Genomic DNA, 144,179 nt, shown 5'->3' on the forward strand with positions numbered 1-144,179 from the left:
ATTGAATGGTCTCCTCTTGTTTGTCATATTTGTATGTTTTATGTTCTAATGTAATTACAAGGTTTCTCTAATTATCAATAAGCATTTAAACATGACTAATTAAGGATAAGCTAATAGAGTTGGTGCTTTAGGACACTGAAGGAATGGCTTCTGAAATTGGGGGTTGGCTACCATATGTTGCAGGACAAAGTGGGCACTGCCCATTCTGCTAAGCTTCAGTGGCATGCCAGGCCTGTTAGGAGGGCAGATTTAACAGAGACACAGGCATCCAGCTGCACAAAACCCCCACTTACATTGCAAACTTAGTGACTGTTGTGGTGTGAAATTTTGCATATAAGTTGATAAATATTTTTGTATGTCTTTATTTGTATGATTAAGTACCCCCCACCCTCTTTTAGGACTATGTCTCTTTGTAATTTTACGACAGGGTTAGGGGAAGTGCCTGAAACAAGTTTGGCAAGTGATTCTCTGCAGGACTCTCTCAGTCAGCCCCCACATAGAGGCCAACGCTGACAAGCTTCATCTTAACAAATGGTCTTGGGAGCAGGTGTGAAGGTATTCTGTCCCCCCATTGGTCTGAAGTATGGCTGTTTGGAATTGGCTTGTATCAGAAGCCTTAAAGTACCATGGCGCTCTATTGGCTGTAGGGTTTGGGCAGAGACTCTATGAATTTGCTTGTTTTACCCCTCCCTAGCTCTCTCTCTCTCTCTCCTTATCAACTGATGAAGGAGCATCACACACACCATGAACTGAAAAGGATAACACAATCAAGAGCACAGCTCGGCAGCCATATTGAGACAGGCATGCATCCTGTTCTGAAGAAAGCTGACCAAAAATGAGGCCTTAACTAGAGACATTTTACGTAACTAACAACTCTGTGTACCGCCTGAAACTACACATCAGCATTTATCAGGTTGTATGGTTGCCAATATTCAAATGTACTTTGCTTATTGTTATTATTTATGAATATTATCAATAATACATTATTTAAAGTTGATAATTTAACTCCTGCTTGTCTTTTACTACACCTAATTGCCTGGGGTTATAAATGTAGAAGGGAAGGTGGGGAGAAGTTATAAAGTACAATTACCTTAGAAACAGTGGTAAGTCTGTGAGATTTAAGGAATCCTGACAAAGGCTACTGATTAATAATACAAAAGGGGAAAGTAGAGCAATATATTACTCTACCAAGACAACACAGTGACAACTGAAGCTGTACCAGGATTGGACTGGACTTCATCTGATAACAAAGGTATAAATCAGAGTTCCACTCCCCCTCTGTAGACCTCTTGAGCCTGAAGGTGTGAAATGGTCTCAAGCAAGGACAAAGACCTATAATTCAAGAGTTGAAAATTAGGATGGACAGAAGAACCTACCTACTAACGGATACTGATTTTGTAACTGCATTTGACTTTAGTCCAATCAGGAGGAGGTTTAGCCGTCCTTTCATACCACATGCAACCATATTGAAGAATCTCTCTGTCTCTCTTGGATGTTTGCTGGACACTCACTTAACTCCCTAGTGATTCTCCCTGGACACCCTCTCTGTGATTCCCTCAGGGATGGGGAAAATGAAAAAATGGGCTTCTGAAACCTAAAAAGATATGAGCTTCTCTCTTGGAAAGCTGAACCTGGCAAGCTCTTCTCTTTGTGAACCTGAGAGCTGAGATCCAGTTTGCCAAGCTAAACAGTGAGCCAGTCTAAAAGCTGAGAAGCAGGCATAACTTCCAAAAGGTATTTTCAGCTTCTAAACTCTCAGGTCAGAATGAGTAATGCCTTTTCCCTATGAAGTGGCAAATGACAGCAAAAGGCAAGCTGAGGAAGCAGCAGCATAGCAACAACATCGGACATCATCCATAAAGCCTTGCTATTCATAAAACTATTTATCTGTGCCAGGATAAAGTAGAACTCTAAACAACCAATATACAGTCAGCCTATGTGATACGTCTGTCTGTCTAGTCTGTGTATATCCAGTCTTATATGTCAATATATATGCATTTATCATATTTGTATATTCCTTGAGTTTATCAATAAATTGAATTATTCCATTTCTTAAAACGAGTTACACTGATAAAAGTCTAAAGGCCTGAGACCCACCTGCTACAACAGAGGAGTAAATCGAAAAATAAAGCTGGAGCCTTGCCAAATTATTGGATCGATTACCAGTATTTATCAAAGGCAAAACTGATAATCAAATGAACAAGTTTAAAATTTATTTTTCAAATCCCACATTATGGCATTCTCCTGGGCGGTCATCTTATTAATTATTAATTATTCAAAATGCCTACAACGTGAATAATACATTAAAATCAGTAATTTCAAGAAATAATAGCAATTACTAACACTAGTAATATCTTGGCTGTTTTGTATTTTTAAAAATTAATTCAATACTATCTTTACAGAAAAAAAGTAATCATTTCTATTAAAAACATAAAAAGTTTATACAGTCGTGGCCAAAAGTTTTTAGAATGACCCAAGTATTGGTTTTAACAAAGTGTGCTGCTTCAGTGTTTTAAAAATGTTTTATCAGATGTTTCTATGGTATACTGAAGTAGAATTACAAGCAGTTCATAAGTTTCAAAGGGTTTTATTGTCAATTATACTGAGTTTATGCAAAGAGTCCATATTTGCAGTGTTGGCCCTTCTTTCTTTTTCAAGACCTCTGGAAATCGCCCTGGCAGGCTGTCTGCCAATCAACTTCTGGGCCCAATCCTGACTGATGGCAGCCCATTCTTACATAATCAGTGCTTGGAGTTTGTCAGAATTAGTGGGTTTTTGTTTGTCCATCTGCCTGACTGACAGGAAGTTCTCAATTGGGAGTTTCATGGCCATGGACCCCAAATTTCGATGTTTTGTTCCCTGGGCCACTTAGTTCTAAATTTTGCCTTATGGTCCGGTACTCCATCATGCTGTAAAAGTCATTGTTGGTCACAAAACTGTTCTTGGATGGTTGGGAGAGATTGCTCTCAGAGGATGTTTGGGTACAATTTGCATTTAAAGAAAAAATAATAAATTACTAATAAATTTATAATAAATGAATAAATTAGTTTTTAGCAACTTTTCAGTTATTCTGTAATACTTAATTTTTTCAAGTAACATTTGTTTGGTACTCTTTTTATTATAATTATTGCTGTTAGTGACTTCTGCAACAACACATTAGAAAGTTATTTTCTTAATTTATATATACACCTTAATGGTAATTAATCTTGTAATATTGTACATGAAGCACACTAAACTGATTTAAAAATAGAGAATGTGCTATAAAAATACATCCATCTATTATCCATTCCGCTATATCCTAACTACAGGGTCACGGGGGTCTGCTGGAGCCAATATCAGCCAACACAGGGCGCAAGACAGGACGCAAACCCCGGGCAGGGCACCAGCCCACCGCAGTATAAAAATGCATTTATTAGCATTTATTGGTGTGAGGTCCCAACAAAAAAAAGCTCAATTTTACACCGGGGGACATTTCTGCATTTCACTTGCTGCCTGCACTGACACTTGGTCTACTCTGTTTCCCTATAGAAGAGATGAAGTTCATAGCTTTAGGAAAAATGGGAGAACCTGCCTATTCATGCAGCTATCATACTTGTTACCTGCTAAGGTGATGCCACTGTGCACCTAACACTCACAGTTGTTGAGGACTGTTATAATGGGACCGTTTAGCAGAGGATGCATAAGCCTGAATATTCTAAGAGGTAAATTTCAATAGGAAAACAGCAGACTGTATACAGGCATGAGCCATGAGGTAGAAACTGTTTTCTCCTTATACACTCTCTGTAAGGTTGTAAAAATTTTAAATCTAAAATTGTAAATCTAGATATTTACAGTTACGTATATAGTATATTAAGGACTTCAATGAATGCAATGCCTTTTCTCAGACAAAAGTCATAGTAGATTGCTAGCAATGATTGAAGTAAAGGGCATCCTTTGTTCTTACTTCATCCAGCATTAGTAAAAGTCTGAAAGAGAGATCAATAAGAATGGGAATAATAAATATCATTAACATTCTCTAAATATTTAGGTGTGGCTAAAATATTTTTCCCTTGCATTTTATTCAATTAAAGCACATTTCTTTCCTGAAAGGTATTGAAACTAAAATATCTTTTGTGCATACATGCATTGTTTTGGTTTGCAGTACAAAAAAAAGGTTAATGAGAAAAAAAGTTAATTTTTGCTTATTGCTCAAATAGCTCCCAAAATGGCTAAGACAAAATAATTGATAGATAGATAGATAGATAGATAGATAGATAGATAGATAGATAGATAGATAGATAGATAGATAGATAGATAGATAGATAGATATATACTTTATTAATCCCAAGGGAAAATTCACATTGGAACTGTTTAGAAGTAATATGACATATTGTAGTAATTCTTTAAGCAGACTTGTGTCATTTAATGATCTTCACAGGTGTCTTCAGTTTTGCCATCACTCGCTCAGCAGGTTTAAATGCAGAGAGAAGCTCACCCAACTGGTTTGGATCACACTAAACACGGAGAAGGAAGAAAAAAGAGAAGGAAAAGTGGAGAGTTGTCTGAGGAGGCAAGACAGATGGTACCAGCCAAGCAAGGTCAACCTAAAGACGACAAGACCACCTCTAAACAGCTTGATGTTCGTGTGACCACAAAGTTTAAGACCTGTCCAACTGTAGCTGTAGCTCAAGATGTAAGTTTCAAGTTGCTGTCTGGATGAAAATGGGCTCCATGGTAGAAGACGTAGAAAGAATCCATTTCTAGTTTTCCAGAATGCAGGTCAACAAGACACGGTACTTGTAAGAGAATGTCCATTGGGTAGAGGAAATTAAAAAAGAGCTTTTTGGTAAACCAACGCAAACTCTGTGTGTGGGGAAAGAACAAGAACAACAAAAATATTTATTTCTATAGCACATTTTCATACAAATGATTTAGCTCAAAGTGCTTAATAGGATGATGAAAGAAAAAATATAAAAATTAGGCAATACTAATTAGCAAAGAATAAAGTAAAGTCCAATTTCCAGAGGGCTGGAAAAAAAAAGCCAAAATTTGCAGGGGTTCCAAGACCACAAGAACATCCAGCCTTCTCTGGGCATTCTACCTAACATAAATTATCTCAATGAGTCCTCATGGTTTTCAGGCTTCACATGGAAGAATTAGACAATGATGGCCTTCATCAATGTAGGGGCTGCACGGTGCCCTGATCAGGTGGTGGTGGAGCAGATCGCCACCACAGAAAACCTGAAAAAGAGCAGGAGAGAAAGTAGGGGTTAGTATGGATTTCATGAAAAAAAATAATAATTAAATGCATATACAGTCCCGACCGTGACACATGGAGGAGGCTCACTGATGTTTGGAGGTTGCTTTGCTGCCTCTTTGAATCTGTGCAGGAAACAGAAAAATCAGAAGACTATCTGACATTTTGTATTGAAATGTACAGCCCAGTGTCAGAAAGCTGCGTCCCAGTCATTGGTTAGGGGTCCTCTAACTTTATAACGACTCAAAACATGCCTCAGTAAGCACCAGAGGACAGAGAACAAAATATTGGAGTGTTCTGATGTGTCTCGCTAGGAGTCCTGATCTGAATCCTATTGAACAACTCTGGAAAGTGATGAAAATTGTACTTGGGGAGAGAACTGAAGAACAGAGGGCCAAATCAACAGTCAAGGAGTGCAGAAATCTCACTCAGAGCTGCAAAGGGTGCTTAATGGCAGTCATCGTCTCCAAAGGCTGTGCTATGTAATATCAGGTGAAGTGTACCAATATTTTTGTCTATTTCTTTTTAATTGGTTCAATTCATTTTAAAAGAATATGCTCAGTCATAAATCAGGAGCAATTTTTTTATTCTTTTAAATATGATAAAGAAATGTGGACACCACATACTTCAGTCACTTACAGCTTAGCTCAAAGAAAACTCTGTACCAATATTTTCAGCCACACCTGTATCAGAAAGACCACAAGGCACAATGCAACATTGACACAAAAAGAGACACCCCCACGTCCCATCATAAAACAAAACACAGCCATTTTAGAATTGATGCCAAATTTTAGTGCAGAAGTAGCTTAATAGGTTCAAAAGCTAGAATGCAAGTCTACACTACAGGTCTAAATCCCTTATCTGCAACTTCAAAACATTAAACTTATACACCAATTTTTGTGTTGGTGTCTTCCACTGATATCTTTTGGTTCTTAATTGAAAAAGGAAAAAAATGATTTAAAATTGACAGTAAATTATAAAGCTGAACATTCATATTGAGCTTCAAAACAACATGGGATTAGAAGTTGCATGTACAGCACAGGCACTAATTTCAAAAAAGAGTAGCTAGGAGTTCAGCTGCCATTTTGTTAACCAATATGAGCAAAAACCCTCACCTATAAAGTTTTTTGGGGTATTGGGGAGATTTACTGTGTGCACAATGGAGGACAGTTTCATAGACGTATGGTTAGATTTCATTGCAGATGGGAGGCTCAGTGCTATACTACTATCACATCTGTCTTAAGGTCTCTGTGATTTACCCTTTAACACAACCTGATGCAGAACACAGTTCATAAACTATGGTAACAGTATTGTGACATACTATTTTAAAAATAATATTTGTTTTATTATAGCCTCCACTTTTACACTCTGAAATGCAAAACGAGATTAGTTCAAGAAACGTTAGCAATTCATAAACTTGAAGAAATGGAATCTACTTACATTTAACAATGACCAAACCTAAAGGCACTGTTATGAAAATGCCAAAGGCTACACCCATGAATATATATGAACGTCCAGGTTTACCTGTTTAAAATAATTATAAAAATTAGAATTTCTATATGAACACCATTTCATTCTTTGCTTTTGCTTCACAAACTTTGGGGATGTTCCTGTACCCGAAAGGAGGAATTGGTGATTAAAATAATCTACGTAGTATTAGCATGTGGGCCAGAATGCTGTGCAAATGAAACACACTAGTCTCTAATAACATTTCATCTACAGTTTGTAGAAGTGTTTGTTAACCTAGGTCCCTAAAAACATTGCAGAACTATTGTTCACTGCTTGTTATGATGTCACCTTTCATGGTCAAATGCCAGTGAAGCTTCAGGTCAATGTGTTGAACTACATCGTATTCCTTAAAAAGTGGCCTAGAAGTAAACTATATCTTAAAGAGATGTCATCAAAAGAACAATGAAGTGAAGTGATAAGTTGTGACTTATTACACTGTACTTCTAGATAAAGTCAACTATGGAGATGAAAAGAAAGGAAGACAATAAAATGGTCAAAGGAGTTTTTTAAAAGTGCTCTCTCAGAAAAACAAGGAATTCCAGCAAATATTTTAGGCAATTCTACAGAGAGAGCTGATTTACAGTTTTATTCTGTGTGTGCTTCCACTTTAGTTGTTCTTGATATACATCTAACAAACAGATAGCAACTGGTAGCACCAACTGAGTCCTTTTGTCAGATTTAAGGGTCAGAGGATACCCATTCCCATGACAGAAGAAAATAAATAGAATTTCCACCACACTGTGACTTGAATTATATAATACATGCAAAATATGAACATGATTAACATTTCACCAACTGCAGTCATGGGTCAAACAGATTGCAAGCAATATAGTGCCTTTCACTTACCGTGAATTGAAATCTTTGTTTCAACTCTTGTCCCATCGTATCCTTCTAGATCTACTTCACAAGAGAGTTCTTCCTCCACATTGTTTGGCAAAATGATGCACAAGCATTCATGAACACCACTACAATTTTTTGTCTGCAAAACCATGTTGCCTTTCTTCCACCTCATTGCGATCTTACTGAAGAAGCAGCCATTTATCTTACAGGCAGTGTGTCTACCTTTCTGAAGGATGTTTGGTGAAACAGTAAGTGCTGGTTCTGGTAAAAAAAAGAAACAAGGGCAGTCAAAGAAGAAGAAGAACTCTGACACCAAATGCTGTGACTTTAACAAGTAAATCAGACAGCAGTTATGCTCATGAAGCTTTAAAACAGCATGCATTCCTCTCTTAGAATGGCCACAGACTCATTAAATGAAAAAGGAGTCGTTTCTCTTCTAGTCTCCTTGGTCTGTTTAATTTACTATCCTCTGAAACTTGATGCTAAAACTTTTTGCCATCAGCTAATAAAAAATTTGATGAAACGATCAAAGGTACCTGTTCACTAATAGCCACTTTGGACACATGAAAGGATCTAATTAAAAGGTCAATTTGGTCAACTCATTCTTTTCTATTCCCTTTAAACACTTTGACTTCAATATGTTAATCGTGAAAAGAATCCCACTTTTAATATGTAAGTTTGAGGTATAAAGAATAGTTTGTGAATATTTCAAATGATTCTAAAAAAAGAAGGCTGAAATGTGGAAAAGCACAGCTCAAAAGGAATGAAAAAGGAGACTTAATGCTTTATAGGCTTTCCATGTTACTATACATTTTATTCTGCTCTTTATAACTGTCAATCTGATAAATATACTGCAAACACAAGCCTACTTTGGGACTTCAAAACACAGAAAAAAGTTAATTCATAGAAATAATGTCAGGATTTTATATCCCAAGCAATAACTGACCAGAGAGGAATGCAGTTAAGAATCGTTTAATTGTTGAGGGAAATTGTTAAGCGCAAAAAGAAATTAAATGTCTTTGTGTGCTTAGACATTTACACTGTGGTTTATTGTACTATGATTCATTAAACTGTATCCATAAAACAGAATGTAAAAGTGTGAAATTGGTCCTTTAATGGGCTACACCAGAGTTGGACTTGTTAGTGTGAAAGAAACTCAAAGTACCCCATCGACAATTTAGGGTTGGAGAGTTATCAGACAACTTGAAGCTGTTATGCCAATGTTATCTTCAAGTTTTCTTCTCATAGGATAGTATTTACCCTGAAAACTGCTAAATGTTAATTTATGCTAATATTTTATTTCAAACAAATATTGCAAATAATCACACTCTTGCTAAAGGACACATTGCTTAACTTAATTAAAAACAAATAAATAATACTATATTCCACTAAAGGTTTGCATGGCATGTTGGAAAAATCACTAGCAATGTTAGTATATACTATATTAAAACAGGAAAGTCAACTACTCTACTAAGAGATGCGACAAAGGGGTAACTCAGATGTTTAGAGTATTTCAAACTGTTCTCATTACACACATTGTACAGCAATAACAAATAATCAAAACATTTGCTATATCAAAAGCAAAAATATATATATTGTCACACACTTGCACATGGGAGACAGTCTAAGGGTTTAGTGGAGGGTAAGCAACAGTGACAGGGATTGATGAATTGTACTAATGCCTTCTCTCTTCAGAAGAAGAGACCGCCTAAAACTCTGCCTACTTCCCAGGAACAGACCACTCCCTCCTCCTGACCTCACTTCCCTCCTGTCCCGCCTCTTTCTCCCAAGAACATATAAAAGAGAAAACCCTCCACTTATCAGGCAGTCTTTATTGACTCAGTCTCGAATGATGACTCTTTTTATATTATACGGGGTGGACTCCCCAATTCTTCATCTTTGTTCTTTTTGTCTTTTTCATAATATCTATATTATTTTTGAAGCACATTAATACATAAGTCACTAACTGTAAATTTATACAGCAGCTTGCACCTATACAAGACATCCTCCACAACGTAAATGTAAAGGATTCCTTAATATTTGGTATGATGTTTGCTGTGTATCTTCTACAGTTTCCAGTCAAGCAAAGAACAGATAATCGGTGCATCAAGGTTTTTATTTAGTCATGTTAACCCAAGAAAAAAATAACTTTGCCTTCTCTGTTACATTCAACAACAGAAAGAATAAAATAAACAATTAGAAAAAAAGAGTAGCAGTAATGGATAAATTTGAAAGCAAATTCTTTGCTAACTCTTTCAAGCAGTTTGACAGTGTTTTTACGGTAAATAGTTACATGATAGATAACAAAAATTCTGGAAGTGTAAAGTTTTCATATTATCTGTGTTATTCATTATTAAAAAGGAAGATGGCACTGGGAAAAAAAGAACTTCTAAAGCAGTTTGTGTGGATCTTTAATGCGACTATACTCCCTAATTTACTGAAACTGTTTTGTGTGTAATGGGTGAGCTGAAATGATTTCGTTTTTTTTTGTTTTTTTTTTTGTATTTTTTCAGAATTGTCCTTTGACACACACTTACCATTTATGTCAGCTCCAATAACCTTAGCTTCATGTTTGGTAACCTTTAAACAAGGCAATGAAGCTGAAACTGATGGCAGACTGGGTCAGACTGTGATAAAAAGACAACTGTCTTCTTTAAACAGTATGAGTTTATGGAGGAGAAATTACATTTAGGAAAAACATTTCCGTATAAATATTTCAATTAAAATTATTATCTAGGATAGTTCCTAAGTATTTATAATTTGTCACAATTCCTACCACCTCCCCCAGAACAATAATTGGTTAAACATGAACATTCCAGTCTCTTAAAGTCAAATATCCTTTCTTTACTAAATTACTATCTATCTAATGCAATTAGAACTATCTTACTCTGATTGTCAAAAGACTAAACACTCCACTCGGTTGAAGTAATGACTTTCATCCTCCCCAGATATGCACCCTATCAACATGGTATTATGAGCAAATTTGAAAATGATAACTTGATTCTGAATAAATACTTACTGCAGCTCTGAACTGCAGTCTCCTCCTGGTGTTGCAGTTGTAAGCCATATTTTACACGGCAGGAGAAGTTTGCACCGATGTCTTCTCTGGAAGCAATGTATTTGTAGTGACTCACTGCTCTAAAGGTCCCATTAGGATTTTTTTGTGTTTGCACAGGTGGCTCTTGAGGAGGAAGTAGATGTGAATTCTTAAGCCACTCAATACAAATGTTTTGAGGGTAGACGCCTGATACAAAACACTCAAGGAAGACTGGATGACCAGCGATAATGAGGGGAGTATTCACAGAAACCAAAGGAACACCTAGAAATTAAAAGGTAGGAATATTTTAATTAGAGGCATAACCATGGATATAAATTTTATTTTTTACCTCTACATTGTGTTGACCTGGTTATTATGGTCAGGAAACTGATTGGTCTTGCAGTGAATCAAAGTCAATCCCTAAACAGGATGCCACATGGCTCCAGGACACAGCCATACAGTGGTGTGAAAAACTATTTGCCCCCTTCCTGATTTCTTATTCTTTTGCATGTTTGTCACACAAAATGTTTCTGATCATCAAACACATTTAACCATTAGTCAAATATAACACAAGTAAACACAAAATGCAGTTTTAAATGATGGTTTTATTATTTAGGGAGAAAAAATCCAAACCTACATGGCCCTGTGTGAAAAGTAATTGCCCCTTGTTAAAAATCACCTAACTGTGGTGTATCACACCTGAGTTCAATTTCCGTAGCCACCCCCAGGCCTGATTACTGCCACACCTGTTTCAATCAAGAAATCACTTAAATAGGAGCTGCCTGACACAGAGAAGTAGACCAAAAGCACCTCAAAGGCTAGACATCATGCCAAGATCCAAAGAAATTCAGGAACAAATGAGAACAGAAGTAATTGAGATCTATAAGTCTGGTAAAGGTTATAAAGCCATTTCTAAAGCTTTGGGACTCCAGCGAACCACAGTGAGAGCCATTATCCACAAATGGCAAAAACATGGAACAGTGGTGAACCTTCCCAGGAGTGGCCGGCCGACCAAAATTACCCCAAGAGCGCAGAGACGACTCATCCGAGAGGTCACAAAAGACCCCAGGACAACGTCTAAAGAACTGCAGGCCTCACTTGCCTCAATTAAGGTCAGTGTTCACGACTCCACCATAAGAAAGAGACTGGGCAAAAACGGCCTGCATGGCAGATTTCCAAGACGCAAACCACTGTTAAGCAAAAAGAACATTAGGGCTCGTCTTAATTTTGCTAAGAAACATCTCAATGATTGCCAAGACTTTTGGGAAAATACCTTGTGGACTGATGAGACAAAAGTTGAACTTTTTGGAAGGCAAATGTCCCGTTACATCTGGTGTAAAAGGCACACAGCATTTCAGAAAAAGAACATCATACCAACAGTAAAATATGGTGGTGGTAGTGTGATGGTCTGGGGTTGTTTTGCTGCTTCAGGACCTGGAAGGCTTGCTGTGATAGATGGAACCATGAATTCTACTGTCTACCAAAAATCCTGAAGGAGAATGTCCGGCCATCTGTTCGTCAACTCAAGCTGAAGCGATCTTGGGTGCTGCAACAGGACAATGTCCCAAAACACACCAGCAAATCCACTGAATGGCTGAAGAAAGACTTTGGAGTGGCCTAGTCAAAGTCCTGACCTGAATCCAATTGAAATGCTATGGCATGACCTTAAAAAGGCGGTTCATGCTAGAAAACCCTCAAATAAAGCTGAATTACAACAATTCTGCAAAGATTAGTGGGCCAAAATTCCTCCAGAGCGCTGTAAAAGACTCATTGCAAGTTATCGCAAACGCTTGATTGCAGTTATTGCTGCTAAGGGTGGCCCAACCAGTTGTTAGGTTCAGGGGGCAATTACTTTTTCACACAGGGCCATGTAGGTTTGGATTTTTTTTCTCCCTAAATAATAAAAAGCATCATTTAAAAACTGCATTTTGTGTTTACTTGTGTTATATTTGACTAATGGTTAAATGTGTTTGATGATCAGAAACATTTTGTGTGACAAACATGCAAAAGAATAAGAAATCAGGAAGGGGGCAAATAGTTTTTCACACCACTGTATATTAACTTTGGTTTGTATTACTAGTCACACACAACATACTAAGTTAAAAAAAATATACAGTAAAAATATGGCCGATCCCACAAGGAAGGAATCACCAGGGTCAAACAAACATAGGAAGAAAACACAAAGTCCAGCCATGTATACTTCACAGGAATCACAGATATTAAATGACAACAACATTTATGTATGTAGCACATTTTCACTGAAACAGTATAACTCAAAGTGGTTTACAAGATTAAATAAATGTTAATATAAAACAAACAAGATTAAGCAATAATATTATACAATATGTAACAAAGAAACGGTAAGATCAAATGGCTGGGAGGGCAGAAAAAAACAGTTACAGTTAGCCAGGAGAAAAAAAAAAAGAAAAAAACAAAATCTGCAGGGGTTCCAAGGTCAAAAGACTGCTAAGCCCTCATTGGGCATTCTGCCTAAAATAGGTGTTTTAAATCAGTCTTCACATGGAAGAATTTGATGATGCCTGTCATGTGTACATCTGGGACACCCACCATTCAATCCATAAACACAGGGGGCAGCACGGTACACTGATCAGGTGGTTCAGGTGCAGATCACCACCACAGAAGAACCAGAAAAGTCAGAAGAGAATAGTACAGATTAGTACAGAATTACAGAACCCAGAGGAAAATGATAATGTCTATATATAGTCTTATAGGCATACAACTAAAATATACAGTAGCTATGAAAAAGCCATTTTAAAATAATGGGTGTTTAGTAGTTTTTTTAAACTGTTCTACAGTATTAGTCTGGGAATTTCTATTGGTAACATATTCTAAATGTTTTGTCCATAACAGCAAAAGGCCGCCTCACCAATTTTTTTAAGTTTGGCTCTTGGAATCATAAGCATGCAACCATTTGAAGACCTGAGGTTACGGTTTAGATTGGGAGGGGACAGACATTCCAAAATATAGGACGGGGCGAGATTATTTAAGGCTTTGTAGTATTTTAAAGTCAATTCTAAATCACATGGGTAACCAATCTGATGGCGTTAAAACTGGAGAGATGTGCTCAGATTTTTTTGCTGCTGCATTCTGCACTGACTGTAATGGACTGATGTCTGTCTTAGGTAGTCCTGTAAGGAGTGCATTACAGTAATCTAATCAACTGAAAACAAAAGTGTGAACTAATTTTTCAATGTCTTGTAATGTTATGAGGTCTAACTTTTGCTATATTCCTTAAGTGAAAAAATGCAGTCCTAGTAATCTGATTAATATGTGATTGAACGTTTAGGTCAGAGTCAATGACCTATAAATTCTTTACCTCTGACTTGACTTGACTATAATATAAAATGTTAATATTAAGTATGAGGTTAAAATATAATGGTTAATATAAAATATAAAAAGTTAAAGGAAAGATGCAAATCAATAAAAGCAATAGTGGAGGCCGTAAAATATGGTCATGCATGGACAATTTCTTTAATTAACTGATATACAGTACATCAATGTACTTTGTACTTTGCATGGTATGGAAAACACAATGGTTTACAGTAAAATAGTTTTACAGCAGAATGGCTCACTATACAAAAGTAACTCCGCTCAGCTTGATTCATGAAAGAAATCAAGGGCTGCAAGTCTGAATTGAAAATACATACATCTGACACAATTTTAACCAAGAATGTGTCTTGGGTCAGATGTTGGCATGAATTTTGACTTAACCAGTCATGTGAAATAACCACAACTGTGACTTACAGCATATTGTATCCACTAACAATAATCAAACCTACTTAATTCATTTCAAGCAGCCCATCCTTGCAACATGCACAATGCTTATTTGTATTCCTGTTTTGATATCCATCCATTCAGCCCATCACACTACCATTACTGAATCTGATTTTCCAGTTCAGGTTCACAGGGAGTCGGTGCACATTTAAATAGAACTACTTACTTCATAGGATGCCAGTCCTTCAAAATCTGACCGAACATTGAAAATGTATATACAGAAGTGCGTAGCTTATAAGTTTGGGAGTAAGGAGAGTCAATTAAGCTGTCTATGGGTCTGCTTAATTAAAATAAGATTTGAGCACATCCTAGGAAAATAGCTTGGGTGGTCACATCATTTGAATAATCACTCAACCCAGCACTTCAGTCAAATGATGAAAAGAAAACAATATCAGGGAACTATACGGTAAAGACAAGTTACATATAACAATATAATAAATAGAAATGCAATTGGTCTTGCACTTAAAATCATTAAAGCTAGACACAGAACAAAAATCCAAGTATTTATTCAGTACTTTCTTTGAATATCTGTACACTTTAAAGATAAAGAAAAAAACAACAACAATATAGCTGAATGCATTGCACACTTGACTCAAATCAAATGATGGGTAACTCAGTTCAGTTAATTACAGTGTGACAATCAGTGTAAACTACAAAACTAATAAAGATCTCTAGACGGTTTGTTTAATTTGGTCGGCTAAATCCATCATTTGTCTTACAGCCGTTACTACCAAAAACCCTTACCTGGGCAGAGTGAAAGAGAGAGAGAAAGAGAGAATGAGGTTAGAAGAGACTTCTGCTGATTCAGGGATAAAAACATAAGAGCAATTTTAACTAGAGCTGGTATTTCTATTGTTGCTCCAGTTACTATTTGTAACACTTTTGCAATATGTCATTTTTAAAGGTTCTAATAAGTTACTGTTTGTATCTACAGTTTTCTATTTGAATTTACTTTCTAATGTATGTATGAAATTTACCCTTCTATGTGTGGACTATTGTTCTTACTGAAGAACTCATTTTGCCGTAATAGTACAGACTGATAAGGACTACGACATTTTAAAGGAATAAGAATTAAGCATATAAAATGTATAAATTGACTAAACTGACAAAAAATTAGCAATAACTGCTGTTAGCCAGTTGTATAGCATTTGTTTTGCCTACCTAATATTTCAGTCTTAACTCTTTCAGGGGTGATGTCGACTTTTGTCAATAGGAGGAGTTGATGATGGTGATCGACTGTAAACTGTGACAAAACCAACCATTACGATTTAGTTGGACTCTCCTTGCTAGAGGGAAAGTTAGATTAATAGGTTTGACTGAGATTCCCTGCGCTTTCGTGAGTAGCAAGGTGCACACAACGGCAAAAATGGCACTGACATCTGGTAAGAGATCAAAGCGAATGCGTAAAGCAAAATACTCCATGAATGACGCTTTGCCTATTATCTCTGAATTGGACTTTGATTTGTCGGACTCAGTTTTTGACACAAGTGATCGAAAACGAATGTGAGGTTCCAGCTTCAGATTATTGGTCCCCAGCTAATCGTGTAGCTGACAATGTTCGCCAGGTAGGACTGCCACTTAACAATTATAAGAGGTAGAAGCCAGATTGCAATGCACTGCTACTGCCTCAGCCACGTGAAGACAGCCTGGCAGCAAGCCTGCTGCAAATTCTTGGCAAACTGGCAGCCACAGCATGCAGCAACATGATTTCTGTGTGAAAACATTGCTTTTCAGAAACTGTCTTTGGGAAAAAATATTCAGCCCTCAAAGAGTTAATTAAGACCTACCAGATCTCTTCACAGGTTTGGCAAACTAGCACATCATGAAAATAATGACAATAACAAATAAATAATGTTGTAGGTAAAAAAATGACACAGGTTTATATGAAGGACTTCGGGTCCATGCAAGTTGCCTTTATTATAGGCATTTAGACCCTTAATTCAGTATTTTGCAAAGCCACTTTGGCAACAATTCCATCCTTGAGTCTTCTTCTGGATTAAGGCAGTTTATCCCATTCTTCTTGGTAGATCCCCTTATGATCGATTAGACTGGATGGCAAGCATCTGTAAACTTCCATCGTCCAAGACTCTCCACACATGCTCTATGAGGGTTAAGGCTGGGCCACTCAAGGACACTTGGAGACTTGTCCCAAAGTCGCTTCAGTGTTGTGTTAGCTGTATGCTTTGGGTCATAAAGGCAAATTGTCAGCCCAGTATGAGGTGTCATGCACTCTGAAGCAGGTTCTCTTCAAGGACCTCTCTGTATTTGGCAGTATTCATCCTTCTATTGTGACCAGTCTCCTTGTCCTTAGCGACAAAAAGCACCTCTACAACTTGATGCTGCCACCATCATTCTACGCAGTAGGGATGGTATGAGGTATGTGATAAGCAGTGCCTGGTCTTCAGACATAGCGCATGGAGTTCTTCATAAAGAGTTCCATTTTCGTAATATCTGATCAGATAATTTTTTTCTGTAGGGTCCTTATAATGTCATTTGGCAACCTCTAAATAAGCTGCATTGAACACCTGAGGAATGGAGTGCTGCAGAGATGGTCATCGTTCCAACAGGTTCTCCCATCTCAGCAGAGAACTTCTGAAGCTCTGTTAGAGTAACTATTGAGGTTTTGGTTACATCCCTAAACAAGGCACCACTTTCCTGCTTAACTCAGTTTGGCTGGATGGCCAACTCTAGGAACAGTCCTGGTGGTTCAAAACTTCTTTCACTTCACAAGTATTGAGGCCATAGTGTTCATAATGTTTTGTGATAGTATGTGCCACACAACAATTTGAAGTCTACAGAGATTTCCTTGGATTTCACGACTTGGTTTTTGCCCTAAAATGCAGAGTGAATTATAGGACCTTCTCTACATAAGTTATTCACGTCCCCTTCTAAATGATGTCCAATCAATTCAACTCCAAAGATGGACTCAAATGGAGCTCAAGTCGTATTAGAACAAGGGAGTGCCACAACAAAGGGTCTGAATACTTCTATGAATGAAAGATTTCAGTTCTAATTTTTAATAAATTTTAATAAATTTACAACCCTTTTTGAAAAGATAGTTTTGCTTTGTCATCATGGTTTATTGAGTGTAGATTGACGGGCAACGACTGAAAATTTATTGATTTACAATGAAATCAGCAATACGATAAGGTGTGCACAAAGTGAAGGGGTCTGAATATTTTCTGGATACAATGTAAGTGCAAGGTACCATTTTGTCAAAAGATATTTGAATTTTGTCCCAAGTTACTGTTAAATGTAATGACAACTTCAATGCAAAGTTTCAGCTTTTGAAGGTAAAACTCACATAAATCTTTCTTTCAAAGCCTTAAATGCTTATGCCAGACTTTGTGAACTTTAAAACTAACAGATGTAGAATGTCGTAAGATTGGTTGCATTTTTCCTTGAGCTCAAGTGTCCACAAATTTTTTTTTTACCAGAGATGCAATTACACAGATAGGCATCTTTCCAATAATATGTTATGGGGACATTAAAATATATCTTTCCATCAATGCTGCAAAGTTGATTGTTTCATGAAATCAATATTTTCTCCATATGTGCTATGACATATGATAAATGACACAGTATTAACTACTGGAATTCCCCAATGTAATTAACTGTTCAGCCAAGTCTCCCACACTGTGCCCTCAGGAGAACAGAAATTGTTTGAAGCAATGAAAGTGATACAGTGACACTGATAAATTTGTCATTGTACAGTATTTACAGCGAGTTAAATTTCTGAACTCTCCTTCTCGTCATGATTTAGCATACCAAAGATGGCACATGTAAAAGACAACACAAACAGTCTAAAAGGTTTCATGTGCATTTAGTAACTTACTCTTCTACACACACATAACTAATTTGAAAAAAACTCTTTACCTGTGACATGTAAATGCATGCGACCTCCTCCTGAATTTGGAGCTAAAACGACTATGCATTCATAGACACCTTCATGTACAATGGTCACATTCTGGAGGGTTATGGAGGCATTTCCTTTGGCCAGATCTGTTTCCAAAACTTGCAATTTGCTGTTGTCTTGGACTTTTCCATATTTAAACTTCACCAGCTCCACACCATTGTGTTTCCAAGTCAGTAATACATACATTCCATCTTTAGGATTTGTTACAGGAAAGTAGCAGGGCAGCAGCACATCTGATTGGATGGAAGTGTAAAGCTCAGGAAATGGAATGGATACATTGAATTCAGTAGAGAAACCTACAAAGAAGTAAATAATTTGAATACTAGACCTCTAAAGTAAAAAGACACAACAAAAGGTTTACTTCTGCAACTCAAGTACTAAAAGCAAAGTTCAGGTAAATATTTTAGTAACATAAAGTATACACCACAACACATCTGACAACACAAGGCCTGGGCATGTAACTGATAATAAATGATCATGCCATAGAAATATGATAGTACAAGACAAGTATCATTCATATGAGCACTTACATCTTAGCAGGCGTGCAAAATAAAGAAAATTCCACTAGAGTGATAAACATTTTATAGAAGTGCATCATGAATACAAAAATTACCTTTACAAGTATTAAAGGCAGTTTTATAGTCTGCATTTTTTCTAGATAAAAGAAGAACAATGTGGACTTCAATAGCAACTGTTAACCAGTGAGACTCAGGGTTATAGTAAGGTCATCCTCTCTCTCTCGTGTGCCATAGAAAGAGAGGAGAAGAAGGTTGGCATCAGGAAGAGCATCTCCTGTAAATACTGTATGTTGTACTTCTGCTCCAATACTCCTGGAGTTTTAGGGTCAAATAGCCAACTGAGATGAACCCTGACAAGCAGTTGATAGATGTCACCACCAAATGAGCCTGCACTGGGCAACTACTTTCAATACACACCAGGGAAAGATTATATTCAAATTAATCTGCTGAAATGAGAGCTGTTATTTCTATTACATGACTGATTTATAGCAAACATAACATTTTTACTTAATATCTGAGACATTAGTGGATTTAATAAGTAAACATAACTTTCTCCTGTTTATCAGTTTGCAGAAGAAATGCACAGGAAACAACTGTCTGAGAAACACATTTTGGATTCACCATACAGTTGTGCTGCATATGTGTTTCAAGTGTACTGTAAGCACAAAAGTAACCACTGGAACATTTTACGCATTCAAAATACAATTCCTCCCCTGTCTGGATTTAAAAAATGAATAAGTACTGTTTGTGGTAGTGATAGCACCAAGGCTTTCACTGTTGAGAGTTGGAAAAAGTTTTATTTTCACTGTCTATGATGCCTGTTCTGCCAGTATATCTATATGGGATCGATGTCTGTCTGTCTGTCTGTCTGTCTCTCTCTCTCTCGGTGAATGCTGCAGTCCAACAACACCCCCCTCCCCTCATCCCCTTCCAGGCTCAAGTTCCAAAACATGTTATGTTAAATGGCATAATAAAATGACTGGTGAGGTAAACTACTAAACATTATCTGTCCGGTACAGCGATTTATATAGTCCTGTATAGTATACCGTATTACGTCATCAGGTTGTTTTAGTTGTCAGTACGCAACGTTGCAGTGAAAAATTTGGTCAAAACTGCCATTTGCCGATTTCTGCTTCAATACCGCTACATTTCGGTTAGCATAGACATTGTTGCAATTTATTTTATTTCATATCTAGTATTTAAATTCTTTGGTACTAATAATTAGTTTAGATTATGTATTATGCATTTTATTCTTCTCTGGTCATCGACACAAGCGATAATTAGTGTTTTTCAGCTGCGATTATTAGTATGCGGAAATAAAGTTATAAAGCACAGGAAAGTAATTTTTTATATTAGGACAGAACATTCTTAGTTTATCGTTAAGTTAATGGAACATTTCAATCATGTGAGGTTTTCATTATATCCTCGGTTATCATGTATTCCATTGTGAATGAGCAGTTTGATTATTGAGTCAAAAGTAATTGTTTCATACCTGTAATCACTTACATTGCTTTAGGCCGCCTGAGAAGCACAACAACGCAAGAACATCTTGAGGCACTCATGTTGATGTCGGTGGAGAAAAGTCTCCTAACCAAACTTGGCACTAACAGTACTGTTGGTGATGTGGCGGCTAAAAACAGCGAACTGCGTCAGCTACGAGCCTACTAGGGTACTGGCACTTGGACATGACATTGACATGTGCTCCAATAATATGTAAGCCGTGTTACTAAATTTTTATTTTTAATTCAACTTAATTTCTAAGCATGTCGTCAAGCTTTAAATTGTGTCTAAATAACAGTGTACAGATTAAGTTTAGCCACAGAGTTCATATCATAGGCTCATAGCAAGTAGCAAGCCGCGTACTCGTCACAAATTGTTAAGAAAATTAGGCTACAATGAATAATGGGCCGAGTGGGTCGACCTCGTCACCTCACTCATTGAAGGATGTCCGGGACGGTTTTGAAACCCAGTCTGCATGGTCTGATGCATGCTGGTGCTGGCTCCAACTTCCCGGCATCTATGCTCTGAATAAGCACCCTTAGAACAATGGTCCGTGAAAGAGTTATTGCAGCTTATACGCCTGGATCGTGTAGGATTGGAGTGGGACAGCGCTGCCTGCTTGGGATGACGAGTATACAGTAGGTGGCAGTATGTAGGGATACATACTGTCCGAAAAGAGCTATGGAGAAGGCAGGTTCATTCTTTTCATGACAGTACATTGTTTGTTGGAGAGTTTTGCTGGTATTGCTTCAACTCGACTCTCAACAATATGTGTACATTTTCAAATACTTTGTTGTGTTATGTCAGAGAAGAAATTAATTCTTGTGTCATTGTGCTGTAAAATTTTAAACCCTACAAAATGGAAAAAAAAAAACAAACTTTTAGCCTTTAAAAGCGAAAACAATAGAATAGTGATGACACCGAAAGTAAGCCAGAGATGAGTGCTTCAAGTTAAATAAAAGAAACTGAAAAAAAAACGTGTTGATATTTTGGAATATGAGATAGAAATAAATAAATCCATAAATAAAAAAGGAATCTTTGTTAAGCATTACGATAAGGAGTACTAAAGCTTACTTTTACTGTAGTCCCTGGCTGTAAACTATCGCCGCTGCTGTTAAAATGTTAGTTGTATTTTCTACTAGCTATTTGTGTGAGAAGACTTTTTGCCTTATCACTTAAAAAATGGCAAACAGATAATCTCAATGGATGTCAATGCAGCACTTCATCTCTAGGAAGCAACACAAACAAATTAATAAAATAAATAATAATAATAATAAAAAAAGCTCAGCGCCATAGCCAAGCTGGGTCTGCATTGGGAGCTCCATCCTGTGGCACAGTCCGATCTAAACTCAGACGTCTCCTTACAGAGACATTTGTTTTTATGGAGCTCTCCCCAAGTTTCTGCTGGCTTCGGTAGGGTAGATGTATGGTCAGTTGCCCTCATGGAGTGTCTTCTCGGAACTATGAAAGGAAGAGACAATATACTTATGGACAGCGTCCCCTCTTATCCCAGAGTAGTTGAGTCAAAAAGGTGATCCATAGACACGCATGCATGACATACTATTATGGAAAAGAAGTAAGTAAATTATTGCTAGCCAAGCACTGCTGACTGATGAGAATCCAACATTACATGCAACATCTGACCCTTGCAAGAAGAACCCATGTTGTTGTGTTCTGACTGCAGGTATATGTGGAAATGATAGCAAACTAGCTATGCAGAAGACATGGGAGACACATTTCAAAAATTAATTGAGATCATATGGTTCACTATTTCCAATTCCAACTGACCTTTGCTTTCACAATGAACAAATACATATTTAAGGATAAATGCTGTTATTCATTTTAAGAAATGAAAATCTTTTTGGCCTCTTGTAAATTACCAATCCTGTATTTTTTAACATCATTTTAATGACTCCACATGTATGTCTATAAGAAATCATATACCTTTATAAGAAATACTGGAATAGCTTATTGTGTGTATGCTATTGTATCCTGCAAAATTGAACTTTTCCAAATGTCTGAACCAGTTTTGTTCAACTAAGAATCACAAGCCCAAGAACCTGCACCTACAGCTTTAGGTACAAATCAAGAATAAATACTGGACAAAACAGCAACCCACTGCAGATCATTATTTTGTTACATGCTGCTCAGACATGTAAGTTAGAAAGTATGTAACGGCCGACCCCTTATTCCCAGCCGGCAGCTACACCTCCAAGACCTGTGGCCTGGATAATTAACTGAGAACCTTTCCTGCCAAGCCGTACTCTTACACAGATAAACTTTCCCCCCCAATCGACGGTTTGAAATGCAAAGACAATAAGCAGAATGTAAAATTAAACAAGAATAAATGTATTAAATGACACAAGACACGCCACAAGACAAATGTACACCCAAATATTCCTCCACCCCAACAATCCCAAAGCAAAACTGACAATATATATATATACACAAATCCCCTCCCTTGTCCACGTAACACATAACACACACCACACAAACGACAAATGGCTAGCAAACAGAATGAGTGTGAACTTGAGTCCGATACGTGAATAAATGTCCTGAATACGGGTACTGATTAGTGGCGATTGTAATGTTTGTATTTCCCGGCGTTTGGAACAACCTCACCGTGATTCCTCGGCGTGTGGTGAATGATGATTCGACCCCGGGGTCTTCAGCGGCAAACAGGTTGAAAGGCAGTCCGGATGAATGAAAAACAAACTGGATGAAGGCGCAATGGAATGATTCGGCAGGCAAGTTGTGATCGTGAATGCGATATTGTTCTCCTCTTTTTCTCTCTCTCTCTCGTGCTAGTTCCTCTTCGTCTCCTCCTCTTCTCCTTAAATAGTCTGTGACAGTAGTAATTGATTAATTGATATACACAGGTGCTTTCCAGATTAGTGGTTGTGAACTCCTCCCATCATCCATCCTCCTTTACGGGGACAACATTAACTGATACACATACACGCAGTCAATGGGACAATGAAATGAGACACACACACAGCACTGACATTTAAACACTATGTGGCACCGCTACAAGTAGGCTACATACTACACAATATTACTAATGTAACTCACATAAATATTAAGCTATAGAAACGTCTTGCAGTGTGAAGAAGTGTGAATCAAATGTTGAGTCATTGTTGGTGGGAGCAGATGTGTGGCAGGGTGGTCCAGATCTAATTATGCAATTTTCATTGCGCTATAACTTATTAAGTTTATTACATAAAGAATTCACAACTGAATGGAGGACAAGTGGGACATTACATGGAAAATCAGTGAATTAATTCAATGTAAGTCCATTTTCGTTTATTACAAGATATTTCAAACAATTATTTTGTCTTGCATTGTTTTCCTGCATTGCATTAAAAGTTGCATAATTAGATTTGGACCACCCTATATATATGTATGTATGTATATATGTGTTTGCGTGCATATATATATATATATATATATTGTGAAAGCTGGCCCGGACACACCACACCACACACCGTTTATTTACACTAATATTTACAATTACGTGCACTACCAACCCCAGTGCCTCCAGCACCGACTCCCCCAATGTCCAGGCCACACAGTCCTATGTGCCTCTTTCTTCAGGCCGCCTCCAGTCCTTCCTTCAGCTCCGTCCTCTTCCACCCGACTTCTGCCCCTGACTGGAGGGAGGCGGCCCCTTATATACAGCTCCCGGATGAGCACCAGGTGTTCCCGGCATTCCTCCCTTGGACACGCCCCAGCGTGGCGGAAGTGCCGGCTGTCCTCCTGGCAGCTCCCAAAGTCTTCCCCCCAGCACTTCCTGGTGTGGTGGAAGTGCTGGGCTCTCGGGATATTTAGGCAGCTGCCTGGCGGTGGCCATGGGCCCCTACAGTGCTGGGCTTCCTTGCCCCTTACCCGAGGCCACCAGCGTAACCAGGACGGATGCCCCCTCGCGGTCTGGAGGAGGTACAAGTCCTCCTCTGGTCCTCTTGGGCGTCGCCACAATATATATATATATATATATATATATATATATATATATATATATATATATATAATATATATATAATATATCCATTATATTATATATATATATATATATATAATTTAAATCATATAAAATATAATACGGGGTGCCAAAAAGTCAAATATAATTATTACAGTCTTCTAAATATATAACACCAAAGCCTGATTATAAAAAGTCAGCGGCGGAATATATAAAATCATTCCCTAATATATAAAGTCAAAACTTGAATATATAAAGTCAGCATTGGAATATATAAAATCATTCTCGAATATATAAAGTTTGGACAATTCACAAATAAAATGGTCTAGTTCCATCAAATATTCTCTAATTTCGATGCTAGTCATTTTTCTCTAGTGAAAGATAAACTTCGACAGAAGCCACTCAGAGTCGATCGGACTTGTGAGGTTCGTCCAAAAATGCGCCCATACAAAAAGAATAAATAAACACAGTGTTCAAAATGCCAGGCACACATCACTTTGAACACATTAACAATATTTTTTTATATATGTATATATTTCTGAAGAAGTTTTTTTTTTTTTAACTTATTTCATTACGTTGTATTAGGAACTCATTAATTTTACTAAAAATGTGCCTGAGTCGTTTCAGTCAATATCAATAGGCTATAATCTGACTTTAAATGTATATATTCGGGAATGACTTTATATATTCCGATGCTGACTTTATATTGTTGTTATATATTCCGTATATATTCCGAAAATCATTGTTTGCCTGTTATATGTATAATGTTCTCATCTCTTGCCATCTACCTCATCTCCTTACAAGTCTATTGAAAAAAAAAATAGGACGTTGGATTTACTTAATAAAATGTTACATATTTCCATTAAATCGAATTACATTACCCTAATTACAGTACCCTAAAGACATTAAAGCATATAGAGCACGTTTTCCTTTATTTTGTTTGATTACACTATTCGTGTTTTCTTTCGTTTTATCTAGGAAGCAAAGAAAAAAGATTTTGTGATATCGGTGGGGATAAAAAAATGATCGTGAGTTTTCACGATACAAAACACACGGCATTCTGAGAAAAAACAATTACTAAAAATCTTTAGTTTCTTTTCCACTGTACAAAAATGATGTAAAAAAGGAGCGGGGCTCTTTGTTCAAAATATCATTACTTATGCAAATATAGGAAGCATGTGCATAAAACATGTCTGCTTAATGCTAACTCAACTTCATTTGCCTGTATATCAGGAAAATTGGAATACTGTGCTCTGAGTAGTAAATATTGTTAATTTTAAATAGGGTTAACATAAAATAGCTGAGTAATGACAACAGCACCAGAGGTGGATATGCCTCTTTTTAAAGAAAATAATTTAATGGTTTTATTTCAACATTAAATTTTCATCATAACTTTAAAATGCTAAGTAATATCAGCAAGCATGATTATTTAAAGTTCAATTAAATTAAATTCGAAACATAAAATAAATATCACCCTGAACAAAAACTTTTCTTGCTTTCGAAGCAACAAATAAGTGAAAAATTGAATATCTCTTAACTTAAAAAGGCAATATAAGTTTATCATGTGTGCGCAATATGAAATTATATATATATATATATATATATATATATATATATATATATATATAATTATGACTTAATTAATAATTTAATATTATAATTATATACAATATGAAAATAATGAAATACGTGCTTGTATGTCTCCTCCTAACACTTGACAAAACACAACAAAGGAATTATACTTCGCGTGACACTAAAAAAAATAACTCGTTGAATCCAGTTAATGCAAAGATAACGCCTATTCCCATTCAACTGAAAAAAAACAAACAAAAAAAAACAGTTTTAATATATAAAAAAAATGTGAAGATTTAACATTCTCAAATTGCTCTTTTCAGGTTTATTGAAAAATTTAGGAACTGGAAGTATTTATCTTCACATGATCTTCTGGTGTACGCCGAGTAAAGACACACAAGACTCAAACATTTCTAAACTGTTTAAATATTTCAGAGTTAAAAATTTATTTTACGTACAATGTGTTGTTGATCTTTGATCGACGCTGAACAAATGAGTAGAGGTCCCCAAAGCTCTAAGAAGGTGGTTCCTTGTGCAAATTAATCATATTTTTGCAAATTATAACTTTCGCATGAGGCGAAGAGGGTGTGCGCTAATGAGGGGTTGAAGTACATCTCGTACTCTACAAATTGTCCAAAGCCCTTCGAAAATGAAGTTATATCACGTTAGGGGTAAAAAGCCTATTCGAAATATCCTTACAAATGTTCATGCCTTTCAGCCTGTGCTAGAATTACCAACTTCAGATCCATTCAGCGGAGTAAACAGGTGTCTTTATCCTAACCTTGAAACGGTCTGTGACAGTAGTTCCCAAACTCGGTCCTGGGGACCCCCATGTGGCTGTATATTTTTTGTTCCAACCAACTTTTTTTTTTTTTTTTTAATTAGGCTCCTAGCTCAACGGTCTGTGTGGAAGCCATCTTTCGGAGTCACAGGGCTGTGGATAACTTACCCGCCCCCAACTAAGACATCTGTACAAAACTCAACGCACAACCTGGCACTTAAAGCTAGCCGTCGATTCTCAAATTCTGACTCTCTCACTCCCTCTCTATCTCTCTCTCTCACACACACACTCACATCAGATGACTTAACAATTCATATACTCGGCAAAAATAGCGCAGAACGACAATAAAATTACCTTACATGTGCTACTGTACGTATGAAAGGAAATACCACTTTTTGAGTGAGAGAAATTACATTTTCTCAAATTAAATTCTTTCTTTGGTTAAACATTGATAAGTTGAAATGACACAAAAAAAAGGGTTAATATTATACAAAAATATTCGTTGAGAAAAACTGATTCAATTGATTGTTACCACTTGACGTAATTTTTTTAAGTTACACCAACAAATAATTTTTTACAGTGCAATAAAGAAAGCCCGCTCAGAAGAACATCTATTTAATCCTGTGTTCGTGTCTCCGACCCACCAAGCCCAATATTTACACAATATTTAAGTTAAACCTGTGCGATATCCATTCATATATCCAGTTTTTGGGACTTTTACTACACTGAACATACAACTGGGGACCCCTTAATGCAAGGGAGCAGCTCTATAGCCACGCCACCGTGCCCCCCGCCACCCATGTTTAATACATGCTTTAGTGCATTTCATCGTGAAGAAGATATCAAGTATTTCTTTTAGTATTCTGAATGTTCTTAGAGCAGGAACATCATGAAGTCAATGTGCGGTGATCGCTGTCTGCGCCTCTCAGTGCAAGAGGAAGTCAGTTGAAGAAGCGCATAGAGATTAAAAACTGGGTCGGGGAACACTTAATATAAAGCATTTAATGTGCTACATTAATTAATGAAGGGGTTTGAGAAAATCTAGTAAATTGAACATTCATTTAAAGATGAAGTTTAGTTTGCGACATTCTACTGACAAAATAAACAATAGAATAAAGTGTAAATGTCGACTTTAATCTCGACGTAAATGGCGAGAATAAAGTGGAAATGTCGAGAATAAAGTCAGCATGTCGACTTTAATCTCGACACATTTCTATATCTGCTGTGTAAAAAAATAATAATAATAATAATAATAATAATAATAACTCACCCAACGTCAACAACAGTACAAGACATGCATTTATCTTCATAACGGACATCTTTTTAATGACTGGTCAAAAATTATTTTAGCACTCTTTTCGTGTGGCTTGCGGCAAAGCGGTATTAGTACTTTTTACCAACGGAGACGCCTACGAGACTTACAGAAAGAACAGGTTGGTGAGGGGATCTATACTTGCTTCACACTCTCACCGTACACACTGCGCAGGAGAAGGAGGGGGAGGCGGAGAGAGGGGGGTGAAAGTCTGATATTGCATGGCGAGAGCAGGAAGTTATGACCCTGGGCAGGAAAGTTGCATTGGTCGTTGCTTGTTGCACTTATTATCTCACAAAAATGATGTACACTTTCAATATTGTATTGACTTATTCTTTTCACTGCACCATAAACAAAGTTTACTCTCTTCTCACTGTTACCCAGCCCTCTAAGACCGTTCCCTCCACTAGGAAGCACTAACAGACACGTCTTTGGAATATGACAGGCGAACTTTTGCAGACATGAAGAGAACATTCAGAATCTAGATGGTCTTCAGTCTCAGCCCTTTTTTTTTAATTTTTTTTTTACGTTTTTTAAGTATTTATTGATTTTATTTTAAAACTAACATCCCATACAATCAAGTCAAATTTAACAAAACTAAATTAAATTCAACCCCTACCTAAAAGTGGACACTATTTCCAAATAGTGAAATAATGTTTCAACTTATGCTAACATTGCTCTTAACTGGCTTCCATCTATGCCCTTATGTTCTGTTAAACTATTTTTCAGGTAATAAAGATCCACTGTTCTGACTCCCTCAATAATTTCATTCAATTCAAACTCCAATTGTTAAAAAAAAGTATAACCTCCATTCAACTTAAAATAATTAAGGTAATGATTCACACTTAGTTTTTTCAATCTGAACCAATATAATTCTTTTTATCTTTTGAACCCACATTTTTTAAGTTGAGGCAAATCATGTGATTGGGTGTAATTCACTTGTTTTATACTGAAGTAAATCTATTTTTTTAAGTTGTTACAATTTAAAATGGTTTATTGGTCGTAACCTGTTATTATGTTATTAGAAATATTACGAACATAACACATTCCAATGCTGTACTTTTTACATTTATTTAAAAATCTAGTGCAAATACACAAGCATTATGCAGTGTAAATCTTAAATATACAACAAAAACATTAAATGTTTCTACAGCTTTCTTGAAAGTATGTTTTGTTACGAGTTCTTATACTTAAAATTAACAGTTGAGAAACAGGGTTAATTAACAGAAATTTTCCATTATAAAAGTCTGCTGCTGAAAATGACCAGACCTGTATAGCCACGTCCACTCCACTTGGAAAGTGTTCTTCTTTGGCAGTTGGAAAGCCAGCACGCTGGAAAGTTCGACCGGAAGAATATACAAATGGCCCGTCACACACTACACACAAACAACTTAAAATATTAGGTTGAAATAGGATGTTTTATGTGGGCAGCACAGTGGCACAGTGGGTCGTGCTGCTGCCTCACAGTTAGGAGACTCGGGCTCGCTTCCTGGGTCCTCCCTGCGTGGAGTTTTCATGTTCTCCCCGTGTCTGCGTGGGTTTCCTCCCACAGTCCAAAGACATGCAGGTTAGGTGAATTGGCAATTCTGAATTGTCTGTGGTGTGGGTGTGTGTATGTGCGCGCCCTGCGGTGGGCTGGCGCCCAGTTTCATGCTTTGCTCCCTGTGTTTGCTGGGATTGGCTTCTGTGACCCTGTAGTTAGGATATAGCGGGATGGATTTTTATGTTTATTCCCTCCACCATAACTTACTTTGGTACAAACACATTTTTTTTACTTTCATTGAGATCTGAAACCAAATATTTCAAGCTACAACACTAATTGACTAATCATAAGTTGCTTGAAAGAGAAAATTTACATTGAATGAACAACATCAATGTTATACTTTTTCAGTGTGAGGAACCATTTTTGGTTTCCAAAAGACCCATCTGAAGGTTCCAGAAAGATCCTTTATTTATTTAGATATGTAACAGGCACTATATAGTAAACAACCATGACTAGAAGACAACAGATTTGTGAAATGAAAAGCGCTATATAAATGTAATGAATTATTATTATTATTATTATTATTATTATTATTATTATTATTATTATTATTATTATTAAATACCAATAAGTAAAAGCACTCATGCTGCATATAATTACACGGGATAAGCTCATGCGTACATTTTCTTATTCTGTTTTTGTCCTAGCCTACCACACATACATAGTTCAGATTTTTCCCCAATATATTAGTAAGTTAATGAAAAAATCCAGAAGATTCCCCAGTCTCTCTGTACAAATTCCTCTGGTACTGCATTTGAATTTCACCCACCAACTCACTCATTTTCCTTTTTTCAGCTTCCTACTTTCTCAGAATCTCAGATCTTGTCTGTAAGTCTAAGCCATCTGCCTGTCAACTGGACCCCCTCCCTACAGTTCTGGTCAAAGCCTGCCTCCCCTCTCTGGTCCCCCTTATCTCTGCTATAATCCACTCTCCTCTCACTACTTGTACTGTTCCTTCATCTTTTAAAACTGCTGCAATAACCCCAATACAGAAAAAACCCAGTGTCAATCTGACTAATTTCAATAATTTTCATCCTATTTCTATGGCAGCTGATTCTGGTTTAATTCCAATTCTCATCCTCCTTGATCTGAGTGCAGCCTTTGACACCATTTGTCACACGACTCTTCTCAACAGATTATCTTCGATTGGCATTACCCACACTCCACTAGACTGGTTCAGATCCTACCTCTCAGGCCGCACTCAGTTTGTTCAGCTTAAAACTTTCACATCCCAACCCACCGCTGTTACTTCAGGTGGGCTCTGTCCTGGGGCGTCTCCTTTTCATTATTGACCTCCTTCCCTTTGGTAATATCTTTCGTAAATATAACATTAGCTTCCACTTTTATGCTGATGACCCCCAGCTCTGTCTCACTAGCAAACCTACTGCTTCCTTTAAACCTTCCTCCCTTACTGATTGCATAGCAGAAATCAAATTCTGGTTTTCTTTAAACTTTCTTAAATTAAATAACAAGTGACAAAACTGAGGTTCTCCTCATTGGTACAAAATCAATATTATCTAGAACTGATCATTTTTTATTTGTTATTGATAATTCCTCTGTCTCCCCTTCCCCACAGGTGTCATTCTTGACAGTACTTTATCGTTTCAGTCCCACATCAGTAACATCTCCCGGTCTCCATATTTCCACTTGTGTAACATTAAATCTTATTCACCCCTCCCTCCCTCACTCCGCACACCACTGCTATCCTTCTTCATAGCCTCGTCACTTCTCGTCTGGATTATTGCTATTCCCTTTTCTTTGGTCTTTCTCACAAATGTCTTCATAAGCTCCAACTGGTCCAGAATTCAGCTGCCAGCCCTCATCATTACTAGGACCCCCTCTATTCACCATATCACTCCCATCTTGCAGCAGCTTTATTGGCTTCCTGTTCAGTTCCGAATTCAATTCAAAATTCTCCTACTAATTTCTAAGGCTCTCCACATCTTCGCCCTTCCATATTGTCTGACCTCCTCCATGTTGCCATTCCCTCCCGCACCCTCAGATCCTCTTCCTTCATCCACTTGACTGTCCCCTTCATCCGTCTTACCACTATGGGGGGAACAACATTCAGTTGCTTTGGAACTCACTACCACCTGATCTTAGAAATATTGAATCATTTTCACTTTTCAAATCTAAACTTAAAACTCATTTGTTTAAGACAGCTTTTTCTTTTGATTACAATTGCTCTGTCTGATTTTAACTTCTATATTTTACTTTTGTTTATAATCTGTGTTTTGTCTATTGTTCGGTGTCCTTGAGTGTTTATGTTTAGAATGGTGCCTACAAATAAATGTATTATTATTTTTATTAAAAGACATACACAGAAAAGGATACAGAAAAACTAAAAAGAAATCTCTCTCTAAGGAAAAAGAGATTCTATAAAAAAACCCAAGTAGGCCCTTTTGCTGTTTTTTAATATAAAATATAAGTTTTTAGAGAAAGATAATATAAAAAAATCAAAAAGTTCTAAATGGAATTTATATAATACTAGCAAAATACCCGCGCTTCGCAGCGGCGAAAGACTGCCTTAAAATTTTTATTAAGAAAAAAAGTAAACATTTTTAAACTGAGGGAAAATATACCAATAATTATTTGTTAAGGATCTCTTTGTATAGCACATTGTCAGTTCGGCACTCCGGTTGTAATATGACCAAGCTGTGCGAGCTTACTCTTGAGCATGCAACGTACAGTTGGCCATGTGAAAAGCCATCTTGCCTCAAATTAATGGCAACCTTTTGTAGGGGCTGTCCCTGAGACTTATTAATTGTCATCGCGAAGCAGAGCCTTACTGGCAATTGAACGTGTTTGAATTGAAATGGGAGATTAGATGGTATAATGGGGATGCGAGGAATAAAAACTCTCTCCTCTGAGCCACTGCCAGTAAAAATAGTTGCCTCAATTAGGTTCTTTTGCAGACATGTGACCTGAAGTCACGTACCGTTACAAAGTTTCGGTGGCTGTAAGTTTCTCAGTAACATTATTGGTGCCCCAACCTTCAAAATTAGATTATGCTGAGGAGTGCCTGGATGATTTAGAGTGTTGAGAAACTCTACCGGATAGTGTACCGCGTCTTCCACTTCTACAACTGAATCCACAGACTGATATGTTTTCGGTTGTGAAGGTAGTTCTTGAAGTAAAATGTGGTTTATAGTCCTAGTCATGTCATTTTTTGGTGTCAGGATAGCTCTCTCTCTCTAAAGCATGACACTTCATTTTGGTGGAGATTTCCTAGATTGTGGTGAACATTTTGAAGAAGGCTTTGTAAGGTATTCTTAATGAGACAGACATTTGTAGGAATATTTATTTTACGGTTTTCTTGTATGAAGGTGCCATCACCTATACTCATCAGAAGAGCAGAGAACTCTCCGGCTTTTTTGTCGCCTTTCAAATGAACTCTCATGTTTCTTCTTAAAGTAACAACATTGATTTGTGGCCGTAGGTATGAAGAGTTCAGAGATGCTTTAACTTCATCAGCGCGTGTTCCTCTGGGCACGACTGGTAGGGTTTGTCAACACTGTCAAGCCTCCCATAAGTTTGTTGGTGTTTCGATGTCTTGGAGGGTCCTGTCTAAAGCCTCAACACCTCCTCTGTGTGCCATAGTGCATTCATCCCAGACAATAAGCTGACAATGTCGCAGCACTTCAGCCATGTTGCTCTGCTTTGATATGTTACACATGAGGGATTCAGTATGGTTGTGGTTCAAAGGCAGCTTGAAAGCTGAATGAGCAGTTCTGCCACCTTCAAGAAGAGTTGCAGCAATGCCAGAAGAAGCCACAGCTATGGCAATGTTACATTTTGCTCAGATTTTCACTAGGAGAAGGTTTAATAGGAATGTCTTACCAGTTCCTCCTGGAGCATCAAGGAAAAACACCGTGGCAGTGGCTGAGACAACGCTGCTCATGACTTGCTCATAAACTGACTTTTGGTCACTATTTAGCAACAGCTCGCTATCTGTGACTATCTTGGCCATTTGCGAGGTGTTGTAAGATGTCTCTTTCAAGTACTCGGGATTTGACGTAAGTTGTGCCAGTTTTCTGAAAGATGAAGGCAAACCGTAATGATGAAGAGACTGTCCTCCAATAGCAATGACGTAGTTTTCAAGCAACTGTAGAAACTTGTTATAGATCACATGTAACCACTGGTGGACTTCTGTTCGTATATAATCTCTTTCAGTCTGTCTCCTAACATCTTCTGCTATGCTGTCTTTATGTTTTTCCCATAGGTTTAGGGGGTTTTCCATTTGGCAGAACACCAGCATGACAGCAAACAGTTCACGGATCTTTTGAGGTGAGCGAGACAGAGCAGCTTCCTGTAGAGTCTCGTCCCAGTTGATATTATCATGTAAAAAACCGAGTGCCCTGCAGGCTGACTTATAGGTCGAATGTAGGACACCATCAACTGTTCTGAGAGATTTGAAAGACGTGGGACCTGTGATTTTGTTGAGCAGCAGTCGAAGACGGTAGCATTCAGAGTTATTCGGGTGCACATTGTAGACCCGTCCCAGCACATTAACTTTTTTCACTCCCGAATGTCCTGGTACAGGGTTGCCGTGTTTCCTCCGACGAAACATGTTGCTTGCCCACACATAATATGATGGAATTTCATTATAATGAAGTTGTTTAGCAAAATCATTGTGTTTGCAAAGGTCAAAGAATGCTAAAAGGGTTGTCTGTGGTGGATTGTGTACTTTATTGGCAACATTGCCTTCTGTGAAATAAATTCTTTGTCTGTTCTCAAGATGCACAGCAAGATGAATGACCGGAAGGAAACATTCGAGAATGGGAAAACAGAAAATGCGCCAGGCTGCTTCAGAGCTACTAATGTAACGACCAGCTTCGTATCAAGATACTTCGTCATTTTGATTTTGTATTGTAAATACTGCCTGGTCACTTCTCTTGTTAACATACTTGCAAATGTATTTGATCGATTTTACTGAATTGCAAAATTCGACATTGATGTGAGCATTCAAGAAGAGGGACAGCACTGGACTATAAGGGACCACCCATCTGTTGTCGATATCTTCTCCTTTGATGTTAATTGTACAACCTCCATCAGCAGGTGCACGCCGACAGTACTGACGTTAACCGTCTTCTCCGGCCTGAGTTTCTGAGATGAACGGACACGGGTACTTCTTACTGCATATTCTGTTGATCATGCAGGGTGAGTTGATATTATGAGGTCCACATGGGCCGTGAATCATGGTGGATTTTACTATTTTGTGGAGGGCAGGGTCAGTCTGTGGATCAGGAATTTCAGCACGGATGACTTGATCGATGACAGCTGGTTTAATTCTATCCTTTAGCAACAATAGAATGTGTGCATGCCTGGGGAATACCTCGCTTTTGCCACTCTATGGTGTACATGTAGCAATTTGTAAAGCCGAAAATATTACTCTTCGTGAGCAAGTCTATCATTTTGCGAATCTTGAGATGAAATACATGACTGATAAGGTCGTGGCAATCATGAAGTTTTTGACGTGGAAGGAGAACTTCAGTGATGTCAGTCCATTTAGGATTGCAAGTAAATGTGATGAATAAGTCAGGGCGGCCATAATGACGTACGTATGTCATTGCGTCTTATGTACGCTTGTGCATATAGCAAGGTCCTCCAGTGAAGGACGATGGTAATATCACAGCTTGACCAAGTTCTATTAAATTAGTGTTGTTTTTGTGAATAGCATCTTTTAAGTGAACGTAATTTATCAGCTTGTAGTTTTTTCTGATTTAGTCTGATATAATTTAGTCTTTCGGATTCAATTTTTGCGTACATATCAACTAAAAACTGATTTAATAAAGTTCGGAAGAAAAGGATAGTATTATCATGATGTTGTCTGATCATAAGCCGGTATGAATAGAAGTTTGCTGCAGAGATGTTTTTCTTCATAGGTAACTTACTGGCAGCATGAACTTGAGGTATAGACACAGAATAGCCGTCTTCACCATAGCAGAACATGAGGGGATATTGAAGTGCATCATAGAATCTGTTGGTTTCTTTAATGCATAGCAGTTTATTGTCTCTGGTTTTCAAGACAATACGAAAACCAAGACGAATGTTTGCCCAACGATGACAACACCAACTTGACAAACTGTGGGTTTATTAAATCTGCCTTTGTGTGCATGTAATGGTTTTTTGTCGGCGTGAATGACAACTTTGAAGTCATCTGAAATACTGTCCATTGTAGAGTGGAAGTCTTTGATGTAAGTGTTACAATCATGCAGCATTTTTTGTAATTGCTTTACCAGGGGTATGTTAACTCCAGAAACATTAGCGCAGCGCAATTTTGCTTCCTTTTCATCGCCCCAGATGAATAAATTTGCAAAAATTTGTGTTCCTCAGTCGGCATAGGTAAAAGACTGACAATCAAGTGATACACTTGTCCCTGAACTTTAAATGAAGGCATAAAATTTCCCTCAACGATTTGGTTAGCACCAAATGACGTCATTTAAAATGCGCTGTTGTACTTTCGAATGTTGTTCAAGAAATGCTCACTTTGAGGATGTTCACCATTTAACAGGCCCTCAAGAAGGTCAGGAAGCTTACGTAAAGGAGTGAGAGAGACTTTACCACCATTACAGCACAAACCAGGAGACTCACATTTCCACTTATGAGCTTGTCAATAGTCAGAGTGAACATCCATGGATCCAATGTGTACTGTTTTGTCAGATTCATAATGTATGTTTGGGTCGTACGCAAATCCACAATCGGCTTTTTTGAGTCAAACCTGTTGTTTTCGTATGAGCCGCTTTTCATTATTGGGATTGTACCTAGAAACAGAAGCTCTATTAACTTGTGGATTTGCCTCCGAGTATTTAGCGACAGTGTCTCTATGAACTTGTGGATTTGCTTGCGAGTATTTAGCGACAGCGTCTCTATAAACTTGTGGATTTGCTTGCGAGTATTTAGCGATAGCGTCTCTATGAATTTGTGGATTTGCTTGCGAGTATTTAGTGACAGCGTCTCTATTAACTTGTGGATTTGCTTGCGAGTATTTAGCGATAGCGTCTCTATGAACTTGTGGATTTTCTGCGAGTATTTAACGCCAGCTGCACGAAGTAGTTTCCATCCAGCTGCATCAGAAAATGTACTACGATGTCTGACACGCTTCCTTTTTACTGTTTTCTCACAGCTTGGATTGCTGCGGTCATAATCGGTTTGAATTGGACTTGTGTGGAAGTGACATTCAGCATGTGTCAAGCGATGTAAGCATACAACCGGCTTCATCGATAACTTCGCATCCAGTTTTTGAGAGTTGAAACATTCATAAACATCAAAGTGTCCACTACTCAAATCGTCACCTGTGAATCTAAGACGTTTAAGAGGCATTGACGGTTCTCCAAAGGTGTAAAATATTTGGCCATTTCTGTACACTTGAAAGCGACAAACGAACAATTCAGCGGCAGCCATCAACTCACATGCAGAACCATAGGTGAAGGGCTTAAGCATTTCACTCTTATAGTGCTCCTGTGTAGTATAATTATCTCCTGTACCGTCATCAGTCCACACCTTGAACCTGTCCCAGTCATTCAATACATAAGACACAATGTCCCTCCGGAAATCAAAAGTGAGCCTGATATGTCAGTGCAATATGTAACAAAGAGAATGGAAAAGGCAGGCGCCATCTCCGGGCATGGAAACCACTCGGTAAGTGACAGTTCTTTGATCGATGGTGATCACCTCAATAGACATGTTAATAGGGGTACGGTTAGAACAATAAAGGAAATGGGTATCTGGACAGTAAATTAAGTCTAAAACACCTACACAATAAATATAATAATCGTAATAAATGAACAATAAAACAGCGGAGAAGCCATGGATTAAATAAAAAGGCTGCTTCCTTAGCGAACCAAGGAAAGGAATGAAGACACCGCGGCGAAGGACGGCCTCATATGGGCAGGCACTCAATTATGTGGGAAGCGTGACGATGAGGGACGCAACTCCGCCTCACATGGCGACTGAGCTGCAGGCTATGGCTGTATACATGTATGTAAGTAGGGTCCAGTTATGACTGTTTCGCGTAGAATTTCAAAATGAAACCTGCCTAACTTTTGTAAGTAAGCTGTAAGGAATGAGCCTGCTAAATTTCAGCCTTCTACCTACACAGGAAGTTAGAGAATTAGTGATGAGTGAGTGAGTGAGTGAGTCAGTCAGTCAGGCAGTCAGTGAGTCAGTCAGTCAGTGAGGGCTTTGACTTTTATTAGTATAGATGAACACAATGGAATCAAAACGACCAAAAGAGTAACTTTTGTATTTTACTTTTGTTTATAATCTGTATTTTGTCTATGGTTCGGTGTCCTTGAGTGTTTAGAAAGGCGCCTACAAATAAATAAAATGAATTATTATTATTTAAGTTTTTCAAAGCACAAAGAACCAACTTCATATCTAGAGAACCCTTCCCAGAATGAAATGGTGCTTTGTCAAGCAATAGTTCTATATGACGAACTACGCAACCCTAATAAAGAACCATAAAGTCCCATTAAAGATCTGGAACTTTTTACAGTGCCCGATTCGTCATTACCTAATTATTATTAGTATTATTATTAATTTTGTAATCAACTTGTTATTGATGTCAAAAACAATAAGAAATTGTAAAACGGAATTCCATATGTACATTTTGGAAGAGTATGTATTAAATGCACAAAAAAATTGAGACGCGCTCTCTGTGGTCAGAAATGTTAACAGCACCAAGGGTAGGGGCACAGGCTGCATGTGATTAAATTGTTGACTGTGACAGAAGGCAAAAAATGCAGATTAGTCATTATAGCAGACTGATTAGTTGGTGGCAGTGTGAAAAATGAACCGCCTATAGAAGCAAAGTTGTGATGAATCTTATGGAGCTCGTGGTCAGTTAGCGACAACATTCAATTCTCTGAAGATTTGTACAATAAGGAAAGGAAAACCATCAATGTTGTACACTTGCGTATTCAGAATAGGGTCAAGGATAAAAAAAAATCTCAGCAAGCATCAGGCGCAAGGCGGAAAAATTTTTTTTTCTACAAACAGAATTCCAGGTTGGTCTATAATGTATATGTGTGTCAATAAGAAGATTAATGAGACTGTATTTGAACAGCCTTAAATTTAAATTGCTAGTGTTAAATTAACTAAAGTCAGAGCCGTATAGCGTGGGTGGTGCAAACTGCTCACCGGCACCAGGGGCCGATATTTCCCTTTACTTTTAGAAGTTTACTATCGGATTTTACTCCTCCTCTAATTTCACACACAATGGGACATTCAGTGACGGATTTGAAATGGAACACTACCCCTATTTACTTACTTTGCTTAACAAGATACTGGTAAAAAGCTAACACGTAAATTACTGAATGTTCAAAAATGCACCTACTAATGAACAGTAAAGCTGTTTTATTGTTACAAGAATTGGAAATTAAACGTCTCGATTAACGCATGAAAAAATGAAAAATATTGTTCCTCTGACGTTTAGCTTTTTCAATGCCACTAATAAAACACACAAATATTTTAATAAGCGACAGGTTACTAACAAACTTCTTTATTAGTAAATTTGTTATGACGGCTAAGAAATTGTATTTACAAATTGTTCTACAAATGCTCCAAACACGTGGACACATAGTGCATTCATTGTTCTGATATTATTCCAACTATAATCGGGAGTCTTCTTTTGTGATCAGCGTTACTTCAAATACGGGATTGTTGCTTAAACCATAGGAAGAGGAGGTTTAGTAGGTTGTCTTTGCGCAATGTCTTGTCTTGTTTGTGTTTTAATTTTAAATTTAAATTTTAATTCTATTTTTAATTTATTATTTGCATTTCATGTTGTTACACTGTGGACCCTGAGCTTTGCAATTTCGTCTATCTGTATACTTGTTTCATATGACAATAGAGTTCGCTTTGACTTTGACTTGGTTCAGTGCCTTTCATACATCTATTATCAGTGTTGATTTTGTGTTGTTGCAATTAAGATCAGCTTTAGGGGATAGCAGCGGACTCCACTCAACACCAAAGTTCTCTATACTGTACCTGAGCACAAGTGTAGTCTGCAGGTACTAACTCCTGTTAGTTCAATGGTTTCACTTGCAACTGTCCATAGGTGTGGATCAGTGCAAAAGATGTGTTATAAATGCCATAGTATTCTTTATGGGTATTTGTTCACATTCCAGGGCCATTCAGCTCTCTCTCACACACCCCCACCACCGTATGCCAGTATAGTATTACCATGAATTGGATATAAGCGGGTTTGAGTTGACATGAACGCAAGATGCAATCACTGACATAAATTTGAATGTTACTGTGGGTTGAGATAATTCAAAGAAACTTTTTTTTTTCTGAAAGGAGAAACACTTTGCTCAAAATCATCTTACATATGCCATACATCAGTGGTTCTCAAACTGTGGGGCGGGGCCCCCTAGGGTGGTGCAAAGTAACATAAAGGGGTCGCGAAGATGTGAAAAAAAGAAAACAAGAATCGAAAATATGAAAAATACATCTATTGAAACCAAAACAAATTAACTTAAAGTACATTCTGATACTAGAAAAATAAATATAGAGTTAGATAAACGTCGATAAAAGTTAAGCATGTATAATAAAATATGCATCTATGATATATCATTAATTAAAAAAGAACAATTTGGTATTAGTGGGCTCCTTTCAAAAAAACCTTATGAAAACTCAGGTCGTAAATACTTAAAGGTTGAGAAACGCTGCCATACATAACTCTCAGACCAAATCCTCCAACTTTACTATCATGTCCTGTTTATTGGACTGCGGTAATACTTTAGGGTTACTTCACTCCGTAACAGAGTGAATAAAAATTGGGTGGGAATTTTTTTTTTTCAGCTGTTCAGATAATGTTCACCAAACCACACTACATGAGCTCAAAATAATCAACAGAACTATGCAGGCCCTTCAGTATTTTACACAACAAATTGTACATATTCACTGTTGTTACACAAACTTTATAAAAGATAAAACATCACGGCACACAACACTCTCTAAACTTAGAACCATATTTTCTTGATCTCTTGATAACTATTGAAATTGCAATAAGTCATTTGTGACTATTTTTTGTCACATATTTCTATGAAAATAAGTAATTTTGGATCTAAAATGCAATTCTCTTTTTAACCAGATATCTTGCCATCAAATTGAGGTCAGTCGGTTAAGGAATGCAGACAAACCTTAAAGTGCATTTTGTTTAATTAGTCACCCACTTATTAGTGCCTTGAGGGTGAGGGTCATCTTAACAGCATTATAGACTCCCTGGGCAAAGCAGTGCACCCCCTACCTATCAGGAATAAAAATTGAAATGGTGGATAAAATTAAACATATATTTATTGCATTGGTACCTCCAACAAAATCAGTGTTTAAACATTAAAAGACATGCTGTACAGTAAAGATTAATCAACACAGACATCTGAACAATATAACATGAGCCTTGAAAAACACAAACATTTCAACATATAAATGATACTCAATTGGTATACCATACAGACAGAGACGGCACAGTATGAAATTATTAATTATTTATTTTTAATTATGAATTATTTATTAATAATCAAGTGTTCAACACAAACATTTGTGAAATTTGTTTGCAGAGAATTGAGTTGAATTGACATTAACATCTACGTTTTTACATTACGTCGTGTGTGAGATCCATACGCAGACAGGCACGTGAGGTTGCAGAGTTGACGGTGATACTAAATCAGAGGTGAATGCCAATGTGTAACACAATTACAGACATTTATAGTTTAGTATAGTAGATTTATTTATTGACAGCAAGTCACAACATATATAGAGTAGCATGAGGCCCCTGGGCAACTGTCCAGTGTGCCCATGCATCAAGATGGCTCTGTTGGAGGACTATGAAAGACATTGTACATGTAGATGTTTTGATCCTGAAATGATGGAGGAATGAGAAGTGAAAGGAAGAGTCATAATAGCAGGAAGAGGAACAGGTAGTGATAGAAGTGGAGGATAGAAGGAAAAAAGAAAGGGAACAGGCTCAAGGGATTGAGAAAGGAGGAAGAGAGCAGGATGAAGAAGAATACGTAGTGTGTGAAATTAATTAAGAGCCACAATTATAGATGATGTTCTCAAACATGGTCTTTCTCTGAGAGGGTGTCCAGGAAAATGTTTTTAAATTGCTTGTGGCTGCAATCGAATCAAACAGTCCCAAGAGAGTGAAGGTCAGTGCATGTTGGGCATTAGAATTCTGAAAATCACTGTGAGCTATATAATGTAGGTTGAAGTTTGACATTTGCAAATGTTTTTTTTTTTTCCATTCTTTTCTCAAAATGTAACGAAGACCACATTCAAGTGTGCATTCATGTACCTACGACCACAAGAACAAGCTGTTACAAGATAACACAATTTGCCTTGAAGTAACCTAGCAAAAGATCACCTAAGACAACAATGTGTTCCACATATTCAGTAATGTATTGTGGTCACACTTGACCATGTACCCATACTGTAAGCATAAAAATATTGGGTTGGATAATGGATGGAAAACATAAAAATATAAATAGTGCCCACTAAGAGAAACTCAGAAAGAGCAAAGGAGATGCTGTTTCAGTTTGTTCAGGTGAGTATATTCAGATTCTGTATTTTCTATGATTAATGTTACTACATATCACTACAGTTCTCACTGTACAGAGAGCTCATGCATTGGCCTCATATACACTGTGAGCTTTATAGTCCCATAGGTAATTTTGTATGCTCTTTGTAGAGGATTCTGGAGTTGGATGCCACCCAAGAAAATCATGAATACATCCATATTGATAAAGCTGGCTTCAACCTCAACAAAAAAAGTATAGGTAGGAACATCATTGGTCAGCGTAGTAAATGTCCCAGGTCAAAGTGGAGGCAACATACAATTTGTGCTGTAGTGTCAATGGATGGGGTAGTGGCCCACAACAGTGTTTTTGAGCCATATAATAAAGCATGGCTGCACATTTTTTTTTTTAATATTCTCCAAGATACCATCATTCCACAGAAGTGGGAAGACCAGAAATAACTACATGGAAGGCAGTTTGTGGTGGTACGGGACAATTTTGACTTCCACTGCTCAGCTCTTGTACAGGCTTGAAAACTATCCATGTCTAACAATAGTGTTCCTGCTCTGTATTTTTTAAATTCAATTGAAGAGTTCTTTTCCGTATGGAGACGGAAAGTGTTTCACCACAGCCCACATAAGGGCGACACAGCAATCACACCGCATATGTGAAGCATCAATTGTCTTTTGCGTATAGTACAGTGGTTCTCAAACTATGGGGCGGGGCGCGACCCCCATAGGGGAGCGAAGTAACAAAAACGGGGGCGCGAAGATTTATTTATTTTTATTTATTTATCAAGCACCTTTACACAACTTTCATTGACCAAATTGCTGTACAACTAAAAAACAAAAAGGTTAGCAGGTACTACACAGCGTATATAGCGTATATATACTCAATATACATTGCACACTGCTATTCTAAACCAATCAATAAGATCAAAACATAATAATAATAATAATAATAATAATAATAATAATAATAATAATAATAATAATAATTAATAAATAAGATGAAACCAGCTTCATAAAATCAGGAAGAATTAAATGCACATAAAAACAGATGAGTCTTAAGCAGGGTTTTAAAATGATTAAGATTCTGGGCCACTTTCAACAAGGGAAGGCTGTTCCACAAACTGGGGGCTATTACCGAAAATGCTCTGCCTCCTCTAGTTTTAAGTTTTATTCTTGGGATATGGAGTAACTGAAGATCAGAGGATGTGAGAAAAAGAAAGCAAGAATCGAAAATATGAAAAATACATCTATTGAAACCAAAGCAAATTAACTTAAACTACATTCTGATAGAAAAATAAATATAGAGATAGATAAATATTGATAAAAGTTAAGTATGTAAAATATGCATCTATGATATATCATTAATTTTAAAAGAACAAATTGGTAAAAACGTTAGGAGGGCGCGATTAAAACTGTTATGAAAACTCGGGTCGCAAATACTTAAAGGTTGAGAAACGCTGGCGCAGTACAACCTGGATCAACTCACGTTTACGACTGATTACAGTGCATCGTAAAATGTTTTCCTTGAAGAAATAATCCACGCTCTCTATGCCCCCAACATATACACCACTGGCATTTATTAAACAGACCCCTTCTTTTACAAAGCCATTAGCGAAATCTTGGCATGGGTGCGTTTGCGTTTGGTTTGTTTAGTTTCTTTGATCAGAAGCATGGGTGGATCCGCAAATGTTAGGTCTAAAACCACGACACTAAATATTCTCACTTAAAAAGTTAAAGGACATCGTCTTAAGTATTAATTACTTAAATCAGTCAATACCTGAAGGCATTTCTGTTTTGACAGGTGGCCATGGGAGTGGTTCATGGAAAGCGCAATTCCGTACAGTTCGCAGTTTACATTTAGAAACGTCACTCTCTGTTATTATAACGGATAGTAAAATTAAGTATAGCTCACTTTTCTTTTTTGTTTTGTTTGCATTTCCTGTCACGAATAAACAGAAAATCGGCTATGTTTAAATAATTCTGATCGCCGTGTTTTACTTCCTTTACACCATTCGGAACCTCATTAAGAAGATAGTTAAAAATAGCTACTTGTCTCTTTTTTACCCTCTTAGTCACTTACAGGCGTGCGCCATTTGCAACAGGCGCACTCATAATCAGATTTGAGAAAATGTAAAAAAATGTATCCGAGTTTTAAAACTACTATATATACGTATGATCTCCACAAGAGACTGCATAAAAAGACACGAAACACTATAAACTTCGCTCATGTCACAGGCTAATTCAGCTAAAAGAAAACGTATTTTTTCATTAAATGGAGGCTCCCTGAGATTACAAAATTCCTGAAAATATATTCTAAACTGGCATATTTACTCTCAAACATCGTCATTTACAGTAATCAAACATATATAAAGCATCACTGATTAATTCATGTTCACCGCTGATTAAAATAAGTTGCAGGACGACTGACTGATACCTTTTCATCTAAAGTATCTTTACTGCTGGCGTCGTGTCATGAAAGTATATAGACAAATAATAAACTTACCGAGTGCTCGTGAAATTACGCACAGTATGCCACACGTAAAGCAAGCCTGTATCCCCATCTTCATCATTTTTAGGTTTTTACAATAGCTAATGTACAATGGAATTTTTTAAGCCCCAGCGCCGAATCAAGCAATGAGTGTAAAAGAGAGAAAGGTGTATTTGCAGACCGGAGAAATCATGGGCGGATCTGAAGGCAGAATGTAACTGCTAATGTAAGTGGATAGTATTGGCTAATACAGAATTTCAACGAATGAGATTATTGTTTCTCTATGACAATCAAAAACTCACCTGTCCAATTATCAACGTTTGAAGTTGTCTATCAAATGTAACATGATCCAAACGTTTTATAGTTGGTGATCGCTATTTGAGTGTCCGCCTCATATAGTTTCCTCTTAAATAATCTGCCGCTGTACCAAGCGAAGAAACTCCATTAAACGAAAGGAGACAAAAAAAAAAAAAACTGCGGTGATCAAAACTCCATTAGACAAAAGAAGCGGCGAAACTAATTGCTAGTATTTTTGAAAATGGAGGTAAGTGTGCTTCGAAATGAAAACGTTTGAAAGTTGCAGTTTTTTCGTATTTTTTAATAACTTTGTTTTGTATGGTTATTTTTATACCTTGAACCTTTACGTTGCTATTAATAATCATTTTCGCTGTAGCAATTGCTTTATATTCAGTGCTTGAAGTAGACCGGCACTCAGCAGTACCGGCAACTCTTCAAATTCCACAAGACAAGTTTCAGGTGAACTCCTCGACTGTGCATGGAAAACGAAAAAAAAATCTTTTACAAGCATCTAGGAAACGCTTGATCAGTCATTCTGTCGTAAAGCAGGCTTTTGATAAGGTTCAGATTGACTACAGTGGTGCACCGTATTATCTTATTTCTTTTCAGTTTAGTTCCTTATGTTGGAATAATGTGTCTAAATTGTAATACCAAGTAATCTGCGATGTTTTTGTACCATCAATTTAATAGAATTTCATGGTAGTTTTGTGCAGATGATGCCTGCCATTTCTAAATTGTTAAAGACTACTAAATTATACGTGACTCAGACTGACAGTCGTGATGTTCACAGAGCCTTTCAATTTAATTACAAGTGACATTTATATTTTTAATCCTTTCAGCCATATTGCTACAAGAATATCTTCTGGAAATTGAATGTTAATGAAAAATCAGGTAAATTGCAAACACCCATTTCTTAAACTTGTAATTCACTTGTCCTGTTTGACTTTCACGTTTGTCTTCTTTTTTCTTTCCTTCGACATCCCCACTGGTTGAGTAGACTGTGGAACAGACACGTTGATGGCATTTGAATATTAACTGTAAGCTTTACGTAACTTTACATTTGTGTTTAGATTGTGTAGGATTTCAGTACTTTTTCTCTTATTCTCTCTCAGTCTTCTCTTTACCTGACCAGGAGAGACCCTTTGATTTTACTGTCAGTCTTTTAAAGATGCTGATAATATATATATATATATATATATATATATATATATATATATATATATATATATATATATATATATATATATATATATATCTTCATTTGTGGCATTCATTTAACGTGCCCTCCACCATTAATGACAACCCTTATGAAAATGTTAATTTTAAAAATATTTATTTCTTGATGAGGGCTTTGTTTTTCTTTGAATGAAATTGTTTCAATTAAAAGTCAGATGTTTCTAATGTCAGCAAACAGGGATTTTTTTTTTTTATCTAACCCTTCTTACTAATTTTTACAAGGGGTGCCAATAATAGTGGAGAGCACTCTATATATCCTTTTTATCTTAGGATGACATACCTGTGACTTGTATATTACTTTAGGTAGTGTCCAGATTGGTGTATTCATAATACTCTGAAATAACTGATGTTTTCTAAAAAACTATTGAGATAACCATGAATGAGAGTTTTGTAATGAACCACACCGGAATTCTCACAGTTTGAACTCCATTCCAAAGTGTCCACTTTTTTTTTTTTTTTTTATTCATTTTATTACACTCCATACAAAGCAATCAAGTTTTTACAAAAAGAAAAATAGAGTTAAGAACAGATCGATCCCCACCCTTGAGAGAGAGAGCAAGCCAAACGGCATAAAATTTAAGCTTTTAAACATACCTAAATTAATAAATTCTCTATGCTTCATGAACTTATTTTAAAATATTACTGATTAGATCCTGCCATGTTTTGAAAAACATCTGTACGGATCCTCTAACTGAGTATTTGATTTTTTCCAATTTCAAATAATATAACACATCAGTTTCCCACTGACTTAAAAGAGGAGAGTTTGGGTTCTTCCAGTTTATCAGAATAAGTCTGCATGCCAACAGTGTAGTGAATGCAATCACAATTTGTTTGTCTTTCTCCACTTTAAGCCCCTCTGGAAGAACCCCAAACACAGCTGTTAATGGGTTAGGAGGGATTGTGAGTCCAAGGCTGTCTGAAGGTAATTAAAAATTTTTGTCCAGAATAATGTTAATTTGGTGCAGGCCCAGAACATGTGACCTAGTGAGGCTGGGACTCATGTCCTGGATATATTTTGGAGAGTTTTAGTCGAGACAGATGTGCTCGATAAATAATTTTAAGTTGTATAATTGTATGCTTTGCGCATATGGAGCTCGAGTGAATTCTCTGCATTGCTACTTTCCACTCCTTTTCTGATATATTAATTGAGAGATCTTTTCCCAGTGTCCTCTTGGATCTTTGAAAGGGAGGGATTGTAAAATGATTTTATATATTGTAGAGATGGAGTCTAAGTCCTTGAGATTGAGCAATATTTTTCCAGCATGGATGAGGGTGCAAGATGAGGAAAATCTGGAAGGTTCTGTTTAACAAAGTTCCTGATTTGAAGATAGTGAAAGAAATGTGTAGCTGGAATGTTAAATTTGGAATGTAATTGTTCATAGGATGCAAAGACGTTGTCTATATAAAGATCTCTAAGCAAGTTAATTCCAAATTTTTCCAGATATTAAAAACTGCATATGTTTGTGAAGGTTGAAAGAGGTGGTTCTCTTGCAGAGGTGCCACAGATAGAAGCTTCTCCGTCTTAAAATGCTTTCTACATTGGTTCCAGATTCTAAGTGAGTGGAGCACAATTGGGTTATTTGTATATTGCCGATAGCGTGTGTTTATTGGAGCACAGAGCAAGGAATACAAAGAAGTACTGCAGGATTTTACTTCTATTGTGGTCCAAGCCTGTGTATGTTCTTCTATTTGTGTCCAGGTTCTTATCGCCTGTATATTTGCTGCCCAGTAATAAAACTGGAAGTTAGGTAGAGCCATGCCACCTTCTGCCTTTTGTCTTTGTAGGGTCGCTCTTTTGATGCGTGGATGTTTTGAATTCCAAATAAATGAGGTTATTGTTGAATCTAATTGCTTAAAGAATGATTTATTAATGTATATTGGGATGTTTTGAAATAAAAAGGAGCTTAGGAAGAATATTCATCTTAACAGTGTTAATTCTTCCAGCTAGTGTGAGATGAAGGGTTGACCATCTATGCAAGTCTTGTTTAATTTTTTCCATGCAGACGCGAAATTTTGTTGATAAAGAGCTTTATGTTTACTTGTGATGTTTACCCGAGGTATTTAAACTGTTCTGCAATGATAAAAGGTAGGGTGTCTAATCTAATATTATATGCTTGAGAATTCACTGGAAAGAGTACACTTTTATTCAGATTAATTCTGAGACCAGAGATCTTTTGAAATTCTGTGAGTGCTGCTAAGACTGCAGGCACAGAATTTTCTGGGTCCGATATATACAGTACCATGTCATCTGCATATAATGAGATTTTCTGTTCCAGTCCTTCTCTGCTAATCCCCTTTATCTGATCAGTATTTCGACAATGTATTGCCAGTGGTTCAATGGCAATGCAAACAGCAGCGGTGACAAGGGCATCCTTGTCTAGTGCCACGTTCTAGTTTAAAGTAGTCTGAGCAAATGTTATTGATGCAAACTGAAGCTTCTGGGTTAGTATACAGTAATTTAATCCATGCACAAATGTTGGGCCAAACCCAAACTTCTCCAATGTAGTAAAAGGTATTTCCATTCAATCATGTCGAATGCTTTTTCTGCATCCAATGATAATAATATTTCTGGGGTGTTTGATTTAGTTGGTGAGTATATTACATTAAACAGGTCGAAGATTTGAAGATAAGTGCGGCCCCTAATAAATCCAGTTTGGTCTTGTGATATTACGAGGGAGCACTTTCTCCATCCTTCTAGCTATGATTTTAGAGAGTATTTTAACGTCGTTATTCAGAAGTGAAATTGGTCTGTATGATGCACATTGTAATAAGTCCTTATTTTGTTTTGGAAAACAGTGATTAGTGCTTGGCGAAAGGTTTGTGGAAGAGATTGGTTATCTCTGGCTTCTGTAAATGTTGCTAATAGGAGGGAGCTAGCTGAGCGGAGAATTTCTTGTAAAATTCTGCAGGGTAGCCATCAGGGCCTGCTGCTTTCCACCTTGGAGTGACTTTATAGCATCTAGTAATTCTGATAATGCCAGAGGTTTATCAAGTTCCTCCACACTAAAAGCGTCTATTTGTGGTATCTGTAATGTATCCAGAAATGCATTAGATGTGTATTGTCTTCTTTAAACTCAGTAGTATATAGGGATTTATAGTAGTCTCTGAAAGTGTGCATTATATTTTTGTGTTCGATTTTATCTCCGTTCGTGTTGGTGATTACGAGATTGCATTGCACTTCTTGCTTGTGAATTTGTTGAGCTAAAAGCTTATTAGCTTTCTCTCCATGTTCATAATAATGATGTCTGGATTTGTAAATTAGTTGTTCAGTTTCTTTAGTTGTCAAGAGGTTTAATTCTGAATGTAGAGCCTGCCTCCTCCTATGTAGAGTCTCGCTTGGTAGTCTGGCATGTTCTTCATCTATTTTAGTAATTTCGCTTTTTATCTCTGCTACTTTCTTGGCTTCGGATTTATTTCTGTGGGAAAGATATGAGATAATCTGTCCTCTTAAGAAGGCCTTAAGACTTTCCCAGAGTATTCCTGCAGAGATCTCAGGGATGTATTTGTCTCTAGAAAGAATTTGATTTGTTTGGATATAAATTCAGTACAATTCTCGTCAGCTAATAGAAGCGGGTTGAGGCCATCTGCGGGTGAGTGTATGGGGCTTAGTAATTTTAGCTCCAAGATCATAGGTGCATGGTCAGAAATAACAATAGCATCGTATTCACAAGATTTAATCATTGTCTATAAAGAAGTAATCAATCCTTGAGTAACAATGATGCACTGGTGAGTAGAAAGAATATGTTCTTGAATTTGGGTTTAAAACCTCCAGGGTCTGATAAGTTGTGATCAGTTATAAACTTTGTAATTATCTTTGCGGTGTTAGATGCCATTTCCCCTGTGGAGGAAGTCCTATCTAAAAGTGGATTTAGAACACAATTAAAGTCCCCAGCCATTATAACTTTATGAGTGTTCAGATTGGGAATGGATGCAAATAAATTTTGTATAAATTCCTTATCATCAACATTAGGTGCATAAACATTTATCAAAATCATTTTACAGTTAGATAAGTCTCCCATGACCATTACATATCTCCCTTCAGGATCCAATACTACATCTGATGCTACAAATGGTACTGTTCTATGTATGAGAATTCCCACACCTCTAGTTTTCTTTGTAAAACTAGAATGGAACATTTGGCCAGTCCAGTCTTTTTGCAGCCGGAACTGATCCTTGCTTAGTAAGTGGGTTTCCTGTAAAAATACTATTTTAGCATTTAGACCTGTTAGGTGAGAGAGTACTTTCTTTCTCTTTAATTCGTGATTCAGGCCTTTAACATTCCAGCTTACGAAGTTAACTGTCCCATCATGGAGACACTGATTCTGAGTTTTTGATGTCATTTTATAGTCTTAACTGGGAGTGAGACAGCTTCGACCTTAATTTCCTATTTCCCCTACAGTTGTTGCCATGCAGCTTATTATTACGTTGGTAGTTATAATTATAAAGATTAATAGGATAGATTAGGTATAGATCAAGCCTGCTCTCTTTCTCTCCCCCCTTAACCCCCCACCCTCCCTTTTGCCTCCCCAAGTGAGGCTAAAACCCACTTCACATAGTCCCAGTCCTCTGACATACCCAGAGACAGAGCACGTCCAAAGCAAAACAAGCCCCAATGCAGCGGCGCTTTAGGTTAAAAGATAGAGATATACCAATATAGTCTTTTAAAAAGAAAAAAAAAAAAAAAAAGAATTTTGCACTTAAAATATATATATAGTCTTCAGCAATTTTAGTGCATTAAGATGATACACCCAGATAATAAACCCGGTGATGGTGTTAAAGATGTGTCCAAATAAGCATAACAAGTCTTAATGCAGTAATAGCAATAACAATAAACCAAGGGTATGATATTGAACAGTCTTGTTTAGGGTAGAGATGAAATAATTAGAAAAAAAAAAAAAGGAAAGAAAAAGTAATTAAGCACAATAAAACATAAACAGATAGCGCCCTAGTAATACTAAGTAATAATGAGAATAAATGAGAATATGTGCTGATAAAAACCCTTATTTTAAAACGAATAGATCAGACAGTAGATTATTAACCGCCATGACTCACTATTATGTATCAGAATAGTCCGGGATCAGCTTTCTTAATTCCTTTTCTGCTTCTTCCTTGCTAGCGAAGACATAGAAATGACCTGCCATTCCACTTTCAGTTTTGCCGGATACAAGAGGCTGTATTTGACGCTGGCTTGCCGTAACCGCTGTTTGATGTTGTAGAAGGCAGCGCGTTTAGTAGCTGTTGCTGGAGAGAAGTCAGGAAGATACGAATGTGGTTATTTTCAAATGTAATATCTTCCTTGTTTCTGAGGAGTGCCATCACCTCTAGCTTAAATGATAATCGTTCAAAACGAACTATAAAAGACCTTGGTCTGGGTCTAACGGTGTTTGATCCGCGTACGCGGTAAGCTGCTGCTATCTCAGATTCTGCTTTAAAGTCGTCCCCGATTATTTTAGAAAAAAGTTCAGCAGCGAATTTCACGGGTTTGAACTTTCTCGATTCTCAGGCAGACCTTCAATTCTGACGTTGTACCTTCTACTTCATCTTCCAAAGCAGCCAGTCTTTCTCGAGTTGTTTGCATTCGGAGCTGACATTTTCTGCTTTTTCTTCAGCACTGGTGGCTAAATTTTCGGCTAATTCAATCCTAGTCATGAATGTCTCCTTGAGATCCTCCAATTGATCAGTAAGCGTTTCAATTTTACCCAGCATCTGTCGGATTTCCACTTGCATTTCTTGTCGCAGCCTTTCATTTGCCTGTTGCAGCATCAGCCGCTTGCTTCGTTTGCTTGTTGCAACTCCTGCCGCTGTTTCGTTTGCTTGCTGCCATTCCTGTTTCAATTCCAGCAACTCTTGTTTCAGCCTCTCATGTGCCTTTGCCCTTGCTTTCTCATTTGCCTTCTCGGTTTTCTTTATATCTTGTACGATCTCAGCGAGCATCACCTCCAGTTTAGACATTTTAATTGTGCCTTCTTGTACCGTGGGTGAAGCGTCAGACTCTACTGTAGCCAGTGCTCCCGCTATTCCCGGCTCGCGTGGAGTAATTGAGATCGCGGACTGTAAGGCCCCTTCCAGTTTCAGGTGTTCTCCGATCAGCGAGCTATCGAGATCTGCACTCCCGATCTTACATTCGCTCCCCTTTTCACTCTCAGCCGGCGACGATGTAGCGGAGCTTGGTCCCGAAGAGTCTGTACTTTCGCCCAGCTGTTCCAGCTCTATCTCTGAAAGGCCGTATCTTGAGCCAGGGCTTCCTGATCATGGCTTGGGTGCAGCTTTAGTTTTCTTTTCTTTCGGACCCCCTTTCTTGCTGGCCATATTTATATATGCTTACATATATAATGTAGCAGTGTCCTTGGGTTGAATAAATGCAGGATATCTCAGGATAATAAGCAAATAATATGAAAAATAACACCGCTGCTAGTGGAGCTCCACTTCAGACGTCCATCTCTCGCATCGGACGAGACTAATATCCAAAGTGTCCACTTTTAAGAGAAAATAGGAGCATTCAGACCAAAACCAGACAACTTGCACAAGACAAATACTTCATGTGACAATTTCATGTTTTATTTCTGTGTGTTTACCGTGTAGGAGAGCAGGTTTGCTGTGTGGCTGAAGTGGGGTAGCTGACTCGAGAACAAGGGGCTCAGGTTTATGAGGCTGCAGAGATCAGCAGGGCCTCCAGGCGGACACATCACAAAACACAGTTGGAGTTCATCATAAAGGGCCATGGAGCAGATGATCACTTGCTGGTAACGTAGTTCAGATGACAAGTAAAACTTTGTTATTGTAATCCGTAGAGCAATGATGACTTGATATCACCAAACTCTTGTATTTGCTTGTCCAACAGGCTGCTGTATCTGAAAAGGTGTCATTCAAATGGTTTAAAAATGATGATCTTAAAGGTCACCGGATAATGACCTCTATACAGAAGAAGATGAGGAGCTGACAGATGGCCTACAACTACCTGATGAAGTGCTGTCAAAAGCTGTAGGCACTTTTGTAAAGATCAACACCCCAACTTCACATCATTCTGGATGTGCTGATGCCGGAGGCTCATTTGGCTTCAGTGAATCTCTGATGAGTACAGGAAGTGTCTCTATGAGTAAGAAGCAGAAGGTCTGTTCATTGATGGACCAGCAGTCAGTGACTGGGACATCATGTGGTGTTGGGGAGCAGCCGGTCCTTTCTTTTTATTTTCAGCACTATTCGTCTGTTAATCAGAATACCATTATACTTGTAGTGAATTTAGATAGATAGATAGATAGATAGATAGATAGATAGATAGATAGATAGATAGATAGATAGATAGATACTTTATTAATCTGAATTTAGACAAGAATATAAACTAAATACATATAAATTTAAATATATGGTTAAAGTGAAATTAAAAATGTGCATTAATACACTTTTAGTATTGGTAAAAGTAAATCTTTTTTTTTAATTGAGCAAAGAATCTGACAAACTTGAGCTTCAACTGTTGCAGTACGAGGACAGACAGCATCACTGAGGCTTCTCAACTTGGAATTCCATCTTAACATCTCCTCTAATAAACGTGTCACTGGTTTTACTGGTCTTTGGCCTTTTTTATTTCTGAGTGTTAAACCGTCTCTGCATAATAGAGTTGTGTAGGCCTATATTTGATTTAACTATTGATGTAATATAGGACACTTTGTTGATTAAGTTCTGCATATATGACCAACACGGTCATGCTGAATGATGTTACAGGCAGCATAACATTCTCCACAGCTTCTCTAGAATCTTTCACATGTGTCACCGCATGTGCTCAGGTGAACCTGCTCTTCTCTGTGAAAAGCAAAGGGTGCCAGTGGTGGATCTTCCAATTCTGGTACTCTATGGCAAATGACAATTGAGCTGGTGCCCACTAGAGGAAATTGTCGGGCCCTCAGGACACCGTCATGAAGTCTATTTCTGATTGTTTGGTCAGAGACATTCACACCAGTGGCCTGCCTGCCTGCCTGCTGGAGGCCATTTTGTAGGCTCTGGCAGTGCCCATCCTGTTCCTCCTTGCCCAAAGGAGCAGATACCGGTGGGTCCTGCTGATGGGTTAAGGACCTTCTACGAGGGGCCTTGTCCTGCCTGTCTGTCTCCTGGAATGTCCTCCATGCCCTTGAGACTATCCCGGGACACACAGCAAAACTTCTGGCAATGGCATGTGGTATTGATATGCCATCCTGGAGAAGCTGGACTACCTGTGCCAGCTCTGTAGGGTCCAGGTATGGTCTCATGCTACCAGTAGTGACACTAACCGTAGACAAATGCAAAAAGAGTGACAAAACAGATGAGGAGGGAAAAATGTCAGTGGCCTCCCTCCACCTGTTAAACCATTCATTCCTGTTTCGGGGGTTGTCTCATTGTTGGATTTAGGTCAGGAAAGTGTGGTGGCCAGTCAATGGTATCAATTCCTTCATCCTCCAGGAACTGCCTGCATACTCTCACCACATGAAGCCAGGAATTGTCGTGCACCAGGAGCCACTGTACCAGCATAGGGTCTGACAATGGGTCCAAGGATTTCATCCTGATACCTAATGGCAGCCAAGGTGCCTTTGTCAACCCTGTAGCGGTCTGTGTGACCCTCCATGGATATGCCTCCCCAGACAATCATTAACCCACCACCAAACTGCTCATGCTGAATGATGTTACAGGCAGCATAATGTTCTCCATGGCTTCACCAGACCCTTTCACTTCTGTCACGTGCTCAGGGTGAACCTGCTCTCATCTGTAAAAAGCACAGGGCACCAGTGGTGCATCTGCCAATTCTGGTATTCTATGGCGAATGCCAATCGAGCTGCATGCTGCTGGGCAGTGAGCTCAGGGCCCATTAGAGGACATGGGGCCCTTGGGTCACCCTCATGAAGTCTTTCTGGTTGTTTGGTCAGAGACATTCACACCAGTGGCCTGCTGGAGGTCATTTTGTAGGGCTCTGGCAGTGCTCATCCTGTTCCTCCTTGCCCAAAGGAGCAGATACTGGTCCTGCTGATGGGTTATGCACCTTCTATGGCCCTCTCCAGCTCTCCTAGAGTAACTGCTTGTCTCCTAGAATCTCCTCCATGCCCTTGAGACTGTGCAGGGAGACACAGCAAACCTTCTGGCAATGACATGTATTGATGTGCCATCCTGGAGAAGTTGGACTACCTGTGCAACCTCTGTAGGGTCCAGGTATCGCCTCATGCTACCAGTAGTGACACTGACTGTAGCCAAATGCAAAACTAGTGAAGAAACAGTCAGAAAAGATGAGGAGGGAAAAATGTCAGTGGCCTCCACCTGTTAAACCATTCCTGTTTTACAGACACTGTGTGCTATTAATATGCTTGGGTAGTCATATAGGATGATATCCAGCTGAACTATCTGCCATCTCCATCTTGTCACCAGTCGTGATGCTGATGCCCATCAGTGCCTGCTATACAGTTGGACTCCTGGCCTCCTCCAGTCTCAGAGTCACTAAAGACAGGCTGGTGTGTTCAGCACACCACTAGGACCTGATGGAGTCAAATGGAGGCTAAATGAGATATGAACAAACATCTGTCGTGTTTTAATCTCTAAATGTAACTTTTGAATAAGTAATATGTAATATAATAAACATATATTTGATGATCTTAAAGAGGTATTTTAAATCCCAAAAGTAATCAAGATCCAATTAAGTCCATCCATCCATCCATTTTCCAACCCGTTGAATCCGAATCCAATTAAGTCAAATAATTGAATACCCGGGTTAACAGGTGCACAGTCACAAAAACTGCAAAATTATTACTCTTTTTAAGGCATAATATTTGCTCTTCACAGATTGTTTAACATAGTAAACTTCATTATAAAAATAGTAATTGAAATGTGACTATTAGCACTATGATAACTGTTTCTTACATTTAACATTGATAAAATGTAGAGACAGCCAATGGATTCTTTAAAGACACAGCTTTCTTAACGTTGTCTATTCCCTGATACATGAACGTGAAAGTGTCAAGTATGTGATTTGTAATAATCTGTAATCATAATACACCTAAAAAAACAAATTTGAATATGAGATACACAGGCAAGAAACTCACTAGAGCTGCTGGTATGTTGAGAACAGACATGAAGACCGCAGAATATTTAACAGACATCAGCAAACAAATAACAGAGGCTGATCTGTGGGCAGAAGGGGCTACAATGGAATATTAGGAATACTTAAATAAATAAACGTTAATAAAATAGTAATGAAAGTAATAAAACATATTTTAGGGTTGTATAATACGTTTATAGCCCGTCTTTAAGGTGACCTGTTAAATGTAGGCGACTATTTCATTTGGACATTCGACTAAACAACAACAGTCAAACATTTGTTTTACTCTGACTGACTCAATCAAGTAGAGCACACATTAAATCCCTGTCAATCCATTAAAATTAGGCAGACACAAATTTGTATTTTAATGTTCATTTAGATTTTCTTCAGACGTTGTTTAGTAACATTAAATATCTCATATCCAAACTTTTATTATCATTATTTTTGTAGAACTAATCATAATTGACGGTGGTAAAAATACACTGCAGTCTAAATAATGCCCTCGACAGAGTGCTATAGTGTAAGATATTGGCACTAGTAGACTATAGTCACTGACGTATTTTACGAATATACACTCTGTCTCTTACAGTCACTTTATCTTGACCGTCCACCTTTAGAAATTACTTTCACCTTTCTTTTTACGTATCCATAAGGAGATTGGCTAAAGTGGAGCATGAATGACAAATAATACCGACTGGCGATTTGTTAAATAAAAAGGTGATTGACCGCGACGTTTACATTTTCGATTGGCTGATCTGTGCCTGACTTTCGCAAATTTAATATACAGTGCATCCAGAAAGTACCACCTGAGCTTAGACATATTGAATCATTTTCACTTTTCAAATCTAAACTTAAAACTCATTGGTTTAAGAATGCTTTTTCTCTTGATTACAATTATTCTGTCTGATTGTAACTTTTGTATTTTACTTTTGTTTATAATCTGTGTTTTGTCTATTATTCAGTGTCCTTGAATGTTTAGAAAGGTGCCTAAAAATAAATAAAATGTATTATTATTATTATTATTACTAAAAGACATACACAGAAAAACTAAAAAGGAAAATCTCTCTAAGGAAAAGGAGATTTCTGTAATAAAAAACAAGTAGGTCCTTTTCTATTTTTTAATATAAAATATCAGTTTTTAGAAAAAGATAATATAAGAAAACCGAAAAGTTCTAAATGGAATGTATGTAATATGAACACAAAGTAAGGCAAATCTCTTTTTAACCAAAATGTAGAATAAAACAAAAAAGGTTAGACATAAAAGAAATGTGGGGATCTAAACTATGCTTTTTTATTTTTTTAATAATTGATCAGTTTTAATGGTAAAAATCAGTCCACACTTTGTGTGTCTTGTTATAAAATAAGTAATTATTTTTGCAAAAGCTGTGCAAAATAAAAAGCTGTAGGGAAGAAGCAGCCATTTGATTAAACAGTGGTTAATAACTAACTAAGCTTAGCCACTATTATTGGGGTGTATTAGAATATAAATATTTCTGGGGTATAGTTACTGATGCACATATTTTGCCTGTTTTATTTCTCTGTGAGTATGGATTGGATTGAGGCTTGGTGTATTTAGCCATCGTGCACTATTAATAAATATGAATTAATAAATTAACATATAAGTTGAAAATCTGTATGCTTTGAAGTAATCTTTAACCAGTAAAGATTTTAGTAAGTCAGGTATCAGCCAGGAGATTATTTCTCATCTTCTGTTTCTCTGATCCGCATTTCAATATCACAGAAGTCATGTTTGTTTAAAGTCCATGCAGCATAAGAAGGTGAATCTGAATTGATTGCACCATTTAAAAACATTTTTTTAATTAATTGTACTTGCAGTGTAATCCCAGAATTAGCAGCCATGCTGTCATGAAAAGCAAGAAAAAAATATGCTTTTGTGATGTGTGGTGCAGGGACAACAAGCTTATCAGTATACGGAAAAAATGAATCAAGGTTTGTGTACGTGAGTGAGATATTCTGCATTAACAGCACTCAAGGTGGATTATGCCCCGTTGAAATAAATAAATAAATAACAAAATAATAATAATAACAACTTGAGAAAGCTACATAATGTTAACAAATATGGTTGTTTAAAGTTAAAATGAATTAAATTCGATGCATAAAGTAAACATAACTGTTAGTTCATTTCCTGAGTGAAAAACCTTTCCTGATATTGAAGCAACACATAATCCAGTATAAAAGATGGATACCCCTTAGTTTAAACACGCCTGTCAAGTTTATCATGTGTGCACCAAGAAACAAAAAATTCGTACTTGCATGTCTCCTCCGAACAGTAGACAAAAACACAACACACAAACAAGTCGTTGAATCTGCTTAATAAAATGATGACAATTATCATTTAATTAAAATAAGTAGTTATAATATATAACAGATGTGATGTTTTAATACTCTCATATTTTGTTATTTGAATAAAAAATAAATAAATTGCTATATCCACTTAATAAAATTGTGCCACCTATTTTATTTAATCAAATTGAATTGATCCAAATGTGTTGATCTAATATAAAACTTTCTTTGTGCATTATGCTGATTGTAAAGTAAGAAACCATCCAATCATGTCATTAGTATATCATTTTTATTTTCAAATGTATTTATTTATTTTTGAACCGTAGCGTCCATCCAATGAGCAGTACTCTCCAAAGAGGCCACACAGCTAAATAACCAATTACCTCGTAAATACGTTATTTAGCATCTTCAAATGGAAAACACACTGCTCTTGTGAGGTCACCTAATATTTGACAGTTTAAAAGGTATTTTGATCTTTGATTGACACTGCACACAGGAGTGGAGATCTCCAAAACACTCTGTAATATTTTCACAAAAGAACACTGAAAAAAATAAGGTGGTGATTCACACTTAATATTTTTAATCTGAACCAATATTATTCTTTTTAGCTTATTGATCCCACAATTTTTAAGTTGAGGCAAATCATTTAGAGTGATTAGGTGAAATACACTTGTTTTATACTGAACTAAATCTATTTTTTAAGTTGTTCTGCTTTTTTGGCAGTTGGAAAGCCATCACGCTGGAATACACAAATGGCCCCTCAAACACAACACACGAACAACCTAAAATATTAAGTTAACTGAAATAGGACTTTTACGTTTATTCCCTCCACCATAACTTACTTTGGTACAAACATTTTCTTTACTTTGATTGAGATCTGAAACCAAATATTTGAAGCTACAACACTAAATTACTAATCTTAAGTTGCTTGAAAGAGAAAATTTACATTGAATGGACAACATCAGTGTTATACTTTTTTCAGTGAAGGTGGCCCTTTGAAAATTAGTCATTTTTTGCCTAGAAAAATAAGTGAAAAATGGCACAATCTAGAAAATATCCCCCACCGAAAAAATTAAGTCCAAATAGTCTTTTCTAAATAAATAAATAAAAATCACCTGATTTGGTAGCCTAATGTTTTTGGAAACGTGGCATTAATGCAAATAACGATGAATGTTCGTTTACTTTGTTTAAACAAAAATGTTACCATGCTGTGTGACAAAATTGTGTCAACACTATTAGAAACTGATAAGCAGAGCTTACAGACTCACTCATTTTTGTCTGAATGGACTTTAAGTCGCTGAGTAATGGCAAATGTTTTTAAACATTATTTTTTAAAGTTAAAAACATTAATTTTGAGTAAAGTCAACATAAGTCAATTAAGTAATGGCAATATACTTTAGAAATGATTTGTGTGAATGGTGCTGGTGTTTTATACAATAAAGTCCTTTTAAGTTGTTTACACATAAATTACTCTTGTAATATCATTAGTTCACTAGTAAGAATACTTAAAAAGCTTTAAAACATGCTCATTTTTACATATATTTGTTCTGTGAATAAGCAACCAAATAGGATTATGCAGTAACAACAAATTTATCCAAATGTTAATGCACATGCACCATTTGTGAAGGCTCACAGTTGAACATTTAAAAGCAGTGCTGAACACTCAAAAAATACTTTTTTCTGGATTTACTTAACTGTGTTTTGTCAACAATTTCTACAAACCTGAGATGTGTAAATTGTAAGTAAAACTTTTTAGTATTGTCTCCATAAATGAATACACTCAATCAGCACAATGTGGTCAGGTTAGATCAAATACATTTTCTTAAGTTGCAGAAAGTAAACTAACACAGCCTCAACATTGTTTTATCTTACTAGATTTAATGTATGAACTGAAAATAAAAGTTACATGACAGCTGCAGTAGTGAGAAACACACACACACACACACACAGAAAAAGCCATGTAAACCCAACAATAACTAAATAAATAAATAAATACCACACACAAATCCCTAAAATCTTCACCGGGTCACATTTTTCAATAGCCTTTTGAAAATACAATACAATTACTTGTACAGTATTTCTAATGGTTTCCTGTGGAATTACACCATATTAGTAAAACACAATCTCTGCCACCTGCACTCCTCCTTTTCAGTAACACTTCACGTTTTGCCCTGTGGTCTCTATTTTCCTTAATTGTATAATTTATCTATGATGATTGTTACCTTACTGACCTATAGTGACTTGGTTCTGTTTAGTCATCCTTTTCATAGAGTGGAACAACAATTTCTAGGTTCCAGTCTTTGGCAATTTCCCCAGTGTGGCGTGATTTGTGAAAAGCGTGTATCATGAGTTTTTGTGTGCACACTAATCTCTTGAAGCACTCACCCTGTTATTTGGTCCCAAGCTTTTTTCTCCCCCCTTGGTTTCAGCCTTTGCCGTATAAACAACACATCTCTCTCAACAATTTCCAAATCTTCAGTCACCTCATTTTCAGTTCCTGTCACTGTTTAGTGGTTCCTCACGTATAAAAACTTCAGAAAAAAAAACAAATTTAGAGCCGTTGCTATTTCACTCTCTGGATATTTTAGTTTTCCCATAATACACCGAATACATTTAATTTACTTCCTCCCTGATTTATTTGTTTTTTACTTCTAAAATACCGTAAGACTCTTTTTGGGCCTGCTTTTACTTTTTCTGCAATATTTCAGTCTAAATGCCTTTCAGCTTTTCTAATATCCATGTTAAACGTTGCTGTTATGATGGCTATGGTTAGCACTGAGGCTGCTTAAATGTCTTATGTACTGTTTTCTTGTGGTTGCCTCTTTTGTTAGATCCTTGTTTATCCAACAAAGTGCTCTTTGTAATTTATTGGTTTATTTATTTATTTATTTATTTATTTATTTATTTAATTTATTGGTTCTAAAATTTCATAATGAAAAAAAATCCTATAATTCAGTAGCCTCAACCCTCCTGAATTCAATCCTGATTATTTCAGAATTTAAAAGCAAACAATAAAAAAAACACAACGTACACAAACACTAATAGTTCCTGATTACTTCAATGAAATCCTGTTTTTATGTTCTGCCATTTCTAAAGATATCTCTGATATTCATCTATATATATAATTCACTGAGGGCACGCAAGACAGTGAGTGCAAGCAAGACAGAGCCCCGCCCGCCAACTGTAGCCATCCTACCGCGTCATAGGATATGCACGACAGAGCCACGCATGCCAATTGTAACCGTCCTCCCGAGTCCAGCGTCGCTCTCGAGGCATGCAACAACTCAAAAAACAAAGCCTCAGTCGCTTTCGTCTGTGCAAAAGTCCACATGCACCTCTGAGCCATGTTGACTTTACACCGCATGCAAGACAGAGAGCCACGCCCAATAACTCACAGAGCCCCACCCACCAACTCTAAGACTATGGGATACGCACGCATTTAGTGTATAAATGGATATAAATAATTGCATGTAAATGATTTGCCAAAATCTGTTGCATGTAAACGATACTATTTAAAACGTTATTGTTTTTTCATCAGAAAACCCGATTTCCACATCTACTGTACCTGTATTAGTTTAAATGGCACTTTTACCACTCGCAATAGGACGGACGCGCTGACTTATCGTGTCGACTGGGCAACACAGTGAATGTGGCATCTTTTTTATATATGTCTATGTTTTCCGTAGCCTGCTACAGGACTCTCTCGACCATTGGCATTGGTTTCACTCCTTGCTATTTTCGTTATACTGCGACGGTTGTTTCCTAAGCCTTTGTTATACTGAATTCCTTTCTCACTGTTTTCCGTTCCTATTCTTACACCGCCATATGCTACGGCGGGCTTCAGCTAGTTTACTATAATACCTAAAACTGAAGTTTTTTTTTGTTAATTTTAAAGAAATTAATTGCGGGGGCGGGGTGTGTCTAAAACCCCCCTGACTATAATGTGGCACATTATTTATTTGAAGAAGACACAAGTTCAATGTTCTTAATGTGTAAACCTCTGTGCCAGATGTGTCAAGCTCTGATCCTGCTAGGGCTGCAGTGGCTGCAGGTTTTCATTCTAACCCTTTTCTTAATTAGTGACCAGTTTTTGCTGCTAATTAACTTCTTTTACCTTCATTTTAATTGATGTATTATATAAGACTCAGAACCACTTAACTGTTTTTTTTTCCTTCAATTAGCAGAAAAACATTAATGAAATTCAAAACAAGCCACCACATGACCAACTAACTTGTGCCCATCATACACTGTCTGAAAATAAAGAAAGATGAATGTCTCAGTAATCGTGATCTGCACTTTTCCACAAAACATTTTGTTGGTGCTCTTAGAAAAAAGAAAACCAATAGTTTTGGAAAAGTCTGCTGTGGCAAAATAAAAACACTAATGAGCTATGGAATTAAATAATGGATTTAATTATCCATTTGAATTGGCTACTAATTAAGACATTGGTTGGAATAAACTTGGTTAGAATCTGAGGCTGTGATTTAGCTGGTCACATGTAATTTTTTGTTTGGCTACCATTTAAGGGAAAAAATAATTCAGAGGACTGTGCATTACAAAAATAAGGCAATTAAAAGAAGTCAGTTAACAGAAGAAATTGGTCACTGATTAAGAAAGTGGCAGCCACTGCGACCCTCCAGGATTGGAGTTGAACCCACTGCTGTATGTATGCTGTATTTTATGCTCATCCCCATCTCTATTATTAGCTAGATGTATTGCTAATAGTATCCTAATTGTGTGCAGCTAAATATGTGCTTTACACATTTGCTCTTAATGCTTTTATCATGAGGGCAGGCAGTTTTAAATATTAACTTCAAACGTCATTTTACTAGTAGTTGTATCAAGTTTTACAAGTTTTGGTAGAAAAACAGGTAGTTTTGTATTTATTGATAATTTACAACTAAAAGATTTCAAAAATCATGAAGGCATTTGCAGGTATCTAACCAGAATGTCTTTGGAATAAAGACACACATTTGAATGCAGAACATTTCTTCTTATTAAGCAGGCTTCCACATAACAGCTCATTACTGTACATATAAAGAAATACAAATATGTTATGGCTAAGAGACATGTAAAATAAATACAAAAATACAACTTTGAAATACAAAAAGAGAAATATCATTAAATACATACAAAGAAATGCACATGTTTTATTTTATTTTAATTCCAGCTGTCTTATATTGGTCACATTTTGAAATGGATCCATGTATAGAGAAGCAACAGGTTCATTTTGATAGAAAATGACTAAAATATGCCCATCATATGTCATGACACAGGGAAAGAAAACCAGAAACAAAATATTATCAAATTAAAAAATTGAATAAGAGAGCAAGACAAGCAATTTTAGCAATGCTAACAGTTATACAATATGGTGAAAGAGAAAGTGTGACTTCTTGTGTGAGTCTTCAAGTGTGAAGTCTTCGGTTTGATTTAAATGTTTAGATCACTTGGGTCCTCATGTAAAATGCCATGCGTAGAATTCACCCTAAAAAATAGTGCACAGACAAAACTGGAAATGTGCGTATGCACAAACAAATCCTTTTGCATAAAACTGTACGTAAACCAAGTTCCACACACTTCCCCTTTATTAATCCCAATGAGCGTAAAATGTAACACACATGCACACGCCTACAGCCCCACCCCAACTCCTCCCAGAATTTTGCTTATTTGAATATGCAAATCAATATAAATAGACCCTTTTATCCAGTGTTTTGTTAAAAGACAATAATAAAAGCATGTAAAAAAAAAAGTATTTCTGCGAATGTAAAATGGAGGGAAGGAAAAATGTACTTTGGATTAAGCAGTGGTATAGTTCAGAATGTCAGATATCAAAGTCACCGTGAAAATGCAGCTTTTACCAATAATATACCCACTGTGACCAAATGCATGCATTGAGAAGGCAATTGTTTGTGGTAACGTTCCAGAATTATAAACCATTCTGTCACCACTGTAAACACATTCTTAATGCTACAACTCAGTTTTTAGTTCCGGTGTACTCATTTAGCAAGTCACCACACACACATATCTTCGAGTGTTAGTCCGGTCCTCACTGTGACCACACCTGTCTCATTTAAAAGCAACGTTTTAGTCATCCATCAGAACTCTGTGGGCTAATGCAGCAAAAGACATGACATTTGTTTGAGCAAACTTAACCAAAATCAAGCACTCACTGCTCAGCTGCTTCTAATATTTAAAAGTTACAGAAACACATAAAGAAGTAACAACAAATGAAACAAGAAAGAGCACAAAGAGTAAGAGGCTGTGGGAGACGAAGAAAACAAAGAAATATTTCCAATAAAATGAAAGTGTGGTGGCTCTGAGACTAAAGATCTGCGCTTGTATCCAGATGGTTGCCTGTTCGAATCCCGGTCACTGCCAAAAGAGATCCTACTCTGCTGGGCCCTTGAGCAAGACCCTTAATCTTCAATTGCTCCAGGGGCGCTGGACAATCTCTGACCCCAAGGGGTATGTGAAAATGAACAAATTCCTAATACAATAAATTGTATAAGGTGAAATAAAGAACAAAAAAAAAAGCTATTGTGGTTAACAATGCAACCAACCATGGTGAGAAGCTGGAATCATTTTGCCATCTGACTTTTTTATGTTTAGGTTGCAGTTTTGAGATATTTCCTCTATAATTCATAGAAGACCATCTAATGGTGGGAGAAACCATCTCTTCAATGTAGAACAAGGGACAGAAATAGCATGATTCTGACAAATAATACCATAAAACGAAAAGAAATCAAAAGATGTGCAAAGGAGGACAATGGCATCTTCCATAACATTCAGTGTGTTGTATATCCATCATTGTTTTAGGGTATCACAGTAAACATTGAGTTAGGCTTGTGAATAAATTGGTTATTCTTTGTTAATTCTTGTGGTGGCCACCACAATTTTTGTTCTTAGTTGCTAATAAATAAAAATAGATTTAACAAAAAAGGGCATTGGAGTACTGAAGTGGAATAGACTGCTGCAACAAAATAGAAATAGAAATAGAAATGAGATCGACTGTTACAACAAAACTACAATTTCCTGTACTACTGTATTGAGCCCGGGATATTATTTAGTGTGCGATGAGCAGAAAGTGTGAGGCTTTAGTGGATTTTTCTTACTCACTAAGCATGGAGCTAAATTTATTTATTCCAATAAAGTGGGTGAAAATTGCTGTCTTAATTTTGGGGTGGGAGGTGGGTAAGCCATATGCAGTTTATCATATCGTTTACAGTGTAAGTAAGTATTAGAGTGAAACAGTTCATCAAACTCAGTTATTTGATTACGCAAAAGTAAAACTTACAAGCTGACTTCATGTGTGGTTAATACTAATAACAACTGTGCACACTGCTTTAGTAAAACTGAAAGACTGATAAGAGTTTTGCATGGTTGTTTTAAAAGCATTAAGTTCACTTGTTTGCAACTGGGAGTGATTAAGTTTGTAATGTTATTACAGCAAGGGGTTAGAAGATTATGACAAAATGTGACTTTTTTTTGCCAAAACATTGCAACATCACTTATTTATGACCCTGCACATGCAGGTTAGGCGGATTGGTGATGGTAAATTTCCCAAGGAATGTGTGAGTGTATTCAGATCGACTGTTGCCCTGATTTTTCCTGCCTTGTACCTGATGTTTCCAATAAAAAAAATAGTGGGAGCGAAACCTTTCGGCCAAAGAGATTCTAAATTCAGAGAGTACTTCTATATCTTCAGGCTTTCATTCCAACTAATTTCACAAATCACTGGGGTCCTGCTTATGTTATTCTTTTCTTATTCTGTTTTCTGAAAAATGCTCTAGTGTGTCTGCATTTAGAACAAATTCAGAAATGTTTTTTCTTCATCATAGTTTTAAACATTGTTGTCGACCGGACAGGAACACGGACAAAATGTTGCAGTGACAACCAGGTCATTTGTTTGCTTAATGAAAAGAACAAGCGCTAGATGGCAGAGAAACTAACAGAAATACAGTGTGACGTGACTTGCCACTGCATGGGCTGTATGGAGTGGAAGCAGTGTTAGGGTGGAGTTTTGGGGGAGCACACTTTGTAAAGGCTCAGGGCAGACTGAGTGACAGGGATCACAATTAATTAATGGCGCATGGAGAAAAGGGGATGGGGTGGTCGGAAGTGGTAGTTGTTGCTGGAGCGAAAGGAAGACAGCATCAAGTGGTGAAAGGAGCGAACAGTTAAAAGAGCAGGCAAGGGGTAGATATGATGAAAGCTGGTTATTTTTATTATTTTGGTGATTTTCCCGTGACCCAGACAATGGGTGGCAGTAGGCCACCGTTTATATTGCAGCATATCCCATAAAAAGCCAGTCTGCATTTAGAAGACTCTACCCGGACAAGCAGATCATGAGTGTGTTTTGTTCAATTTGAAAGCCATTGGTTAATGCAAGGATGTGGTCAGATGGAGTTGCACTCATCTGGCATCTTCTCAGAGCTGCCATGGGTGGAAACTGAGACAATTTGGAAACGGGGTGGCCTTTGACGAGCCTGGATTGCTACCCTCTGATGCACATGAGTGACACCTTTTTTTTTAACATGTTAATTTTAACTTATTTTGTAGAGGTTGATCCTTAAATTGTACCAAATATCGACGACTAGTGTTGAGCAGTACAGACACAGGTGCATATGACTCCAAGTATTAAAGCAGAGCCGCTATTTCATCCATCCATCCATTATCCAACCCGCTATATCCTAGGAGCCAATCCCAGCTAACACAGGGCGCAAGGCAGGAAACAAACCCCGGGCAGGGTGCCAGCCCACCACAGTCTTTACAGTCTTATTAAGAGAAAGTTATCAGACTTGAATATAAAATGCCTGGCAGACAACATACAGCATATTACTACCTGAACTACTCCTTGAAAATATTTATTTTGTACCATTAGAAGATATAAAAAAATGTTTCTCACCGTAAGCATTGATATCACCATAAATGAAAACTAAAACTATGACAAAAACCTTAAGAACATTAGAACAATGAAGATGACAAGAGGCCATTCAACCCAAAAAATCTTGTTATTTCTATCGACTTAATTCTTCTAAAATAACAAAGCTTAGTTTTGAAAGTCCCTAAAGTGTTACTGTCTACCAAACCACTTGGTAACTTATTCCATGTGTGTATAGTTCTCTGTGTAACGAAAAACTTCCTGAAGTTTATGCAAAATTTACCCTTAAGTTTCCAGCTGTGACCCTGTGTTCTTGTTCTCAATCCACTGTACTAATTCACATCATAGCTTTAACACTAAAATTCCTGAAGCCTACGAAAAAACGCGTAATCCCGGGCCATCTTAAAATTCCCTCTCACCTCCTCATCAGCGTCTCATTGTTACATTAATTTGCGTGCTAATTGGTAATAAAAGGCTTAGCTAAATAGTCCTCGCGTTCAGTCCTGTGGGCACCCTTAACTGCCGGTGTTCATTCCTTCTGGTTTTAACTTGACTCCTACCTTTATTCAACAAGCTGTTACTTCTCAGTTTCTGCTTTTTTTTGTGTCAATCCAGAAATTACAAAATATGTTTGCTAAATAATTACGGGAAAAGTAAAAAAAAAAACATTTGTCTGTGTGTGTGACATTAATTTTTGTTCCTGATTTTTTTTGTTCTTTGTTCTTGGCTTTTAAGGTTTTGCTCTTTTGAGTTTTGCTTATTTAAGCCTTTTTATTAATTATCTCACACGTGACTTTTATACTAACTAGCTGTTTCCCTTTATTGTCAAACTTATGTCTGCACTGCTCAATACTAATGGTCAGTAATTTGAATACAATTAAGGAAGTACACTCCAAAGGAAAATGTGAATTAAAGAGAATATGATAAAAAATAAGTTAATATATAAAGATATGGCAAACAATGCAGATTTCGGATTTTTGTTTACATGTAAATATACTGACATTTTTCTGAATGCAAAATAAGAGAAGGCAAAGACTAAACAATTAAATAATTTAGAAGTGGGCCTGAAGCGTTTATTTGTGAAAACTGGTTGGAATGCACAAACACACACACACACACACATTAGGTTGAAGTTGATGAGATGCTTTCCATATAAGTTGGCTATTTACTCACTAGCTACATACTTCAATTACCCGTATTTAGCCAGTAGATGTCACTGAAGAGCTATTATTAAATGTACTGTAAAAATTAGACTCACCCTTCCTCATCATTGGCTATGGGCTCAAATTTTCTCTTTTGAACCGTCTCAAAATTTTAACACAGACATATGAAAGTACATATGCTGGGACAGAAGACATGTTACTGTGGTCCTTTTATCCTTGGTCCTCTGAATGTGGCACATGGGGAGATTTGGTCAGACACAGTGCATTCTATGAAATTGCTACAGATTATCTTTTCTTTATTACACCATCAATGAAAGATGGCACTGGAATATTAAAATACATTTATTATACTACATATATGCAGATTTACAAGAAATTTCACCATGGAATTTTTAAAATGTGGCACTCTGGTCATGGCACATTGTGATATATTTCTTTAGATTTATCGTTACTTTTATACACAGTCTTAAAACAATGACACTGAGGTGTAAAATACAGTTTTTGAAAATCATTTTCATCATTCTGAGCCTGTGTACAAGAGAAAAGATAAGTCTGTAACAGTTCTGCAGAATGTGCCGCGAGTACATCCTAGAATGCTGATGCTAAAATAAGCAAACATGACAAGTTTTCATTAGGTCATCTTTCAGATTAATGTGCCTTTAGTTGTTAACCTTGCTTGTTTACATCTTTTTTGTTCTTTAGAGTACACTTCCAAATTAGACTAGACATCTTAACAGCCAGAAGACACAAAACACCTTTAAAATGCACCACATTTAACATGTATTACCTCTAAGTATCTGCCATACCCATCACAGCTTATGCCAGTGTTTCTCAAACTCTAGGTATTTGTGACCCGAGTTTTCATAACAGTTTTAATCGCGCCCCCTAACGTTTTCTTGAAACCCTAATAAAATGTATTCCTATATTTTTTGCTGCTGATACACCACTACAAGTTTACAATTTCCCTACGAATAGCAAAATTACACCACATATGGCAACATTCCTGTCCCCCTAGGGGGGCGTGCCCCACAGTTTGAGAACCGATGGCTTATATTTCTTATGTAGGAGAGGCATTTGCCATATAAACTGGACAGTTTCCATACAAGCAAGACATTTGCAAATAAATTTTGGTATTTGCTATTTTGCACTATAAAAACAGTTGGAAAAAAAGAGAAATTTTTCACTTGGCATCCTCTTAAACATATTAAACAAATGAGTAAAAAAAGAAGGAAAACTTAACTGAGGCATAATCAGTCTTAAGAATTATTGGCATTATCCACAGACATTATTTTAATTTTTCTCAAAATGAATACTTGTTCATCTTCAAAAAAATGTCATACCCATTTTCCCAACACACAGTTGTATTAAGGTAAACATGTCTTATATGTATGTTATAACTTTGCACACTATGTTGCCAGGGAGTAGCCCATGCCCAAACCCTTGCTTATTTTTAAGTAGTGTCCATTTTTGTACATACTTCTGATGCCCCAACAGCGTGGTCTCCAAAGCCCCTGGCAGCATCTCTTGAACCCAACAGGGCTGTCCCGAACTCCAGTCCAATGGTGCCCTGTGGGAATCTGAGGCACCACTGCACTCCAGAGAAACTGCCATCTAGCATTCCACTTCTTGAGCGTCCAGGTCAGGCTGGGCTGCTGGCCATCTCTTACATTTCCCCTTCCCTCAGCTGAGCACTATGGAGCGAAGTATCCTGTCCTGTGAGGGATTTCGTTCTCCAGGAGGAGGTGTCTGCATTGGCCGGTCTTTGGGTTTGCCGTGAAAAACACAAGCAAGAGAACTGCGGGGAGATGTGATGTTGATGTCCTCCCTGGCTTTGAATGGATGTCTTCTCCACAGCTGGAGGCATTCATAGCACAGCGACCTCCCTCCTGACATGCAGGTTTGGGAGCAGGCTGGAAACACCTGCTCCGCATCTCGCCCAGCTGAGGGTGGACCATCTCCCTGCCCCCAAGGAAAGCATCCCTCTGATGCATGTGAGCGCACTGGCTCATGCATTGCAATATCAGGAGATCTTTATTTTTCTCTGCAGATCTTCTTTTTATTCTGGGGTATACTGACAGTCTGGGTCTCTCTATGATATAAAGAGAGACCTTGTATTGTCTGTACCCATCTTGATTTGTGTGCAATCAGCGCCGGACTAGCGAGGGTCTGGACAGCCCATAAATCGGCAATATGTAGCCGCTCTGACTTGTCTGAACCCTCCCCTTGGTGAATGGTCATCACCCCTCTATCAATTGAAGGACTCAAGGCTACTTGGCACCCACTATTGATTAATTGTGGGGCTCCTTCGCTTTGCGTCACCCTTTCTTGTATGGTACCGGTAAGACCGCCAAAATAACCTTATGAGGAACTCCCAGGCCAAGTCATTGCAGGTACTTCTGTACCTGTTGCAAGGGCACCTTGGCCATCCTCCCCAGCTCTTCAATTATCTTCCTAATGTTGTGGATAATCTGTAGGAATGCCTATACGGGCTGAAGCAACCTTTCCAGCTCCCGCACATCAAAATAATTAGATGACAGGCTCATGCATTCATAAACTCCACCTCCTGGCCATGAGCAGGCAAGCATGCTATTTCCCTGTGCAAGCAAAGTCAGGTCTCGTGTGGGATCCAGGGAGTTGGAGTTTCAGGGTTTGGCTTGTTGCCGACTGTGATCCACCTGTATTAATGTATCAGCAGATCATTCAGTCATCCCCGTCCTTACTTTTATTTGCGATGGCTCGATCCTTGCTCACCTCCTTCTTTTCTTTCTGAGAGTCCGAGTCCATCAGTCTGGGTTCTTGGCAGATTTTGGGCCACCATTGACCTTCTCTGGCCCAGAATTCCTCAGGGCTGGTCATGTGTCCCTCTCCAGTACTCAACTGGCTGAAGTCATCAGCGCTCGGATGCCTTTTGGGGTTGCCATCGCCTTCAGGAGTATATTCTGCTCCTTGCCGGATCTGCAGATGTTTCTCCTCTATTAAATACGAGCATGGGACAAACTTGATTAAATCAAGAAACCTCTCAATCCCCTCCCTGGCATGTACCTCTTCCTGGATGCATCCTGATAAGCATAAAATGTTCCCCATCTGATCTCCCACAATGACAATGTCGGGTGCCTGACATCTCAGTGTGTTCTCGATCTGCCTTGTTTTCTTCTACATTCCGGACTGGTATGGGCGGGTTCCCTCGTGCCGCAGAGCTGTCATGTTGGGGTGTGCCCACAATTAATTTATTATTTGCAGGTTCCTGCCAACAGATGGCCAGTAATCCTATTGACGATGCTACTTAAGGACACTAGAGGGCACTGTTGCTCCTCAAATCCAACATGACAGACACCAGGCAGAAGTTCAAAGCACCAAGAGCTTGTTTATGTTAATACTTAACATTGTTATAGCTAAATAAACAAATTCAGAATATTTATTCTTATCTTTGTCATTTGGATTTACTTTCATCTAAGCTGGGGACTTCACTCTACCCCTCCTAATCTGCCCACACGGATTTCCTACAGCAGAGAGTATCTATTTCAATGGAACTCACATAAACAGACATATCTACCACCCAATTCCTCATCAGATCTCAGCACTGTTATTAACAGCATAACTTGTTATTATACTCATGTAACCTGGAAAGAACGAAAAAAGGGAAAAAGAAGTGGTACTGACTGTTATAATGGGGAATGTTTAATTGCTCCACAATAAAGTGGATGAACTTCAGTCGTATATATGCTTTCAGAACGATTACAGAGATGTGTGCGTTTTGGCATTTACAGAGACCTGGATGAATGGAAATGATTTGGATGACTACTTGACAATTGACGATTCACAAGGCAGAGGTGTCTGCCTTTATATAAATAAACAATGGTGTAAAATGGTGGTGGTTAGAGAAAAACTGTGCATGAAAGATGTGGAACTTCCATCTGTCTCACTACTACCCATTTATCTGTGAATCTTCTGTGAATTTTCACAGATTTTCATCACGCTTGTGTATATTCATCAGACGGCAGTGGTGTGCGAGGCCAGAGTGATACAGAAGCTTGAATCGCTATCTCCTGACTCCCCAAACTTAATTTTGGGAGACTTTAACCAATGTTCATTGAACAAAACACTTTGCAATTTTTACCAATATGTCACTTGCCCAACTTGTCACAACTGAGTACTCAACCAGTGCTACAAGAACATCAATGGCGCTATTGAGTTGAGAGCAAAACCGTCTCTGGGTCTATCTGCTCGTTACTGTGTCCAGCTTATTCCAATCTATAAACCCTTCTTTAAGAGAGAAAAGCCAGAAAACAAACATTTTAAAGTCTGTTGAGTGCCTGTGTCGCTGTTTTGAGTACACTGACTGGTCAGTGTTTGAAAAATCCTGTGCTGACATTAATGAACTGAAAGATAATGCAAGCTGTAACATGCAGTTCTACGAGGACACCACAATATCCACAAAATCAGCTATAATATATCCTAACAACAAGCTGTGGATTACCAGAACATTAAAGAAATTGATAACCCGAAAAAATAGGGCATTTCAACATGGAACATTAATGGAACAGAAGGATTTACAGAAGGAAGTGAAACAAGAAATAAAGCAGGCAAAGCTAAAGTATAAGGATGGGATAGAGAACGAACTTTGGACTGATTACCTGAGGTCATTATGGAATGGCATGAAGATGATGACTGGCATTCATACAAAAAGCAATAATCGAGTTGAACTGGCAGGGGTCAAAACTGACTATCAGTTGGTGCAAAATGTGAATGAGTTCTATTCAGGATTTGAAACACAGGATTTTACTTCAGAAGTACATCAGCAAAAGAACAGACTGAGCACTGGAGCCAGGAGTCAACACTTCTTTGACCAGAATGATGTCAGAAACGGTCCTTAAACAAACACAAATCAGAAAAACCTTTGGTCCAGATGGAATAAGTGGCTGTCTGCTTCACTACTGTGCAGAGGAGTTTTCTCCATTATTCCACTCCATATTTTAAATGTCCTTGGATGTACAGCAACTGCCCAGCCTATGGAAACAGGCAACTATTATTCCATTGGCAAAAACTGCACACCCAAAGCATGAAGTGACTCCAGACCAGTGGCATCAACTTCTCATATCATGAAATCCTTTGAGAAGTTAATTAAGAGACAACTACGTAACAAAACGGAGGCTCTTCTGGACCCTCACCAATCTTCATACTGAGCAAAGAGGGGAGTGCAGGATGCCACAGCAACACTTTTGAATTTACTGAATGAGCACTTGGAAGGATTAAAAAAATATGCAAGATTGCAGTTTATAGACTTTTTGTCAACTTCTAACATGATCCAGCCACACATTTTAGTTGAGAAACTGGTTAATCAGTTCTGTTTGGGCCCTAACTTGGTGAGGTAGATTGTGGACTTTTTAATAAACAGAACATACAGAGTGAGTGTCAATGGCTCTTTCTCTGATAGCCTAAGTACATCTGTGGGTACTCCGCTGGGTTGTAGTTTATTTCCTCTTTTATTTATTTTGCATACAAATGACTGCAGGAGTTTACACAAGGATAGGCATATCCTGAAATCTGCAGGTGACTATGAACCTGTTTTCAATGTGTTTGTACAATAGTGTGATCACTCTAATTTACAACTTAATATTTCTAAGAGTGGGTTGGCACCCTGCCCAGGATTGGTTCCTGCCTTGTGCCCTATGTTGGCTGGGATTGGCTCCAGCAGACCCCCATGACCCTGTATTCGGATTCAGCGGGTTGGAAAATGGATGGATGGATGGATATTTCTAAGACAAAAGATATGGTTGTAGATTTCAGGTGCTCTCCACCATCCACTCTCTCAACTTTAATATAAGGGGAGACAGCAGAGAAGGTAGACCAATACAAATAGCTAGGAATAATCATTGATAACAAACTAAACTGTGATTTGAACACAGCGTAAATCTGTAAATTACTTTGCATGACTTTTCTTTCTTAGAAACTCAAATGTTTGAAAGTGGACAAAACCATAATGACACTTTTTTATAAGTCCTTTAATTAAATCCATTGTGACATTTGTTTTTATCTGATGGTTTGGCAACCTCAGCAATAAGAATATAAATGATCTTAACATCACAACAATTAGTAGTAAAATTATTGGTTCACAGCAGACGTCTGTCACTGACATGTATTGCAAACGGGTTGAAAAGAAAGCCAACTCAGTTCTGTCGGACAGTAGCACTTCTCTTTGCTGTAAGACTATACTTCCTTAGAAGGCTGGTGTCCTTCAACATCTGCAATAAGATGCTGCAGATGTTCTATCAGACAGTTTTGGTGAGTGCCCTCTTCTACGTGGTGGTGTGCTGGGGAGGCAGCATAAAGAAGGACACCCCATGCCTGGACAAACTAGTGAGGAAGGCAGGCTCTATTGTATTGTAGGCACAGAGCTGGACAGTTTGACATCCGTGGCAGAGCGACGGGCGCTGAGCAGGCTCCTGTCAATCATGGAGAATCCACTGCATCCTCTGAACAGGATCATCTCCAGACAGAGGAGCAGCTTCAGAGACAGACTGCTGTCACCGTCCTACTCCACTGACAGAATGAGGAGACCCCACACTATGTGACTCTTCAATTCCACCCAGGGGGTAAACGTTAACATTATACAAAGTTATTGTCTGTTATACTTGCCTCACACTCTCCATCTTGCACTTTTTAACTTGCACTGTGTTTTTATTACTCTTTAATTAATTTTGTTTTTTATCAGTATGCTGCTGCTGGAGTATTCTGTTACTTGTGGAGATGCTGCAAAATGTTAAATTCTGCATTATCATTTGTGTATGGTTAAAAGTACAAATTCTTCTCTATATCAATCATGAGTGTGTGATTATGCAATAATATTGGTTGCCAAATGTTATGTGTTTGATTATCTATTGGATCTCTGGAACAGCATCTTCTGTTTTTGTACTTTCCTGATGCAAACTAATTTCCCTATGAGATAATAAAGTCTACCTAAACACTAAATCTAACCCCTATTTTTCTCATTTCTCTAACTTTGTCAAAGGAAACAGCTCACAACATCTTGTAATATCACTAGTCATATATCTAACAATAATATTGATCAGCTTGTATCCATGTAAAAAGTGCCTTATATATACAAAGATTATCTGGATTTATGAGTGATTTGGATATGTCTGCTGTAGGACAGACTGGCGTAGCCCATTTTTCTTTGCTTTGGTGACCATCAGCACAAGTATCAATTGTCTCCTTAGAGGATTTCTTTGGAATGCATTTTCTGGTTCTCATCTGATAAAACAGACTGACCAATCACAGACAAAGTGACATCCAGAGATGCCTTGATCATGCACCATTTAAACATTTGGTCAGTGAACAATGAGCCGTAACTCAATGATTCGCATCCTTGATGGACAAGGCTTTGCGCCAATAGTCAACCAAAAGGTTTGGCTTATGTGCAGCCATTTTACTTGGAAGGGTAACCTAGTGCTGGGCCAGACTGGAATTAAAATTTAGGCTTGGAATTGGCCATCCAAGCCACACCATAGAGGTATAAAAAAAAAAAAGCCATGCCATATAAATGACGGTTTTACCATAGCTTAAAAAAATCAGAAGGTGGTGCAAGAGTTCACTGCGTTCTGCCAGCTCGACATTTCTACTGCCTTTCTACTGACATGAGGATAAAGGGGTCAAGGTGCTCCTGTGTAACTGTAACTGCACAAGCTTCATTGCAAAAGGTTTCATTCACAGGTCACTTGTGTCAGAGACAAGGTCAGCAAAAACTTGTAGCAAAAACCATTGACATAGTAGGCATCAGTCAATAAGCTGTACCGAGACAGGAGGACAAGGCACTATATGGCACAATTTTTGTAAGATGAATAATTTCAATTCATCAACTCCAGGGTCTCATCAGAATCCCAAGGATTATTGTCTGATCTTGAGAACTCCTTCATTATCCTCACACAATAAAAGTTTTTTTTTTTTTTATCTGACAAACAGGTATGTGTGCTAAAACATTGAGCTATAATCATCATCATTATCATCCTTTTATTCATATAGTACTGTACATTTCAAGCAAAAGTGATTACAACATAATAAAATTTACATATCCACACAATCTCATAAAAGTCATCCCCTTGTAAGACAAAATCAATCATAATCACCTCATGGGATTAATAAAGTTTATCTGATCTAATCTAAACATAAACAACAGAGCATGAATTCTGTAGGAATGAACCCAAAATAAATGAAATAAAGTTCAAATATTTAGCAGTGCTGTGCCCATACATAAAACAGATAAAAGTAATGCATTCATATAAATGCTGTAAAACATCATTAGGTGTAGGCCATCTTCTAAAAATAAGTTTTAAGGAGGTATTGAAAAGTTGCAGTGGGTCTGCCGTCCGATATGATAAAAGTATTTAAGTTAGACCAACTAATACTTATGAAAAATATTCATCTTCATATAGACAGAGGTCTGTGAGAGGATGTTTTGTAAATATTAACTGACACCCAGAACACATTGTGCCAAAACTGGTTTAGTTGAATGATAATGTTTATTATTAAACCAGTTTTGCTTGTTAGCAAATGAAACTGTGATTAGACTATACAAATGATTTTGTTTAGGAAATATTACCTGCAATGTGTTCTCATGAAATCAGAACCATTTTGGAGCACAGCCTAACAAAAGCTTAAAAACTACCTAACAGCCATGCAGACCAGCCCAATGAATGAAGCATAGTCCCTTTTGAACACAATTAACAACATAAATTCCAATAGCGGGGGGCTAGATGTGGGGTCCCCACTTGTCCTCCTTGGAGCTTTGAAAGCATATCACAATTATTTTTTTTTTTTTCATATCTGTTAGTAATTATATTGTCACACACGTGCGTATGGGAGGCAGCTAAAGGGCTCAAAAAAGGACAATTCCATGCTGGACCAGGGTATGGCAGAGCACACTAATCCTTTCTCTTTCTCCTCTGCAGACCAAACACGAGAAATTCTACCTGGGCTCAATGACATCACTTCTGGTTCCAGGACCAATACCATCACTTCTGGTTCCATCCAGGATGAAGTCACTTCTGCTTCCTGCCCTGACTATGTCATTTCCCCTGCCCAGCTTTAAAACTGCCATGTTTTGTCTACCTGCAAGTTTTGTTTTAGACTGCTGTCTGTAATGATTTGTAAAACCAAACCTTCATTTTTTGACAGCCAAATTCTAGTATACGAGTAGCCACCCCCAAACCTTTTTGCAATGTGGTCTGAGTCCTTTTACAATATACATTCATCTAAGAAAAACACCTGCAATTTGCTTATTCACACAAATTTATTTTAAGTAACTACAGTACTTCATATTATAAATCGATAGAATTATAAATTTTAAAATATTTGACATGCCCCTATCCTACATGTACAGTACCTTCAGCGCTTTTCCTCAGTATCGTTGTGTGTCTCAACCTCTCTTAATCAGTGCTCCCTTTTTTCAGCTGTGTTCCTATAAAACCTGCTTCTCAGATTCTGCCATTGTAAGACAGCCCATTTGTACTTCCCATCTTCAAAGACAACTGTCAGTCTGCCTCCTACTTCCTTACTCCTCCTCCTTCTCAAGTGTCTCACACTTGCACTTCCTCTTCTTATTGCATCACTAAACCCAAACAGTCCAAACACATCAAAACCAATCTGACCAGAATGCTTGGAGGAACTGCACACTCACAGACCCTGATGTGTTTTATTTTATATATATATAACACAAGCAGACAAAAGGCACAAGTTTCTCCACACAGCACAAATTTATTGAATTGGGGAAGCACTTATCCCTTGCTCCCCACATCAGCACAGTACAATAAAGTACAAATTACCCAGACCTTTCTTTTCTTTCTTCTTGGCTTTGTCTCTCTCTCTCTCTCATCCTCCACTCCTCTGGCAAGCTTTATCTCCCTTCCCCCTGACTTTCTTCTTTTATTCGGATACCTGGGAGTACTTCTGGTGCCCCAACAGTGTGGTCTGGAAGCACTACTGGGTAAGGCAGAAGCCCAACAAAGTAGAGCTCTAAAGCCCCTGGTGGCACCCCTGGAACCCAACAGGGCTGTCCCGAACTTCAACTCCTATGAAGCCCTGCCGCCTTATGACCCGGGGGACATAATGGTAGGGTCAGAGCTTGGTATCAACAACATGAAAGCATGGCAGATACATCCTGCCTTGTATCTACGGTTCAGGCTGGTGATGTAAGGATGTGGGGGACATTTTCTTAGCACACTTTTGGCCCCTTACTACCAATTGAGTATAATTTAAATGCCACAGCCTACCTGAGTATTATTGCTGACCATTTCCATCTCTTTATGACTGCAATGTCCCCATCTTTTGATGGCTACTTCCTGCAGGATAACGCGCCCTGTCACAAAGTTCAGATCAGCTCAATCTGGTTTCTTGAACATGACAAGGAGGTCACTGTACTCAAATGGCCTCCACAGCCACCAGATCTCAATCCAATAGAGCACTTTTGGGATGCGGTGAAACGGGATATTTGCATCATAGACAAATATCGCCGAGAAATCTACAGTAACTGCATGATGCTATCATGTCAGTATAGAACAAAATCCTTGAGGAATGTTTCCAGCATGTTGTTGAATCTATGCAAAGAAGAATTACTGCAGTTCTGAAGGCAAAAGGGGGTTTACTCCGGTATTAGCACTAATAAAGTGACTGGCGGATGTATCTAGCAGCCAACAGTAATTCAAATATCTAACATTTTGCTCACCTCAACACGTCTTCTGCAATTGTTTAAACCACTACCAGGGCCGGCTATGGTAAAATCGCTTTTACAATTAGTTCAACGAGCTAATGTAACATTAATTTAAACATGTATAATGCAAGGGTAATCCTCTGTGTACTCTGACATAAAATTAGTTTTGTAATTTGTCCTTTTATGCCAGAAGTGCTTCTCCATTTTGTTGTGATGTGTACACGAACTTTGAAAAAGCAAATTGCCACAATTCAGATATGTGGCATGTGTGCAGTAATGGAATTGTCCAAGAAGATGTTCACTAAAATTTCTTCTTGGCAAAATAACAGAGAGGAAGAGGAATTTCCAGGAGATGAAATGCAAGGCTTCAAGGGCATCCGGTAGACTTGGCATTTTCGATTATTTGCTACGGACGATGTCATAGATTTAAATAAATCTGTGATTTTGCTGCATTTTGCAGCATCTACATACAAGGCTTTCTTCTGTTTTATTCACTCTCTTTGATTTCCTCCTGGCCATTTTTCTCCTTTGCCTACCCCTTCGATTCATAGCATACTCTTCTCCCATATCCAGTAATGCAAGTTGGAAAAAAAAAACATTGTTCTGGGCACAGGCCAACTTAGTTAAAAGACAAACCAGGTTCATTAGGATTTCTACCAAGCCTCTCAATGGCCAGTCTAGGCCTGTCTGTAAGAGGAGAAGACAGTATCTTTAACAGAGGTAGAATAGAGTGCCGCAAGTCCAAACTTGTTAAATAAAATAAAGTGCATAAGCAAGAGGGAACACATGTAAGGAAACTTGCTTGTCACGCTAAAGTCAGGAGATGACTAATCACTAACAACCCAGCAGATGAAAATGCAAAAGAGAACTACTGAATGTTAAACCTTGAAGACAAACTCCAGTACCACCGGAAACCACAATGTGAGACCAAAATGAAAGAGAACAAATACAGAAAAAATGTGCTAAAAAATTTTTCGAATTGTGCAGGAGAAAGCCAACCCTAAAGGATTGGGACAAAGCATCGCTAACAGTCAGAGTCAAATAAGTGCTTTGATTTTGAGATCTACTGTATTTATTGTAATTCAGAAGTAAGGATAAAACCTTCTAATGTATTTGGGTTATTGGCATCACTGTAACTGAAAAGTAATAACCTTTGTGAAGTATCATTTTTTTTAGGTGTTAAAATTTTATCTTCCTCAATTCAGCATCAACATTTATAGGAACCTCTCTCTTACACACACACACAGAGCAATTGTGTGTGATGGGATAAACTAATGCAGACTATCTGTGAGTAAATTAATGTCACCATCATGGTGCAGATGCTAGAAACTTAATAACTACCTGAAGAACTTATCCATCTTGACCACATTCACTGAAAGATCATAATTTATAAATTATGTGCTTTTTCCTAGATGAGAGATAAAGTTCCAACTAAGCTAGCATAAATATATGTTTTCCTTTGTTTGTTATTGTTGTCTATATATCTTGTGGCGAGTGGCTGGGGGTGGTACACAGCCGGGACGCCCAGGAGGACCGGAGGAGGGCTTATGCCTCCTACAGACAACGAGGGGGCGACCACCCTGGTGGCTTTGGGGACCACGGGAACAGAGCTTAGAAACTCAATCCTATAGGGGCCTGTGGTCACTGCCAGGGGCCGCCCCAATGCCTGAGGAGCCCTGGCCCTCAGCACTTCCACCACACCCGTAAGTGCTGGGGGGAAGAAGACCAGGGACACCCGGAGTGCTTCCGGGTGCGCAGCTGGTACTTCCGCCACACTTGGGAGTGCCAGTGGAAGCTAATCGGGAGGAACCTGGAGCACGTCCAGGTGTGTATAAAAGGGGCCGCCTCCCTCCATTCGATGGCTTGAGTCGGGAGGATGGAGCTCGGGAGCAGAGGAGTGGAGGCAGACCTGAGAGGAAGGCATTGGAGAAAGGCCTGGACCTTGGGAGAGTTTTGGGGTTGTGTGTTTCACCTGTAAATAGTAGTTAGTGTAAATAAAAGTGTTATGGTGCTTAAACGATGTCTACCTGTCTGCGTCCGGGCTGCATACCACAATCTACAGTGCATCTGGAAAGTATTCACAGCGCATCACTTTTTCCACATTTTGTTATGTTACAGCCTTATTCCAAAATGGATCAAATTCATTTTTTCCTCAGAATTCTACACACAACACCCCATAATGACAATTTGAAAAAGTTTACTTGAGATTTTTGCAGATTTATTAAAAATAAAAAAACTGAGAAATCACACGTACATAAGTATTCACATCAATTTGCCATGAAGCTCCAAATTGAGCTCAGGTGCATCCTGTTTCCCTTGATCATCCTTGAGATGTTTCTGCAGCTTAATTGGAGTCCACCTGTGGTAAATCCATTTGATTGGACATGATTTGGAAAGGCACACATCTGTCTACAGAAGGTCCCACAGTTGACAGTTCATGTCAGAGCACAAACCAAGCATGAAGTCAAAGGAATTGTCTGTAGACCTCCGAGACAGGATTGTCTCGAGGCACAAATCTGGGGAAGGTTACAGAAACAACCTGATGGAGCCTGAGAGGTGCTGCAAAGAGGAATGGGCGAAACTGGCCCAGGATAGGTGTGCCAAGCTTGTGGCATCATATTCAAAAAGACTTGAGGCTGTAATTACTGCCAAAGGTGCATCGACAAAGTATTGAGCAAAGGCTGTGAATACTTATGTACATGTGCTTTCTCAATTTTTTTATTTTTAATAAATTTGCAAAAATCTCAAGTAAACTTTTTTCATGTTGTCATTATGGGGTGTTGTGTGTAGAATTCTGAGGAAAGAAATGAATTTAATCCATTTTGGAATAAGGCTGTAACATAACAAAATGTGGAAAAAGTGATGCGCTGTGAATACTTATAGAATGCACTGTTTATTGTAACAGGAGGACGGGTATCCCGGCTGGATTGGAGGATAGTTCATTACTGAAGTGGGAGGCCAGTGCAGTGACACAAGTGGATTGGCTGGCAGGGCAAGGAAATAAATTTGTACCTGGCCGGTATGATTTAATGGATGGATGGAGAAAAGCTGAGGATCAGAAGCGGTTCCATCCCCCAAACATTAGGTGGCAGTGGTCCTCGAATGATAACCCAGTTGGGATACCTACAGGGGTGCTTGGGTGTTGCAGTCCAGAAGTCCAGCCCTGTTTGGGTCCTTGGGGATTGATAGAGGGTGCAATTGGGGGAGGACCTCCCTACTTTTTCAATGGCCCTGAAGTGATTCTACAAAGACACAGCATGGCTCTGGAAGCATTCCCAGGTCTGACTTAAAAGAAATCACACCAGGGAGTCAGAGTTATGAGGCAGTGGGCAACACTCAACGGAAGGAGGAAAGAATTGTGTAATTTGTATTGTAATTGTGGCTACATTTGAAGAGGCGAACATTACAAGGTGCTTTGTATGAATAATTCTATTTTACTGCATGCAAAAAAATGTGTAGTGTGTTACTATGTCTTGCGTTTGAGGCGCCCCCTTGTGGTCACAATATATAGTTGAATATATCCATCTTCATTTGGTTTATTGCAACATTCTCTCTTTCTGACTTCTTACTTCACGACCTGTGGTGACTGTAGATTCCATAAATAACTGCAACAAAGGATATTTTACAGAAGTCATGAGTTTGAGCCTTATTATTCAACACCATGGAAACAATCTGCATTATCTAGTTTCTTCCTGTTGGAAAAAATTTTATTTGCATGCAAAAATAGGATGGTCTGCATAAATGAATGATCCTTTCATTCTCAAAATGGCAAGAACTGTTCTGGGGACAACCTACAAAGTCGGAACTAAAGTGAAGGGCTGTCAGTAATACTGGTTTTACAGAGTTTGCTGATTTTGTGTCTATATACAGTTTGTCACACATAAAAGGAAGGTGTTTTTTTCCTTCTTCAAGACAGTGTGGCTTTCATACCTTGAAGTATAGCTTAAGTATAAAATGTGAAACAAAGTAGTTTTAAGGCTCTAATGGATATGTCAAATAAAACATTTCTGAAAAACTTGAGAGATAAGAAAGGGGAACCAAAGACAGGAAAAGATGAGTTGTTAGAGGCGATTAGTAATGAGTCCTCTGACAGAGCAGTCAAAGTGATTACATTTGATACCAAAGGCAGAGGAGAAACCAGTAGGCTGTGAATATGCAGCAAAATGGGAAACGAAGTACAGAAAACAACAAGATGTTGCTTTGTGATGCAAAGAAAATGACTTGTATAAGGCTGTTAGGCGTATAATGGAGGAGGGTCTGAGTTTTGAAAATAAAATTTAACGTAAGGATGTGGACAGTGTTATAGACAAAAGGGCTGTTATTACTTTAAAGGAGTTAAACTGGATGATATTTTGGTGGAGATTATATGTTTGGGAGAGGATGTTCAGACAAGGTTTGTCACATACAAGGAAGTGTCCAAGGCCATACTGTACCCAAATGGAGACACTTACGCCTGTTTTAGGATGTGTGGGGAAATGAGGAAGGATTATTGCAGAAGTTAAAAGATTCAGTTGTTTTGTCATCTAAGTTCATTTTGAGAGGTGAGGGTCCAGCAGGGAATGGTAGAAAGTGAAGAGATGAAGAAGTGAGAATTTGTACGGGCATGCATAAACTAAATAATCAACACTGTTAAAATAAATAATAAATATCAATAATAATAATAATAATAATAATACATAGACATATTTGTCACATTTGAAACCCATATATACTGTAAAATTCTAGGCTGTAGAATTTACATGTGTTGAATAGAAACATGATATTATAGGTACATTTGTTGTTGTGAAATTGTAAAAAAAATGTATTATGGAGTTGAAGTAACAAGGGTGGGGATTGAGCCACCATGAGACGAGGGAAAGAGAAAGGTTAGAGAGCCAGGAATATAGAGTATTCTGAACAGTGTATTAAAAAAATAACGAAAGAAGAATAATTAAAAGAGGAGAGAATCTTTTTTTTTTTTTTAATCTCTGGAAACATTGCTATGATTTCTTTAAACCAACAGACGTCACTATTTTCCAATACCAATGACTTCATTTTCATTTTCTTTTTTGTAGACCGCATCTTTGCATAGCATATCATGTTGCACGTGGCATGTGTTAAATCAAAACAGAAAAGTCATTCAAATATCAGGAGATCTCTGACAACATCACCTCAGTGCGCCTCCGTCAAATTAGAAGAAACTCTGAACTCCACGGGGCACAGAGATATAGACATCATAATGTACTTAAAATAAGAATACAGACACACTTAGTTAAGGAACAAACCTTACTACTTCAAAAGGGACCCTCACAGTTTATTTACCGCCTAGAGACCAAAGTCACCCGGGCACAAGAAGGTTATTAAACACTACTACCGTATTAACTATAATCTTCCACTTATATTCAGAACAACAATATAAAAGTGTACTGTTTAAAGTCTGCAGCATCGTGAACCATGATGGACCAGCCCCCTGACGATACAATATAAATGCCGTCCGGTGGGAAGAACAATTACATTTGATTAAATTTGATACATTTTATGAATCCCAAATTAATAAATTCAAAAACAAACGGCACAAAGAATTTTTCAATAGTTCAGTCAAGCACTTACGAATGGGTAAAATACAAATTATCTTAAAAAAAAAACAGTGGAAAATGCGTAACAAGACTAGAAAGTGCACTTGTGAAAAACTTGAAACATACCATCAAATCTAGTAAACTGCAAAAGCGTTAAACGTACCACTGACAGCAAACATTCTGCACAACCATAAAATTACATATTAGCAAACTCATAAAAATCTATTGCAATCTACTGATCAGTCACAAGATCAGTCATTAGCTTCCCGTACATCTTTTCATAGTTAAGCTCTCGATTATTCAGTTCGATTCCCTTCGCAGCTTCGCATCTCCTTATCTAAATCATTACAGCAGCATTACTGACCACGGCTTCTACTTAACTGGCAAACTTTGATCATGGCACTCAAATACTATATATTTAAAACATCGCTGATAAACAAGCGCCAATCACCCAATTGCCGCGGGGCAGACTAAATTATTGTTTGCCATGAATGCAGTAACTTATGTAAATAATAATAATAATAATAATAATAATAATAATAATAATAATAGATCTTGAAAACTCACAGCTTTTACAATATCCGAAAGCAACTTGCTGTAAAGAGTTTGGTATAAAGAGTACGTGGCTGTCAGTTGTCAAAGATCCGCTTTTAAATCCTGCCTCTTGCTGCGGCTCCTCCTTGTTTGCTTCTTTGCAGCGTCTGTTCCTGCCCAACTAAAGTCTTTTTTAATGAAGTGAAAGTTTTACACCATCAGTTCAGTCTTCTTTTACGCTTTAGAAGTCCATCTAATTAAACTGTGTATTGTTCATGTGCTTATATGTGTTTACTTTATATACATATTGTGGGTGCAGTGAAGGATGGACGGGTATCCCCTCGGGCAGGGAAGGTGATTCTTTGCCCGGCCCGGAGATTGTAATGGAAGCACTTACACGGATGAAGGCACAACCCGGCCGGGACAAATAAAGAATAAAGGATGTACTGAGTGAAGCTACACACCAGGAGCAGTTGATTCCCACACACAGAAAGTGACAGTATTCCTCTCGGCTTACCCCAGTTAAGGTTGCATAAGACTTGGTGTGAGGAACCACAGCCCTGTCGCAGTCCTTGCTTAAAAGGATCCTGTCGCCTTACCTCAAAGAGTCCCTTGAAACATGTTGTATATTATCTGGGAATGTTCTCACTGGTAATCCTGACCATTAAGATTTGTGCAAACCATAATCTGATGCTGCAAAGAACCTGAAACATGAAGTGCCCAACTTATTTTAATTTATTCTTCACTTCTCTCTCTCTCTCTGATCCTTAGCTGATGGTAGGGTGCGTGTTGTCCTGTATAACTATGTATGTGACAAATAAAGAATCTTGAATCTTGAAATATTAAAATCTTGCAGATGTAGCCCTCATAGACAACTGGCTCCTCCAAACCATCATCTAAAAAGTCCAACATCCAGCAGGACTTGCATTGCACCGGCCTCATTTTTAAAATTTGATTTGGGATGAGTAAAACTGCCTTAACTTTTTTTTTTCTCTTAAAATTAAATTTCTTCTTCTTTTGGCTGCTCCTTAACTTAAATGGCAACACTAAGATCTGCTACAGATATTTTACACCTTTTCCCCCTTAAGCTCCTGTACTGTTCTCCCTCTCAGCTGCCTGCTATTTGTCTTTCTATGAGGTTAGCTTTACTTTTCTCATACGGTGTTGCTTCAGAACAGGAGTAGGTTAATAAAATGAATTTCTATATGAGAGAAGGACCCTGAGGGAACAATTGGATGGGTGCAATTTTTACAGGATACTGTTTTATTTCTTTGCCTTTTTGCGATGCACAACTTTTGTGACTGTGTGTGCCATTTACTGCACAATAGGTTGCATTTTTGTTTTCAAATTACATTTCTGTGTTGGTATCGCTTACTGTTCCACTGGCCTCTGTCCCTCTATCAAGGACTTTTATCTGTTAAGGATCTGAGTGTCTGACACCAGTCTGAGGCACTTCCACCAACCCTGCCATAAACTTCACTTTCTGAGTCAGACCTGAAGACTCAGAGGGGTTGGTTAGACATGAAAGCACTGCTGTTCTCATTGGTGAAATCCTGAAACACCATTGCATTTACTTTGTCAGATTTACAGATAAAGATATACAAACTTATATACACAATTTCACACCACAACAGCTATCACGGCTATTCACTGATGGTCTGACCACAACGTAGCTTGTATTTTTAAAACATTTTAAGGTGAGCACTGATTCATGACAGTTTTGGCTCCAGAGAAAAGCAGCAAAGTCTTTCTTGATTTTAATTGTCTCTTTCCTTTACCTCTTATAAGTAAAACAATGTCAAATAAACACAGACACACTCCGAATCTTGATTGATAAATTTAGTTTTGCAATACAACCCAAACAGAGCAATCTGTCCATTGTTTTTAAAATGACACCGGTGAATGCTGCTCAAGTTCTCCAGACCTGATTTTAGGAGGTGGTGAATGTTGAGCCTAACAAGCAGAGGACGTCTACCAACCCCAGAGAGCTACCATGAGCCCAGCCTGCACTCCTCTACTGGCACATATTACCAATGAAGAAAGAATGAAATGAGTGTAACTCTTGCCTGTTTATGAAGGATGAATGCAAAGAGCCTTCTGCTCTCTAAAAATGGTGTGTGTTTAACTGAGGAGTAGATTAATGCAGAATTAAATAACAATGTATAGAAAATACTGCAGAAGAAAAGCTACATAAGTATGTCACACCACAACACAACAGACATCACAAAGAGGATATTAAGGGAAATTTCTCCAAAATTAACACTGATTTACTGCAAGAAATCAAAGTTTTCTTCAGATCTAATCGATACATATTTTGCTATTTTTTGTTCTCTGCGCTTGCTTGCTGTGAGTTGAGTTCCTCTAAACACTGCGGTACAATTCATAAATACCTTATGACTGAAGAGTAAAGCCTTAGGGATCTTCCTCTTTCTTTCCTTCTGCTTTTCTGCCTTCAGTGTTTTCTCCCACCCTTTCTACCTTCCCATCAGTCAAACAACACAGCAGTTTCTTCAGAGACGCACTCTTTTTACTGCTCACTACCACGACTGTGTCACATTCTGTTATACAGAGCAGGAGAGATTAGGCATGAACTAATTATAAGGAGTCACAAGTAGTCACAATGATAAAGTAATATTATCTTTCTGGGTTGCAAAATATTTGCTTATGTCAACAAGACTGATCTAATCATTATTTGGCCTCAAAGTGAAAGTTCGTGGGATGTGTGAATGAGGCAACAAAGCAGACACTCACACGTTTCAACGGTTCATATTTATTTGCCAATTATATAAACACTAGCTGAACTCAACCTAGTTACTGAAAATTTTCCCTTCCCTATTATGTATGCCTAAACAGAATGCCCCAAATCCCATCCATAGCCCTTGTCGGTTTACTAATACAAGCCTGGTCACTGCTGTTGTGATTCTGGCTCCATAAATAGCAAAGGGGTGAGGCCTCTAAAAAGCCCACAGAACAGATATCACCCAAGGCAAATCTGACCCAGGAAAATGGTAGGCTTAAGGCTCAACTAGGCCTCAAAAAGGAAATAAGCCTTAAAAAATTAACAAGCAAACCTCTTGAAAACGTCTCTCCGGGAGAGAACCATGTAACTCCAGCTGGGGCAGAGTCAAGTCCTACAAGGAATCTTTATAAAAATTAAGATTTTATCAAAAAAAAGAAAAAGACAGCAAAATGCTCAAAAGAGCAAACAAAAAGGGAGTTGCCTAAAAAAGGCCATCTATGGTAACCGAGTCCCAATTTGTAAACCAAAAAATTCCTTAAACAGAGCAAAAAATGTCAATATTAAATAGTGACATGCTAAGATAAATCAGGTAGTTCATGATATATTGTTCTTTATAAACCTTATGCTGAAATCCTCCAAAATGATAAACTCCCCATTTGCTGTTATACTGGGTTGATCACATATCTGCCATCCATCCATCCATCCTCTTCCGCTTATCCGAGGTCGGGTCGCGGGGGTAGCAGCTTAAGCAGAGAGGCCCAGACTTCCCTCTCCCCGGCCACTTCTTCCAGCTCTTCCGGGAGAATCCCAAGGCTTTCCCAGGCCAGCCGGGAAACATAGTCCCTCCAGCGTGTCCTGGGTCTTCCCCGGGGCCTCCTCCCGTTGGACGTGCCCGGAACACCTCACCAGGGAGGCGTCCAGGAGGCATCCTGATCAGATGCCCGAGCCACCTCATCTGACTCCTCTCGATGCGGAGGAGCAGCGGCTCTACTCTGAGCTTCTTCTGGATGACTGAGCTTCTCACCCTATCTTTAAGGGAAAGCCCAGACACCCTGCGGAGGAAACTCATTTCAGCCGCTTGTATTCGCGATCTCGTTCTTTCGGTCACTACCCATAGCTCATGACTATAGGTGAGGGTAGGAGCGTAGATCGACTGGTAAATTGAGAGCTTTGCCTTACAGCTCAGCTCCTTTTTTACCACGACAGACCGATGCAGAGCCCGCATCACTGAGGATGCTGCACCGATCCGCCTGTCGATCTCACGCTTCATTCTTCCCTCACTCGTGAACAAGACCCCGAGATACTTGAACTCCTCCACTTGGGGCAGGATCTCTCCCCCAACCCTGAGAGGGCACTCCACCCTTTTCCGATCACATATCTGCCAGACATTAAAATGTAAGCTTTAAATTGGCATTTATGAATGGCAATTCTAGTTAACCTAAATTATACTTGATGGATATATCAGCATTTTAAAGCTGTTGTTACTGTTAGTATTTACGTATTTTATGTTGTATTACAGAAAAAGGCCCGATATCATTCACCTGAATAACTGAGGCACTTTAATAAAAAGCCATAGAACAGGTTTCTGTTTTTGTCATGATGTTGAGTATCATAAAATTTCTGTTTACTGTTGAGTAAATATATGATGTTATATTATTTTATGGTGTAATCAGTCACAGTCAGGATCCACAGAAATATTCTTATAGTACGTGACATTTTAATCTCTACAGAGCACACACATTTGAATCATGTGCACGTAAGTGAAGTGTCCTACCCATTTACAACCTTATATTTTATAGAAACATCTCAGAAAGAGAGGAAATACCATAAAAACAAAAATGACACTACAATATCCTGTGAAGAGAAATCCCCATTTTTAAAGATCAGTGTACAAAATCTTTTATTTTCATATTATTTCATCAGTGGGCTTCAGGTTTCCAATGAAAGACACTTTGCCAGGAAGGAATGAAATGGACCCTTCGGTGAAACTAAATAGTTAGTTAGGAGTTCAGTCATTAAGTGATCTGAATCTGAGAGAGAGCTCACTATCTGTTTTTATTCAAAAAAAGTTTTTTTTGAGTGCCATAAGAGTGAAATCCATGAGGGCAGATGAGGAAGTGAAACGTGACTGTCGGGTGGGAAAGTAAAGCTGAGACATACTGGAATGCACCTGTTTATCAAAATGTGTTTTTGGGAGGTCTCTGTTTTTATATGTCCTTAGAGACAACAGAAAGATAAAGTCTCTGAAAGTTGTAATCAACAAGTATAGCTCTCCTGTAAGTTAGTGAAGTTTTAGGGGTTGCTTGGGGGTTATCACTGCGGTGGGCTGTCGCCCTGCCCAGGGTTTGTTCCTGCCTTGCTCTCTGTGCTGTCTGGGATTGGCTCCAGCAGACCCCCGTGACCATGTAGTTAGGATATAGCGGGTTGGACAATGACTGACTGACTGGGGGTTATCAAATAAAACTCTTATTAGTTGTTTCATCCTAGGGTGACCCCTTTTTCCATTTCAAACTTTTTATTACATACACCTGAACAGAATGTCCCAAATCCCCACCATAGCGCTTATATTTTTATTCTTGTCAGCCTGTCACAAAAATAAAACTGCAATCTGCATCTCCACTCATGGTCAAAGTCAGAGTTGGCTGCTATTTTGATTAAATATGTCCCCTTTTACATCAGTGACTCCCTGGTGATTCGATAGAGCAGCACCAAAACAAGCAGGAGAAATGATTTACATTTAAGGTAAGATTCTGAATTAGGCCCAAAACAGAAATTGAGTAATATGAGTGTGACAAAATAATGGCAATACAACCTGGATGGATAGCAGCTCATCTTGCCAGGGGTCTAATCATCCACTATGCTTAGAGTACCAGGAGGCTCATTGTTTTAATGAACTGATTGGTTCTCTGATCTAATATGGTCTCTGAAAAATGGAATAAGAGACAGAGACTCCGGGGCCCTCGTGTATAACGCTGTGCGTAGAATTCAAACTAAAACATCGCGTTTGGACAAAACTGTAAATGTGCATATACATAAAAAAATTCAGATACATAAAACTGTGCATATGCCAACTTCCATACACTTCTGCTCCATAAATCCTTGTCAGTGTGAAATGTAACACACGTGCACGTGACTGCCACCCCACACCTGCTACTTCCAGAATTATGCCCTTTGAATATACAAATCAATATAAATAACCTCTTACATTCAGCATTTTGTGAAAAGATAATGGCAAAAAAAAAATCTTCAGTGAATGCGAAATGGAGGTCCTGCTAAGTTAAGTGGAGGGAAGGAAGAATATGCTATTAGGTGGCTTAGGCAGTGGAAAAGGCAATAAAAGGAAACTGGTGGAGTGGCATAGATGCACTGAAAAGTTCAGAGTCAGAAGATCGCACTGTGCCTGAAATAAAAAAGAAGTAGTCAGATGTCAAAGTCGTCATGAAATGTCGTAGCCCACTGTCTGAGTGTCATAAGGAAGCATTTTATGACACAGAGAAAAGAAAAATAGAGACACAGTGCAGTAAAAAAGGTGGAAATGTTGACCTTAAACTTGAAATTTCCAGTTTAATCTCATAGTTTATTTTGCCATTAAAGTAGAATATCGTAAACTTCATCTTAAAATCAATGTTTAATTTACTATAGATTCTAAAATCATATCGTAAGTAAAGTAGCAAGTTAAATACTTCATATTTTAGGTGTTCTATGTGTGTGAGTCACTATGTGCTTCTTAAACGGGCTTTATCTTTCACAGACAGGAGTGCACAGGCACTGATCTCCACACAGAATACATTACATTCATGATATTACAGCTCTCTGAATATTTTAGAATACTAAGATGTATACTTGATATCATTTTCATGACGAAATGGATTAAAGCATGTATTGAACATGGGGGCACGGTGGCACAGCTGTAGCGATGAGCTAACGTACCGTCCAGGGATTGTTCCTGCTTCCCGCAGGATGCTTGCTGGGACGTGTGTGCAACCCTCGATGAAGTAATTTATTGTAGCAGTACTGTTTCTGTCAAATGTACCAACCCCCAATTCCTGTCCTTCCATGTTCCTTCTCCACGTAACCAATCACCACACATTAGGATCTGTAATAAATGAAAAGCCAGCTGTAAGCTTAGAACGAAATCCTTCAAAACTTTTAAGGAACATTGAAAAATCTTTGTAATACGTGTTTGGAGAACTTCTGTAGCAGTGCCTTCTTTTCATTTTCATCATCACATTTCATGAGCTGTCTTTGAATCTCAGGTAACACATCTGCAGAAAGAGAAGCCAAATACAGCTTCATCCTATAAGAAACTGCTTTAAACTGGTCTTGTGTGTGTATGTGTGTGCTGATAACAGCGTATTTCTTAGGAACGTGAACGCCCTAATAGCTCTTTATTTGGATAAGAAATTCTCTGCACCTTTGTATGTAATAATCAGGATGTAACCTTATTTTACAGCAATTTATGTATGACCTTAAAATGAACTGTCACGTGTTTTTCTCTTTGGCTAATGAATAAGCTAGACAATAAAAAGGAAGGATTTTTTTCTTTCAGGCAGGCAGGCTGGCTGTCTGATCTGACCTCACCTGACCAGCCAGTGGCACTGAGCTGGGGCAGCAGTCTCTTTAACTCACTAAAAATATGAATAAAGAAATGGCTTTTTATTTTAAATTGGTGTTTTTGTCTCCCATCATTTTTTGACTTCAGCGTCCACAGTTTTTTGGTGGCCCGTATGGGGACAGAGACAGCCAAGTGACTCCTTCAGCAGGATCATCCAGAGGACCAGCAATAAGACCAATTCCGGACGGATCAGGAAGGACCAGCTCCAGAAAAAGTTAGGACTGGCCTGTCTCTGCTGACTCCTGCATTGGGAGCCCTTGACCTCCTCTGATTTTTTCCTGAAAGTCGAGTGAACTGGGAAGTTCCAGACGGGAGGAAGAACTCTTGGTGAGTAGACCAAGGGAGTCCAACTGGGGAAAAGACACCAGGCAGTAAGTGGACTGGAAAGTATAGACAAGCTCTCGGAAATAAAACAGTGTGAAGATTATGAATGTGAACGACTTGAGTTAGTACACTCCCTAGGAAATGAAGAAGAAGTCTCTTAGAGGCTTAAAAGTAAAATAAAGGAAGGGAGTTGGATGAATAGATAAATAACTGAACATTTTGTGATCGGGAAAAAGCACTGTTGCGGGAGGGCGAGACTCTTTGCTCTAACAGTCTAGTTATATTCTGAACTCAACGGGACACTCAGGGAACTGATCACCTAAACAGTGGTAACCAGCAGCCTTCAGGTGAAACTGTCAGTCCGCTAATCAGGTTGATCGTCCCGGTGGACCGGGGGACAGGAAGGATTGGGAGTGAAGCAACATTTGAGGCTGGTTTAGCAAAAAGAGTGCGGAAAACTCACTGGCCATGGGGAAAACTAATAGTAAACTGGTTAAAACTCCTTTGGGAAACCAAAAGCCCCTGTTGAAAGGTCTGTTTTCCAAGGGAGGAAATTGAATATTAAAGCTGACTGAAGCTGGAAAACTTGGCTCTTCTGCTTTGCAAAGTATGAATCCACGTACTCATCTGTGACTGAATAAAGACTAATTGGTTGAACTATTCCTGTCTTCCACGGGTGTTACCACAGTTTATTTGGCACCCAAACAGTTCTCCTCCTGTCGGGAACCCAAGTTAAGGTGCGAATTGCAGACAGGAATAAGATTGGTGACCGGTGAGCACAACTGCTTTACCGTCCAGGAGAGGTACTGGGGATGTAATGATAAAAGCACCTCTTGGAATAAGACAGAGTCTTAAGTAGTCTTGTAATTAGAAGGGAGAGGTGGAAGTTTAGTAAAAAGGGAAAGTACCTCCTGGTTGGAGATTCGCTAATAAAAAAAAAAAAAAATGAAAAAACAGGGTGTGAATGAGGAACATCTGTTGGAGGATTGTTTTCGGAAAACGTACCAAGGAAAAAAACGATTCTTCAAGACACTACATAGAACAGAAAACAGGGTTAGATTTAAAAAATAATGTAAACGGTGGAATGAACAGAGTGGGGGAAGGTGGCCAGTAGAAGGCTCTGGTGATTTGAGTGAACTACAGGAAGTTAGGAAGATTGTACATAGAAATGCACGAGGGTGCTGTAGTCGAGGGCCATATAAAATGAAAATGTTGATAAATTGGAATTGATAATTAAAGATAGAGCCCTGAAAGCGATGCAGAAGTGCAATGAGGGACGGCAAAACCAAATGAAACTTATAGCAGAAAAAGAAAAGTTGTTCTTGATAATGCAAGAACCATCCCAAAAGTCCGGATAAGGGAAGGAAGAATAAGTAAATAAAAATAATATAAATAAAAAAGAAGAAGAACAGATTATACCTTGATTTAGCATCAGCATGCGTTTTCCCTCCCTTTGAAGACAGTAGTCCATCACCACCCCTTGGGACAGCTGGAGGAATTAATGAGGGACGAAGATGATGATTTCTAAAATGAACAGTTTCAGCCAGAGAGAGATGAAGAAGAGGGAGAGGGTAGAGATCACCACCGACCTCAGTTACAATCGCTGCAAGCAAGTACTATGGCACAAAGACATGGCTCGGGGAAAGGGATGCCTAATAAGCCCCGACTCTGACACCTCAGGGTCAAAAAACATGAATATGAAAGGATGGAATTTAAGGCACAATTAATACAACTGCCCAATCCACGATATAATGTACACCAGCCGGACTCAGATTAAAACCGTCCTACCTTGATGGTGCAAAGAAACTGGGACCTGCAAGAATTAAAAGAGGTGGTGCAGGAATTGCTGAACCAGTTCGTGATGGCGGAGAAACAGTTAGATGACATGAATAAGCCAAATGCTGCAGAATGGATTCAGGTCCTTAGAAGGAAAGCTAATTCCAAGCTGAAATGATGTGAGAGGGCAATGGACTGAGACTCTGGGACGGCAGGGGGTTGATAGTGGCCAGTTCAGTGTTCAGTGAACAGTTACAAGCACAAATAAATGCAAAATGTATCAGCCCTCTAATGCCCAATGAACTTGTTTGGACATGACTTGATGGCCCGCCTGTGCCCTTGCCACCACCATTACATGCTCTTATGCTGCCTTGATTGCTCATGTTTTTCTCAAAACAGCTAAAATCTCTGCTGTCCTGGGTTGCTCTTGGATTCAAGTATTCAAAATCTTTTTACTGTATTGCATGATTTTTTTGGACTGCATTATGGTGAGGTCTGGCTCTCGGACTTTTTAGCTGCTGCTGTCAGAAAAAGAGACTATTTGCATAACAAACTGTTGTATCTCAGCAGAATTGGCTGGAGCGGTATTTTTTTTTTTTGTTACGGCAACTGCTTTTCTTCTGAAGTGGTTCTATCCCACATCTCCCTATTGCTAAATCCGCTCGCTTTCAGTGGCATAATGTGAAACAATGGGTATTAGCATGTTAGGAAGCGGAGGATTGGGAGTATGTGGGACCTAATATTTGGTCCACCCCAGATAGATCTGTTAAGAAAATTGCAGTAGGACGATTTGTACCTGTAACCCGATCGCTCTGTCATTTACCTTCCACCTCTCCACCTACATTCATGCTGTTTACTCTTCAAATCTTTAAGTTAGATTCACTCCACTCATCTCTCTGGGTGCAAGGGAAATAATATTTTGTCTGAATAGCTCATGTTGAACCCTTGGTCGTTTTCCCAAAGTCATCCTTCCGTTTACATTGTGCACAATATCTTATTTCGTTTGAGGCTGAGGCCAGTATTACAATTGTTTATGCTGACTTAGTTAAGCGGGGTGCTATTATTCCGATCCAATACTCTCCTATTCTTCTAGTTAGGAAAGCAGATGACTCATGACGGTTTGTTCAGGACCTCCGCGGAGTCAATGCTGCTACACCCTATGACTCCTATAGTCCCGAATCCTTCCACTATTTTCTCTATAGTCCCATCCACTGCTATGTGGTTTTCTGTTACTGATTTTGTTAATGCTTTCTTTTCAATTCCTGTTCACCCTGACTTCCAGTTCTGGTTAGCATTCACTTTTAAAGGGGCGCATTGGACCTGAACTGTGATGCCACAGGGATATACAGAGGCTCTGTGTATCTGTGTGCGTGTGAGTGAGTGTGTGTGCTCGTGTTCGTGTGTGTATGGACAAGAATTAGGAAAGATAAAAATTGAAAGGTTATTAGTCAAAGGGGGATAGTGTCCTGGTGCAATATGTAGCTGAGCTGCTTTTATGCAATGAGGCTCAGGAATAATGTGAAGAAGACACAAAGGTTTTGTTGGTCTTCCTAGCGGAAATCGGGCACAAAGTGTTCCTGAAAAAGTTGCAACTGGTTGAAAGAAGAATGAAATACCTGAGTCATGATTTGACTTCAGGGGAATGTGCACAGTCTGCAAGACGGCAAGTTATGTCCGTTCTTGGAATGTTAGGATATTGCCGGCAATGGGTTAAAAAATAAAATAAATTTGCTGAAAAACCACAGCCACTCCAAGATTTAGCAACCTCTTCTAATTTGGCTTTGACTGACAAAATTTCATGGACGGAGCAGGCTGAGAAGGCTTTAACTGATATAAAATAATTTTTGATATCTGCACCTGCATTAAGACTTCCGGACTAGTCTCGTCCTTTCACTCTGTTCATGGACGAGAAAGGGGATTGCATGGCTGCAGTACTAACTCAACAACAAGGAGATAGACAAGGACCGGTCGCATATTAAAAATAAAAAAATAAAATTGGATCCAGTGGCCGCTACAATCCCAGCCTGTTTGAAAGCAGCTGCTGCAACAATGGAGTCCATATTAGCATGCTCAGATGTTGTTCTCATGAGTTTATTAACTGTTAAGGTACCACATGCTGTACATTCCATCTTAGTACAGGCAAGAACATCTCATTTGACAGGTGCACTTGTGATAGTGAAGTGTCAAGCTCACAAGGGGAAACCGAATCCAGTGAGTGAGGGAAATGCGTTTGCAGTTATGTGGGCAAAGAAAGCTTCCCGGGACCCTACTTCACCCCTAACCTCTTTATTTATATAACAGAAGGAGGAACAAGAGTCACCCGAGGTGCAGTTTTATCTCTACAAACTGTAGCAACGGAAAAGGAGATAATAAAGACGTTGCAGAAAGCGGGATCAGGAAAAGATCTGAAAGGAATTTGGATCCATTCATTAACTAAACATCCTTTTTTTCCCAAAAGCTTTTTTCTAGGTATTGCAAAGGCTGTGCATGGTCTGGTCCACCTTTCCAGAAGACGCAATGATGGCACAAGTGCAACAGTCCTGTCACGCCCAGGGTTTTTCTAACTTTGCTGATCAGTTCTTTAAGAGGTGTACACTATGCCAAATATTTAATGTAGGAAAAGGCTTGCAAGTAAGTCCGGCTGTAACACCAAATGCCAGAGGGCCCTTTGAACATCTGCAGAAAGATTTTTTTTTACTAACCCCATCTCATGGGTATAATAAATATTGCTTAGTAATCATCTACGTTTTCTCACACTGGGTGGAGCCTTTCCCATGCTGGCACGCAGATGCCAAGTCAGCGGCCAAAGCACTAGTTAAAAAAAAAAAATCATCCCATGTTTGGGGTTTGCCGCAGAAATTGCAAGTAAATACTCTGTTACAAGAGTTGTCTCAGTGGCTGTAGATTGTTGCCCGCCACTACTGCAAGTATTATCTACAGAGTGGAGGGATGGTGAAGCATATATATTCCACCTTAAAAATTTAAATTGGCAAACATCTTTGAACAAATAAGCCTATCTTGGCCTGATGTATAGCCTTTGGCTCTGGCTGGTCTGCGGGGAAGGACTCATCGCCAAATAAGACTCTCACCGTTGGAGATTCTTACTGGCCGCCCCATGCTAATGTGCTTTCTACTACGTAAAATTACTCTCCACATGGTCAACAATGATCTTGCGTCTTTTCTTTCAGGTCTGCGTAGTGCCTTACAGATAGAGTGTATGAACAAGTGAAGGAAACGTGGTGAACTACCTCACTACTGCAAGGGCAATATACATTAAAATGTACTATGTACTCTGTCAAATGTCACTATTGAAAGATGCTCAACTCTGAATTCGGCTACCCTACTTCCCACTGAGGGAGAGGGGGAACCACACAACTGCCATGATGAGATAACAAAGGTCCTGAAACCCAGGCCAGACCTCCAGGAAACTCCACTAGAAGCAGGAGAAGTAATTTATGTGGACGGCTGTTCCTTGCGATTAGGCGACGGGACACTCTCCACCAGTTACGCAGTGGTCAAAGGAGACCACTTACTTGAAGCAAATCGAATCTCTTCTAGTTTAAGCGCACAAGCAGCTGACCTAATAGCTCTCACCCGAGCTTGCCAGTTGTCTGAAAGGAAGGTCATTACCATTTACACAGATTCCAGATCTGCCTTTGGAGTCTTCCACAATCATGGGGCATTATGGAAATTAAGGAGATTCAAAACCAGTACTGGTAAGCCAAACAACATCATAAATTAGTGGAATCCCTTCTCGAAGCTATAACAGAACCATCAAAATTGGCAACAGTTAAATGCCAAGCCCATAATGGGAAACAGGACCTAGTCAGCCAAGGAAACAAACTGGCTGATCACTTTGCTAAACAGGCCGCCTATAATAACACATCAGTCTCTTTATTCCAACAGAAGGATGACAAAGACCCTGATAATCAAATTATTTCTTTACAGAGAGCCACCATTTAGGGAGAAAGAGTAAAGTGTTCCCGAGAAGGATCCCTCTCTGCTGGGGTCTGGACCCATAAGCAAACTAACAAACCTTTCCTCCCAAAGGCTTCTTTTCCAGGAATGGCAAAAATCGCACATGGCCTGGATCACGCAGGAAAAGACGCTATGACTCAGGATGTCGAGTGACATTTGGAAACCACAGGGTTCTCTGCATATGCTGAACAATTCTACTGACAGTGTGCCCTGTGTCAAAGGTACAATATAGGCAAAGGAATTCAGGTAAGTCCCGCCGTTACCCTGAAACCAGTGGGTCCATTTGAGCATCTTCAAATGGACTTCATTAAACTAACACCATCCAAAGGATATCGATACTGCCTTGTGATTGTGGATGTGTTCTCCCAGTAGGTTGAGGCTTTTCCTTCTATGCATGCCGATGCAAAGGCATTGGCTAAAACTTTAATAAAAGAAATTATTCTAAGATGGGGAATACCACAGAAACTGCAGACTGATAACGGTACCCACTTTGTGAAATTCTGTAATAAATGAGCTGAGCTCCAGATAAATGTACATCATCACTGCAAATACCATCCCCAAAGTGGAGGTATTGTAGAAAGGTGCAATGGCACCCTAAAATCAAAATTGGCAAAAATCTGTGAGCAGACAAACTTAACCTGGCCAGATGCTCTAACCCTGGCCTTGATGGGGTTGAGAGTAAGGACACATCGGCAGTTGGGACTGTCGCCATTTGAAATTTTAACTGGACGCCCCATGCCCGTTGGCTTGGTTATCAGTCTTACAGGTCTCTGAGCCTCCCTGAAGGAAGTCCACTAACAGGTTAACCATGCTTGACGGACCGGTCACCCACCGACGGAGTTCCAGATCCCCTTGGAACCTGGATACTGGTTAGAGACACCCAAAGGAAACATTGGCATCAACCTCGCTGGAGGGGACCATTCCAGGTGCTACTATCTGTACCCCATATGCCTTGAAGTTTGAAGGACTCTTTTCTTGAATGCACATCTCTCACTGTAAAAAGTGGACTGAATCATTAAGCTGTTGCTATTTTTTGGACTTTCTGTGTTGGGACTCTGTCAAGGGATTATTCCCTTCTTCTTAGAGGATAATCTGAGATATAAATGGTTGAAGGTTACTGTTACGCAATTCAGAACAGATTCTTGTTATGTATGTGCCACTGCTAAACCCCATCTATCTTCTTATTGTACCCCTTCCCAATAATTTTTTTTAATTGTGATATTTTTAAGGATGCACATAACTTTCCTGGTTGCCCTTAATCTTAATGTATCTTAATGTCAGGAAGTACAAGCAAGACATGCTCCTAACTGAAAAGTGAGGATTGTGTGTGTTGTGTTCAGCAACAGTTGCTGTAACATTATTCCTAATAACACTGCCCCTGACGGTTCCATTACCTGTGCTTTAGCTGGCCTCTCCTCCCTATCTATCGAATTGGCAGAAAACTCAGGAATAGCTAACACTCTTGATTAACTCTTCCAAAGATTGGTTCAGTTCTTGGGCTGGTTGGATTAAAATTATTCTCATAACTGTCCTTATTTCTCTAGCAGTTTTCATGCTCTTTGGTTGCTGTCTTATCCCATGCATCCGAGCCCTTCTACAAAGGTTTATTAACGCCTCCATAACTAAGGCTTATCTCCTCAACGCTGACCCTGACTTCCAGTACACACCTTTTCTTCCATTCCCCGAACTCTTTCCAAACTATGATGATGCAGAAGTCTGATTATTTAATTATTAACTGTAATGATTACAAGTATTTAACTCACAAATATCAAGGACTGTATTTTGTAAGAATTAAGCTTGTGCACAGAATTATGAGAGATACTTGCATTCTCTTATGAGAAAATCTGACTATTAGAAACTGCTTTAAACTGGTCTTGTGTGTGTGTGTGTGTGCTGATAAGAGAGTATTTCTTAGGAACGTGAACGCCCTAATAGTTCTTTATTTGGATAAGAAATTCTCTGCACCTTTGTATGTAATAATCAGGATGTAACCTTATTTTACAGCAATTTATGTATGACCTTAAAATGAATTGTCACGTGTTTTTCTCTTTGGCTAATGAATAAGCTAGACAATAAAAAGGAAGGATTTTTTTCTTTCAGGCTGGCAGGCTGGCTGTCTGATCTGACCTCACCTGACCAGCCAGTGGCACTGAGCTGGGGGGGGTGCAGCAGTCTCTTTAACTCACTAAGAATATGAATAAAGAAATGGCTTTTTATTTTAAATTGGTGTTTTTGTCTCCCATCGTTTTTCGACTTCAGCATCCACAGTCACCATAATGTAATCACATCCAAGCTCAGCTTTCATATGGTGGTCCACACAGATGAGCTGCAAGAAAGCCCCCCGTGTGCACCGTCCAGCACTCACTGCAAACCTGCAGGCCAAACAAGGTGTTGAGAAGTGTGGACTTACCAGTGCTTTGTAAACCGAGAACTGACAAGACAAAAATTCGAGTGTCAGGATGTGTTTTTATCTGGACTTGTTTTAAAACATCTGACACCCATCTTATGGGAATATTGGAGATGTCTCCATCGATGAGTTCAACTGGGAATCCAGAAAGCAACTTGTCAGCCACAGCACTTGGTAATTTAGTTAAGTGTTTCTTCAAGTCAGGATCACTACAATAAAACGAGGCCTCATAAATCTGACCGATTTCACGCAGGAAGTGCTCTAATCCCAGGGAGCCCCTGCTCAGCCTGTTAAGTAATTGTTCATTCTTGCTTGTTTTAAGACTTTGATGCCTCACATCTTCTCGTATCTTTGGTAGGATACTTAAAGAAATGGAGTCCAGTTTGAACTTCATCCAGTGCAGTGTCAGGGATGCCAGGGGCGACGACCCCGCTGGGATGCCATGAAGGACCGGAACAGGGCATGCGCCCACCTGGGATCACGTGGGGGCTGCCACCCTGGTTGCTTTGGGGGCCACGAGTAGATGTCTTGGAAGCCCAACCCTGTAGGGGCCCGTGGTCACCACCAGGGGGCACCCCGATGCCTTGGGATCCCTGGACCTCAGCACTTCCGCCACACCAGGAAGTGCTGGGGGGAAGAGAAGCAGGGACACCCGTAGTGCTTCCGGGAGTACAGCCGGCACTTCCGCCACACTGGGGCGTGTCGGCAGGTGATTGCCGGGGAGCACCTGGAGCACATCCGGGTGTGGATAAAAGGGGCCACCTCCCTTTATTCAAGGCTGGAGTCGGGTGGAGGCAGGACAAGGCAGGAGAAGAGAGAGTAGAGGCGGCCCGAAGAAGAAGGCATTGTGTAGCCAGGACTTTGTGGGGGTTTGTGTGCACTTGACTTTTGTAAATAGTAACTGTAAATAAATGTGTGGTGGTGGAAAACCAACATGTCTGCCTGTCAGCACCCAGATTCCGTTCACAGCAGATAGAAGAGTCGCTCATCGTTGGTGCTCCCCAGGAGAGCTTCAATAAACATCTTAATAGCAGGAGAAAGCTCATTTTCCAAATGCTTCTGACGAAGCTCCTTCTTTTTCTGTTCTAATTCCTTAGCATATTCCAAAGGTGTTTTTCACTAGTATTTTTAAATCTTTGATATTTCTTGTCAATTCATGTCAGTGCAGACCTTGGAAAGGAAATATTTTATTTTTAATCTCTGCAGTCTTATCAGGGTTGAGATCCAAAAGAACTTTGTCAGTTTATTTCTTCCAATCTTGCGTGGCAGGTAATCTTCATCAACGTAAAAGCACATTTTTCGGCAAGCAGCAGAAATTCCTTCTAAGGTCACATATTTTTTCTTTGCTTTACATATTTTGGACCAAACAGCAGACACAGATTCAGCATCATTTATCTTTCCATGTATTAAAATCTCAACTCTTGTAATATTAGACTTTGATTTTAATACTCTGAGTATTTTTGTAGCTCTTCCAATGCCTGTTTTTTCAATTATAATATTTAACAACCAAAAAAAAATTGATTTGGACTTTGAAAGAGTAGCAATCACTTTCTCCTTTTCTTCCCCAAAGTTATCCACAAAGACAAAGATCATTGAGCAAACCTCAGAAAGAAAGCCCACCTGTGTGGACAGCGACTTTGTGTCTCCTCTGAGGTTCATCACCACCATTGGCTCTCATTTTCCTTTTCTTGTGGTAAATACCAGGTGTGCTCAACAAGGCCATTGGAATTTTCCATGGAGTATATCCACCTTCCTTATGAAAATGAGTAAAGAAATTGTGATGACCCTGAGAGTGATGATAAACACATTATGTGACATGACAGAGACAGCTGTACTACTGTGATGAACAATAACAGTGGCAAGTTAAAATGATCACAGGCAAAACAGATGTTATTGATAATCAAAACAGAGTTCCAGACCAGAAAGCAAATATTAAAGATGCTGTATTATTGTGGTATTTCCCTCTACTTGCCCTTTTCCTGTTTCCTCGAGGGTAAGTGTTCTCGTCAAGTTCGTTATCGGGTTGGTCTACTGTTGCACTTTAAGATGAACACACACACACGTAGATAAACACACACACAGACCCTAACCACAACAGTGCCCCATGAATGACACACACACGCTGATTAACCCTTAGCACTTTAAACCACACAAGTGCTATAGGAATAACAGCCTGTCATTCAGCACTTCAAGAGACTTACTTATTTTCAGCACAAACAACAATACAATGTTTTAGTGATATCTCAGACCTAAATATTACTTTTGGTCTACAAGAATACATTTAAACAAACAAAGACTCAGCACTCTTGACTATAGGCCATTCATCAGCCAAGAATACCTTCTTTCTCGTATTTGTCCCGTCTATTGAGTATAGCGCTCTCACTTTCAGCCTTATAAACCTCGCAGCACAGAAATAATGGCAGAAATCTGGCTGTCACCAGGTGCTCAAAGAAATCTAACTTATTACTTCAATCACTCTAGACATTAAGATAAAGCATTGAAAGTTAAAAGCAGCATGGTATTTATTACAAGAATAATAATAATACCACAAGAACAAAGAATACTAGAAAATAGGTAGTGATAGGAAAGTCTGAATATATATAGTCTTTAGAAAAAGCTTACGAAAAAGTTACAGATGACAAGGATGAATGTCCCAGGGAGGCGTTTGATTTAGCAATCAATGTTCATGATGCCTAACTGACGACCAGGGCTGTCTTCGTCCGTTCCTCTTCTTCTTCTCTTCTTCTCCCTTTACTCCTCTCTAACTTGCTTTTCAAACCAAGGCATGTTTATTATGAAATGTCAAGCCTTGGTTTCACAACACATGCACCTGATTGGCTGGCTGTCCAAATGATTGATGAATTAATTCACTGTCCATTTTCCCACACAACAAAACCTTTGATGTACTTTGAGGCATCAGTAGTTCTTCCTGTCCCAGGCTGTAAACCAAACTGTTGCTCCAGATGTCCATCCATAAAGTGATCAATAGCCTGAGGTACCAGCTCAGCATCCTTTCCCAGGCTGTAAACCAAATTAGCACTAAGCTATGAACAAAAGTAAGGTGTAAGGGAAGAAAATCTGCTTTAATTTGTTAATTTCATCTGTTGTCTTGTCTTGAACAAAATATGATGGAAACCAAAATGTACAGATTTTATACACCATAACACTCCACCCCTATTTTGGTCAGACAAACTAAAGATGAACTGAGTCCTTCAAACCCTTGGCCGTCCGGATTGGTAGTGTGTTCCCACGCCCTTCCAGTCGCCTCCTACTGCTCAAGTACTCAGTCACTCAAGCAGATTTGGCTCACCAAGGAAATTTGAAATACTTCACAGCTCCTACAATTAGCAGAAAAAGAAAAATTTATCAGCAGATGCAGTTCTTATGCTAGGATCCCATCAGATATACTGCAAAATTTGCCATTGTCATTTCATAATGATTCCATAAGCATTCTGAAACTTTGGCTAGTTGACTCTAGTAATTCCTGTGTTCTGTTATTTCTGCAGCTCTTGTCTTTATTTCTTCAAATGCCAAAGATGCTGTATGCAAGATGGAAGCTGGATTGCCTAAACCTTAAACACCTATTCCAACTTCAAGTGGTGTGTCAATTACAAATTATTGTCTGCCACGTTACTGCGTTTCACCTAAACAATGGTAGCTATTTACTCCACCCCTGGACCCCTAAAAATGAGTCCATCTATCTAAGCTACAATTCTATACAAACAACAGAAATGGTTTGACAATGTCTTTGCATCTGATAACTAAATACCTGGTCTTAGGAAGGAACACGTTTCCTCAGATGAGGCCTTCATCTCAACTATCTAATAAACCAAAGTAATTTCCCCTGCTCAATTTATTCAATCAGTAGAGAGATCCGACTGCCACCAATTCTGGCCAGAATAAATTGGGACATCCTGTATGGGGCATCAAGTGTCTTTCCATCCAACAGATCACCACTGGACGCTGCACCCAACAGGTGGACACCCTCTCCTGTTCTTTCCTTGAGCATTAAAAATATTTTTGGCTTATACCACTACTTGGTGTTCATGTGAAATGCCTCCTTCAATTCTTAGTGTCCTTCTCTAATGTGATCACTTTCCCATTCAAAACTAAAAATTAACTATGACCTCCTGCATTGTACACTATATTACATTTCCATAGTGTCTATGAATTCTCTATGATAAACTTTACAGTTCTGAACTCTATTTTATACAATGTAGGATACCAGTTTGTCAAAAGGCCCAAAAACTTCTCTAAATTTAGTTGCTCTATTTTGTTCTAAATTTTGTTCACGCTTTCTTTACTTTGTTTTTTTTTTGTAGCACACATTATTGGACCAATTTACTCACTAAATAATTACATTAACAAAACTGCAAATCTAACATTCTAGTTTAGAATTCAAAGCTGAAATGTATCAAATTAATTTAGCTTTAATGTCCAATTCCTTATGTTATATTCCTGGTTTTATGGTTCCCTCTGAGACATGCACTTCCCCCAGTTCCTAACTATGGTAGCCTGTCACGCACGAATGCTTGGGGAACAGCGGATTGGCCCGGGTTGTTACGGAAAACGTGCCGCGAGGGGTCTACGACGGAGTACTAACCTCTCTTTCTTTCCTTCTTCAGAAAGCCCGAGGCCTCAGAGACATAAGCAAATGCCATGACGGCTATACGAAGCACGCGCTTCCGGGTCTAATTAATCCCTCCGATGACCCTTGATGACATCAGTTCCCAGTATCCATCACCAGTACCCAGCACCTGCACATCAATCTCCGGTCCGCCCTCATAAAAAGCCTGTCCATTTCTCCCCTGATTTGTCTTTTTGCTTTCGATGTTTGTAAAAGCGATTGACTGCTGTTTTTTTCTGTTTCAGTATACGGGGCGGAAGACCCCAAAACTTACAACGTGTCTTGTCTTATGTTACAAGCCATAAAAGGCACACCAGGTGTGAGGTGGTTTGTGGCGTGGCGGTTAGCTCAGCTGTAGCTAGAGTGGGACTAGCCTGGTGGAATCACAGAACTCAATGCCATTGTCACCCCTTTAAATGTAGCAAATGTTATAGTGCACCATGAGCACAACTCTTTGGAGGACCACCAGAAGAATGCTAACTGCCTCCTCGCTGAAGCATCACTTCCACAGTCACAGATACTGTTGTGCAGCTTCTGCAGTGCGGCTTCTGCCTCTAAGTGACTAAGATTATAGTCTTTAGGGCATCCAGCACTCCATTTATCCTCCTCTTTGTACTCACTTAGCACATTGCAAGCTTGTTTACTGCTTTTCCACCACTGGTCTTACACTCATGCCCCTTTACACCTTTTCATCACCCACAAAGCACAGAATATATCTATGGCCCCCAACTAATGGGCCTCAAAAAGGTGGAGGAAAATAGCCTGTTTCACAGTTACCATTAAAACACAAGACACTATATTGACATTTAACCCACCCCAGAATGGACCTCACTTTAAATCACCTAGTTTAGCATAGTGGGCTATACACATCAATATACAGGCTACAAAAAATAAAACAAATGCAAAATTAGGCATAACCTATCTGTCTTGGCCTTTTCTACAAAGTGATTCCCTCATAGTCTTTTTGATTGTCTTGTTCATTGTTCTCCCTTTGGGTCCTATGAAATCCCTACGAATGTGTCCTAACCTATCCTGTCTTGCCCTTAGTAACCAGCTTCCCTCTGCATGCAGTACATCTCATGTTATGTGCTTATGGAAAAGAACACTTAGCTTTTATCTCTCAGTGTCCAGTTGTCTTGTCCTCTGTCCAGTACTTGACAATGGTGGTGATGATGATGCAGTCCCTCGACGTCTTTCAGCAGGATTCTGATGCTTCCTTCAGGTCCTAGTATAAAAACTTTGTCGCACACAAATTCAGTCCAAAATAAACCGTTCATTCTGGTTCTAAAAAAGTCTGTAGAAATGGATGCAAAAAAGTATTTTCTGGCTTTCAGTCAAATCAAGTATTTTGTCCTTCTTTCTAGCAGCCACTGTTTCTCATTTTCTGGATGTTGTTCTTCCTAGACTATTAATCCAGACCTTGTTATCAGATGTAATTATTAATAGTGCTGCAACTTGCCATACTTTGTCCACAACCAGAGTGAATGAAATAATATTAATTTCTAATTGACAGAGAGAAAGTGCTCACTTATTTTATTAAAATGTCTGCCTTCTGTCCCTGCTCCACAATAACTCCTAGAGCTCTTTACCTACTAGGCAGACTTAACAAATATGTGACACCTATCTTTCTTCCTGCTTTGGTGCTCATGTAACAAAGACCCTAAAAACTACCCAGCTGTTAGTGTGAATCACAACAGGCCTTTCTGTATGTCCTTCGTAACATCAAAGCAACAGCTTTCAACTCAGCTCACTAGCTAACCAGCTTCATTTCTACTGCTGTTGCTGGATGTTTCACTGCCCTATAGCCTGTAACAGCTGTTCACCTTTAAAATTATAAGGATCAATGCTACTTCAGTGTTAAATGTAAAAACGTGCTTTTTTCCTTAAAACAACGGTCAGTTTGTGCAGGTCTACACTATCACTCTGCTTATCTCAGTTGCAGGGGACCACCTTTCCAATGCTGGCCTCAGGGTTTTTCTTTCCACCCCTGGCTGAGACCTGAAAACTGCTCCTCCCCCGCTGATCTCTGTTGCTGCAAGCCGCTCGTCTCGCTATCATAAAACACTTCTGCCTGTTTTTCCTGCACAACAGCTAGCATACTTGAGTGATTGCCTCCTGTCCCATCAGCAATCTGCACTGCTATAAACTCTGCTCCGGTGTGCAGCGTAAGAGCTGCGCGTCCTTGCCTTTCAACAAAAGCGGCTCTCTTATCAGCAAGCAGATATGAGAGTGCAGCGATCTGCAACAAACTAAATTCTCCTACATTTCTCTCCTTTTTCTTGGGGTCAAAAGACCCCGAAATCAATGCACACACTCTGATACTGATCGATCGTTGTTTAATTTGTATGGCATTCTCTTTGTACATTGCTATGTATACTGCTAGCTGCTTGCGACTTTTTGGCCATCTATTTATCTCTCTTGCCTCCTCATCTAACTGCTTTATAATAATTAACAATACACAACCTGTCTGACCAGCAGACAAGTGTATGTTTTCTATTTTAGTCGCCTTTGCCTCCACTTTATGCAGAGACGGCTTCCCTGCGCCTTTGACTAGCGCAACTGCTGTGCCTGACTCTGCCCTCCTCGAGGAAAGCACAACGGCCTGCGATTCTTCACTCTCTACAGCCGTTGCCGTTAACGTTGGGGCTACTGCTACCTCCGTTTTTAGCGGAGAAAACACAGCTATAACAGCTGATTCTACCGTATACCTAAAAAACTTTACAAATGCTGTTGATGCACGCTGACATGTGCCGGCTGTATGCCAGCATGCGATTACAGCATATTTGCCGCCTGTGGACGATCCATCTCTGTCTTTGAAAAATGAAACCAAACACACAAAAATGCAACACATGATTACTCCGTTAAACCCTGCTCGCAGCGCCAAAATGTATTATTGTGGTATTTCCCTCTACTTATCCTTTTACCTGTTTCCTCAAGGGTAAGTGTTCTTGTCAAGTTCGTTATCGGGTTGGTCTACTGTTGCACACAAATAGATAAACACACACACAGACCCTAACCACAACAGTGCTCCATGAATGACACACACACGCTGATTAACCCTTAGCACTTTAAACGACACAAGTGCTATAGGAATAACAGCCTGTCATTCAGCACTTTAAGAGACTTACTCATTTTCGGCACGAACAACAATACGATGTTTTAGTGATATCTCAGACCTAAATATTACTTTTGGTCTACAAGAATACATTTAAACATACAAAGACTCAGCACTCTTGACTATAGGCCATTCATCAGCCAAGAATACCTTCTTTCTCGTATTTGTCCCTTCTGTTGAGTAGCGCTCTCACTCTCAGCCTTATAAACCTCGCACCACAGAAATAATGGCAAAAATCCGGCTGTCACCAGGTTCTCAAAGAAATCTAACTTATTACTTCAATCACTCTAAACATTAAGACAAAGCATTGAAAGTTAAAAGCAGCATGGTATTTATTACAATAATAACAATAATACCACAAGAACAAAGAATACTAGAAAATAGGTACTGATAGGAAAGTCTGAATATATATAGTCTTTAGAAAAAGCTTACGAAAAAGTTACAGATGACAAGGATGAATGTCCCAGGGAGGCGTTTGATTTAGCAATCAATGTTCATGATGCCTTTCTGACGACCAGGGCCGTCTTCGTCTGTTCCTCTTCTTCTTCTCCTTTCTCTTCTTCTCCCTTTGCTTCTCTCTATTGCTTTTCAAACCAAGGCATATTTATTATGAAATGTCATGCCTTGGTTTCACAACACATGCACCTGATTGTCTGGCTGTCAAAATGATTGATGAATTAATTCACTGTCCGTTTTCCCACACAACAAAACCTTTGATGTACTTTGAGGAATCAGTAGTTCTTCCTGTCCCAGGCTTGAACAAAATATAATGGAAACCAAAATGTACAGATTTTATACACCATAACACTGCCCTATCCTTCTATTGTTTTGTCAATGGCTGCGTGACATTTTTCTTAATTTATGGTAACTGCTACTTGAAAATGTGGTTCTAAAGCCTCGCCAAAATTCAAGTGCCAAATCCGGCATCTCTCGTAAAACTGACCTGCGTTCTTTACTCACAACCAACTCACTTTTCTTCATTTTATTGCAGGGAGGTTCATAGGCTTGTCTTTTTAATGAACTGGTCAGTCAGGTTTTGATTTATTGAACCTAAGTGTGTGTGATTTTTTAATTAGTGACCTTCCTAGCAGAGCCGTTAGGACTTTCACACCCCTGTGCATTCCTGACTTGCTGCCTGAGCTTGTAAACTTCGTGCTACACCGTCACCATGCTTTGTTCTTTCACTTGTCCTGTTTCTTTCAAAACAACTCCTAAACTGGTGCACTTTCTTTCTAACTGAGTCGTTCTTGCGCTGGCATTTTCAGAACTTTCACACACAAGCACTTGAATTTCTTTCATTTCCACTATTCTTTGTTTTTATTCCACACTTTCTTCACTCGGGCAGCATGGTAGCGCAGTAGTAGTGCTGCTGCCTCGCAGTTAGGAGACCTGGGTTCGCTTCCCGGGTCCTCCCAGCGTAGAGTTTGCATGTTCTCCCCATGTCTGCGTGGGTTTCCTCCGGGTGCTCCGGTTTTCTCCCACAGTCCAAAGACATGCAGGTTACATGCGATCCTAAATTGTCCCTAGTGTGTGCTTGGTGTGTGTCTGTGTGTGTGTCCTACGGTGGGTTTGTTCCTGCCCTGTGCTGGCTGGGATTGTCTCCAGCAGACCCCCGTGACTGACTTTCTTCACTCCGTATCCATATTCCATTATCCAGTTCATGCCCTTCAGTCTCCAACAGCCATTCAGACTCACCAGCTTCTCTGCCTTCTATCTAATTTCTTTTTCCTAAATCATTTTGTAGCACACTCAGCTCAGCTTATGCTTTATGTACCTTCACTACACGTTTCCATTTCCTTCCTTTAGCCTGCTTGCCTCTGCCACTCCTTAGGGAGATAGCTGTCTTTAATATGAATTTAGGCATTTCTGAGGCAAAACAATGCTGCCATAATACAATTTGCCAAATTCGTTATGGGTTTGCCTATTTTGTCCCTGTAAGCAAACACACATACACACACACACACACTGTTCCTATCCACACAAACAATTACTATGAATGATGGCCTGCTCTGCCAGTCATTCATTAGTACTTCACATAGGATTCATTAAGATTCCATACATTCAGGTACATGTGGGTGATGCTGACACAGCCTATCATCACCACTGTACTCCAGTTAGGGACTCACTGCCACCAGCACTAATAAACATGCGGGTGTCCTTGTGACGCACATGAAGTCTCAAAACTTTTTTTGGTTATATTCCATTCAGCAACCAAACAATGTTTTACCTTCAGCGCATTTGTACACTGTGTGCCCTAAGCTTCACATACATACACAGACACATACATAAAAACAGTGTTTGCAAACAGGGTGCAAAACATGGTTACCCCAAAATCCTGCTGACTATGCCAATTGTTTTGTCTTGGTATATTTATATATTGCTCTACTTCCCCCTTTTGTATTCTTTATATCTCACAGACTCACCACTGTTTCTAAGGTGTTGTACTTTATAACTTCTCCCCACCTTCCCTTCTACATGTATAACCTCAGGCAATTAGGTGTAGAAAAAGACAAGCAGAAGTTAAGTTACACTTTAAATAATGTATTATTGATAATATTAATAAATAACAACAATAAGCAAAGTACAAGTGAATACTGGCAACCATACATCCTGATAAATGCTGATGTGGAGTTTCAGGCGGCACACAGACTTGTTTGTTACTTAAAATGTCTTTAGTTAAGGTATCATTGTTGGTCAGTTTTCTTCAGAACTGGTCACATGCCTGTATGAATATGGCTGCCGAGTTGTGCTTCTCAGTGTGGTCATTTTTCAGTCCATGGTGCGTGAGATGCTCCTTCATCAGATGGTGTGAGAGAGATGGAGGGGTTTCAACTTCAGGCTTTCCCTACTGAATGCTCGCTCCATCACCAACAAGGCCTTGCTTCTCCCAGAAGGAAGTGGAAACGTTTCTAATTACAGAAACTTGGCAACAACCTGTTGACTATTTAGATTTAAACATGCTGATTCCACCTACATATCTAAACCCAGGTTAACAGGAACAGGTGGTGGCCTGGCTGTGGTTTATAGATCTGCCTTAACAATGAAGGAAGTCTCCTTTTCAGAAGTCTCCTTTCTTGAATATATTGCTGTGAGGCTGGTTTCCTCCCCTCCTATGCTGCTGTTATTAGTTCATCACCCTCCCAAATCTGTGGTGAATTTTTTGTACTCTCATCTCTTTGCCCTGCTGTAATTGTACTTTGTGACTTTAATTTCCATGTTGATATCAACTGCTCTCTCACTTGTGAGTTCATCTTAACTTCAGGATGTTTTAACTTCACACAGCGTGTTGATTTCCTCACTCATACTCAGGGTCATATTCTTGATTTGCTTTGTTCAAATGGCTTGAATCATGTCTCTGTCTCAGGTTCACTCTCTGCCATTTCTGACAAAAGCTTATCAAATGTAACTTTAGCCATTATTACCACTACTTCTGTTGAGAAAAAGTCTCCTATCGCAACCTAGGGTCTGTTAATTCCGATTTATTTGCTGTTGCCATACTCTCTTCATCTCTTTCTGGCCTGCAGAGTCTTTCCTCTCCTGACAAGATGGTTTCCCTTTATAACAACTGTGTTTCCCAACTGCTAGATAACTTTGCTCCCTTAAGGACTCAGCAGGTTCCAGCCACCCACTCCTGACCCTGGTACACCCATGAGCTCAGAGCTATGAAAGCCACTAGCTGGCATCTGGAGCGTCTTTATAAGAAAACAGGCCTCATAGTTCACTCACTCTCATAGTTTCCCTTTATAACAACTGTGTTTCCCAACTGCTAGATAACTTTGCTCCCTTAAGGACTCAGCAGGTTCCAGCCACCCACTCCTGACCCTGGTACACCCATGAGCTCAGAGCTATGAAAGCCACTAGCTGGCATCTGGAGCGTCTTTATAAGAAAACAGGCCTCATAGTTCACTCACAGCTTTACGCTGACCACATACTTAAATACAGGGATGCCCTTAACTCTGTTCACTCCAACTATTATTGCTCTCTGATAAATTTTGCCAAGTCTATGCCTAGAATTTATTTTAGGGCTGTTAATAAACTCATCCAAACCCCTCCACTACCAGCCCCCAATACAGCTGAAGAGTATCAGGCTTTCTTACATTTCATTGATATCAAATTTGATCAAATCTATCACAGTTTCCTCTGCACATCTTAATCACTCACTCATTCCAATCTGCCATCTCCATCAACAAAACTCACTTGTTTCTCGCCTGTTGATTCTCTCGTCATTTCTGAATTTATTAATAAGTCTAAGTCCTCCTCCTGTCCACTTGATCCTGCCCCTACTCCTCTGCTTATCCATAATTAGTATTCCTGTTGTCTCATTGATAAATGCATGTCTAGTTTAAGGTTCTGTCCCTACTGCCCTCAAAACTTCTGCAGTTACCCCAGTCCTTCAGAAACCTGACTTGGACCCTGCTTATATCTCCAGTTACAGGTCTCTCTCTAATCTCCCTTTTTTGGCTAAGGTGATGGAACTTGTGGTTACTACTCAATTCCATGCTTTTCTTCTAGACAATAGACTCTATGAGCCTTTTCAGTCTGGCTTTCGCACATAGCCCAGCATGGAGACAGCTCTTCTCCATGTAGTTAATGATCTTCTCGGGTCTGCAGATTTCGGTTCATTTCATTTTCTCCTCCTTCTTGACATGTGTAGCATTTGACACTGTTAATCATGAAATCCTCCTCTCATGTCTCTCCACTGTAGGGATCTCTAGCTTAGCCCTTCAATGGTTCACATCATATCTTCCTAATAGGCAACAGTTTGTCACACTCAGCCGATATAAGTCCTTCATCTCATCTGTGCTGCGTGGTGTTTCTCAGGGCTCAGTCCTTGGACCATCACTCTACTTTACATCCTTCCTTTGGGTCAGATTATTCACAGTCATGGCCTTAACTTCCACTGCTATGCAGACGATATACAATTATATCTTAGGACAGACTCGCCTCCCTGCACACTCACTGACTGCATCACGGATCTTAAACTGTGGGTGGAATATCACTTTCTCAAACTTAATGCCAATAAAACTGAGGTGTTACTGGTCGGTCCAATCTACCAACCTTCTAAGGCATCCAACTTCTCTATTTCTGTTGATGTCAAACCTGCTCCTGTTGTCAGAAATCTTGGTGTTTTGGTTGATTCTTCAGTTAACTTTGAGCTGCACATCAGGTCTCTGTCCAACATTTCATTCTGTCATCTCTGTAACATTGCCTGCCTCCCTCCATTTCTGTCCTTTAATGATGCTCAAACTCTGGTTTATTGATTCATAATGTTTCATATAGATTATTGTAATTCCCTCTTTATCGGCCTCACTGCAAAACCGACACAGAGGCTACAGTACATTCAGAACTCCAACAGCCAGAGTCCTCACCCACACAAAGCATTCTGCTCACATCTCCCCTGTTCTCGCCCAACTTCACAAGGATTACATTTAAGATTCTGCTTCTCACCTTCAAAGCCCTACATAACCTTACCCCCCTCTACCTCCATACACTCCTTGTCGCTCTCTCAGGTCCTCGAACAGTCATCTCCTTGTTGTCCCCATGCACTAGACTTTCCACCCTGGGAGGACAGGTAGGTGTTTCAGTGTTATGGCCCCTCAATTCTGGAACTCTCTTCCTCAGTCTCACTGAGATTGCTCCTCTTTCTCCACATTTAATTCTCAACTTAAAACCTTCCTCTTTGACAAACTTTTGCCTTCTGTGTTATCTTTTTTTTTTTCTCCCCCTCAGTATGTAATGCGACCTTGGGTTTGTGAAAGGCGCTCTATAAATGCAACTTATTTATTTATTTAATATTATACAGTACAGTAATTATTTCTTGTCCCTCTGACTATAAACTACTTAAGTTTATGATCATCCTTGGAATGTACTAAGTGAAGACTATCCAAGTTTGCCATTGAGAAATAACACAGCATTTTTTCCTTTTTGCCTTTTATTCCGTGCATGTTATAACTTTTTTCTGAACTTTTGTGATTTGTTCCTTTTTAAAATTTTCACCAGAATTTTTAAACAAATACTTGAAAGTGTACTTTCCCATCTCGGCCCCTCTGTAGCCCACCTGTCCTTTTCTCCCTCCTTAGTGTCCAACCTCTCATACAACTCAACATACGCCTTTTCTTTAGCCTTCGCCACCTCTCTCTTCACCTTGCGCCTTATCTCCTTGTACTCTTGTCTACTTTCTTCATCTCTCTGACTGTTCCACTTCTTCTTTGCCAACCTCTTCCTCTGTATACTCTCCTGTATTTCCTCATTCCACCACCAGGTTTCCTTTTCCTCCTTCCTCTGTCCCGATGTCACACTAATCACCTTTCTTGCTGTCTCCCTTACTACATCTGCTGTAGTTGCCCAGCTGTCTGGTGACTCTTCACTGCCACCCAGTGCCTGTCACACCTCCACCCTAAACTCAACCTTGCAGTTTTCCTTTTTCAACTTCCACCACTTCATTCTTGGCTCTGCCCTTACTCTCCTCCTCTTCTTGATCTCCAACGTCATCCTACAGACCACCCTAACCCTAACCCTAACCCTATGCGCTTAACTACACGTTCCCCTTTCACCACTTTGCAGTCTTCAATCTCCTTCAGACCAACTCTTCTTCATAGGATGTCATCTACCTGTGTGCATCTTCCTCCACTCTTGTACGTCACCCTATGTTCCTCCCTCTTCTTAAAATACGTTTTCACCACAGCCATGTCCATCCTTTTGGCAAAATCCACTATCCTCTGACCTTCTTCATTCCTCTCCTTGACACCATACCTACCCATCACCTCCTCGTCTCCACTGTTCCCTTCACCAACATGCCCATTGAAATCCGCTCCAATCGTCACTTTCTGTTCCTTGGGTACACGGTTCATCACTTCATCCAACTCACTCCAAAAATCTTCTCTCACCCATTGCACACCCAATGTGCGGTGCATATGTACTAACAACATTCATCATCACACCTCCAATTACCAGCTTCATCATCATCACTCTTCCTGACACTCTTTTCACCTCCAAACACTCTTGACGTTCTGTTCCTTCAGAATAACACCTACCCCATTTCTCCTCCCATCCACACCATGATAGAACAATTTGAATCCCCCTCCGATCCACCTGGTCTTACTCCCCTTCCATTTAGTCTCTTGCACACACAATATATCAACCTTCCTTCTCTCCATCATATCGGCTAACTCTCTCCCCTTACCAGTCATACTGCCAACATTCAAAGCTCCTGACCTCAGTTCCACTCTCTTTACCTTCCTCCTTTCCTTCTGCCTCCGAACATTATAACACCCTCTTCTTCTCCTTCTTCGGCCAACAGTATCCCAATTTCCTCCAGCACCCTGTTGGCTAACAGTACTGGTGGCAGTCATTGTTAACTCAGGGCTCAACCGATCCAGTATGGAATTTTGTATTGTTGTCCGCATATTGATCTGGCAAAAATTTACACCTGATGCCCTTCCTGATGTAACCCTTCCCATTTATCAGCGTGAAGAAACACACTGGTTTGTGCATCCCCTGTGGCTGGGTTTATATTATACAGTATTATATAGTATATTCCTTAATATCATTAAATACATCACACTTCAGATCTATAAGCTTCTGAATAGCTTGTACTGATGTGAGAGCCGTATGTTTCCAGTATAGTCCTACATTGCTCATCCTTCTCTTTTTGGTCTCTGATTGACTCCAGTTTCTTCAGGTCAGATATTACAGAGTCGTGGAGAAATAAATCTCTACAGTTGAAAGCGTAGGTTGCCATTGGTAAAAAGCGTCATTTCCATCCACACAGGTTAGGTTTGTCTTCTTTATTGCTTTCAAATGCTGTTCCTTTCCTGCATGATTTCATTTCATAATAAATCCAGAATCTACCATTTGTAATCAAATCACCAGCTGATACTTGAAAAGAATGTGATTCAAAACTTTCTGTAATTTCCCATTGCTGCATTGAATTATGTTCAGATCGGTATTTGGCAGGAAATGTAACTCTTTTTTGAATAAGATCTTTTGAGTTCTTAGAAAGAAGGGCCATTTTAGCAAAACTGGAAATCATTTGAATTGATGACCGACACCACACAGAACTTCACTTTAGTAAATCAGATAGGACAGTCACTTTAAAGCATTACTCCATCCAAAAATTATATATATTTTTTAAAGTGTTACTTACCCCATATAGTTTGTATCAGTGCCTGAGAAAAATTAATCAAATGTTTTTGTGGAGCAATTACATACTGAATATTCAGACTTAATAGGGCCTTACGGTGACCAATTATGGGCATTGGGACGTGAAAAACGTCCATGGGGAAAAAAGAAAAAAATTCTCACGTAACCTGTGCTGCATAATCCACTTATCCATATCCATTATATGGTCAAAATGTGTGCATTTTTGCTAAAATACTATTAACAGTTTGTTTTATCTTGGTAAAGTAATATATTTTGCCCTACGTTCCCCTATTGTATTATTAATATGCAGCCTTAGAATGCCTCATCTCACAGACTTACCACTGTTTATAAGATATTATATTATATAACTTATCCCCACCTTCCCTTCTATATCTATAACTTCAGGCAATTAGATGTAGTAAAAAGACAAGCAGGAGTTAAGTCACACATAAAATAATGTATTACTGATAATATTCATAAATAATCACAAAATGTAAAGTACATTTGAATATTGGCAACCATACAACCTGATAAAATGGTGATGTGTAGTTCAGGTGGCACTCAGACTTGTAGTTACTTAATGTCTCTAGTTAAGGCATCATTGGTGCTCAGCTTTTAGCCACATGTCTGTTCAAAATGGCTGAAGCTGTGCTCTTCATTGTGTTGTCTTCAATTCATAGTGTGATGGTCTTCTTCAGTTGTTAGCAAGAGAAAGATACTTCTACATCATCACAGGTTAGCAAGAGAGATGCTTCTTCATCATATGTTGGTTAGAGAGAGAGAATGTGGTTGAGCAAGCAAATTTATAGGTTTTCTGTCCAATCCCTCCAGCCAATCCAGACAGCCATATCTCAGACCAATGGGTGAAATAGAACAACACCTGCAACCCCCCAAGCTATATGTTAAACATCCTGGCTTCCTTGCAGGGGGTTGAAAGACTTTAGCAGAGAAATACTCATCAAACTGGTTTAAGACACATCCCCCCAAATCCTGTCATAAAATTACAAAGAGACAGTCGTAAATGGGGGGCAAACACGAATACCTCTCACCAAAGTAACACTAAATTACATTGGTTTGCCTAAATTATAAATAAAGACATACAAAACATTTATCAAGTTATATGCAAAATCTCACATCACAACGCAGTTACTTTAAGGAAAGGCGGCATTCATACTAAACGGGAAAGATGTAATTCCCAAAATGCTGTGCATTGTGTCACAGTAAAATAGAAATATAAAGGGTACACAATGGGCAAAAAGATTAGGGCCTTGCCACGACTGTTTGCATATATCTGAGTCTGAAAGATCAGTTGCTGGGCATTAGTGATCAGCCTGTAGGTGCAAGGGACAGGGAACTACTGTTCATTACCAATTCACAGCAGAAAGGCTGAGCTGCTGAATGTCCACTAACATACCCTTACAGCCATGCTCTTTCTTTCTTTCTTTACTCATGAGACCAAGTACCCCCGCCCAGGCAGAATGATTCTTTTGCAAGCTAGCACTGGGAGAACTTCAGTACAGAACAGTTCAAAACAACAGTACACATGACAGGGGATGCCACCTCCCAGAAGCTTCCTTCAGCAGCACCCAAGGACCTCAACAGTGCAGCCCCAAGAGATTGTATTTAAGTGCACTGTGCCATTGTGACATTCTTTTGAGTTAATAAAGCTGTTGTAATAATCATTTATATTTATTTGCTTGGCAGACAACTTTTATCCAAAGCAACTTACAAAAGAGGTATCATAATTGTAACCTGATTTTAACACACACCTTACAGTGCAACCTAGACACATCATCAGTGATGTAACCAATGGTCACACCTTTGCTCAGGTGACCTAGCCATGGGCAATCAGTCCCCAACTTGTGTCTAGGTGGCTTATATTGTCCATGGATCACTCTTTTTGATTCATAGGCATCTAGATGCTTTCTCAGCACCATTAATGATGTTCCTGATGGCTTTCGTATTGTGCAGTCCCCTGATCCCCTGCAACTTGAGAGCGCTGGTGGGAGAATGACCAGTAAATTCTTGGCAGTTCACCTCGTTCAGGTAGAAATGGGTCTTCCATCCCCTGCTTCGGTATTCGCCTACAAGCTCCTCATACTTATCTCTCTTCTTCTCTATCACCTCTCCTATCCAATTTTCCCAGTGCACCTGCATGTCTTTTTCCATACAAACAATGTCAACCTACTTTTACTTACACTGCTTGTTTACTTGTTTCCCAGTTCTACTCAGAACCTCTTGGGCTACCCTTCCCTAACAGTCCTAAATCCACAAGCATTACCTCATGTGTTACATCAGAATGCACACAGGTACCAATTTAATGTCACCAGTTAACATAATAGATGGTGTACAGATGGGGATTTGAGCTCATTATTCTGGAGCTATGATACTGCATTACTAACTGTAACTGTACCAACTCTACTATGCTACAAGCCAGCTGGCAAGACAATGTTAGCCATTTTTTTTTCATTGAAACATCTCATTGCTTCCATGCAAAGAGCCACACTGACAGCCAAGTGGTACTCAGAAATCTGCTTGCCGAAAGTTTTTAGCAGACTGAAGAGGGATGTTGCCCAGTTGGCCCTTTCCATGTCCTTCCTTCACCACAACAACATGCCAGTTCATAAGGACAAGCTGACCACAGCCGCCATTCATCAGTCCGGTTTTGAGCTGGTAGAGCTCCATCTCTATACCCTTGTTTTGGCAACCTGTGATTTTTAGTTATTTTCAAAAATCAAAGAACCTCTGCGTGGGAAAGTTTTTGAAACTCCCGTTGAGCTTATTGAAGCTGTGAAAGGGGAGTTGGACATTTTGAATGAGGGGGATTTTGTTTCATGATTTGACTGGTAGTATTACCACCTGAAAAACTGCATCGATTTTGATGCTTTTCTGTTCTCAGAGTTTTACTCCCCTTGAAAGGCTCTGGACTTTCTGAAAACCCCTCCACTGCACAACAATTTTTTTGAAAAGTCTTGCTTTCTGAAAAGTTTGATTGTAACAGGTACCTACTAGGTATGCACAAATATCGTTTTGGTTTTACTGCATCACATAGGAGCTCTGAGAAATAGGCACTTATATGTTTACTGACAATAACATATTTAATCACGTTTATTTTTCGCATAAGCTATTAAATTCAACAGAATTAAAAGTGTTTTACTCCTGATTTTCATTTGTATTCAATGTCTGGTGCATCACGTTGCAGTGTCCAACAGTAGTCAGCAAGCATTGACGGTATCCAGTTGCCCTGGTATCGTCTCTCCATCGTAGCAATGTCCTGGTGAAACCTTTCACCGTGTTCGTCACTGACTTTGTGGAGAAGTCCAAGTGTGAGTGGAGGAAATGAATCTTGAGTGACATGTTGCACTTCATTGTCTTGTATGCTTTGAGAAGTTTGTCTACCAGCTGAATGGAGTTTGGGGCTCTGTAATTGCCCAGAAAGTATCACAACGTCTTTGAAGGCTTTCCAGGCAAATTTTTCCGGCCCAACTAGCAGATCTTCAAACCGTTTGTCACTCATAACATGTCTGAACTGGGGGCCAACAAAAATGCCCTCTTTGATCTTAGCATCAGTTATTCTTGGGAACATCTGTCTTAAATAATGAAAACCTTCACCTTCCTTGTTCAGTGCTTTTATGAAATTCTTTATGAGTCCCAGTTTTATATGAAGAGGAGGCAAAAATATCTTTGCCGGTTTGACAAGCGATTCATGTGCCACATTTTTCTGTCCTGGAACTAACTTTTTACGGAGTGGGCAGTTCTGTTGAGAATAGTGCGACTCTTTGGCACGGCTGTCCCATTCACGGATGAAACAACAGTACTTTGTATAGCCGAGCTGCAATCCTAGTAACAGAGCAACGACTTTAAGATCACAGATATTCCAGTTGTACCTGCTATACTGGACGTGCTTGAGCAACAGCTCCATATTCTCATACGTTTCTTTCATGTGTGCTGCATAGCCAACAGGTACTGAAGGATAAACATTGCCATTGTGTAGCAGAGCAGCTTTCAGGCTTAACATTAACAAATCAATGAAGAGACGCCATTCTTCCGGGTTGTAATCACAACCCAAGGCTGAGAAAAATCCTTCAATATCACAACAGAAACAGAGACTGTTGACTTGTGCAAAAAATTTGGTTAAGTCATGATGTCGGCCTCGAAACACAGGAATTTTTGTACCTGGTGAAAGCAAACACCATTCCTGCAGTCTCAAACCCAGAAGCTCGGCTTTTGCTTTTGACAGACCCAAATCTCTGACCAAATCGTTCAATTCGGACTGTGTTATCAGATGTGGATCGCCTGATGAGCACTGTTCAAAATTCGGGTCAATGTCACTGTCAGTACCCTGCATTGCAGTTTCTTTATCTGATTCGTCTAAGGTCCAATCCTCTGGTGGTTTCAGAATTGGAAGACTGTCATCATGTGGCATGGGTCTCATTGCTGAAGGCAGATTAGGATATTCAATTGACTTCTTGTTTTTGGCAGAGAAACCAGACACATTAGTCAAACAGAAGTAACAGTATGTCATGTGGTCTTTCTGTTCTTGCCATATCATCGGAAAGAAATTCGGTCCTGTGTCACCCTCCGGAAATGACCCTCTATCTTCTGCATTCAGGTGTTAATGTGGGCATCCCCTTGGGCTGGTCCAGCCACTCGGGTCCCTAACAATGAGGATGCTGTGAGCCAGATCACCCTCAAGTAAACACGCCAAATGGCCATAGTGCCGTAACTGATGCTCCCTCTCAATGCAGGTAATGTCCCTCATTCAGGACTCCATGAGCAACACAAAATCAAACCAACGGTAACCAAAGATTTTCCGGAGAGACACAGTACCAAAGGAGTCCAGTCTTCATCTCAGGTCACTGGATAGCATCCATGTCTCACAACCATATAGCAAGACAGGAAGCACTAGGACTCTAAAGACTTGGACCTTCGTCCTTTTGCATAGATATCAGGAGCGCCACACACCCCTTTCCAGTGGCCTCATGACCCCCATGCTCTCCCAATCCTTCTACTGACTTCATAGGAAGAGTCACCAGAGATATGAATGTCACTGCCAAGGAAAGTAAATTCTCGAGGAGGTCGACTCTCTCCGCAGACAGACACACTGATTATGGCTGTGCCCAAGAGGTCATTAAAGGTCTGGATCTTGGTTTTTATCCAGGATACTAACAAGCCCAGATTCTCAGACTCCTTGCTCAGTACTACAGACTCATAGTTTTAAATTCCTGGTTTTAAATTCCGATCTAGTTACAGTATGTTTGGAATGTGAATGTTCTCCCTTTGAGCTTTGTTTAAAGCATGCATGACCTGGCAATTCTGAAGTGGCTCTATGAGTGAGTCAAGGCATGGTGCACCGTCGACGGCTGGCAAACAGACCCCTGTGACCCTGAACTTGTGACAAAACAGATTTAGTAAATGCATGGATGGATTGGTTTTAAGATGGTAGCGATTATATGCAATAAACTTTAAGTATTAATTTAAAATGCAGTAAATCCTTATGAAACTTTATTTGTTTTACAAATCTGTGTTGGCAATAAAATGAAAATAATAGTATGTTATTACCAGTGTGCACCTTTCACTGACTACACGATGTCCTATTTGTTAAATAACGATGCAATTTAAAAGAATGTAGAATAGGAAAAACTAAAGTAGTTAAAGTAATGAAATGCCTGTGTTACAGATTTAATGTCAAAGCCCTTCCTTAATAGAGCACCAGCTCATTGCAGTGCACACATACAGAAACAGTTTGGTGTGTATACACGTCCTGATGTGGCAGTCATTTGAACAGCTAGTCATTCTGACAGTTCTTTATATCTTCAGACTGGAAAATTCAGAACTTCTCACAAGAGAAACAAACTTCAAATGGTGATTCCTTGATCCTAAGAGGCAGCAGCACTACACGTATCATGTTAACTTTAAATCTTACATTGATAGTAGTTAATTAAGTCTTAAATGTTTTGGTACTGATGTATCTGGATTTGGCACAGAGATACTGTATTATATTGAAAAGTTACAGTTGGAATTTATATCAAATCCTACAGGCATTTTCAGATACTGAAGCAAAATTCTTTTGGCTAAAGATGAACCCTTCTTTGTTCAGTAGAGTTCCATTTAACAATACAAAATGTTTTGTAATAATTAAAAAATATAGTATAACCACATGCAGACCACAAAATAAACAGATCATTTTCTAATATAAGCTGAAAACGTCTTCTTCTTTTTGCCACTCACATTTAGGGGTTGCCACAGCAGATCATCCGTCACTGTCCCTATCGTTTACATCATTTTCAGCCACACCAATTGCCTTCACGTCCTCCCTCACCACACCCATAATCCTCCTCTTTGGTCTTCCTCTTGACTGCTGGTTCCATCCTCAACATTCTTTTCCCTCATCTCTCCTTTGCACATGCCAAAACCATCTCAATCTAGGTTCTATCATTTGATCACCAAATTGTCACACCTGAGTTGTCCCTCTGATATACTCATTCCTAATTCTGTCTACTCTTATTACTCTGAGTGAAAATTGTATCATCTTCAGCTTCGCTGCCTCCTGTCTTTTTGTCAGTGTCACCATCTCCAAACCATTCAAAGTAGCTGGTCTCACCACCATTTTATAGACCGTCCCTTTCACTCTTGCAGGTACTCTTCTATAACAAATCACTCCTGCCACTCTTCTCTACCCAGTCCACCCTGCCTGAACTCTCTTCTTCACTTCTGTGCCTCACTCTCGGGTTGCTTTGGACTGTTGAACCCAAGTATTTAAATTTGTCTACCTTCATCACCTTCACCAGGTTGTCTCAAAGAGAGAGACTGTTATGAAATTTCCGGTCTCGGGCAGTTTTGGGTAGGATCGGTGAGAGTGTGGACACAACATCATACACATAGTCGAATTCTAAGTCAGTGCTCCATCGAGTGTCCGCATCGGTAGTTGTGTTGTGTGCAGATACTGTGCTGTTCAAGTTTCATAGTGCTTCTCAAAGTTTTGTTTAAGGTGAATAAAAAAAGTGAGAAATGGTGTTAGTTTACACGGAAAGAAAAATTAACAATCCTGGAAAATGGTGATTCCAGAATGAAGTAAAATGATGTGGCAAAAGCATTTTGAAATTGCGCCTTCATCTTTATCTATATTTTCATACCTGTATTTCTATAAAAAAAAAATCTCCTCCGCATCGAGAGGAGTCAGATGAGGTGGCTCGGGCATCTGATCAGGATGCCTCCTGGACGCCTCCCTGGTGAGGTGTTCCGGGCACGTCCAACCGGGAGGAGGCCCGGGAAGACCCAGGACACGCTGGAGGGACTATGTCTCCGGCTGGCCTGGGAATGCCTTGGGATTCTCCCGAAGAGCTGGAAGAAGTGGCCGGGGAGAGGGAAGTCTGGGCCTCTCTGCTTAAGCTGCTACCCCCGTGACCCGACCCCGGATAAGCGGAAGAGGATGGATGGATGGATGGATCTCGTTTTCATTCTATTTTCAACTTGTATTTCTATTAAAAAAGTAGCATTTTGTTTTCATTCTGTATTTTCATACCTGTATTTCCATTTAAAAAAAAAAAAAAAAAGTTAAATTTAATGTCTCATTTTCAAATAAAATATTTTTTACAGTTTAAGAAGCACCGTTTTTTTTATACAGGTATTGTCAAGCTTGGGTCACAGAGTTGCACGAGAGACAGGAAGGTGAGTCCAGGGTTTCAAGGAAAATACTGCTACTTCATTAATGTATAGAGAAGGCAGGTACAACCTCTAGACTTCATTCTGAATAGGAGACGTTAGGAATGTGGCATGAGCGATTGCTTTAGCTCCCATCTTCAGATGAGAACACAAGTGGCTCGGAATCAACACTTTGGCAGATGTGGTCTGGAGAAGAAGTGGAGATCAAAGCCCAATGACAATGTTAAATGTTAAACATTGTGTAACGAGCACGGCACGTGGTAAGCCTGATCCTGCACAGGACAACCAATTACTTTGCCCTTGGCTTACTGTTTACAGCAGAGCAGCTATAGAGTCGTCCTTGTCACTTGCCACTGTCGTTAGACATAACGAATCGCCGGCGGCCCTGGTCATGGTACTATACATAATTTCCCCATATTCGTTATAACTAAATAAATAAATATTTTAATGATCCCGTGAGTTTTGTTAAGACAGGATTCCACCTCAGAGAGAGAATAAAGTAAAAACATACCTCAGATGTAAATGAAAGACCTAGCCATCTTTTTCACACTCCATATGCTGCCACCTTAGCCTTATCCAACGTCTTGCTTCCTCCGCCATGCTAATCATTGACAAGCTGACTTGCTGAGAAGCCAAACTCTCTCAGTAACGATGTTACTAATCTAGCTAAAAACATACCTCAATTGCTTGCACATGGGCAGCCCAACCTCTCTAAGTGGTGTCAGATGCCAAATCTGCATATCTCGCTCTGTTCCTTTCATGTGCTTCCTCAATTAACTCTTCCCACAATTCAATGAAGTACACTATTCATTTTCTTTGTGATCACAATATTCGCGGCTTCACTCTATCGCGGATTTTAAATGTATGCATATCTAAATATATATCACGGATTTTTCGCTGGTTCGCGGATTTCTGCGGACAATGGGTCTTTTAATTTATGGTACATGCTTCCTCAGTTGGTTTGCCCAGTTGATTTCATACAAGGGACGCTTTTGGTGGATGGCTGAGAAGCTACTCAATCAGAACACGTATTACGTATTAAATAAAACTCCTCAATGATATACGATATGCTTCCCGTGCGGTGCTTCGCATACTTGAAAGCTCGAACGGCACGTATTGATTTTTGATTGTTTGCTTGTCTCTGTCTCTCTCACTCTCTCTGACATTCTCTGCTCCTGACGGAGGGGGTGTGAGCAGAGGGGCTGTTCGCACACTAGCCTAGAGGATACGGACGCTCCTCTAAAAAATGCTGAAAGACTACCTTCACATTGCTCCCTTCCATGCAGCTGCTTTTTCCAGCAGTGCTTCGCATACTTAAAAGCCCGAACAGCCCTATTGATTTTTGATTGTTTGCTTATCTCTCTCTCTGTCTCTCTTTCTCTGTCTCTGACATTCTCTGCTCCTGACTCGCGCTTCTTTGAAGAGGAAGATATGCTTGCATTCTTTTAATTGTGAGACGGAACTGTCATCTCTGTCTTGTCATGGAGCACAGTTTAAACTTTTGACTAAAGGGTGTTATTTCATGTCTAGAGGGCTCTAATAATGTTAAAAAACATATTTAGAAGGTCGTAAACAGGTGTTCTATGCTCTAACTGTGAAAATATTCGATTTATAAATATAGAATCCTACTTTGCGGAAATGCATTTATCGCAATAGAGTCTGGAACGGATTAACCGTGATAAACGAGGGTTTACTGTATATCAGATAAGACCATTGGCTAGCTGAAATTCCAAAGCAGATATTTAAAAACTAGGCCAGCTAGCCTGGGGGAATACAGGCCTCAACTATAATGAGTTGTGTCTCAATAGGATTGGTATGAAGTAGGCAGTTGGCTTATCCAATTGTCCCTGGGAGTACATCGACAAAGATAAACACAGAGGTTACAAAGAAGATTAGTCTCTGCCATTTTTTCATTCATGGAGAAAGAGATGACCACTTTTTTTAGGGGCCAAAGTCAAACATGATAGGACTGCAGGCATTCACTTTTATAAACAGTATAATAGGGAATAGTCTCACCTTAGAACCCCATCACAACAAAATATCAGGTCCTCTACAACTCTGTTTTAAGTGTTCTAAGCATGAACATTTTTCAAATCTTGCTTTTTGCTGTTTAATAGAAGCGTGATGTAGTATTCTAAGGGAGAAATCCTGGAATCTTCTATTGGATAAAATATCTAATCTGTATATTTCTCACAGAGCAAAGTAAAACAGCATCCCTTATATGATTTTTCTGTAGCCCAATTCTGGATATTTTCATGAACGGGGAAACATAATTTACTTTTAAGGAAGTAACTGAAAGCAGAAGCTCCAAATTGTTCTTGTACTGATACTATGTTCTCAAAACATTCATGAACCATCTTGAAAATATTGTGTGCAAAGAGGAAGATGTACCTTTTTATGATATTCCAGATAGGTACTCTTTAAGAGATATATAATGTATTCCAGTGTTCCTTTACCTCTGTATTAACTACCCTATAAGTGCCGAACCCCACTTTATTTAAGGTATTTGAAACAGTGAATCCTTAAATTAAGTAATTTATTTTTTAAATAATAGTCTTACCAATGACTTTACTCTACCAGCATATATTGAAAAAAATTTGGAAAGGTATCAAATTGAACTGTAATAATTCTTCCTAATAATAGGCGATTTAAAGAAAGTTTGAGAGATCCTGCTTGATGACATGCAGCATGACATAATGGGCAAGGCACTGGAATTTAAGATTGCTGGTTCAGTTTCTGAATGTGTGACCGTGAGTGAATAATTTAACCCATCTTTACAGATATAAACAGTTACCAGTTGAAGCAAACATGATCCCACCATGTATTAAAAATAACTGAGTTTTTACATAATTAGATTTTTAATGTTATGCAGAATAGTAACTTTCAAATCTGTGAATTGGTGTGATAAGATGAAATTTAGTCAGCACTGAAACTTTTAGTGATGCCCCAATGTCGAGTGGAAACCTTACCGCTAGCTATGTTCACCACCACTCAGCTGCCTAATGCTGAAGAATTGGCCAGATCAAGGATGTGTCTGATATCCACAAGCTACTAAATCAATCCGTATTAAAGTCTGCAACTTCTTTTACAGCTGGTAAGGCTTTGTGGCTAATTGATACAACAGATAACAGTTCATGTCTGGCAAACACAATATTGAAAGTTGCAATGTTGGCATTTTTGTAGAAGTGTAGTAAAGGACAAATTTCACTTGTGCATTTAGAGACTGGAAACACAGGCCTCAGGTAGGCATATGTAAATTAGAAGGAATAGCAAAATGGTAATCTGAATGTTTGTTGTTACATAATGCTATACCAAAATTATAACAGATATTGTTTGTCCATTTGTGCTTTCTGATGGGCAGGTATGTTTTATGCTATCAACAAACGGTAGGCAGTCAATTTATCTTTTCACCATTTGTAAATGGATTTAAATTGGTATTGCCAAAAAACATTCAAATTAGTTGTGCAAAAAAAAACGTAAAAAATGGCTTTTATGTTAGCATGCCTGGACTTCTAATTCTATTTAAATAAATGTATATTTAGCTGTAATAAAAATAACATTTGGCCCACTTGTGACAATTTAGGCCCATCCTTTTATGAAATTTGGTGCAGCTACTTACCACGGGTTATGTGCAGAATATTGAACTTGTGATTAAACATTCCACTGTTTTTGATAATGACATACTACCTTAGAGTTAGGAAAGGCAAAACAATGGCATCAAAGGCCACCACTAACTGATGATTGATCACTCAGCAGAAGCATACTGTGTTTGCTGGACCTTCGCTGTGACTGTACTCCTTGAGATGGCCCGTTGTTATGCATACTTTGTACACAAGGAATTACAAGCAGCAAGTTTTATCTCTCTTTGGCTCAACAGACAGATGCCTACCTGTCTGCCACAGTAAATACAAGTTGTTATACATTGCTTTTTTGTTTGTTTAAAGATTTTTATGATGTAAAACCTATTTGGTAAGGTTTATTATTGCTTTTATTTATTTGACAATGTTACATTTTTACTTTTTGTTTCACGACTTTGTTTACATATCATATTACCTCATTCGTTGCATCCATGACATTATTGACCATTAAATACAGTCAGGTCCCTAAGTATTTTGATAGTGACACAATTTTTAAAATTGTCACCAGCTCTGAATCCATTAGGCGACCTTTAGGATGTGGTAGAAAGGAGATTCATAGCATTAATGTGCAGCTGACAAATCTGCAGAAATTGCATGATGCAACCATGTCAGCATGGACTAGAGTGTCATTGAATGTTTCCAATAGACTGTGGAATCCATGTCATGAAGAACTGAGAGTAAAAAGATGCCCTGCCCAATACTAGTTCAGTGGTCTAAAGAATTTGCTCTGTGAGTGTAGAACTCATTTCTGTCTAATAGGTTTTGATCAAAGTTTTCTTGGGGTAGATTCAATGTCTTTACCATTTTTTAAAAGACTTGTAAAGAGATGCAATATAATTATAAACATATTTTCTATACATATCATCTGTGAATCATGTATTATATACAAATTGTCTTGACATAAGTGCTTGATATATGTATAAATCAATAAGGACAAAAAAGAATAAAATCGATAATTACAAAAATACTCACCATTCTTTAAAACATTGAACCATAAAGCACATGATAGCCAGTTCAACTGTCACTTCCAATTTGATGTGTGAACTGGACTGTGTCACTATACATTTATATCCTTTGATTATTAAATAATTAAATAAAAAATAATAATTGTGCTGCTGCTTGATAGCTGCAAAGTACCTGGAACGGATGATATTCACTAGACAAAGGTCCATTTTGAATCAGCTTAATCACATTTACAGGGAACATGGACCCCCAAGTACCTGTAGGAGTGCACCACCTCCACATCTACTCTATGAATAGTGACCAAGTGTAGAGGCTCTTTGATGCTAATAATATTCAGTTTACTACTGAAAGCACAGGGTTCTTATGTGAGAAACCTTCTGAGGCAGCCAATGTTTGTCACAAGGCAGTTGATACAACCTGCTGAAATTCGATTAATCCCTTGGCAAAAAGCCTTAGCACAGATCTCATAGGAAATTCAAAGGGACAAACAGCCATTAGATTCCTTACCCGAGCCTTTGCAGATTTTCATTTCTCCAGAAGAGGTTCATTTGCACCTTCAGGCTGCTGTCTGATTTCTTCCTGTCGCACACATTCCTTTATAAATGGACTTGATCTCAAGTTTAAAGTACTCAACATAAAACTTGTACTTTCTGTTTGGAGGTTGTCTTCCTTACATGAAGCCCTGGCCATTTTCCAGCTTTATTGTATGCTTCAGGCTTTATACTTTCTATGTCAGCATTTTGCCCTTCAATTTGATTTCTTGCCTGGCAAATGATTTACAAAACCTTAAAAACAGAGCACCAAGAAAGCATCATAAGCATTTATTTCCACAGACTTTTGAAGTATATAAAATAAAAAAAATTTTTTGGTGGTCTCCAGTGTTTTCTTTAGTACAATTTTCACCCTGCTTCAGTGACACCATCCTTACATAAGGAAGGGACACAAAATCACAAACAAACAGACCCTTACATGCATTGGACAGGCATCAAGAGGTGTTGGCAACCACTCCGTGTTATACATCTCACTCACTCTCATGTTCAACTGCTCACAGCCTGTCTCTTTATGTCAACAAGTTGTGGGCCTGTCAGCTTCATGAAACATCAATAAGATATCATTAGTCTTACAATAATAAAGTATGTAAAGCGAGATTTGTGTGATTAAAGAATTAAGGTGAAGGTTAAAGGTAAAGATAAGACAAGGGTGAGATCAGCAATAAATGATGGAGCTGAGGCATGGGCAGTAAAGGGAGCACAGGAGATAAATTTAGATGTGACAGAAATGAGAATGTGGAGCCACAAAGTATGACAGAATAACACCCAAGACAATTACAGATACAACAAAAGTGGGAGACAAATCTAAGGAAGTCCAAGAAATTAGATTGGAGCTTGGAAGCTCAACCCTACGGGACCCGTGGTCATTGCCAGAGGGTGCCTGGACACTTGCGGAGCCCTAGATGGCAGCACTTCTGCTGCACTCAGAAGTGTTGCCAGAAGAAGATCCAGGGGCACCTGGAGTACTTCCGGGTGCCCATGCGGCGCTTCTGCCACTACTGGGAGTGCTGCTGGAAGCTAATCCAAGAGCACCTGGAGTACTTCTGGGTGTGGTATAAAGGAGGCCACCTCACTCCATTTGAGGAGCCTGAGTTGGGAGGAGGAGGACAAAGCTTGCAAGGAGAGGAATGGAGGTGGCAGAAGATAGGAAAGGCAGAGAGAAAGAGAAGAGAAATGGGGGTCACTTCCACACCCATCACCAAGTGCTAAACCCAGATGTGTGAAACTGCAAGGTGAACCTTAAGGTCCCTTAGGTTACCACTACCAATAAATATGTCACCTCTGTGCCTGGGAAAGGGAGATGGATACCCTGAATGTCCCTCACGTATGGTTCTAGCCAAGATTTTGATTATGTTCCTGAAAATGTGACAGAGAGACAATTATGAATGAAATTGAAAAAAGAAAATGCAGATAATTCACATACTGGAGGAAAAGGAGAAGACAAACTGATAATTGATGTTATCACGCATGTGTGTTACCGTAGTGTACTGAAAGCTCTGTCACTGAGATAACAAGGGGGACAGGTTTAGAAGAGACACAGCCACTAACCATACAGAGGAAGACGATCCCACTCCAGATTAACAGCTGTGCCAGACTCTTTCCAGTTCTTCACGATTGATTTAACTGGATATTCTGTGACTTGGATATTTTTCTCTTCTCTGTCCTTTGGCTTGTGTTTTTCATGGAGTTGCATGACATACTCTTTATGTCTTCATTATGTAGTTCAGGCTGCCACACAGACACAGCACAAGTTGGCACTTCCACAGTCAGGTGGACTACAATCAAATGAAACCCCAGACAGGTGATCTCCACTGAACTAATTCTGTGACTTCTAAAACCAGTTGGCTGCACCAGTGACAATTTAATAAAGGGGGTCAATACTTATGCCATCGATTACCTAATGTTTTAAATTTGTAATTAATTTTGACCAAATTATTTTCACTTTGACAGCAAAGAGTCTTTTCTGTTGATCAGTGTCAAAAAGCCAAACTGAATCCACTGCGATTCAATGTTGTATAACAGTAAAACTGACATCTTGCATCTGAAGATTTAGACAGCATACAGGTGAGGTGACTTACTTGTGCTCAGATGGTGTCAGTAGTGGGATTTAAACCCTCTACTAGTGGGTAGTGTTTTTTTTTCCAGAACTTCAAGGTCCAAACCTTTAACTGCTATCCCACAATGCCATATTTTCCTGGTGAAAAAAGTTTTTCATGAGACTTTTAGGGCTAACATGTTGTTTTCCTTGACTTCAACATACAAGCAGGAAGACATTTTTACACTGGTATTTGGCTTTGATTTTGTTTGTAACTTTGATAGCACACTCCCAAATAATTAGGTGGGCGTCAGCCACAGAAGGTGGGGCATTAAATTTTGTTTCCTTCTTCTGCACACAGTGAAAAAAAATTCACAAAAGTTACAGGAGCAATCATTCTGGTGCTTCTCCTGGGGTTTGAGAATGCATTTGTGAAGTTTTTTTATTTTTTCATAACATGTATATGTGCCAGAGAAGAAGTATGTGTCTGTGGGTTGGGGCTCGGTAGTGTCCCTTTGTGGTTACACAAAATTTAAGTGCCAACTCCAAAGAATGATCAATGGAAAAAGAAAGAAAGAATGAAAAGGCGTAGCTCCTGCCAAATCACACCCACTATCTCCACTCCTTTCTCTTATTCTGGCTCAATTGCTCCTCCTTATTACTCCAGCATGTTTTTATTTATTTATTTTTTTGTTTCAGTTTACAAACAAGCTCAGGAGCCTCAACGCTTCAGCTTCAATCTTCCTCCAGCCTTTCACGTTCAGCACCTCTATATGGCTTCTTCCAGAATGGGAACATGGAGAGTTCTGTTTATCCTCCTACTACCAGGTATAAGCATGTAGTTTGTTTTTTTTTTTTTAAATTATGTGTGCTTTTTTCTGTTTCCACACTTTCAGAATATTTGCTTATATTATTTTGATTTTTATTATTTTGTAAATGTATGTGTTGATCCAAAAATGTAATCTCGTTTAAAGTGTTTAAAAATGTTTCATTATTACACCCCTATTCTGATTCAACTTTCTTGTATGAAAAGCACAGTGTAGAACTGAGATGTCCTATGTGAGCTTCTCGCTTAAGAGGAGGAACTCAAAATACATAAAAGCAGGCATTTTAACTTCAAGTACCGTACTGAGAAGGTGAGGCAATTTTTATGAAACAGCCTATAATTAATTGTGCTGGAATCTGTAAATGTCTGTCAAACATGGCCAACACCTTCTACTTGTAAAAATGCATTTCACACTCAGATGTTTTCTTAACTAAAATTAGTTGTACATTCATAACATCGCACAGAAAACCAGCCTCAGTCAGACTGGTGTCATGGGGTGGGTGAAATGGAGCTTATCCTAGTAGCATCAGGCACAAGGCAAGAAATCAGCCATAAACAGGGGACCAGTTCAACACCACCTATTCATTCATGTGCCACTAAAGTACAAATTTAGAGTTGACAAATAATCCAGCCTGCATATTGTTTGAGATGTGGAAGGAAAACTATGAAAGTCATCGGAAAATTATGCAGTCTCCACAAAGAAAACGACCTGAGGAAGAAATTAATGATATCATAAGATTTGGATTTGTTTGGAGTCCTGGAGACCTCAGCCATCAAGCTGCTGCCCCATTGGCCATTCCACAGCTGAGTCAGCGCAGGGCCAGCCAATCAGATGAAAGGACCCTTCTACCTGATGATTCCTGTGATCCTCCATCAGAGATGACTTTACTATAGGCTTACAGAACAACGTGGCAGGTGGGCCGTGGCACCAAGTGCCACATTTGAGTACCGAGAAGAGAAACAGAATAGGTGAGGGTTAGTTTCCAATTATAACTATCATATTACTTATGTTTTAGTGTTAATGACTGACAAGAGAGATGCAGTCTGTACAGTTAATCAGCAGCTCTAGTCAGGGTGTGCTAAACTCAGTTGGGATTTGGAAGCTGAGATTGAAGGGGCATCTCTTATTGTAGCAGGCAGACCACTCCACAGTTTATGGGCCCTGTAACTAAAAGCTCGACCTCCCACTGTTATTTTATTAATTCTTGGAATCCTAAGCATACTGGCATCTTGAGATCTTAATGTGCGCTCTGGTTTGTAAGTCATGATAAGTTCAGACAAGTAAGCCAGACCTTGGCCATTTAATGCTTTATATGTTAAAAGAAGGATTTTGAAATCTGCCCTGAACTTAACCGGGGGTCAGTGTAAGGATTTAAGAACTGGAGTTATGTGTTCGTATTTTCTTGTTCTTGTAATAATTCTTGCAGCAGCATTTTGGATTAACTGTAGGCTGTATAGAGAAAAGTTTGAACATCCAGTGATCACCACATTGCAGTAGTCAATCCTACTAGAAATAAATGCATGGATTCATTTCTCAGAAGTCAGCTTGGAGTTTGCTAAAAGGTATCTAAAAGACTGAGACTGAGGAATAACAAGATTCTCTGGGGTGGTGAAAGCAAAACTAGTGTGGTGCCTGAAAGAAACCAGACACTGCTCATCACCTGTGCAATACCATTCAAACAGTGAAGCATGGTGGTGGAAGTAGCATATTGTGGGGTTGTTTTTCAGCAGAAGGGACTGTGAGATTTGACAGTGTAAATGGAAAAGCTGAATGGAGCAAAGTACAGAGATATCCTTAAAGAAGGTAGATCCAGAAAGCTCAGGGCCTCAGACTGGGCAGAACGTACAACTAACATTACACAAAGCAAAGACAGCTTTGTCACAGACTAGTCTTTGGGAATGTTCTTGAGTTGCCAAGCCAGTGTCCAGAGTTAAACACAATCAAACATCTCTGGAGAGACCCCAAAGTAGCGGCCTACTGATTGACTCCATCCAACCAAGTAGAGCTTGAGAGGATCTTCAGAAAATCCCAAAATTCAGTTGTATGAAGCTTGCTTGTCAGACCCAAGAAGACTCCAGGCCGGAATGGCTGCAGCTAAATACTGAGTAAAGAGTCTAAATATTTGCGTTAATGGGATATTTCAGTTTGTTATTTTGAATATCTTTGAAAAATTTCTAAAATCTTATTTTCTCTTGGTAATCTTGGGGTATTGAGTGTTGTTTGATCAGAGAAAAAATTAATTTAAATTAATCTAAACAGAGGGCTAAAACACAAAAAAATGTGAAACGTGAAGCATTCTGAATGCATGGTACAACCTAAACAAACTGTTTTGGCCTTGTTATTGCATTGCTAAGCAGGAAGCATACTTTCTAAAATGCCAGTGGCTTCACCTATTAAGAAATTATCATCGTACTCTGATATCAACCAAAGGGTACAAACAAAATAGCAACAAGCAAGCAATAAACATTTCACACCCGTGTTGATTGTTTTGGTGAACAGACTGAGCTGAAGCCTAAACTAGAGGATCTGTGTGGTTTACTGTTGATCTCAGTGGTGTAGTAGGCAGGAAGCACATTTTATTTTATTATTTATTTCTTTTTGAGGTGTTTTTATAGTTCATAGTTGTTTTGTACAGGTAAATTATTTAATTTTTCTGAAACTGAAAGTTTCCTAGTCAAAGCCGTCAGTGACTTTCTTATTGGAAGAAATGTCCATCCATCCATCCATTATCCATCCCACTATATCCTAACTACAGGGTCACGGGGGTCTGCTGGAGCCAATCCCAGTCAACACAGGGCTCAAGGCAGGAAACAAACCCTGGACAGGGTGCCAGCCTACCGCAGTGAAGAAATTTCATTTAATGAAATTCATGGTCATTGGGAAAGAAGCACAGCGCAACAGCATTTGGTGCCAGGCAGGAGCCAATTTTCATAAATGCATTTTTCATTTGTATTACATGTTTTAAAGGTATATAAGTTATTGACTGTTCACAGATCCAAAAATGAACAGAGCAGTTAAATAAGTCATTCCTAATTTGTTCAGTGTGAGCGAATGTGAAACTCTATTCAGTGTTTGTTGCCATACTGGGCACCAATGGGATCTACTCTAGATGTACAGAAAAATTGGGTTCAAAGATCTCAATGAGTATTTGTATGCATACTTGACATTCAAAGATGCATCATGTGTAGCATGTTATATGAAAAACAATACATTCAACCCCCTAACATGGAGCTGAAAAGTTTTTCTGCTTATAACATTAGGCTATTTTGGTCCCAGTCTGGATTTTAGCCGTAATCCACAGTATATATGACATTAGGAGAAGCAATGTACAGATGATAGTCAGGTACATTATAAGTGCCAGAATCCCCATCTCTTCTGTTTTCTTAGGCGGTGATGTTCTGGCCTCATTGATACTGTATACTCTATGGTTTCTTTTTAATGCTGCTACTACAAAATATCTAGAAGCACTAGATATATCATCTTGTGTGAAATCAATTAGTTCTAAAATAGTATCTTAATACTGATTTTTAAATATCACAACAGTTAAAATTGGACAGCATGGAACTTAACTTCTTTCAATACCTAATTTTCTCCTTTTAGAAGTGCTTGCTAAATTCCAGTTTTCCATTCCACACCCCGAGGTGAGCGCCTCCCTGCACACAGATGTGCTGCTGCCCTGCACCTTTTCTGTGAAAAATAGCAACAATGGACTGAAGTTTGTAGTTATAACTTGGAAAAGAAATGGCATTCAACTGGCTCAGTACCAGGCTGAGACAATGAAAGACACCAGCAGGGCGGCGCTGTTGATCAATGAACTTCCAAAAGGTGACGCTTCACTGCTTCTTAGGAATGTCACCGTTTCAGATGAAGGAGACTACGAATGTGAAGTGCATGAGGCTCCAAACACAAGAAGTGGCAATGTGTCACTCAAAATTACAGGTGAGGACCACTCCACTCTCTTTTGTCATGTATGGAAAAATATCTTAAAATACTTTAACATGAGTGAAGCAACCAGCATTTATTCTGTTGAGTGGACAAACAGGTCAAATGGCATGAATAAGTCTATGGCAAAGCTAAAAGTAAAGCCGGCATTACATTACACTAATTCTAGTCAAAGAAGATGTCAAACTTGATGAATAAAGTTGCTGATCTCATTGTCTAGGGATGTCAGATTACCCAGCTAGAAAACGCAGATAATGACAAACTGCGTAATTCCATAACTACTTTCCTGCATAGTTTTCACATTTGAAAAAGTGTAGCAAGCTTGCCCCTTTTTAGGACTGTCAATAAGGTGCTGCCTGATGCCCCTGATAGATATATTAGCGTAGTTGGCAAGATTACAAAGATGGATAGATAGGTAGATATTTTACCATAGTTGGCAAAATTGCAACGATAGATAGGAAAGACACTACATAATAGATAGATAGATTTTGGTATAGTAGGCAGGATTAAATAGATAGATAGATAGATAGATAGATAGATAGATAGATAGATAGATAGATAGATAGATAGATAGGAAAAGTACTAGATGATAGATAGACTTTTATCAACATGCACATGTCCTTGTTCCAAGTGGCAAATTAATTTTTTTAACTATATGTTTCTTTTCCAGCTACTCCTAAAGTTTTTGTGAAACCATCTCTGTTGTTAGTGGATGAAGAAAACTTTCTTGAGTGCCTAGTGGAAGGTTTTTACCCAAGAAACATTTCTGTTGAGTGGTTCAAAGACTCCATTTCACTTCCAATACAGGAACCTCTTCATTTTAAGAACAATTCAGATGGCACTTTCAGCGTAGTGAATCACTACAACTACACCCCCACTAGCTCTGATATTGGTGGGAATGTGACTTGCCAGGTGATGTCTGGGTCGCAGCTCAGACACATGGTAGAAATTCCTTTTCAGATTTGCAGTAAGTTTAAAATTATATTCAAATAAACAGATGGGTCTTTTGGTATTTTCAATTATATTACAGTTACAAAAACAATTTAGATTTGTGATATTTGCAAAAAGTATATTTTTCCAAATGTCAATGAATCAATAATTCTTTTGTACAGCACCGTTTCACAGCATACACCCTCTAAAGGTGTTCCTCAAAGCAAGTGCAGTTCAATGATACACAGCACAACTTGGCGGATTGAAAGGTTGTGTATTTGTAACAATCGAGCACTTCTGGGGGTTTACTGTAGTTAAATGTTTAACTGTGTTGAAAGTTAGAGCATTTACAGTAAATTTGCATTTTATTTACTTAATCAAAATTATGACATACAGTATCTTGGTAGCAATGTGTCATATTCAATATATCAGGGACGGTAGAATGTAATTTGTCATTTGTAGAATATTTTACAATATCATTTAGTTATAAGCCAAGGCTACATGGGCTTGTGGTGGCTGAAATAACTTTAATGACGTCAGAGTCCACCTCAAGTGATGTTTACTTTGAATTGATTTGATGTAGTGTCGTTGCATTTAAATTATTTCAGCCTTTTTTGTATTCTTATTTTAACCATTTCAACACCATTTTTGCTTGCTTATGGGCACAGTCATTTGTTTATGAGTTACCTTGGTTCCAACCTGGATATGCTCAGCATACAATGTCATAGAGGTGATAGAATTAAAGGTCACTAATTAGTACATCGTATATACTCGCGTATAAGTATGGTCTTGAAACCCAAAAAAATCGATCATAAAATCAGACCCCAACTTGTACGCCTGTTCAAAAATGCGACACTTAATTTTTTTTTTACATCTTCTTGCTTACTCCAATCTCACAAGAGTTTCTCAGACCAATCGAATTTTGCTGCAGCAGCGCAGTTACCAATTTCTTTCACCACTTCAAAGACTTTTAATTTAAAACCAGCTTCATATTTTCTTCTGATTGAATGTCGTAGATAAAGGATGCTCTTACGATAAAGGTGTATGAGTGTGTGAGAAAACAAAAAACACAAAACAGTGCAAACATCGCTTTGGAATAGTTCAAGTATTACCGTGTGGTCACGTAGGCACAATACATTAAAAAAAAAAGGCAGCATGCTCCATGGTGGGCCATTGGACCATTAATGTGAGTTTTCTGCATTTGACTTATACAAATCCGGGAAATTATACTGTAAAATCAAGCCCCGACTTATAGATGGGAGAACTTAAACGCGAGTATATATGGTAAGTTTCTATTCAAGACTGCGGATAACTCCCAAACTCTTTGCATTTCAAAAAAAGTAAATACTACTGTTGTTCTGTACTTTGTTAACAACCTTCTTGCTCTCAACGGACTTCTAACGGTTTTGGTGGTCAGTCTGTTGAATTCTGGGTTATGGCCATCGATCATGTCTGTTCTATGGATCCATTTTCATCTTGTGCTATTTTTTCCACCTCAGCACAACAGTTAGTTGTTGGTTTGTGGAAGGTATATAAGTAATTATAGTTTGCATTTCTTAAAATAACATTTTGAAAGAAGTACCCGATAGTCAAAATCCATGTGGAGTCCAACTGTACATGTATGTAGCTAAAGAGATGGTGAGTTCCTGGTCACACAGTCCGTGTACTTTTTGGCATTTGAAATTTCATTTTTGAAGCAAAAACAAAAAAATGAAAATGAAAGGAATTTTCAGATTTACATTTTTGATTAAAGAATAAAATGAGGGAAAATAAGGTATGGTTTTTCCTTCTTATATCATCATCATTATTACTGACACTATGGTTTGTTTGTGGCAAAACAGCCATAACACTTATTTGTGTTTCACCAAACGTTCTCAAATACATGTACATACATTTCTGTATGGAGCTTTACCTGATCTGATACACACCAATATATTCAGCTTATGATTCAAACACATCTAAGTTCACACTATTGTAACCTGTATCTGAGGAAGGGCCTGCATTGACCAGAGCTTCAACACTCCATATATGTTTGTTTGCATCTTCTACTTACAGAGCTGACCATTGATGTATCACCCAGAACTCTGATTAAAGGCAAAGAAGAGAAAGTTACATGCAAGTTGGACGGCTGCCACTTTAGTAGAGCCTTTGTGAGTTGGAAAAGAAATAACAGGACTTTCACTGTGATGCAATGCCGTGGAACAAAGGAATGTGAGAGTGAGACCACCTTTAAGATAAGCACTGCAGCACAAAAAGATGTGGACTACTCCTGTGAGGCTGAAGTAGACGGACTTGGCAAGCCACTGACTGAACGTGTCCTGCTAAATCTACAAGGTGACAAAGCCAATTTTTCTTCTCTCACCTTAATGTATTGTAATGAATGCAGTAGGATTAACAACTCATCCATAAAGAAGACTTCCTTCAGGGCTATGCAGTCATTTCAGCATTTAAGAGAGGCCATGGATGCTGTTGATATGTGTCATATTTACTTAGGGGGATCTTGTGGGTTTTGTAATGAAAAGGTAACACAAACAGCAAAATGGTGTAAAGCGTCCAAACAATTCCCACACAATAGGTCTTCACTGGCCTGACCTAATATGGCTTTACCCTAGGCCGTGGTGTTTTTTTATCTCAAAATATACAAAATGCATTTCAAGGGAGAGGAACTGTCAAACCTCTGGCTCGATAAGACAGCTGAACATAACTTTTATAAAAGAAGAATTTACTGTATATTGAAAAAAGGGAAAAAAGAAAAAATGCATAAATAAAAGACAAAAATGATTTTCCAAAATAGGCAATCCAATGCAACCAAATCCAGTAATTATAAAAAACAGAACCAATGAATCGAAAGCCAGAAAATTCAAATACTACCAAACATATGTAATCCCAAACATCACCGAACCACTGAAGGACAAACTCGTCTGCCTCACATTTGAACGCTGAGGGCGGTCCTTCAGTAGTGATGTCAAGGTGGCCACACCTCTTGGGGCTCCACCCAAGACACACTCAGAGCATATACACATTTAAATGTAATATATAAATACTAAATAATAAGTACACATAAGAATATGAATTCTTCTGCTGCCACATTCAACCTCATTTGAATTTTTTGAAGTTGTCAGTAGTGACAATCTGCACATTTTTGGGAATGAGAGGCAAAAAAGAGACAGGGTCATGTGTTACAGTCCCTGATCAAATGAAGTCTCTGCTAGTGATTTTGCCACTAAAGACTGTTGATTGTATAGGACCTTGTGAAGAAAATTTTGATTTGATGATTCTTGTTGTTCCTTCAGGTAAAGGTGAGCCATCCAATTTATTGTTTTGGATATTTGGAAGTATCCAACTACTGCCAGTCCTACTGAGTCTGGCAGTTTACAAAGCAGGTGAGTCATTTCATTTCTTCGCTAGTATTTCAACTGATAATTATGACCCTGGTTAAGTTCTTATCCCTGAAACGCCATGCAGATGGCAAAAAAATTGCTTAAAGGCAGTTTGGAATGGACAGGAAGGAAAACTAAACAAAAGCCACACATCCATGAGAAGAAAGTGCAAACCCTGTGACCAGGCTGGGCTTCAATTTCATTTGCTACACTCTTACACTGAACCTATCTGTTATGCCTCTTACCATGTTATATTTCCTGAAATCTTTATATTGCAGATAGCTCATTTGTTTTCTTTTCTCCTTCTTAGGTCAAATCTATCACAACAGCAGTTTCACCATGTCGGACATTGATGTAATCCATATAGATGAGAAGATCATCATGACTTGCAGCTTTTCTGGAAAACAGTGGAAATTTAAAGAAGCAAAATGGAGGTGCAAAGTGAATGGAGAAGAGTGGGAAGAAATCCCAGCTGATGACAGCACACATGATGATGTACACAGTAGAGAGTATGCTGTACGTGACAACTCAAGAAGAAGACCCTTACGAGACAAACAGGGACCTGTCCTGCTGAGCGATCAGGAAACAAGCTCTGCCATTTATAAGCCCAAGGAACGGGATCAGTTTCTGACTGTCCAGTGCCAAGTTACAGTTGTGTCTGCCATTACTAGGAGAACACTGACCAAGAAGAAGGAAGCTCTTGTCCCAGTGCTGAGACAGGGAGAGTAGAAAGATGACTTTATACACACTCACATCTTATTAAGGAGGATATACGCATTGAGCAAGGCCACCTTTAGTATGCTGCTGCTCAAATAACAAGCAAGTCAATTATTGACTTTCACTTTTTAATTTTTAAAGGATGCCTAACAACAAAAAATCATCTCACTGGTGACATCTAGTAGATATTTAGGAATTATTGAGAAGCTCTTCATCTGAATGTAGACTCTGCACTTCAGAGACTCAAGGTGTCTCATCATGGTCCCCTTCATGTTCAGGCAGGGTCCACCTTTAATCCTGGGAACCATCTTTTGGTTACATTACATGGGACCAGATGAGTTTATTGAAAATGGAAATACTGTAGTATATTACTTAAATACGAATCAATGTTAAACAACTCAGCATTTTCCCCCTAAAATATTTTATAAACCAATGTAACACATTTAAATCAATGTAATATTTGTCCAGTCAGATTAACATGCAAAACTAATCCAAAGATTTTGTAAAATTGAGATCAGTTTTCCAATCACTACGAAAAACAGTTCAACATTTTCTGTTGGTGCCAATATGTTCACTAGCTACCATGTGACCCTTAACTGGTATAAGCAGCTATGACAGTTGATTGATAATATATATTTTTTATTCCATTTATTTATTTATTTATTTTAAAGCACATGCATAATTCTGCTACAGTTCCTGAATCAAGTATTTTTCGAATAATACCTAATTTAGTACAGAGGCTTCAATAACCAAGGGCCACCGTTACTCAATCTCAGTCTGAGGGTCTAGTATCTGCAATCAACACAAGTCCCACCTCTTACTCATGTGTTTTCAGATTGTATACTTTTTCCTACTATAACTTTTAAGCCAGGGTTTCTTCCTTAGTTTATGCTTAAAATTCTTTTTTATGTATTTTTTGATGAATTGATTACTATACTATATACTGATGTGTTTGTTGTTTGTCTAATTAATTATCTGTTCTCAGTCAATTTTATTTTATTTTTCAAATTTTCAGTTTCTATGTGGGTAATCTTGTTCTCTGATGATCCATGTGGTTTGTGGGTGGGTTTCCAAGAGGCGGGGACACCAATATCTCACAACAAGGAGCCACACCCCCAGCGTATAAATGGCAGGCTGGGATAAACAAGTTCCTTGTGGTTCATTTGACTGTGCTTTGGTAGGAGAGAGTTTTGTATTGTATTTTTCTTATAGCAATTTTCTTGATTTCTTGGAAATTTTACGTGTCTTTGGATTTTGTTTACTACTTTATGTATTGAGATTTTTTTTTTGCCTTGTTATATTTCTGAGTAGTTTCTTATATTTTCCAATTTTATTAATTAATCTTTTTTGATAAAGATTCTTTTTATTGCCCTTTTTTACACAAGCCATGGGTTGATGGTAATCCTCTCTGTTATGGGTCATTTTGTATATTTTCTTGGGACTCCTCTCCAGTGCAGTCAAATAACATTTTAGAATCCATGTAAAATGCATGTCTTTAGGACATAATATAATAGCAAACAATTTTATTAAAAGCATACTCCATCAAAAAATAGATTTGTATTCGTTAGTTACCTCATGTAGTTTGTAGTGATGACCAACACAAATATTTTCATGCAGAACTGAAATTACAAAGTTTGTGATATAACAGAGGTCTATGATGACAAATAATATGGTAACCATGAAAAGATGACTTAGATATTCTGAAATGGCTAACATGCATTTCATTTTGAATTATTGTGTCTTATCTCTGTCTCGGTTAAAGTAATGTTAGCACTCTGCTGCTCTTTATACATTTCTTTGTTACAACAGTGGCCTACACTTTTGAACAGACAGAATATTTCTGAATCCTCGGCATCCAACAGCACAAAGAAAGCAAGTGGATGCCATGCTGTTCCTCATTAGCCTTGGCCACCCTCAGCTTCTGTCGGCAAAAAAAGCTTGCACAGATTGGGTGCAGCTTTGCCAGTATAAGTTAAACATTTTCAAAGTGGTTAAAATTGTGCTTTAAGGTTTTAAAAATTTTGTATACTATTTATATCTTTAAAGGCTCTAAAACTATATTTTCAACTTTTAGTGGCTAATTTATATTTTAAACATTTGTATTTAAAAACGGTATGATTATTTGTCATGTTTTATTGATTTTTTTAAAAAATCGTTCAACTAGTTGAAGTCAAAACAAAGCCAGAAAATGAAATTAATTACTGTATTTTTTGCTTCATAAGACACACTTTTTTCCCCAAAAGAAGGGTGGAAATGTCTGTGCATCTTATGGAGCAAATATTGCATCACAGACCGTGATGTGTATTACCTGACCTGACTGAGATGATGACGAGGGTTCCACATCAGAGAAAGAATGCATGTCGCACTTTTGCCGTCGCTGTACTTTGTATATGTACATGGGAAGCTCTGCAGTCTACTTGTGACTTTACGTAAGTAAATATATCAAGGTAAATAGGTAAATAACATTTGATCTGGCTCTAATATACAAAGTACAGCCACGGCAGCTTCCACCTTCAGCTATAGACTCTT

General features: G+C 38.8%; 3 protein-coding genes across 5 annotated transcripts in view; 2 read left to right on the forward strand and 1 right to left on the reverse strand.

The window, feature by feature from the left end:
- Positions 1–5,070: 5,070 nt before the first annotated feature.
- Positions 5,071–78,006, reverse strand: LOC120536679 (programmed cell death 1 ligand 1-like). 3 transcript variants are annotated; one of them, XM_039765117.1, is made up of 6 exons: positions 77,867–78,006; positions 18,294–18,629; positions 10,605–10,904; positions 7,592–7,846; positions 6,677–6,760; positions 5,071–5,220 (listed from the first exon to the last, which is right to left on the reverse strand). In XM_039765117.1, the coding sequence occupies exons 2-6, from the start codon at positions 18,517–18,519 to the stop codon at positions 5,156–5,158; spliced, it is 930 nt and encodes a 309-aa protein (XP_039621051.1). In that variant the 5' UTR covers positions 18,520–18,629; positions 77,867–78,006; the 3' UTR covers positions 5,071–5,155. The 3 variants fall into 3 exon arrangements, with proteins under 3 accessions (XP_039621051.1, XP_039621048.1, XP_039621050.1); XM_039765114.1 differs by lacking the exon at positions 77,867–78,006 and adding an exon at positions 44,571–44,669; XM_039765116.1 differs by lacking the exon at positions 77,867–78,006 and adding an exon at positions 27,951–28,005.
- Positions 78,007–132,060: 54,054 nt separating this feature from the next.
- On the forward strand, positions 132,061–142,486 carry LOC120536681. Its single transcript, XM_039765120.1, has 7 exons — positions 132,061–132,103; positions 132,554–132,682; positions 136,282–136,620; positions 137,294–137,590; positions 139,609–139,887; positions 140,847–140,936; positions 141,244–142,486. Exons 2-7 carry the CDS (start codon positions 132,628–132,630, stop codon positions 141,660–141,662), a joined length of 1,479 nt encoding a protein of 492 aa, XP_039621054.1. The 5' UTR covers positions 132,061–132,103; positions 132,554–132,627; the 3' UTR covers positions 141,663–142,486.
- A 326-nt stretch (positions 142,487–142,812) lies between these two features.
- Positions 142,813–144,179, forward strand: part of LOC120536680 (butyrophilin subfamily 1 member A1-like) — a 12,311-nt gene continuing 10,944 nt past the window's right edge. The window contains exon 1 of the mRNA XM_039765119.1: positions 142,813–142,827. The gene's annotated coding sequence lies outside the window, so the exon portion shown is untranslated. The remainder of the gene's footprint in view (positions 142,828–144,179) is intronic.

The sequence above is a fragment of the Polypterus senegalus genome, chromosome 10, assembly GCF_016835505.1.
Source record: "Polypterus senegalus isolate Bchr_013 chromosome 10, ASM1683550v1, whole genome shotgun sequence".
NCBI classification, from domain to species: domain Eukaryota; kingdom Metazoa; phylum Chordata; class Cladistia; order Polypteriformes; family Polypteridae; genus Polypterus; species Polypterus senegalus.

What these genes read in the sequence shown, in the direction of transcription:
- LOC120536679 (XM_039765114.1), bottom strand. Translation starts at nt 44,637, where the DNA reads ATGATGAAGATGGGGATACAGGCTTGCTTTACGTGTGGCATACTGTGC. An exon ending in CGTAATTTCACGAGCACTCG is followed by an intron (nt 18,630 to 44,570) that starts GTAAGTTTATTA and finishes ACTTCTTTGTAG; the next exon opens with GTTTCTCTACTGAATTCAAT. An exon ending in AGGTTTGGTCATTGTTAAAT is followed by an intron (nt 5,221 to 6,676) that starts GTAAGTAGATTC and finishes GCTCTTTTTCAG; the next exon opens with GTTTTCTGTGGTGGCGATCT.
- LOC120536681 (XM_039765120.1), top strand. Translation starts at nt 132,628, where the DNA reads ATGGCTTCTTCCAGAATGGGAACATGGAGAGTTCTGTTTATCCTCCTA. An exon ending in TGTGTCACTCAAAATTACAG is followed by an intron (nt 136,621 to 137,293) that starts GTGAGGACCACT and finishes TTTCTTTTCCAG; the next exon opens with CTACTCCTAAAGTTTTTGTG. An exon ending in TGTCCTGCTAAATCTACAAG is followed by an intron (nt 139,888 to 140,846) that starts GTGACAAAGCCA and finishes TTGTTCCTTCAG; the next exon opens with GTAAAGGTGAGCCATCCAAT.